The sequence below is a fragment of the Phoenix dactylifera genome, chromosome 1, assembly GCF_009389715.1.
Source record: "Phoenix dactylifera cultivar Barhee BC4 chromosome 1, palm_55x_up_171113_PBpolish2nd_filt_p, whole genome shotgun sequence".
In the NCBI taxonomy this organism is placed as follows: domain Eukaryota; kingdom Viridiplantae; phylum Streptophyta; class Magnoliopsida; order Arecales; family Arecaceae; genus Phoenix; species Phoenix dactylifera.
In genome coordinates this window covers 15,396,112-15,540,290 of record NC_052392.1, presented here as the reverse complement: position 1 = coordinate 15,540,290, position 144,179 = coordinate 15,396,112, and the positions used below count along the sequence as shown (strand labels likewise).

The 144,179-nt window shown below is 40.4% G+C and overlaps 7 protein-coding genes, 1 long non-coding RNA gene and 2 pseudogenes across 18 annotated transcripts; 4 read left to right on the top strand and 6 right to left on the bottom strand.

Moving 5' to 3' along the window:
- The first annotated feature begins 1,745 nt into the window (after nt 1–1,745).
- LOC120110180 lies at nt 1,746–5,752 on the top strand (annotated as a pseudogene).
- A 3,038-nt stretch (nt 5,753–8,790) lies between these two features.
- On the top strand, nt 8,791–12,765 carry LOC120111250 (Golgi SNAP receptor complex member 1-1-like). The gene is made up of 5 exons (XM_039127792.1): nt 8,791–9,043; nt 10,868–11,095; nt 11,354–11,521; nt 12,298–12,411; nt 12,517–12,765. The coding sequence occupies exons 1-5, from the start codon at nt 9,008–9,010 to the stop codon at nt 12,628–12,630; spliced, it is 660 nt and encodes a 219-aa protein (XP_038983720.1). The 5' UTR covers nt 8,791–9,007; the 3' UTR covers nt 12,631–12,765.
- A 7,622-nt stretch (nt 12,766–20,387) lies between these two features.
- Nucleotides 20,388–21,818, top strand: LOC103720355 (zinc finger protein 1-like). The gene has a single exon (XM_008810019.4). The coding sequence runs from the start codon at nt 20,811–20,813 to the stop codon at nt 21,609–21,611; it is 801 nt and encodes a 266-aa protein (XP_008808241.2). The 5' UTR covers nt 20,388–20,810; the 3' UTR covers nt 21,612–21,818.
- Nucleotides 21,819–26,752: 4,934 nt separating this feature from the next.
- LOC103720347 (uncharacterized protein At2g39795, mitochondrial-like) lies at nt 26,753–39,593 on the bottom strand. Of its 2 annotated transcripts, XM_017845986.3 has the most exons (4): nt 39,247–39,593; nt 38,833–39,164; nt 38,566–38,729; nt 26,753–27,463 (listed from the first exon to the last, which is right to left on the bottom strand). In XM_017845986.3, the coding sequence occupies exons 1-3, from the start codon at nt 39,433–39,435 to the stop codon at nt 38,570–38,572; spliced, it is 681 nt and encodes a 226-aa protein (XP_017701475.1). In that variant the 5' UTR covers nt 39,436–39,593; the 3' UTR covers nt 26,753–27,463; nt 38,566–38,569. The 2 variants fall into 2 exon arrangements, with proteins under 2 accessions (XP_017701475.1, XP_008808227.1); XM_008810005.3 differs by lacking the exon at nt 26,753–27,463 and having other exon boundaries at nt 38,295–38,729; nt 39,247–39,592.
- LOC120110178 (glycine-rich cell wall structural protein 1.0-like) lies at nt 30,929–31,537 on the bottom strand. Its single transcript, XM_039124399.1, has one exon. It carries the CDS (start codon nt 31,535–31,537, stop codon nt 30,929–30,931), a length of 609 nt encoding a protein of 202 aa, XP_038980327.1.
- A 2,677-nt stretch (nt 39,594–42,270) lies between the features above and the next one.
- On the bottom strand, nt 42,271–43,138 carry LOC103720354 (heavy metal-associated isoprenylated plant protein 19-like). The gene is made up of 4 exons (XM_008810018.3): nt 43,022–43,138; nt 42,816–42,894; nt 42,647–42,728; nt 42,271–42,566 (listed from the first exon to the last, which is right to left on the bottom strand). The coding sequence occupies exons 2-4, from the start codon at nt 42,861–42,863 to the stop codon at nt 42,271–42,273; spliced, it is 426 nt and encodes a 141-aa protein (XP_008808240.2). The 5' UTR covers nt 42,864–42,894; nt 43,022–43,138.
- A 9,935-nt stretch (nt 43,139–53,073) lies between these two features.
- LOC103720346 (deSI-like protein At4g17486) lies at nt 53,074–55,079 on the top strand. The gene is made up of 4 exons (XM_017845985.2): nt 53,074–53,135; nt 53,930–54,144; nt 54,238–54,549; nt 54,646–55,079. Exons 1-4 carry the CDS (start codon nt 53,074–53,076, stop codon nt 54,825–54,827), a joined length of 771 nt encoding a protein of 256 aa, XP_017701474.2. The 3' UTR covers nt 54,828–55,079.
- Nucleotides 55,080–63,703: 8,624 nt separating this feature from the next.
- On the bottom strand, nt 63,704–78,599 carry LOC113463599. Of its 9 annotated transcripts, none has more exons than XR_005512307.1 (4): nt 78,478–78,599; nt 68,221–78,399; nt 68,095–68,100; nt 63,704–67,946 (listed from the first exon to the last, which is right to left on the bottom strand). It is a non-coding gene; the product is annotated as an uncharacterized LOC113463599 (long non-coding RNA). The 9 variants fall into 9 exon arrangements; XR_005512298.1 differs by having other exon boundaries at nt 63,704–68,381; nt 68,913–68,991; nt 69,110–78,399; XR_005512302.1 differs by having other exon boundaries at nt 63,704–68,100.
- Nucleotides 78,600–90,413: 11,814 nt separating this feature from the next.
- LOC103720353 lies at nt 90,414–92,069 on the bottom strand (annotated as a pseudogene).
- Nucleotides 92,070–108,920: 16,851 nt separating this feature from the next.
- On the bottom strand, nt 108,921–137,541 carry LOC103720344 (DCN1-like protein 4). 2 transcript variants are annotated; one of them, XM_008810003.3, is made up of 10 exons: nt 137,249–137,541; nt 120,474–120,558; nt 110,718–110,792; nt 110,571–110,607; nt 110,347–110,430; nt 110,127–110,187; nt 109,907–110,013; nt 109,652–109,717; nt 109,348–109,503; nt 108,921–109,223 (listed from the first exon to the last, which is right to left on the bottom strand). In XM_008810003.3, the coding sequence occupies exons 1-9, from the start codon at nt 137,328–137,330 to the stop codon at nt 109,408–109,410; spliced, it is 693 nt and encodes a 230-aa protein (XP_008808225.1). In that variant the 5' UTR covers nt 137,331–137,541; the 3' UTR covers nt 108,921–109,223; nt 109,348–109,407. The 2 variants fall into 2 exon arrangements, with proteins under 2 accessions (XP_008808225.1, XP_026665512.1); XM_026809711.2 differs by lacking the exon at nt 137,249–137,541 and adding an exon at nt 123,399–124,959.
- Nucleotides 137,542–144,179: the final 6,638 nt, after the last annotated feature.

The window sequence follows — 144,179 nt, the reverse complement described above, 5'->3', positions numbered from 1 at the left end:
AATTTTTTTGTTGAATGAGCTGAGAACTTTTTTTTTAAGGAATCGGAAGAGTATGACATGGCTTCAAAGACTTTGAATGCCATCACTCCTTTAGGCAGATCTTTCAATCTTTCTTTGTTCTTATATGCTTTGTAGTGCTTGAGCCTCTAAATTTTATTATTGATCATCTACAAAATTGAGGTTTCTTTTCCCATCCCTACAGGATAGAATTATTTTCACAAAACAAAGCATACTTTGATGCTGGCATTTGAATGATCATGTATTGTGGTGCTGGGGTAACAGAAAGGGAAAAAATTTACAGGGATGGAGGCTTTCAAGGAAGTAGAGTTAGGTACTAGATACCGATGAAGATAACTTTAGGTACATCTAATAGACTGAGTTCTTATTGGTCCTTTGCAACTCATATTTCATAACGTTGTCCATCTGTAGTTCTAACTGTTGCATCATTATTCTTTCTATACGAACTATAAATTGATGCAAAAAATTCAGTTATTTATCTGTTTGAACTTTGAAGTTATGAATACAAAATAATGTTAGATTTTTTTCGCCTCGCCATAGTCCAGTGTAAATGCAACTGACTGGTTTTTTTTTGGGACATATTCAGATGTTTATTGGTGATGGTGCAAACTTGTTCGTGATGCCTTTCAGCTTGCAAAGGAAAAAATCTCCCTGTATAATTTTTATAGATGAGATTGATGTGCAATTGGAACAAAGCGATTTGATAGGTATGCCATGTTCCCATTTTATGATGTACCATCGTAGATGCATGGTGGTTCCTCTCAAATATTGATACAAGTAGAATTCTTAAGTCATTCTTTAGTAGCCCTAACATTTTATAAGTCCTTTGGAGAGCATTACCCTGTTTAGTATAGCATGTTAGTGGCCTAACACTTTTTCTTCTTTGAAGTAAACGGTATGTCAAGTGATTCGATCATGTAGAATTATTGATGAGCTCATCTTGCAATTGATGCGGACCCCGCTCTTATAAGAATGAGTTCCAGTAATCCATGAACTAATAAATTTTAATATGCCTAATTTTTATTGCATCTGTTGAGATGCTTTTGTGGGTTACCAAGGCCAACTTTTGTAGGTTATATGCAGCAATATTACCAACTTTAGTGCTCTGTGCAACATTCTTCTCCTTTGGTTATTTGCTTCTCCCTAGCTCTGTACATCTCTTGCACATTTTCTGTTTATCCCTTTCCTTTTTCTTATGTGTGGATTGAAATTTTATCTTACAAAACCGAGCAAGCATTATTTGAGTAACTTTTTTTTCTATGCAACCAAATCTGCTGGATGGTTCAATAATACTTATGCCTTCAAATATAGTCAGTTTTCCAGTTCAAGCAACTTTAGCTTTTTCCTTCATTACAAATTTCAGATAGGTTTTCTTGGATCTCAATATCTCGTTTCTCAATCTTTAGAAAAAAAGAAAAAACTTTAATGGAACTTCCCACTGTTTTTGTTACAGATCATACTTATCTGCGAGGATGAGATATGTCCTACGCCAGATATTTAAGTAGTTTATTTGATGCATGACATCACATGGACCTAGTTTTCTCCCCTTGAAATAATTTACATTTCCATGCTAAATACATAGTCAGCTGCTTTCCTTAAACGGTAAATTAGCACTTTGGAGTACACGATTTAAATTAAATAAGATAAGTGTATTTCAAATTGTGCTATTATTCTAAATAATAATTAAGCAGAGTCTTTTTTTTGAGTTGAATAATCAGCACAGTCAGATGCTAAAAAACTTCTTGCAATTAGATACTACATCTATTCATAATCTTCATGATACTAAATGTGTTCTATACTGCAGTGAAGTGGAGTGGAGACAGGAAGTGCAACGGACAATGTTGGAATTACTTAATCAACTTGATGGTTTAGCAGCGATGACCGAATAAAGGTCAGGATATACTCTTTTTTTTTGTATTATAAAATTTTCCTACATTTTAAATTTTGAGAACGAAAAATGGACTTAGATTGTTCTTTGACATTACATATAGCTTATAATTTACAAAATTTCATTTTTTATATTTTCATCACTCTTACATGTATAATTATGTTCTCTTTTTGCCTTTTAGCATTTAGACATTATTGTTTTAGGCTTCAGAACCTTTTGGTCAATTGTTAGACAAAAGTGCACTGAGGCCCTTAGCTTCACCCCTCCAATGTTCCAGCTGCAGACATGCTACAATTGTAGACCCATACGTTCTTTCATGCTTTGTGTCTATATACAATTTATTGCTCCCAATAAGGTGGATTTCTAAATAAATATATTGTTCATTTATTATCCATGGTCAATCTCATTCTATCATCATTGTCGATCTCAAAATAGCCTTCACCAAGAGTGCATGAAGAAATGGTGAAGTGATTTTCTCAGAACAATTTGTGAAGCATGAGTGACTAGAAAACATTTGCTATGTGGCTTGTAATGTTGTAAGATAATAAAGATTGACTTGTATGGTAGTTGAAATAGACATTTACATTTTGGTAACCATATTGTAAAAGACATGATGGTGGGCTTTGGCTTGATGGTAAGGTTGTTTTCATTGCAACTTGGGTATCATATGTTCAACATAGGGAAACACCCTCTCTGCATGTGGAGATAGGTTGCGTACATCTAATTCTTCCTATTTCTTGTAGTGGCAGAGCCTCGTACACTGGGATGCGCTTTTTTATATTGTAAAAGACACATTATAGATAGATTTGGAGCGGATGACCTTAACTTTTATAACTTAATTTTGATCAAAGGTCTTGCTAGAAAATGTTGCAGCTAGACACTGTTGTTGTAAAAATGGGCTGAAGGCATAAAAAAGCCCATGCAGGCAGGAGGAATTTTTGGAGCTGCTGAAGCGCTCCGAGCAAGATATTTTTGGCGAAGTCAGATTCTGACGGGATAAGATGCTTATACTAACTCAGATAAAGTAAAACAATAGCATGAGGATCATTGCAGGCATGTATTTAGTTCCACATTTTGATCTTCGGTATCTAAACAAGGGTCAAGGATTCCAATAGATGAATTTTATCTCGTCTTTTTGGGAGAGGTCTTTGTCGTTACAAAAGGGATCCGGAATATGATATAATACCTTATTAGATACGTGGATGCACAACATAAGTGGAACTGAAAATGGTAAGAAGACAAGTTAAAGGGAAAAAATGGAGGAAAAGAAGGAAAAAACTGGACACAATAAAAATGGTTTCGAAGCATAAAGAAGCCTAGGAAGGCAAGAGGTATCTCTAGAGCTGGTCAAGCTCTCGCCCTCCTGATAAGATGTTTTGGCTGTGAGTCAGATATGACTGGTATGATGCTTCTGGCAATCCAGATAAAGCAAAAGAATAGGATGAAGAGTATGCTATAGTTACCTTATAGATATATGGATGCACCATGCATGTGGAACTGGAAATAGAAAGAAGAAATTTTGGGGTTGGGGGGGAGGGACTCAATCCAATCTAACTGAATTTTGAAATAAAATAAAGAAAGGTATGTTACATGATAAAAATTGTTTACATTTTATTCTGCGTCATATTGATAGCTACTAATAAACCTATTTGAAGGGATATGCAATTGGTAATGGAATATGTGCATGAACAGGGAGCCAGTTTCTTTGGCTGTACTCAAATGTTCTGGTTTTGTATGGCAGTTCTATGCCGCAAAGTACTTCAGATTCTTTCTACTTGATTTAGGAATCTGCAAATAGGTAAATGCCCATTATATGATGTGCCTTGTTCTTGAAGTCACCCTGTGCCCTAGACCCTTGAAAGAATTTTAAGTTTCATGATGCTAATCATTATTGGATTTGGATCTGCTAATAAACAGTTCATGAAAGGGTGTGCAAATGAGATGTGCATGGAGTGGAAGCTGGTGTTCTATGCCATGCCCCATGTGATATTGAATGAGATGTGTGCATGTACACCTTATTTCATCCACTTGTGTCCTAGACTCTTGAGGGCAACTCTAAGTTTGCTGATGCTGATCATATGGTTTGGAATAGAAATGCTATGTATCAGTGCTCACTGTAAGGCTTCATAGTGGTTTTTGATCTGTGAAGTTCTTGGCAAATATGTAGTATCATCAAACTATTAGTTCTGTTTTATTGTCTTGACAATAATGTTTTTTGATTTTACAGGTCATAGCAGCAACCAATCGTGCTGACATTCTTGATCCTGCTCTTATGCGCTCTGGTCGTTTAGATCGCAAAATTGAGTTCCCTAATCCATCTGAAGAAGCAAGAGCTCGGATATTGCAGGTGGTCATAACTGCTATGTCCTCCCAGTGCGCATGTATATTAAATGCATGCTCCACTAGAAACTAAGTTTTTTCCTTTTTTTTTGTCATCGAAATTTAGATACACTCTAGGAAAATGAATGTACACCCTGATGTCAACTTCGAAGAGCTGGCTCGATCAACAGACGATTTCAATGGGGCACAACTGAAGGCAGTTTGTGTAGAGGCTGGCATGCTCGCTCTGCGTCGAGATGCAACCGAGGTTCTAATCTCTTCCTTGGTTCATGCTATATCGCTTGAGTAATTCCTTTTTTCTTGCGAAAAAACTTTTCATGGTGCTGGTTTGGGAATGAGAAAGCACATGTTTCAGGCATGGCTAATCATGGAACTCTAGTTCCATAATGAAATGGCAGGCAGTTCCTTACCATTGCACATTAGCTTTCCTGTTTTCACCTGCAGTGATGTCCTGTCACATCTTCTAGTTTTGTTATGTGTTTGCGTCATTACTAGTTTGGGCCCAAAATATTTGGTTTGATTCTTTTTAAATGCATTAAATTTTGTCACAAATTGCATTTTAGCAAGTCATTTTACTCGTGCATGCATGCATAGAATGGTGAATAAGCATAATGCTTTGGTCAAAAATATTGAAGAAATTTCTCCTATATCAATGTTATTTACGATCATGGATATCTTATGCAATAGAGTTATGATTTCAAGTGCCAGCCTCTGGCAGGCCCATACCAGGCCGGGCTAGTACTAACATCTGCTGTTGGTGGGCATGGCATGTTGTATATGTTTTTAAATATTTTTAAACAAAAGGGTTATTTTTTATTAATTTGTTCAGCAAGGAACACCAGGTGTGGTGGCACTATGCCATGTTTGCCAGTTACATTTGCCTAATTACCTGCGATTCAATGCAATGATCACATTAAATATTGTTGGATTTAATGCATGTTTAATGAATCAAATGCACCGATAATCCATTTAGGAGAACCCACTACTACTCGTATTCACAACACCACCCAAATAATGTCTTTTTTCATGTTGTCACGGTTGTAATTAAAACAATAATCAGTTTACATATTTATTTATTTTTTAATTCAGGTGACACATGAAGATTTCAATGAAGGGATTATCCAAGTCCAGGCCAAGAAGAAAGCCAGTTTAAATTATTATGCTTAATAGTTTGTGTGGGCTTCCTTGTACTGATGCAGTTGAATAAAAGTTATGTTCTAAAATGTTAATTTTCTAGGATTTCTCCAACGGTCTTTGTTTAGAATACTTTTTATCATGAAGCATCGTAAAAATATCAAGATGTATCGTCAAATGTTGTCTTACTTTGTGCTTTATTGGGGCCCTAATTTATCACGGTTGTGCTGACACACCCTAAGCACGTTGCTTTGTTTGATACATAGATTGTAGTTCAGTCTGTGGGACCACCCTGTATGCCTAGAAATGATTATTGATGGATGAACTGAATTTCCATCAGTCATGTATATATAAATTGACTTGGTTTTCGTTTGGTGTGCCATATACCCCTTGACAATAATTTACCTATGGTCTCTGAGCAAAGGGAGTGGAATATTTCTGTCTGGATTGATTCATTTTTTTGGAGTTACCAGCAAAATTGACAGGTTGAGCAGGAAATCACTGATGAATGCATAGTTTAATGGGAAGTAGGGGACTAGCAATTTGCGTTTATCTATCAGTTTTGCTTTGCAATCTCTTGGTTAGCCCGACATTTTTCTTATAGAATTTTCCTCCAGCACGAACTGCAACAATTGGTCGTGGCGTGAGGTTGTCTCTCAGCAATTATCTCCCTTCCTCGAATGAATGGCGGCAGCAGGGGAAAAATGCCTGTTATATCTGACTACGTTTAGATGGCAAGAACCCATTTTCAGGCCAAGTTTACTTTGATGAAGTGCGTACTCTCTGAGCTGGTGAAAATGAGCATTTGTGCTGTCCGGACATCATGCATGCTACACCAAGGGAGAGGATGAAGACGGTGAATTCTGGGAGGGAATTAATATGTAGATCTGTGCTGATAATTCGCTGCATTTGAGATGGTGCTACCAGTGAAGATCCAAGCTTCTACAAGATTTGCTTTCTGAGGTGTAATTCCCTGCTCGGTACGGAGATTCTCCAGTATTCAGGTTGGCAAGTGATTTAACTAATTTACTGTGTTGGGAGTCGACGACAAAAGAGGTTAGATACGAACTATTTGGTGGCTGGACTTATTGCCCTTCAATGTGGTCACAATAGATTAGTTCTTACTGACGGCAATATTATACCTTTTTTTTTTGTGGTTCCCCGTATGCATCCTTTGCTTTAGATATCCATATTTCAACTTTGGAGCTAAACATTTCCCCGGAGAATTAATCACCTTCACTCAATTTAAAGACGTTCAGCAGCTGGTAGGTGCGGCACTATACAAAAAAGTACGACAACACTTCACTTAAAGTGGGATCAAATGCCCTGCTGCCATGTTGGTTGGATGTCACTGCCAACCAGATAGTAGTTATGCGCACCTTCGAGTCAGTAGCAACGGTTCACAGCATTTGGGGAAAAGTACCATTGGCCGGATATCAGAATGATGCTTCGCGAGCAATAGCATGTCCAAAACTGGTAAAAATAGTTTGTTTGGATGAATCTTCCAAAAAATGTTATATAACACTTCGCAGAAACCATGAGATCACTAATTCAATTGTTGACATCTTTCGCTGCACTTGCTCCTGTAATAAATTAGATAATATATATATAATTCAGAAAAGTTTTTGACATATGGATGCTTGAAAATGTGACATGTTATCTACAGTGAAAAGATCACTGACCAGCATATGTGGATGCGAACCCTCTTATATTAGGCGGCACCATCATGGCTTCCATCTCCAGATTCTGAAGATTTCCAGTTGAAGGAAATGAATATGAAAGAAGAAGAGACATAAAAGGGACCTGCAGCAATTAGTTGAGAAAGTACAAAAACAACGTACCACGTATGGCCGCCAAGTTTTCTTATTTGTACACTCCATGTAATGAACCATGAACAGACAGGAGCATCTCATGACCATGCTTTTGTAGCCTTAAAGTTTTGGGAGTCATGCCAGAAGATAATCGTTACCAGTGGTCTGCAACAAATATGGTAATATCCAGAGCTTAGAAAAAAGATGAAGAAAATACAAGAGTTGAAAAGGTGTCTGCAGCATCATCAATCCAAGTTTCTTTAATTAATAAAACTGATTTCATGCATACGTTAAGCATTTAACAAGCCACGAGAGAATTATCAATATCTGAGGCAACATCTGGCCTTAAGCTTAAATACAGAGGTGCCTGTTGTTCTAGGCATCTGGTTTTCTCATGGTACATTCAAAATCTAGAATGCAGGAAGGTTTTAACAAAATAATTTTGTAACCACAAGGAAAGATAGTGAGACTCAGAGGTTTTGAAAGGGTGATGTTTACTTTAAGGTCCACAATCAGAAATTTGCAGGTAAGTTGATGGGATAGGTTGTGGAGGATCGGATCGGGTAGACAAGATGGGGTGGGTTGGGTCGGATAATTATAGCTTACAGTTATAATCAATGAGATTACAACTCCAATATGAATGAGAGAAGTTTATAACTTATTCTCTTATGACTTTTGATTTAGACAGAGAATTCTAGTTGACATCAACAACTATAATATATTTTAATAAGAAACAGTTCATATATAAATTAAATTAATTGAGGGTTTGGAAACAAAACAACAAAAATAATCAACTATTATGATTTTCACAGAATATATATATTTTCTAAGTTTCAACAATACTAAATATCTAAAACCCATACAGCTTCTGAATTTAAACAAGTTGAGTAAAATCTGCTGCACTAGGCCAGTTTGGATCGAATACCTAATGAGTTGGTTAAAATTGCTACCTCTACTCATATATATTCCCAAGGAGTCAGGTTGCAGGCTTAAAAATGGCATGATTTAATCTCAGCTTACCATGCGAACCATGGACGGAATTTATTTGCAGGCTACCTAGCAACTTCATCAACACCATAGTAACTCCAATCCACCCTTGGAATAGGGCATATCCTTCTTTCGAGTACTGATGAGCTGATAGGCCATTTTCAAGCGGTCAGAAAAATATTGTATAAAGCAGCAAAATGCTGTCAGAAAATTATATTTAATAGAGTCCTTTCTTTAGCCTTACATTATTAAAAAGTCTCTCGACCCCATCTTCATATAAAACCGGCAAATCATTGCCGACTACATAAATTATTATCTCTACATCCCTGGGTTGAATTCTTGTAATTCCCGCATGAAGTTGGTCCAAATTAACAATTTTATTAAGATGCATGAAATATTATTTGTGGAGCCCTATATTAACCTGCGATTACTTACAGTTTTCTAATTCATTATTTTTCTATATCCGTGGTAAAACTAGGTGTTCTATATAAGACTTTCTTATCTATAAAAAAATAATTTTATTCATCTAAACAAACAAAAAAATATGAATAATTTTTTCACCGTATTTATCTACTAGAGAATGGCCCTTAAATATACCTCTTAACGCCCGGTCCGGTTTTTCCCAAAAAATCCGATTGGGCGTTCCTTCGGGCATCCACCCGCCGTAGAGAGGATCTGTACTGGAGAGGAAGGGGAAAGGCGGTTAACGAGTCCCATCTTGGGCTTCCACCTTCCATCAATTAAGATTTAAGAGTGCGCCCGTGTCCGAAGCAATCTCCTCCTCCTCATCAAACTTCGATCGCTCTCCCGATCGATCCGGCCACGAGCCATGGAGGCGTCGTCTTGGGACGCCCTCCGGAAACAGGTACTCTTCCATTAGATATCTTCTTGTTTGATTTGTTCTTCTCGTTTTATATGCCGCAAGTTGGAATTTTCGAAAGAGTTGGTGTTGATTTCATTCAGTAATGTGGCTTCTTTCAACAATTGTTATTCCCATCTATTACGGTATCTACGGATCACGAGTAAGATAGTTTGAAGGATTTTCCGTCCCTGTTCAAAATTAGGTCAAAAAAGTGGGATTTTTATGTAGTCAAATGATTATTTTTGGTTGATCTATTGAATTTAGCTCCTGGATATGATTCAATCGTCCTAATTAAATCTAGAGCTTGAAGATGTGATGCGTAGCTTCTTGAACAGGGAATTTGGATTCATCTGGACTGGATTTTTCGGATTAGAGGAATTTTAGGGCATTATGGGATCAGATGGCGGTGCTTAAAGTTAGCGATCTTTTTGCAAGAATTATTTATGCCTCGGTTTGGTAATGTGAAACTTGTACGTCGGGATTCTAGATCCAGCGTGTCTCATGTAGGAAGATCCTTTTTTTTTCTTTTTTTTTTTCTTTTTTTTTTTGCTTAGCTTCTAAAGTTTGAACTTTGGGGTTCTATGGAAAAAAAAATTTCTTCTTCAGAAAAACATGGAAAATTATCTTATAGGTCATGAAGGAGTTTTGGTAGATCTGATATTATTTATGCTGTCATCTTGCACGATTGTTCTAGAAAACAGTGAGCTCCCAGAGATATAAATGTTTACTTCTGGTTTGCTTAAAATAGGTTTTGAGTGTGTTCCAGATTGACAGCGTTCCACTCTTATTGAAACTTCTTCATTTGGCTTGATTTCTACTCGGGTCTGGCCTTTGGTTCTTATGGAGGGATGAAGTAAGGTTCACGGCAATAAATGGGTTGAAACATGGTTTCAGCTTATCTTAAAGCCCAAAAATTGAACAGGATCAGGCTTTATTAAGAGCCATTTAGTTTTTGCCTGAAACAGCTGAATTCGAGCATTTTCAAGCATGAACAATGGAGTGCTATCAGTGTTAGGTCAATGACCATGTGATCCATAAACACTTGTATCCATATGATTGTGTCAGACTAATATGTCAAAGATCAATAGATGTAGCATTTAAGCTGACACTTTAAACCATACTTTTCGAGTAATAACCAAATTAGTATTGAGGGGACTTACTTGACAGTCGATTATGTCTGCAAAAAGAATTATGTTATGTGAGTACTGAGTGTTTTATATATGACTATTTCCTTCTTTTCTCCAAGCCTTTCTCTTGTTTTCGATTTCATACAGCTGGTTCATGTTGCTTTTTTGTTGCAAGTCCTTAGTGATATCCTCTTGAGCAGCCTTCACAATTACATCCTTCTTACTACTTTTGGCATTCCAACATTTTTTAACTTGACATATATTTAGTTTTGTTTCTTAAAAAAATATATATTTAGTTTCCCCCATTCTATAGAGAAACCTTTGAGATTCTACTGCAATTTTGTTTCAACAAACTGTTTTGCAACTTTTTTTTTTCAGTTGTAGTGAGGATGTATTGCACCCAACACTTTACATTACCCATCTATGCGAAACGGCATATACAAGCCACTTAGTCTGACAATTTCATACAAGAAATACTGAAACTCTTCAAATAGGAATAAAGCTATGGAATACGTGCATATATTCCTCCAGTATGAAATGAGAACAATGAAACATACATTGTGTTGCATGATTACAATATGCTGTATTGCTTCCAACAGGTGAATACTATGCTGGTATTTGTTTGAAATCCATTGACGAAGTGAGCATTTGATAGAATATATCCAACCTTTAGTGAAACTGTTTTTTCTTTTTCATGCAGGCAAGGAAACTTGAAGCTCAGCTGGATGAGCAGATGAATTCATATCGTAGATCGGTTTCCACAAAACCTGATGGTTCAGAGAATGATCTTGAATCTGGAATAGAACGATTACTGAAACAACTTCAGCATGTTAATTCACAAATGCAAACCTGGGTATCTTCAGGAGGCTCAGAAATTCTTTCACATACATTAACTCGGCACAAAGAAATTCTGCAAGATCTTACTCAGGTACAAAAGCTTGTTAACCAGATGAAGAACCAATAAATTTAAGCTAAATCTGATTGTTAATTTTAAATGAAACTATACCTAGAGTATGCAACTAGTATGTACCAAGATAAAGTGCCCTTGAACATTAGAATTGACATGCTGCTTTTATAGTTATAAGCCTCTCATTGTTAAAAAGACTAGGATCAGAACTACATCAGTGCTTGGCATCTGTAGATTCTGGTGAATGCTAACCCTGGTGTTTAATTTTTTTAAATGCAGGAGTTTTATCGGCTCCGCTCTAGCATCAGGACTAAGCAGGAACATGCATCACTCCTTCTAGACTTCAGGGATTTCGATAGGGCAAGATTGGATATGGAAGAGGGAGCTGGTTCTGTTGATCAGGCTCTTCTTAAAGAACAAGCAGCTCTAAGTAGAAGTTCAGGACAGGTCTCTTTCTCTTTCATGCCCTCCATTCTCTTCCTCTCTGTACCCCATCTTGTCCTGAAGCCTTTGCCGGCTTTCATCTTGAAATGCAGCTAGTGGAATGGCCAGGTTTGATGCTACATGGATGCATCATTAGCTACAAAAGAAACTTATCTTTACTGGCTAGCATCTTTAAGGAATAAATAATGTTGACTGATATCTCATCAGTACTAAGTCAACATTTTCAATTTCGGTACTCAGATACTATAGTATACACTTTATCCAACAAACTTAAACAATGGCTATTTACAAGGCCACCATTTTTATAAAACTGTCCACTTCTAGTTACATATCAACGAGCAGGTGATTCGCATTTGTAAATCTACTTATTAATCTCAATTCAATGTTTTATAATATTAGTTTATTGTACAGTTTTCCTGCATCTGTATTCATATTTCAAATATCAGTACTCAGATGCTATAGTATAACTTTATCCAACAAACTTAAACAATGGCTATTTACAAGGCCACCATTTTCATAAAACTGTCCACTTTTTATTATACTTAGTTTTTGTTAACTATACTTTTGTAATATGTAATTAAAAAAAATCATTGAAAACATTATTTGTTCTGCTCTTACTGTATATCAATTTGAAAGAAACTTTTTTATTTGTGATTGTTTTTATTTGAATGAGTTGGCCAACTAAATTTGTGTAATTGACATCGATGACTTGAAAAGGAGATTGTAGAAGCTATGCAATCATGAAATGTTTTCTGCTCAAAACTCGTGTTTGACTGCAGATGGATACTGTGATATCTCAAGCCCAGGCTACTTTAGGAACACTTGTTTTTCAACGCTCTACATTTGGTGGTATCAACAATAAGATAAGCAATTTTAGCAACCGAGTTCCCACGGTATGTGATGAGTGTATTTTACCTGATCCAAAATAAATTAGCAGATTGATGCCAGTATTGTTGAATGGATCATTTATCAATATACTATATTCATTAATTGTGCAGGTAAATCATATTCTCTCAGCAATTAGAAGGAAAAAATCAATGGATACCATCATTCTTTCCCTTGTTGCTTCTGTTTGTACATTTCTTATCTTGATTTACTGGCTGTCAAAATAGGGTGCAGTTTACATATTGAGCTGCAGTCCTTATTATATTAAGATTCTTTGTCACTGTGTTTGTTCATCAGTAAGCTGTTTTGGTTTTCGAAAACTCAAAATGCAGTCACATCTTATCTATCTTCCTTTTGTTCCATGCTATGTCTAATGTTTAACGGATGCTTCTTGAGACACGTGGCATGTCATGGATACTTTACCGGATGCTTTGCTGGTATAGATCACCCACTTGTTTAGTCAAGCTAAAAAACCAGCGCTGAGATGTAGTGGACTGCCTAACATGGTGAAATATCTAGGGGACATAATTAGATCACTTCATACTGTTCCTTATCATATGATAGGTTACAATCTTCTTATATCAAGGACCTGCATGGAACTTGCCACAATGCTAGTCTTTCTAATGTTAGCTCTAATGGGAGCCGGAGCATATCCAATGCATTGTTTTTTTGTTTTTGTTTTTGCTTTTTTCTTGAGGACAAGGGAGGGATATCCGATGCAATGTTGTTTAGCAAAAGGGTAGCTGAAAGAGAGCACTGCAAGGGTCATGTAGAGCGAAGGTTGCAGGCAATGCACCAAGTAAGGTTTCCACATGAGGAACTTGTTTTCGAGAATCACGAGCATTGTCTAAATCCTTACAAATGTAATTGACGACACACTCTTAAGCCATCTCATATAGATTTTTTCCATGGCGGAAGGTGAGTTATCAAATATTGACAATGATGGGTACCATTCTAGGAAAAGACCCACCAATATTGGTAAGGCTCCATATGAATCTTAATTTCTTGTTGCAAGATTATGGTTTGACAAATATGGTGGGAATGCTGCTTCTGGGTTCAAACCTGAAAATTCTCCCTGATGCACGCCCTACTGGCTGATGACATATATTTCCTTGGTGACCAAGTCCTAGAGGCTGGACACAGAGGGTTGATAGTTCATAGTCAGGCATGGGCACAAAGCTTTACCATCTTTAGAATAGAAACAAGGCCTAATTCAAGTTGCTCCATTGCTCTCCACAGTAGGCGGCACTAGAGGACCCCAAGAATCAAGCTTGGATTTACTTAAATGTCTGTATTGTAATATCAAGCTAAAGAGCAGATTTGGTTAAGATCATGGTTGTTTGGCTGAGTCAGATACAATTTTAACTAGAAATATATGTTTAATGTGTTTTTCATTACTTGAAACATATTTTGTATTTATATGAGGATTAGGATTACACATATCGAGGTTTCATTAGATTTTGCTACGCCAAATGGCCCATTTACTTGTAGTTGTTGCAAGAGTTCGTCTTCTTGCTTTTATCTTGGGTGGATTACTTGGAGGTATTTTTTGTTTTCCTGAGAAAGGAGGTAGTTGAAAAGAGGTAGATAAGAGAGGTGGATAGTGAGGGAGGTCAAGGAGTGGAAGGTGACCAGGAGTAAAATTGTTATATGCATGCAAGTGAGATGAGTAGGGCGGAAACAGAATTCAAATGAGTTGTTTGCCACTGAAGTCCTATCTTTGAACAAGAATATAATACTTGGACGCAGTTGTAGTAAGACCCTGTTTCACTCGTGTCATTTAGTAGCTCTTTTCAGTCAAGCATTGCATCACAAATGCTTCCTATAGTTTGCTTCAAGGTGAAGGGAAAAAAGCATAACATCACAAATTACAATTACGTAAGCCTCTTTCTTCCATATCGAGGGAGAAGAGGAAAGTAAAAAATCGGGGATTGAAAAAGGCATGAGCTTTGGGCAATTTAGCGAAGAAAAAACTACTTGAATAGAAGTCAGAATTAAGACAGATACAGACTAAAGATATGAGCATAACAAAATTTTGTTCTTGTAGATTAGATGATTTTATTCTGACGTATTCGTCATGAATTTTTCATATGTCAGCAAATTTGTTTTATTCAAAAATACAGATGGAGAGGATTGGATAATTATCTTACTAGATAAGGCATAAGTTTCCTTCAAAGTGGCAATAGTTCTGAAGGGGGGACAAAATGCAGCCCCCTGTTAGTTGCTCTATGTATCAGTTAGCAAGATTTGGTGTCCTGGTTATTTGTCATTCCAGTTTCACCTGGGGGAAGACCTCTACACTATTGGCTTGAGATGAAAAGAAACATATTCTCCAAATAGTATGAATAGAAGGATCAGCAAGATGGCCTGACAATTAACAATCCATTTGTTAAAATGTATCACTTTATTGGCTATTAGCAGAAGGCCAAGATGGCCTGACAATTAACAATCCATTTGTTAAAATATATCACCTTATTGGCTATTAGCAGAAGGCCTTCTAGTTTATATTTATATTTATATTTATCTGTCTGTTATGGATCATCTTCATAAGATTTCTTATCCCTTTCTAAATCTTTGTTTATCCATATGGTACTATATTCTCTTATCTAGCTACCCTAATTTTTTTCCTCCAGATAATGACAGGAACTCATTAGAAACAGAATTCATGTCAACTAACTGTTAGTTGCTCAGCGATCTGAGTGATCAGACTATTGTTCATTCAGATCCACTGATAATCTTGTGTTGCTTGCTTGTAGCGCTTATATTTGGGGCTCGAAAGGGATGGAGCTTTTACAGTTTTTTATGCAATACCGTGCTGAAAAATGAGTTAACAAGTAGTAGATTCATGGTCTGAACGTGTAACATTTGGTAGCAGCCTTAGTTTCAAGGAATTTCGCCACAGCTCCTGTTGACAAGTGCTCTTCCTACTGTAAAGAGAATGCTATTTGTATTTGCAGAAAACCAAGGAGAGAGGTGGTCATTAGACTCATGCTTTAGTTCATTTAGAAGCACTTAAGGAGCCCACCTAATCTCCGCACAGATGAACTATTTATTGGCTGAATTCTCATAGGAGACTTTGGAAGGGAAGCTGAAAGCATGATTCTCCGAACTTGCGAGCTCAAGGACACCCTGCACCTCCCACTTTATTCCAGTAGTAAAAAGGTTACTCGGGAGGAAATGGTATCAGGTCAAATAGCTTGCTTTCGCTTGCTGAAGGAAAAACCTTTACCACCCATTAAAAATATTAGTAATGGGAATTTAGGGATGCCTCAGGTTATGGAACTCTCGGGCTATGAGAAGTGAGAAGTAGCTCTGCATAATGATAAGTTTATCTATGTAATGTAAGCAGCTGATATGAGGTGTCTGAGAATTGTTGAACAATGGAAACAAATTGAAGTCAGATGCAATCCTTTGAATGGACAAATGAAGAAAGTGCAGTGCACTTAAATAATTATGGGAATCAGTGATCATGCAAGAAACTCAGTTTTTGCTAATTTATATACACATACAGAATAATACCATCAATTCCTTGATAGGTGGTCTTTTATTGTTTTCAGACACACGTTGTCTATGGCTGAAGATGTGTGGAGAACTGTTTTCTCGGAGAAAGAATACATGTCGTGCCTTCAGCTTGAGGCAGGGAAAAAATATCGCACACTAAGCTTTCAATATAGAAAACCATTTTTATACAACCTAGATTATCAAGGTCTATACTTCATTCAAGGGTGATCACAACATTCAGTCAATATTGTTTAACATCGGGTGCCATTTTTGTCAGCTGGAGACCATTTTAGACTTTAGTTTATCAAGGTCTATACTTCATTCAAGGTTGATTGGATAGTTACATTTTTATTCGACCTAGATTATCAAGGTCTATACTTCATTCAAGGTTGATCGAATGGTTTATCAGCATGTGTTTGCAAATCGGAGACAACTGGATAAAATTGGCAGGTGTCTCTTGTAACAACATCTCATCTTTTCCATTGCAGGCTTCAAGGTTACAATGTTACTTACTCAGCTAAATGGTTCCATACAGTTCTAGTTCCTTATTCTTTTTACCCCCGAGAGACATTAGAGCTAATGGGTGCAGAAGAACAAGTCGGAAGGCAAACTTGAGAGCCTCCCTCCTGTCATTATCTGAGAACAAATCAAACTATAGATGTTGATCATGTACATGTGTTGCCTTGGACTGCGCCAGTTTTAAGGACGCAGTAAGTGCTATAGTACATCATTTTGCACGACCCAAGTAGCTAAAAAATCACCTGTTTTCCATGAAAGGACTATCATGGCACTCAGGTACCCATGGGCTGGAGATGGTGAGTTGCCTCTGGCACTTCGAGGTATTTTATTTTTTGATTTTATTGGATGCATCCGTACTCGTCTGGTATGATCCATCCGCCTTAGCAAATAATAATAATAATAATAATAATAAAGAAAAAAAGAAAAGAAAAAAAAGAAGGGACTACACTCTCTCCGTAGGGCCGCTGCCGCTTGGTCCGTCTCAGCCCGGACTGGGACTTGTTTCTGAGTAGAGTATATTTAGTTCTCGCAGTAATCTTTTAGATAAATAGATGGCCCCGAGGCTTCTATCTTACTCGGCGAGCATCTGCAAAAGACAATCTGATGGCGACTTCAAAGGAAAGACTAGGTCTTTGGCCCAGTCCTCCTATTGGTTGGTGTTCTTGTTCATCCATATCTGCTGATGTTAGCCAAAGTTTCTTTTGGTGGAATATATATATATATATAGGAAAGATGGAAACATTTAGAGATCCCAATGAGATATACTCCTTGATGCAATAGACAAGCTAGAAAAAGATATTCTCACATCACTTGTATGTCAAGGCATTCTGGCAAAGGAGTGGAGATATATGAAGCACGCCAACAGGTCACTTAACAGCTGATAATTTCCTGACAGTCTTTTTGAAGTGGGGGAAGGACGAAACAATGTGATGGAGTGGACTTGAGTTTGTGACGAGTGACGACAGTTGAGAGAAAAGGAGTGCTCATCTCAAAAGGGTTCGCGTTGTATCTTTCAAAAGATTAATGAGTCTTAACTAGATTGCGCCTCGCATAGATCTCCAAGCACTCTAAATTTTTCTTTCATCTGCTTGCATCGATTTTAAAGTGGCCATGGCGCAATCCAACTGTTGATGCTATGAAAGATAGGTGGATCATTCTTTCGTGCAAAAGATTTCCATCCGAACTCATCTCGAAGAGGATGTTTCTTATGAGTATCCATAGGATGTGGACATACCATATAGAAAGCTGCATATGTTATTAGTACACGAGGAGGTGGACTTCTACTTCTGCACTTCTGAGACTAAGGCCCTGTTTGGGAGAGCTTTTGGAGGGTCAGAAAGTACTTTCTGGCCCTCCAAAAGTACTTTTAGATAAAAAACTGTGTTTGGTAAATTTTTCAAAAAGCTGTTTCAGCTTTTGCGGGAAGCTGAAAACAGCTTTTGAGAGGAAGCTCCAATTTGAAGCTTTTGGAAGGAAGCTGTTTCAGCTTTTTCGGAAAGCTGTATTTTTGACAAAAATGCCCATATTAAAATAACATAATTACATAGTTTGTCCCTTTATAAACCTAAAAATCTGCTGGAGCAAAGAACCCTAGCCGTCAGACTCCCTTCCGTAAGAAAATGTATTTTTCTTTTCAATTTTTGTATGCATCTTTTGAACCACATTTTAGAAGAAAAAAATTTTAATCCTTTTCCATACCTTCCAAAATCAATCTATTGTTTTTTTTTTATCATCAACCTCGCGGCCCACGCTGAGGTCCTCCTCGAGCGTGGACCACGAAGAAGAGCCCCTGGACCGCGGAAAATTATTTTATACTAATAATTATAATATTTTATACCTTTATTTTTGTATTATACTATAAATATAATATCATATTATATTATATCATAATACATTAATATGTTATGTTAAATAATTTAATATTATGTTATATTGTGGAAAATTAATTTATACTAATAATTATAATATTTTATACCTTTATTTTTGTATTATACTATAAATATAATATCATATTATATTATATCATAATACATTAATATGTTATGTTAAATAATTTAATATTATGTTATATTATGAAAAATTAATTTATACTAATAATTATAATATTTTATACCTTTATTATTGTATTATACTATAAATATTGTATTATATTACATTACATTATAATACATTAATATGTTATTTTAAATAATTTAATATTATGTTATATTATGGAAAATTAATTTATAATAATAATTATAATATTTTATACCTTTATTATTGTATTATACTATAAATATTGTATTATATTACATTACATTATAATACATTAATATGTTATTTTAAATAATTTAATATTTTGTTATATTATGAGAAATTAATTTATACTAATAATTATAATATTTTATACTTTTATTATTGTATTATACTATAAATATAATATACATTACATTATATCATATACATTAATATGTTATGTTAAATAATTTAATATCATGTTATATTACCAAATATTAATTTACTCTAATAATTATATTACTATTATGCTATATTAACATAATATTATTTTATATTACAATAATATTATACTATATCATATATTTATATATTAATTTATATTATGTTTTATTGTATTCTGTTGTATAATACTATGCATGTCCTTTATGGTAATTTTGTCATATAAAAGTACTTTCTCAGTTTGTTTATCAAACACAAAACAAAGTACCACAGCACTTTACGAATGTAGTTACCAAACAGCAAACAGCTTTTTATAACAGCTCTACTTCAGACAGCTCTACTTCCAACAGCTCTACTGCCAACAGCTCCCCCAAACAGGGCCTAACAAGGTGGGATGGGCCATTCCACATCAGCTTTACCACCTACTTGCCGGCCAAATGTCGGCCAAGCTCGCAAAAAATTTACAAAGAGATGAGTGCCTTTGAAGAAATTTTTTTTAAGGGCTTTGAGATCTGCTACCTCCGGCTTCCCAATATAGATCATGCCCACCCCACGGATAGGAAGAGCAAGAATGATATATCAGGCCATTATGGGCTTTTAAACTGGGGCCCTTATGCCATGTCATAGTGTCCACTAAGAAGAAGATGTTGTGAACCTACTGTAAGCATCTATTCAGCTGTGCATGCTTGCGAGCCAGGAGAGAGTCTTCATTGAAGGGAAAGAGTTGAAAGGAGGCACACTTTGATCAACCATAGTTAGAATTCAGTTGAATTAGCTGCATTGAAGTAAGATGGAGCATGACAATTTCTAACTCGAGTATTTCTAAAGTTCACAATTGAATATATGCGCTAAAGATGTCAACTGTGAGCTCTGTAAGTTGATTTAATTATGGCAGTATAGGAGGAAAGGTGGCTTGTTTTTTTAATGGAAACCATCATCAGGGCTTCCCAAGCCATTTAAAGGCAGTCAACCGGGAAGTTTCATGGAAAGTCACTGATCTAATTAGGACAGGCCTACACGCAAAGATCGTTGTATGCTAAAAACACTAAGCAGTCCAGTTCTTTCTTTGAGAAAATATTAGGCAATACAATTCTACGGAAGAAGCTCAAATGGTAAGACTACCATTAAAGGCCGGCCGAGAGGTTATTTCCATTACCATAAAAAAATATCCTTAATCCTTAACTCCCTTTCATTAAATAAACAAATATCTCGAATCCCATATAGCTTCCGAGTCACCTTGCAGACAAAAAAGAAAAAAATGGATGGTAACTTGCCAATAAATTCACTTCATGGCACCCTTATCTCCGCTTGTATGTGGAATCCTTCGCATTCCCAAGCCCTTATAGTTCCACGCCCCATTTATCATGCAATGAATAAAACGTGCTTGTGAGAATTCCATAAAAAATAGCAGCAGTTGCCATGCGTTGGAGAATCCAAATCCATAAATTTTGGGCCCAAAATAGCAAAACAATCAGCTAAAGCGCCGAAGGGGTTCTTATGCTTGACCAACAGACCAGGTTCATGATCTATGTTTCCTTGATATCGTGGTACCAAATAAGACATCTATCAACCTTAGTTTTAGATTTTTTTTTTTAAGTATAACAGCAGCTCACATCCGATGGATATGAATATGGCTAATAAAGTCGAAAAACAAAAGGTTACAAAAGAGCTCCGGCGTAGACATGTGGTCCATCCAGATAAAATTTTCTAAATGATGAGTAACAAAGAAGTTAATCCAATCAGCTGCATAGTTTGGCTTTCTATAAATATCTGTGGGGGGGAGAGAGAGAGAGAGTAACCGTAATCTAGGCTACATTCCCATTCCATACTTGGGAGACGGCAATTAATCTTCATCGTCCAATGTATCCTTCTTTCCATTCCTCGGAGTCCAACCCTCTCTTTTTAGACGGCACGAAACATGAACAGCCAATCCCAAGCCTGACCCTCTCCCATGGAATCTCTCGGCGCCACCACCCATTCTGAGGCCGCTTCAAGCATCTCCAACAACAAGACCATCATGGTAAAGGCCGAAGAGAGGGAAGGAAAAGTAGGGGGAGGAGAGCAACCAGAGTGCAATGAAATCTTATTAGATCTCAGCCCCTCCGATAAGGAGTCCGATGATGGCACCTTGTCGTCAGCCCAGCCGGTGCTCGAGCTCGACCTTATCGGATCATTAGGTGCCGCAGCCGGCCCGACCGCCGTCGAGGCCCCAGCGCCGCCGGAGCCCCCAGAGTCGGAGGAGCAACGGGTGTTCTCTTGCAACTACTGCCAGAGGAAGTTCTGCAGCTCGCAGGCGCTCGGCGGGCACCAGAACGCTCACAAGCGCGAGAGGTCCCTCGCCAAGCGCGGTCCCCGGCCGGGCCCCGGCCTTGCCCACCACCCCATGCACTGTTTTCCACCAAGCATGGCGGCGCCGCCGCCGCATGGGGCGTTTGGCTGGAGACCGCTGGGAATTCAGGCGCACTCCATGGTCCACAAACCTTATTACTTCGGGGCAGTGCCGAAGGCCGGGCGAGAGCTAAGTGGCAAGCATGGGGGGTGTCGGCCGGCGGCATCAATCATCGATCATCAGCCGGCCGTCGTTGGGAGGCTACATATGGAGAACTTTTGGGCCGGCGGTGCGGCCGGAGGTCCTGCTGCAAGGTTCGATGAGTCGGCGGTGGCGGCTGGAGGGTATCGATGGGGTGGTGGGAATCAAGTGAGTGTTGGGAAGGAGGAGGGGCAGAAGCTCGACTTGTCTCTGAAGCTTTAGAGTATGTCAGTTGTGGTAGTTTTAGACTTTCGATCTCTAGAGACAAGTCAAGTTCTTGTTATAGGTAAGAAATTGTTCATGTGGATTGATAGTCGAGGAGACTTTTGATGATGTTCTTCGGTGGTTGAGAACTTTCATCCTGATGGATTGAATGCTTATCTTTGTTTGGTTGTAGATATGAATGGATGCCAACATGTTTTTTGATCGTATAGGAACAATTCCTTGAAAGCAGAGAAGGTTACCCTTATAATTAATAAAGAAAGCATTTCACTAAATACATTTCTCATAAGATATGCGATTAGAAGGATGGGTTTTTAAGGACAATTAAATTCCAAAAGATTTCCTCTTTTAGTTCGATGCACTGTCATTTTGTACTTCTCGCTCGCAAGATGGTAATGTTCATGATTATTCATGTCGGGTAATATTTTGTTCATGATGTTGGCTTAGAAAGCAGTAAAAGAATTTACAAATTAAAAAACATTATAAATTATAGTCCTGATGTTCGGTGACCCCTTTTGTTTCAATAGATTACTATAAGAGAAAATGCACCAACCTCAATTTTAAATTTTCATGTAGGTGGGCAACTTTTGCCAATTATGGTAGATTTACACATCACACACTTCATATAATACTTCTAATAATTGTTTCTATATAAAATTTTCTAGTTGCCTTGGTACAAGGTGTCACGGGTCGAAACATGGAGGCTAGCAAACATAAAATTCCCAACTTTTTACCGCATTAGTTTAGTTTGGGGGTATCCATCACTAAGACATACTAAAAGTATTGCCAATTATGCTTTGCATTCTCGACTGTTAGTTTCTATAGATCGTTTAATGAATTGAGAGGATGCAAATTTTTGGGAAAATAATCAATGCCACATTAAAAAGTTTAAGTGGAGAATTTACAGCCTAAACAACAAAGATAGTAAGAGTTGCCTCCCTTTACTCTCTCCATTAACTCGCTGCGCGAACATTGACTCGAGAACTCTTTTGGCATGCGATCTATTTCATTGATTAGAGCATTAAGTTTAGCTTAAAGTCGTGGCTGGGAGTTTTCTGGTCCCATGGCAAGGAAGTCGGCCCGAAATCAGGGTGTGCATGAATTTGAGAAGCCAGTTAAGAATGATAGAGGTCGAGTTACAAATCCGTTTCAACGTAACGTGCATTAAGTCGTGTACTTTACCTAACGAACAATGTACAGAATAGTTTTAACTAGACGTACAAATGAAGGTGGCAACTTGTTTGCTGGTTAAGTTAGTGGTTAGGGCTGAAACTTAGCATTCAATAGGGTTATAGGGGTTTAGGGATCTGGAGGGTTATGGACGCAGGAATCGGTTGGGTTGGATCGGGCTCCAGCTTGGTCCAAACTCAACCTAAATCGGTTTCAGGTGTAGAACTTAGATCCAAATTCGATGCACCAATTGAAGAGTTTGATCAAGTAGGGTATCCTTTCATGTTGCGGAGACCAAGTTCTAAGGTTAAACTCAGATTTTTGAAATATTTTTTTGAAAACCAAATTAAATCCTTTTGGGTTCGATCAGAACAGATCCAATTTTATGGACACATAGCTCAAACAGAATGGAAGTCAAGTCCTAATTTGGAATCCATGCCTGACCCCCTGAGTCTGAACTACGGACGGTTGGGCAGCAATCTTGGATTAGTTGGTGCTTCAGATGGTGCAGGTGCACTCGACTCGCTGGGGTTTAACATATTTGGGACGTCAAATGGAACATGGACCATGATGCAACTAAGGTTCAAGTCAAGCAGCTTCAAGCGCCTACACCGTAACTATGGGCGCAAATCAACGCCCACGTCAACTCAATCACGCGTGCGTGTACGCAGTGAGTCCTATTTCAGAGTACAAAAGTACCCTCTTCCTACGGACCTCTTGTCCTGCTCTTTGAAAAAAATTATTTAATTAAAGGTCACATCGAATTCTTTTATTTACATGAATCCAATTCTCTCTCCAGTCAGAATTTTGGACTTTCAGGTTTTACTCGGCCCCAGATAAAAGGAAATAAATCAATACTAGGAGTCTATAGAAGCTCCTGCCTCAAAAATCATTAACAAATGCATGTGTATCCTCGTAAGAAGCGAATTCATCCAACATCTCTTATTCTACCCTTTCTTCTTGTCCGTAGCCTACAATGGTCATAAATGGAGGTGCATCAGGTCCGATAGCGTGCATATATAGCTTGTCATTTCACGCATTCAACAAAATATATCCACCATCCCTAAGCCCAGTAAGTAGATCGGTGCTGTTCTTACGAGCATCCAAGATTTCGAATTTGTGCGGCAGCTAGTAAAGTTAAGGTTTAGAGAGGGACTTGGTAATGAGAGTTCACGCATGGTTGCAGGATCGAGGGAACATGAAGCTCACCAAAGTTTGAGAAGTAGTCAAGATGGACCGTTTTGTAAACCAATGAAGCTAATTAAGATATCCGAATATATTGAATTATATGTTCATCCAGATACCCGGTTGAATTCATCCTCACCAGCTGTATGAGCATTAGGTGCTATTTTGACCCGGGATATGTGGGGTTTGTCCCCATTTATCCCAGGAATAACATCCAAAGACATTGAACAAGATTTAGCCCGGTAAATGCAGACCTATATTCATTAGACCGGCACAGCTTTGCACCCAAGGGAACATGATATAAATATAAACCAGGGTATAACTTGGTTTAAACGCCTCTCTTATCCCCTATATATTATTAGAGAAAATGGCATTCAGATCTCCAATATAATATAATATAACTATACAATATAAATATATTATGAATGTTATGATATTATTTTAACATCAAATATCATATATGCTATATATTATTATAATCTTATTATACGATATAATATTATAGATACGGTCATATTATGTTATAATGTTATAGTATAATATATAATGTAATATTAATAGTATAATTTGAAGGGCAAAGTTGTATAATTTCATAAAAAATAATCTTTTTCGTCCACTTATCCTCAAGTAACATCCAAATAACATTTCTTAATCCCTCTCGGTATCCAAATACGCACAGAAGCTTGGTATAACACCATGTTTTCTCAAACAAAAATTAAAATTCATACCTGTTTATAGTAGTACAAAATTAATATCTCTGATATAAATTTTTCTTACCCAAGAAAACTCATACCCAGTCCAGAAGTAGCCCAATGTCTGAGACTATGCAGCCCAAAAAGGTGCAATTGCTGATGAATCAAAGGATAATCGAGCAACGACCACCAAAAAAAATAATAATCGAGAACATTTTGGAATGATGTCTACAAGTTTGTCATCTTGCATGACATTTCACGTTTGGCCAGACAAAGATAATATACTCCGATGTTAGTGCACACACATAGGTTAAGTACTTAAGTTTGCAAGAATGGAGATTTTGTCTGATGCAATGGCTGCAGAAGGAGCTTTTATGGGACCAGCCCATGCTTTTGCCAAAAAGACTAAGAGCACTTTCTCAAATATAGTGAAGTCTGTTGGTATCCATAGTTTGAACCTCTTTAGTATGAAGCCTTTGTTTCTAGACGTTTAGACCTTTGACAGTGATAGGGAAGAAGAAAGAAGCATGATATCTTAAGACCTCTTAACTTACGGCTGAATTGTGATTTTTTTTTTTTAATCATCAGATAATCAAGTTATTAAAATGCAAGCGAAAAGAGAGCAAACAAATTAGAAAGGTCCCTTTCCAACAAAATTAGAAAGTCAAGCGAAATTAGAATATGGGAAGGGTTGAGTCAAAATGAGCATTAATTTAACAGAAAATCATGAAGACGTGATTGAAAACTGAGAGAAGCTTAACCAATCGAGAACACAACCCACAGCAATAGCCATGAGCAATTTATTAACTTGTGCATCATGTGCTATGGTTTTAGGTGATGAACAAGAGGGGCAATATAATGCGTTTTATAACCTCTTCAAAGTACAAAATAAGACTCAGAGAACTTTTTGTTCATCATTTATTTTTAATGGCTATTAGAAAAGAATTTTACCAAGAGAAAAAAAAAAATGTTTGTTCTATATGCACATATCCAGATATTATATGATATCCAAATACCAATTTGAACATGGATTATGAGTTTGCATATTAATACAACTCTTATATACAGGCTATAATCATATTTTGCATACATTAAATAAATAGAAAGAGACTGAATATATCGGGCAAGCAAACCATTATCTGTAATCGAGTAGGATGAGAGCTTAACTATAATTTGGAGTCAGATCGGAACAACTTACGAATAATGAACAATAGGAGTAATACTTCAAAGCTAGAATAGCGACCAATAAATTATGATGCACAACCATTCAAGGATCCCAAAACATGAACTACTCAAGAACTGTTGTTTCTTGTCAGGCAATGTTTTCTCCTCATGCAATTGGATTGAACTTAAGAATGAAAACATATCCAGGATGTACATCCTAATAATTACCACTAAATCCAAAGAGTAAGTTACCGGTGGAGAAGCCATGTTGGTAGGCCAGCCTAGGATGGTTAGCTAAATAAGAGGCAGACCCCTATTGCTAAATAAATGTAGGGCTCGTTTGGTTCGTGAGAAACATTTTGTCTTCTAAAAATATGATTCCTGAAAAGTAGATTTTTATCAAGAAGATGCCTGAAAAAATACTTTTCGCATGTTTGGTTGACCATGAAAAAGTGACAGATTTCCAGAGTGCTTATGTTTGGTTGACCATCCACTTTCCTGAAAAAATTGTGGAATTTCTATGATACCCTTAATAAAAATTAGGTCTTTAATACCCCTTTAATGCTGAAAGGCCTTTTTGGAAGAAAATAAAAATGGAGTAATTCTTGGCTCATAAGAAAGTAACTTTTCCATATTTTTTATGGGAAAGACTTTTCCATGAAATGTGAGAATCATATTCCCATGGGAATACAACTTTTCCGTCTCTCCTTTGAAAACTTCAACCAAATAAGAGGCATCTCATTACTTTCCCGTTGACCACACTTTTCCCCCTCCTTTCTCTGCGAACCAAACGAGCCCGTAATGCTTATTCTTTACAACCTTTCAACTTCTTGGCATACCTAGTGTTTTAATTTTAAAAGACCCTTGGGTTTTACTTTAATGAATCTAAGAAAATATTTAATTTTCTGACGTAGCTAAAAAAGAGCAAAGAGTGACAGTCCCATGGAAATTTTTAGTGAATATCCCTAAGAAAAATATTGATTCAAAGCAAGTGTGCATTAGATATCAATAGGAAACAAAGAACATAATATTATAGCTTTGCAGGATCACCTCTCGTGGTTGTTCAGTGCTTTCAAAGACGATATGCAATAGAGCAGGTGAAAGATCTGCAAAAGTGTAGATCTCTAAAACAATTCTAGCATAATAAGCAAGCATCATGAATATGCTTAACAGGAGATTATTAAAGCACGTGTGTGTATTTAAAAAGCCCTTTGACAGAAACACAAACGCATCAACCAGTGCTGTTTGGTTGACAAGTTTTACTAAAACAAGTTCATAAAAAATTTAAATGAATGAATTTACAAAAATAATTGTTGGAATATTTTCCACAAAATTCGTTTTGTCAAAACTGGAAAGTCATAAAACCTGAATGAGTTTTTTAACCCCTCCCCCACCTCTTGTTTTTCATAAAACAGGTTTACAAAAACTATGTTTTATATTTATCTGATTTAGAAAAATCACACAGCCCCCAATCAAAGTAGCAATAATTACAATGAACAAAACAGAAGATGCACTAGTTTGAAAGTTTGGTACTGACTTTTGCAGATACAATTTCAGCTTCCAATCCTATGGATGCTATGGATCAAGCCATGCTTAGAGGAATTCAAATTGCAGTTGTTCTGGAAATCATGTCTTGATAACCTATAGTGACAATCATACATTATGCCAACTCGTGAACAATATACAACCTTAACCATGGCACACATTTCCACTAAGGCATACAACATAAATATCTTGAAGAGTAGAATCGTAATGCAACATATATATCTTCTGGAGAGAAATGCCAAAAAGGTGGCCAATTAGCTTGTGGGAAATGCTAGATGTCATTAAAGTGAAAGATTCAGAGTGTTGAGAAAAAGATGACTAGAATTGCCTGCAGACCTCTTTTACCCCCAAGGCATTTAAATGAACAACAGACCTAAGACTATAATAACAGTCATCAAATCCCTAAAAAACAACTACAGCCAATTGGTAGTGAATATAGATCCTCACAAAGATTGGTTAATTTTGCAAGAATAAGAGAACTCTGGCAGAGGGATAGATATTATAGATTGGCTAGCAAAACAAGATTTAAGTGAGAACACTCACTCAATGTGTTTGTCCATGCATGATTTTTAGATCAAACTGGTAACCATGTCAGATGGACAAACAAACACAGACTGCTGGTAATACAACATAATATTCATTTCCTTGGTCTCTTTAGCCTTCCTTTTTTATTTTATGATTGAGGTATATCTTCATCCTTTAATTCAAGAACCATAAAATGGACATAAGAAAAGTAATGATTTTGTAAAATTTATCTGAATGATAATTCTCCCCAAAAATTTACCTGTGAGAGGCATTATTGTATTTATATGGTAAGGAAGAGCAAAAGAAAATGGCATGAAATTGGCAACTTAAAAGTCTCGGGACCAAATAAAAAATCACCCATACTTGCTTTGGTTGATGATACCTGAGAGCTAAGGTAAAAGGGGTTTCGCAAACAGTTATGACCTCTTGGAAAAAGGGAGGATTGTGATTATGCAACTAATTGTAACATAACTGGAGATGCCTCTTGTCATTTTTTTAAAGGATCCAGACTAATGAACTTTGGTCCATATGTACTTTAAATCACACAATCAAAGGTCTGGATTCTCAATTTAAATGACTCTTGTCATTTTTTTAAAGGATCCAGACTAATGAACTTTGGTCCATATGTACTTTAAATCACACAATCAAAGGTCTGGATTCTCAATTTAAATGACTCAATGTACACCGTAGCAGCATGGCATACTATGTTAGTTATGGCTTGGAAGTGTTAAGAGTTGTTTTCCTAGAAGAACAATTTTGTGAAATCAATAACCTTATTCTTGGAGAGAGCTATTGGGAAAAGAGTACAGACCATCAACTTCAAGGTTAAAAAGTTGAGAATGTATGAGTCCTATTGCCTGACGAAAACCTTAATCATAAATCATGGAAAAAGTTTACTCATGGTTGAATTTCAGCCAGGCTGCCAACAATAAGAATAATTTAGAGTTCATGCCAATTGAAAATTTACAATCAGCATCCTCCAGAAGCAACTGAAGAGAAGAATATATATTCATGCCACAAGGCATGTATGCTCCACTGTGTTGTAATAGACAGTGTATTTAAAGTCATTCCAAATAGTATCACTTACCATCCTGGTGTTATCACTTCTATTCCTCATTTATGATCTCATCATGCAAAATTAAGGCCTCTCACCTCATCAACTCTCCCAAACTTCATTTGCACTTGAACATTATCATTTAATCAGTTCTTCATTACTTGTTGTTTGATGCAAATTTCAACGTTTATCTGATCATCCTAATTCTGGATTTATATTTCTAATTTTACTAGTCATCTTATGTAAATTAATGTCTCCCTAGTGCTAAACATTGTGATCCATCTGACATAGCTTAAACATTAGTCTAAACTCACAAAACATTGTTCCATTTATTTTCCCATTCTCTATGCAATTGTTCACTCAACAAATGCATAAAGCATATAAGATCAGTAGATTCTGACAACACCCATTTTTCCAGTATAACACTAAAGTATGATAAAAACCCTGGTGTAAACAATGAAGTTTGAAAGGGATACATGATTATGCTAAATAATCCTACTCCATTTTTGGGGAGTGAGTCAAGTCATAGCGCTACAAGGAACTGATGGGGACATCAGAGCCCTTCATCCAGATGATCCTGAGCCCCCGGATTGAGTCAGACCCGTTTATTTGCATATTTATTTTATTATTTTATTTCTGGGCTTATTTGCATTCTAGGGTTTATTTGTGGTTTATTTTATTTCTGGGCTTATTTGCATTTTAGGACTTATTTGTGGTTTATTTGTGTTATTTGTGGGTTTATTAGGATTTATTTCTGTGTAAGGGGGTTTATGCAAATTGTGTATTTGGGCCCTATGTATAGGGAACTATTTTCATGATTAGGGTTTAATGAAGTGATTTGGAATTTCTTTCCCCCTACGTTCTTTCTTCTCTTTTTCTCCCCTCCTCTATTCTTCCTGCGTCTCTACAACCTCTTCTTCCTTCTCTTTCTCTTGTTCTTCCTTCTTCTCCTCTTTCCCCGCACTGGTGCTGCATCAACTTGGTATCAGAGCCTTGGCTTTGCCCCTGTGCCAAAGCCTCGGATCCCTACACAGCATCTTTCTCCGTTGCTGCCACTTGAATCGTCACCCACGCCCGCTGCACAACCTCACCCCACCACCTCCACCTCCGTCTTTATCCTTTTGATTTCCCACTACCCGCTACCACACGCCTCCTTCATTAGGCCTTCCCCCCCCCCCCCCAAAAAAAAAAAAAAATCCTTTCTTCCCTCTCTCGGTTCTCGCACAAGGAACAGGGGGAAAATCCCTTCGCCAGGTCCACCCCACCCGTCGTCACACCCGTGCCCACCGCCGCCGCCACTCGCCGCCAGCAGCGCCGAGCCACCGTCGGACATTCTCGCCGCCGCCGCTGCCCAGTGAAGGCCCGAGCCCGCCGTCGGAGGAGCCATATCCCACCACCCGTCGCTCCCACGGCCGCCTTCACCCCGCGCACAACACCAGCAGCGCCACCAGCTCGCCCGCGCCGCCCACAGCCGACCCGTGGCAAACCCGGGAACGCCAGCCATCCCCCGCTGCAGGTCACGGAGCCGCAGCCGTGATTGCCGACGCGTCACCGGAAGCGCCGCCGGCCGGAGCTCGTGATCGGCCCCGCCCGCCGCCATAGGTCCCAGAGCCTTGGCCACCGCCATCGCCATGAAGATCGGAGCATTCTCCCGAAACCATCGGGAGGTTGAAGAAAACGAACCTAACGGGTAAGATCCAAATCCGTTACCCGTTTCTCTGCTAGCCCGGATCCATTCCCAAAAAAAAAAAAAAACATGTGCCTTGCACGTGAGGAACTAACGGGTTATCGGAGCGGTTCACGCCCGACAACCCGAATCCGACCGGATCCAAGGTTTTAACAACACACGTGATCTCACGTGTCTAAAAAAAAAAAAGAAAAAAAAAAGAAAAAAAAGGAAAAAAAAATTACCTCTGTAACTGTTCATCTTCAACCTCCGCCCACGCTGTGAACCGCGCCGCCGTCGTTGCCGAGTCGCGTCATCACCAAGCCGCAGCTGCCCAATCGCCGCCCACCCGACGAGCAGCGCCGCCGCACCGGCCAGTCGTCCCCGCTGCCCCTCCGTCGCCGCAGCGCCGCCAAGCCGTGCGCCTCCTTCTCCGTGGCCGACCGCAGTGCCGCTCCACCGCTTTAGCGCCGCCTCCGCCGGGCCCTCCGCCGAGCTTTCCCTCCGAACGTCGCCTTCCCCAAGCAGACCGCTCGCAGCGCTTCTTCGTGCCCTCCGAGCACGCCGCCATCGAACCACCGAGCCGCCCCACCTCTGTGCTTCTTTCTCGGCGCCGAGATCCATCCCCCTGCCTCTGCTCCGCTGCCTCGCCGCTTCTCGCCGCTTCCGCTCTCGCCCCAACCCGCGTCCAGCTCCCTTTGTCCCTCTCCTCCCCCACTTCCGCCGCCCCTGCCCCGTTCCCCTTTCCCCTCCCTTCTTCTCCGATCAAAACCCCTCTTCCCTTCAAACTCCCACGGGCCGACTCCACGGGGGTTTCATCAGGCCCCACACCCACACCCTCGCCCGCCCCTTCCTCAACCTTCGGGCCAACAAGTGTCAGGTCCGCGCCACCACCGTAAGCATAATCCACCCCACCCCCCTTCATCAGGCCATCACAAAAAAGTATTCGGCCCATTCCTCTCCATCAGACCCAGCCTGAAAACCACCCTTTTCTTCGCAATCGGGCCACTGTCGCCAGGCACGCCACTCCTTTTCAGAGCCGCTGAGTATAGGCCTACTAGTTAGAATTATTCAAGTCTGCAAATTGCTGAAGTCAAATTCGGTCCGCCAATTGAAGAGCCTACCAGCTGCATTCGTGCCCCTGATCGTCGCCCCAGTCCACAAGCACACGATTTTGGTCGACTACTTCACGACAGGTGATAGGTTTCTACTTTTTCTGGCTTGTTCATTTAATTTTGTTCTAGTTCTCTTGCATGATAGCCATATTCTTGAAAATTTATATTGTTGTCAAAATTCAGAACATTAAACCTTTCACTTCCGAACCCGTCCTATTACCCTTTAAATCTTAACATTAAATTAGCACACCCTAGTAACAGGACGTTTCTCAACATTATTCGATCAGATTACTTTAGGATCAGAACAACTGTACTACTTGATTGCAGTCTAATTTCTTAAATTGAATAATCTTAATCCTTAATTCTGAATAACCGAAGTAAAAAATCAGCAACATTTAAACTTTAAGTTATTCTTGTGAAAACTTGCTGATCTCTGCAATCATAATAGATTGCATTAGTAGGTTGTCCTGCATCAAATTTGATCTTGCATCATATTTATTAGGGTTTCATTAGTGACACTGCATTTCACATCATCACCCAGTGTCATCATTGCATGCCAACCTGTAGTGATATGGAGTACTATCTCAATCAACCTAAAACTCCTGTAGCTACCATGAATTCCAACATTTTGAGGTCTCTCTTAGAACAGATCGTTGCCATGCGGGCTGGATACAAGAAATTCAAACAAGAGATCCGTGAGCTCGTGCAAAATTCTAGAACCCCTAAATCGCCAACCCCTGTTACAGCCCAACCTAAAATCGGTTTGGTCGCACCACCTGTAGTCCTTCCCCACTCTCCTAGGCACCAAACCCAATACTCTAGGTGTCAACAATTCGGCCATATAGCGCCCCAATGTTCCACTAAGACCTACCCGATTACTGAACCAGAAGTTAGGAACCAAGAGGCCGAATATGTCGAAGAAGTCTATGAACCAAATATAGAAGACTATGAAGAAGACTTTGAAGACGAACCTACAGAATTAGACCTTGTCCAAAATGATTTCCAAAGGGAGACTATTGATCTAAGTACAACCAAGCCACTTCACATCACTACTGTGGAAGAGGTAGTGACAGATATTGAGAGCAAGTCACTTGAATTGGCACTTGTAGCTAAAGATACCCATGCGGAGTCCAACCTTGAACATTCCCCAGTAGTAGTTTCTCTTCTAGAGGAGTTTCATGATGCACTCCCTGATGATCTTCCGGATGCACTTTCTCCAATGCGTGATATCCAACGCACAATCGATCTAGTTTCCGGAGCATCTCTGTCCAACCTTCCACATCATAGGCTCAGACCGAATGCATATGCTAGGACCTGGAATTTAATGTTACCGACAGTTGAGTTTGCATGTAATAGTTCGGTTAACAAGTCCATAGGTATGAATCCATTCGAATTGGTGCATGATTACAAACCTAGGCAACCCATAGACCTGTTTTTCATGTCTCATCAGTATAGAGTCTTTGAGTCTGCACAATCAATTGCATCACATCCACATTCATTGCATCAAGAAATCAGCAATTGTAGTCACTTTAATAACTTAAAATATAAATTCCTTGCTGATTTACATAGACGTTATAAAGAGTTAAGTAAAAAAGATTACATCATGATAAGAATTAGGCTTGAACGATTTTCTTCAGATATGTTTAAGAAATTGCAAACTTGTAGTGCAGAACCGTTCAAAATCTTAAAGAAAATCAGTTCGAATGCATATGTTGTGGATCTTCTGATGACTATGGGATTAGTGCGACATTTAATATTGAAGATTTGGTCCCATACAAAAAGATAATATTCATGCCTTCTGACCCCTTTATTAATGTACCTGCCCATGTTGGACACCCTGACCTATTACCTGCTGTTGAGCCACCACTTCCCAAAGTTCATGCACGCAGAGAACAAATAGAACATATATTGGATGAGCAGGTTATTTCAACCAGGAACGGTGATTACCAACGTTACCTTGTTCGGTGGAAAGGTCGACCAAAGTCTGATGTGACGTGGATTTCCAGAGCACAGTTGCAGCGCCTTGACCCCGATCTTCTGGAGCAGTACGACAGCCGGCCAGACCTGTACTCGACGGGGTCGAGTTTTTCTCACCCGGGAGGAGTTGATGGGGACATCAGAGCCCTTCATCCAGATGATCCTGAGCTCCCGGATTGAGTCAGACCCGTTTATTTGCATATTTATTTTATTATTTTATTTCTGGGCTTATTTGCATTCTAGGGTTTATTTGTGGTTTATTTTACTTCTGGGCTTATTTGCATTTTAGGGCTTATTTGTGGTTTATTTGTGTTATTTGTGGGTTTATTAGGATTTATTTCTGTGTAAGGGGGTTTATGCAAATTGTGTATTTGGGATAGGAAACTATTTTCATGATTAGTGTTTAATGAAGTGATTTGGAATTTCTTTCCCCCTACGTTCTTTCTTCTCTTTTTCTCCCCTCCTCCTCTATTCTTCCTGCGTCTCTACAACCTCTTCTTCCTTCTCTTTCTCTTGTTCTTCCTTCTTCTCCTCTTTCCCCGCACTGGTGCTGCATCAGGAACTTTGGCTGGCAGATGTTAAAACCAACCTAAAAAGCATCCAAATATAAAATTTTAAGCTTGTAAATTTTCATTTTAGTATAATGAAATTTAAAACAACTATTTTTTAATCTTATGATCTGTAAAATATAGTTTATTGCATTCTAAGCCTCATGAGTAATAACCCAAGGTGCAAAAACAATTCGAGTACATTTTGACAGAATATCAAACAGCTAGATGCAGGGGATTTAGCAAATTTGGCAAACTAGTTAGCAGGTTGTTCCCTTAATCTATGTGCATGAAGCATCCTGACTTAGCTCCATTTGCAAGAGAAGCAACAGCAATGGATCGCTGAAGGCATTTCCTTTTCTTCACTAACCAGGCAGTAATTATCAGTGAGCTGCCTTCCAACTTCATCATTTTAAGATATCCTGAGAGATCTATTAAACCACCTTCAAGCAAACCTTAGATTTAACATGGACATAGTATCAGTCTAGAGGAGGAAAGCAATGGCATCTAATAACATTGCACCTGCTGTCTGGCTTTGTCAATCCATAACCTCTTTGAATTTATTGTTGACATAAAAATATGTCCAGCAGCATCATCCAACAAAATGGAGAACATTTTAACCTTAGAAGGGACATGCATTATAAGCGAACAAATGATGAACGCTGTTGGGGAAAAACCCAAATCATCTGAAAAATGCTGCACCAAGAGGCGCCCGATGCAAGGCAGCCAGCTCGGCCCGGCGCCCGACCAGAAGGCGCCGACCAAGCAACGCCCGGGCCGCAGGCGCCCGACTTAAGGCAGCCAGCTCGGCCCGGCGCCCGACCAGAGGGCGCCGACCAGGCAACGCCCGGGCCGCAGGCGCCCGACTTAAGGGCAGCCAGCTCGGCCCGGCGCCTGACCAGAAGGCGCCGACCAAGCAACGCCCGGGCCGCAGGCGCCCGACTTAAGGCAGCCAGCTCGGCCCGGTGCCCGACCAGAGGGCGCCGACCAGGCAACGCCCGGGCAGCAGGCGCCAGACTTGGGGCAGCCAGCCCAGCTTGGCGCCCGGCCGGATGCCAGATTCCGAAGCATCCCACCCTAGTACTCGGCCTCGGCCTGACACCTTTCGAGAGCCTAACTCCAGACACTCAAATCTCGCCATATCAGGCTACCACCAGACCATTAATGCGCATGGCCTCTGCAGGCCTCCAGCGCACTCAACCATTAATGAGTACGACTTAAGATGATCTCCGGATCACTCGACCATCAAAGCGTATGACCTTCCCCGATCTCCGGTTCACTCAACAATCAATGCGCTTGTTATCTACGGACCGCAGGTCCTCCACAGCAGGCAGTTGAACCACTCCACCAGGTCCGATCAACCACGACAGTTCATTGATCCGGTCTGATCCCCCACGACGCCATTAATGTACATGATCGTGCTCAATTATCACAAAGAGGACAATCTGCCCCGTCACTTTCCAGGTAATACAATATCCCTCTATAAAGGGGAACCCCTCCATCTTGAGAGGGGGTTGGACACCGAAACCTAGAAAAGAAACATCCTCCTCCTTTTCTCCCTCTTATTTTCCCCCTCTGACTTAAGCATCGGAGGGCCGGCGCCGGGAACCCCGGCCACCGGCTTCTTACAGGTCCTCCGGAGGACGCCACCCGCCGACGTACCGCCGCCCGCCATTCCACCAGCGGAGCTCCTCCCCCTCAGCCGACGGTCGCCCCCGGGTCCAATTTCCAGCAACAAACGCAATTCCCCATAACTAATTATGACTTATTTTCTCTTCATCTAGTGATGCACGGCAACCCTAGGTAACCTAATAATTGATGCCTCACCAATAAGACAAACCCTAACACAAAATTTATAGAAACTTAAATGCTATAGATGTAAATATCTGAAAATATGATGATATGCAATACTTAATAGAAATCTGAAATTAAAATTAAGAAATTATCAGGCTTAGGACAACCTATTCTAATGCAAAGAAGATGCTTGATATAGATGCCTAAATGCCACTTGCTAAAATCAAAGTTGGACAATCACTTTTCCCAAATAAAGCATACAATATTGCAGCAAAAGTATTTAAAGTCACCAAATTCTTTGAAGGATGCAAAACAATGGATTTTGGTTTGCTTGGAAGAATACGCTGCAATCACCGTCCAAATCCAATCTATTTCCATCCTACTTGTAGATCATGTATGACATGCCAAGAACAAGACCTTCCTTTCAGTTATAGTGGGAACTGACGTGCTCTAAGGACTAGGTTTAGGATTTTCTGATTTACTGAAAGGTTTTTCAGAACCAACAAAAAAGAGGGCTGACAAGCCTGCAGAAGTTGTGGATCTGATTGAACTCACGCAGATCAGGTTCTGGAGAGATCAAAGCCTGAAATAGATGTTCACTGATGGTTGTGAAGTGATTGCTACGAGGGAACAGCAACACGCGTAGAAGGGTAATTGCTTTAGGCTGTAATATTGGAGAAACGAAAAAAACAAAAGAAATAAAACAAAAATGCATTAAAAAGATATTATTGAGAAGGAAGAAGAAGTGAAAACAAACCGATCTCACACCAGTAGGGAATCGCTCCCTAGGGCCTCACGGACACATTCCATGTCTCATACAAAATGAAAGAGAACTTTGATTTCATTGATGAAAAATTATGTTACAACATCCATCAGAAGAACCATAAAGCAAAAAGGCCTTAAAAAGGCATTGCACTGTAGCATTATTATTCACACTACACTAAACAAAAACATAGAAACAGAAATGTAATGAAGAAAAAAACACAAAACAAATGACACTATAACCCAATATTCGACAAGCCCTAATTATACTCAATGATATATGAGAAGCTCCTGTTATGGTGCTGGTCGTCCAAGTCAATCCAAAGACTTGGATGTTTCTTTGCTCGTCTTGTCTTGAGACGAAATCCGTTGTCTAAACTCTTCTCTAGATAGGGAACCTTGGAATGTTGCTCTCTAATTGCATAAATGTAAACAGTGTATTTAATGAATTAGGTCTACCTACTCATCAGTTGGCCTTTGAGGTCACATGGAAGGACCCTCTTTTGCCTAATTTGACTTGAAGAGAGCTTAGCAAGATCAAAACAAAGACAAAACACAGAATTATGAAGGAACTTTTGCATCCTACAAGAGCAAAACCTGTTGTTCCCAAACATATAATGCAAGACATACACTACCACCAGATAAAGTAGTCATTGTGCAGGTACTCGCCATATCACTATATTCTATTGATAGAACATGAATTTAGGTTCAAAGGTAATAGCTTATATAACTTAACATAAAGGTGGTCGACTGATTAGATGAATGGAAGGTGGAATCAAAGATCAACCATATCATCAAATATGAACTCAGAGAGAGTTTTCTAAAACATGGAAGAGATGATGTTGGGTTGACCAAAATCTGTGTGTGTGCGTGTTTGTGCGCGCACGTGCATGCATGACTATTTGTGTGTGTTTGTTGGGGGCACTGTAGCAAGAAAACAAAGTCCATCCAGTTGGAAACTGAAAGTCTGATTCTAATTATATTTTGAGATAAGAGAGTTCTAGGACCATTCAAATCATGATCTGTGGGACTTGGGTGGCTTTGTATATGAGGCATCATGAGGACTCAAAAGTTGCAACCTCAACCGTAATTGTATTTAAAGGTGAAGTCAGTCCTATACTCGAATGAACTATATTGCTGACCTTATAATTGGCTAGTGAAACAAGGACCTCCAGTCATGCGTGCCTTTGCAAGAGCAATTCATGATTCATCTTTTCAACGTAAGTATTAAAAAAAAAAACTGGACAAGTGTTTATTTTTCTGGTTTATCTTCTTTTCCTCTACCTTTTTCTCATTGTCACGTTCAATTCCCTTTCTTCAAGCTGCATCAATATTGTGGTAAAATACCACTCAGAAAACTACAGATAAAAACATTGACTACATCTACAACCAGAGACGATATACATCACATTTTAACATTTGTTTTTAAGACCATCTATACGTGGTTTCCCAGAATAATTCAGTGCATATACAACAACAAGAAGAGTATCCAACAACTCCGCCATCAATCTTTTCCTTTCTCCTTCAATAGTTTGACTTCCCAAATCAAGGAAGCGAATACAATACTAAAATGCAGAATCATATTAGACCGTTATAAATTAGATCGAACCAACATTCTTTTATCAATGGATGCAACTTGTACAGCTAAAAATTAACATATATAAAAAGAAGCATGTGAGCCTGGTGGTAAATCAGTAGAACAAGAATAAACCCGGAAACGGAAGCAGAGAGATCGAACACATAAAATCACGATATACCTCTCTATTTCTTGATGCAAGACTCAACATTTCTCAACCACCGGAGAAGCTCGGTCTTATCCTTATTCGCCATGTACCCGTGCAAGAACTCCGCAAGATCATCATTCAACCCCCTCTCCTCCAAGTACTCCCGCACCGCACTCTGCAGCTCCTCATCCAATTCCCTGTCCCCGCGAGCCCAAAATCAGTTCCATAAACTATTCAATACAGAGAGAGAGAGAGAGAGAGAGAGAGAGAGAGATTGGAAGAAACTTAGATCTTGATTACTTGAAGTCGGGCCCCATGTAAGGCCGGGGAGCGGCAGGGCCCCGGCGGAGCGGGAAGACCTTCTCAACGTCAATAGAATCCGGCCAGGCCGAGCAGACGAACTGGAGGACATAATCGGAGGCCTCACCCTTCGAGACCTCCACTAAAAGACTAATGTGAAGGCGGGCATCGGCCTCATCAGCCACCGCCGTCGCCGACCTCTTCGACGGGGCGGCGCCATCGAACATGGTGGCATCGATTTTGACGTCCTCCCGGCCATGCTTCCGCGTCATCCGGATCCACTGCTCGCCGGAACGGTCGTCGACGGCGAACGACTCGAAGCTCGACGCCGGCTAGAGAAAGCATTCCAAGGGGCATCAGATGGAACAAAATGGGGCAAATCCTGGGGGGAGGGGAAGGGCGGAAAGGGATTACCGGGAGGGGGGGCCGGGATTCGGCCTCGTAGGCGATCTCGGTGCGGAGGACGCGGAGGAGGTTCTCTTTGAAAGCGGAGCGGCGCATCTCGGAGATATAGGAGCGGATGGAGAGGGCGGCGGTGGGAGGAGGAGGAGCTGACGTTTTCAGGAGGAGGAGCCTCCGAGCGGGGAGGAAGAGGCGAGCCATGGCAAGCGCCGCGGGTTTTGGGCTTCGGTGGTGGGACTTCCGATGGTTTTTCTGGGTTTTACCGGGGGTTTTGGAAGAAAGGAGAAGTGATTGCCTAACCAGCGAGGGTTTTTATTTATTATTATTATTGTTTTTGATCGGCCTCTCACTTCCATACTAATCTTGTGTGAACATTACCATCGGAAGCAAGAGATAAAATACTTCATATATATATATATATATATATATATATATATATATATATATATATATATATATATATATATATATATATATATATATATATAGAGAGAGAGAGAGAGAGAGAGAGAGAGAGAGAGAGAGAGAGGGAGGGAGAGAGAGAGAAGGATATAAAACAGATTCAAAAAATCTCTTTAGAATAATGAGCACCAAAAACGACGACCTAAGTAAGGAAGGTTTTTGGAGCACGGACCACATGAAGGGGTTGCATTAGGGGAGCAGAGCTTACAAATAAGTCTGGATCGAGTCAGGATATTTGCCAACTTTCCCTCAAGCTATGTTGTCACCATTTAATTAGTTTACTTTCTTGTATTGTTTTTCTTAAAAAATATATGGTGGTTGTTTGTCCATTGTCAAGTTAACCTGCCCAAGGAGAAAAATACGCTTTCTAGCTTGATATTTAGCTTGAACGGATAGAAAAATTAGGGGCATCCATTTGCAACCAAGATAGTCAAAATGTTTCAGGTTGATGATTTGTATTTGAGATTTATTGTATACACCTTTTGGAGAACATAAATTTATTGGACGTGTGATCAGTCTGACAGATCTTTATTTGCTTCCTTTTCTCATAGACACGACAAGGAAAGATTACTAGGGTATAATTGTTAAAGAAATTTAAAATATTTGAATATGATTAGAAATGCTTGTACTAATTACATAAGGCCAATAAATAACTAGATACCTTTAGAAGTGAAAATTTAATTTCATTTGTAAACATTTTGTAGCCGCGCATTTTTAGGAGAAATCTGATTTTCATGGCGCTGCAGGACGATGAGCAAGACTGCTATGCTCGGTTGGGGCTAGTGAAGCATTGTATGGCGCTAGAGCTGATGTGCGACCAAAAAAAAACTATCTAGAGTTTGCTAGAATATATGCGGCTGAGGACCTTTGATCCTTAAAATAGGCAAAGTTTAGAGATAAGATATTAAAGATGAAAAAAAGATTAAAGTATGAGAGTATGATATTCAGAATTTTTTATCGTACATAGGGTCCCTGTGTCCAATATTTATAGAGGAGAGAATGCGAATTTGTAGGATTAAGATCGTGCTATTTGCGGACGAGCAGTTGAGCTTCCTTTCTATTTGTTGATTAGGGTAGTTGACGCTTTTTTTATCTGCTGATTTAGTCAATTATAATATTTCTTTTCGAACACATTGAGATAGTATCGAGTTGTAACTGATTGCGTTGATTGTTCGAAGATTTGATTGCCCATTGATATTGCAAAATATTTGTCATCATCTAATTGGCGGGTTGAGCTGTTATGCGAGATTTTAGGGATAACAAATCCGAGCTACATCAAGATGGTCCATAGTTTTATGTTGTTTTGGATCACAATTAATTGACGTGGATATTTTAATTTAGAAATTTTAGACTTATATGATTTTTTTTGAATGGATGATTTTTTATTATCTATGTTTTTACTTTATTGTTTTCTCAAACATGCTAAGTTATGTCATGAATTGACTTATACTGCTAATCATATCCTTTTTACTTAGCAACTAGAGGTTTTAGATTCTAATTCTATATCCACATCATTAAATACCTAGATTTATATAATTATAGTGCAGGTGGATCTTCCTCCCTTTCTCTTTCCTGAAAAATATATGTTATGTCATGTCCAACATTAGCTATAAAACCAACTAAAGGTCTGTTTGGAAAATCTAACAGACTTGGGCTTCAGTTGGATCATGGATTAGATAGGTACTGCATTTGGATACATTCTATATCAACCCAATGTCTCCCTGGCGTAAATCTTGTGCGACGAAAAAAAAGACCTCCAACACACCCATAAATGAGATTTATGCTAGGACCTGCACTGACAAGAAAACGGGCTGAACATAGGGGTGGCAATCGGGTCGGATCGGGTCGGGTCATAAACGGGTCGGATCACATACAGGTCGGATCAGAAAATCATAAACCTGAACCTGACCTGTTTATTAAACAGGTCAGAAATTACAACCTGAACCCGACCTGTTTATTAAACAGGTAACCCGACCCGACCCGTTTAACCTGTTTAATAAACATGTAACCTGTTTGCCCAACCCGACCCGACCTATTTAACCTGTTTGCCCGACCCGACCTGTTTAACCTGTCCAACCCAACCTGTTTAACCTACCCAACCCAACCTGTTTAACCTGCCCAACCCGACCTGTTTAGACCTGTTTAACCTGTTTAGACCTGTTTAACCTGTTTAGACCCGTTTAACCTGTTTATACCTGTTTAACCTGTCCAACAGGTAAACGGGTTAAACGGTTTTAAACGGGTCAGACATTCTAAAACCCGTATCCGACCCAATTAATAAACAGGTTAAACGGGTCGACCTGTTTACGATTCGAACCTGTTTAGGCCAATGCCAAACCTGTTTATGGCGGGTCGAACACGGGTCGGATTGGTGGATCGGGTCATATTTTGCCATCCCTAGCTGAACAGAGGCTAGTAGGCCTGATTATAGGAAATTCAGTCTAATGCTGTTAGATTCCCAAATAGACCCTAATAAATCCCATTTTAGCAGTAGCTAAAAAAAAAAAAAAAAAAAAGAAGAAGAGAGAAAAAGCAAGAGGAGAACTGAGTACAACAGTTGAATCGTGTCTTTTATTATGTAATCGAACATGCATTGGGGTTCTCATCACTGAACATATCAAAATCCGGTACCACGTTCTCAACAAAATTGTCGGACAGGACTACACTACCATCCATTGTTTGCATATTGCAATCTCCAGACAGCGGAAATGTCTCATCTTTGTTGCCCTCGGCATTATCATCATTCCTTTTAATAATTTCAACCCTTTTGCCAGTCTTCTTCCTGAGTTTTTTCAGAATCTTTTCTGGTTCAATCTGACCTGTCACAATAGCTTTGTCTCCATTCATGTCTACATTAACTGTCTCCACGCCTAAAGAAAATTTGATAAATAACTCTTAATAGCAGTCCGTAAGAAGTTGTTTTGCAATAATTTTAGTAAAGATATCATACCTTTAAATTTTCGAAGGGTGTTGAGTACCAATTTTTCGCAAGCTTTGCAATGCATGTATACTTTTAGTTCTAAAACAATTGCCTGTCAAAGAAAAATCAAGTTCCAAAGATTAGGATACTTCACATTTCAGCAATCATAACAAGATTGCACCATGGAGAGCAAACCTACCATCAATACTCTAAATGACCATGGCCCTGGTTTCCCTGCATCCACCATGCAATGCTCATGTAGTAGAAAAGCTTGTCCACTATCCAAAAAAAAAGGTAGAGAAGTTAGTCATTATTCAATGGGCATGCAACCCAATACAATTCCTGGACAAAAAGGTATGCTAATTGGTTTTTTGGTTGGAGAAATTTTGCACCATCTCCACTCACATTTCATATATCTTAGGAGATTCAGCCTCTTTCTAGGTCTCCCTCTATGTTTTGCTGGTTGACACAATTCCAATCCAGAGCTGATCTTTTAAAAAATATCTTGGAGTATATCCCCAGTAAAAATGATTCTGATAAAAAAAAAAGACAGATTATATCTCCAATGAATAAATATATCCTTCTCTGTGAAGAAAATAAAGAAGTAGAAGAAGGTTGCCATCATACCTGGTTGTCTCTTTCTATCGATCTATTTTTGTTTTTGAGAAAAAAAACATGGAGCCAACCATCAAACTTCCAACATTTGGATTACTAAGAAGCAGAACTAAATCATAAATGATTAGATTTAATCCAACTTAGAATGAGAATATACTACTCTTTGGAAAGGAAGAAAGAAGGATTAAAGGTATGGCGAATACTGCTTTTGTGCCTCCAATAGAAGAGAGCCATCATACCCCCCAAATCTCTCAACACCAATAAAAAATGTTCGTAGGTTGTTAGGAGGGAGCGTGGAACATTGTCAAAACTCCGATTATTAAGGGGAATGGATATGTGTGGACAATACGCTATGGTGGGAACCATTTTTTTTATTTTTTTTTATTTTTTTTACGAGTGGATCATACCTGATGAGTATGAATACATCCAATAAAATTATATGGTGGGAACTCTCAAAGTGAAGACTGCTTGGACATTTGCCACATAAGCAATCCATCGAGTTATTGGCATTCATATGAAGTTTATCTTATATAATTTTTAATCGTGACACTTTAACTTTGCAATTGCTGAATAAAATTGTTTTGGTAAATAATTGCTCAAAAGGTTCAATGATGACAATAAGTTCATGCTGGCCAGAGAAGTCATGTCAACTACTTTGAAATTCGTACAATGCTTTCAAGGCTGGGCCCTCACAATCTCTATCTCAAGGTGATTTCGAAGCATATATAGCCAATGAAGACTCATGTTCTCACCTTATAGCAGAGCCAATAAGAATTTTTCCAAAATCTTATAGGCCTTTGAACATGAAACTTAAACCATCACTATCGTTATAATGTGAACATTTAGGTGTGCATGACGGTTGACCTTTCTCTATAATTCCTGAGCCACAGTTCTTAAATAACACTGCTTTGCATCTTGCTTTCTTTCTCTAATCCAAGCACAAGTGCAAACCCATGTGCTATTTGAGTCCACACATTTTTTCTTGAAATGCCCCCCTTGAAATTTTGTTTATTCTCCAATGGTTCAACCTTCATGGTATTTCTCTACTATAACAAAAAAGATCTATAGTGGCGGTCAAAACCGTGGCAAAAAATATATTAAATCATTAGTAAAATCTATACCAACAATTGGTAAACCTTGGCAACATATGGCATCGCTAAAAGTTATTACCATAATTTAGATGACTGTTAGTATAATTAACTCTATGGCAACGATGTTGAGTCATCCTATACCAATGGTTTATAACCACCACCTCTATGTTAGCAATATATCACCTAAATAAACAAATAAATCTAATAATTATAATTAATGAAAAATCTTAAAAAGAATAATATATATATATATATATTATTCGGCATCAAAATAATTCTATTTTAACACAAAAGAAATATATTCTAGCACAAAATAAATTTATTCATTTAATAAATTTAAATCACAAAATTGCAAATCCTACATATCTACTAATATTAAATTAAAAATAAAAGTTACAGAAAATAGCCTGATTGAAGGCAGGTCGAAACGCATAGACGCTGTCCCAAAGAAGTGTTTGTCCCCACATACGAGTCTTCCAACAATCTTCCTCAGAAATATGACGATCCTAAACTTCTTCCTCGGTACGTTTCAAAAGAAGCCAAATCGAACCCGATCGAACTTGCAGATCCAGCGAAGAATGAAATAAAAAGAATAAAATAAATTAAATATAATTGCAAAAATAAAAATCAGAAGTGGCTAAGAGGAAGAACTTTTCTCCAGAATTTTTTGATATTTTCTCTAATTTTTTCATATCCCGAAAGAGATGGAATCAAGAGGTATTTATAGAGGTGTTTAGAGAGGCTTTTTTATCTTTTTGCGAACGCGCTCGCGGTAATTTCATGAACGCCCCAACGGGTGTTTCGCGAAATTCAAATGCGCACGTGGCCAAGTCTCGGGCCTCGTGCATATTTAAATTTTTCCAAACAATCCCCACAAAAATTTAAATAATTTTAAAAATAAAATAAAATGCTAGATATCTTATATTATGTAATAGATATATGTACCTTTCGGTTTGAACCTTCACTTAGTGACAATTGATTACATCTATGAAGCCAAGATAGTTTTAACCTTGAACCTCAGTCCATGGCTCAGATTAAATCAACAGCATACATAATATAGCCTGATCTGGGTTCTAAGCGAGTTGCGCTAATATGGCTATGCGCAGGTATCTCTCATGTGCTTTTTAGGAAATCACCCATTTTTCATAATCGCGGCCTCATGACTGCATATATAGGTGAGTCCTAATAAGAAAACTAGCAAGGAAGCTCCCGCCTCTTGGGGTCTCGGACTCATTAAGAGTTATACAAACAAACTCATCCTACCGCTTGCTTTTATGAGCACTAGCACCATAGGGATGAGGAAAACATAAAACAGTGCTCCTCTTAGTCACACTGGTTTGTTTCTATCTATTGAACCTTTTAAAGTTGGATTCCCACCATGGTGATCTATCTTTATGGGCTAAGCCTCATCCCCCTCGACAACTCTAGAACTATTATTCTAAACAAACCTTTTGAAAGCGGATCAGCTAAATTGTTTTTCGATTTTACAAAATTTAAAGCAATAACGCTATTTTTTAATTTATATCTTAATGATTTATGATGCACTTTTAAGTGCCTGTTTATTTTTAAATTGGCATTTCTTGATTGCACTTATCTATTGTAGATTTATAGTCACAATGTAAGGAGACAGGTGGTAAAGGTGACTCATCTACAGGAAGGTCTATTAATAAATCTCTAAGCCACTCAGCTTCAATGCTAGTGGTGTCTAAATCTATCAGTTCAGACTCTATGGTAATCCTAGATATCAAAGTTTGTTTGGTGGATTTTCAAGACACAGCAGCACCTCCTAGAAGAAAGACATATCATGTAATGGATTTAACATCTAAGGTATCGCTAATCCAGTTGGCATCACTATAGCCTTTTTAGAACAGCAGAAAACCCACTAAAGTGCAAACTATAGGACTTGGTACCCTTAAGATACCTAAGGATTCTCTCTAATGCTGTCCAGTGATCTCTATATGATTAACAGTATATTTGCTAAATCTATTCACAGCATATGCTATGTCTAGCCTGGTGTAGTTTGCTAGGAATCCTAGTGAGCCTATAATTTGAGCATATAGGCCTTGAAGGACAGAAGTTCCTAAGTTCTTTTTAAGGTGCGTAGAGGAATCAAAAAGAGTAGAGACAGGCTGACAATCGGTATAATTAAATTTATTGAGAATCTTGTCAACATAATGACTTTGGGATAACTTAATACTATTTGCACTTCTAATTATTTTGGTATTTAAAATTAAATCAGCTTGTCCCAAGTCTTTTATATCAAACTTATGACTTAAGAATTGCTTTACTTCATCAACTATCTGAAAATATGTCCCAAAGATCAGTATATCATCTACATAGAGGCACAAGATCCTAAGTTTATTTCCAACTCTCTTATAGTATACACATTCTTCTGTACTATTGATTTCAAATCCAAATGCCAGTATGGTTTCATCAAATTTCAAGTGCCATTGCTTGGGTGCTTGTTTAAGATCATAGAGAGATCTGACTAGTCTGTAAACGTTATTTTCTTGGCTTAGGATTATAAATCCCTCTGGCTGGTCCATATAAATTTTTTCATTTAAGTCTCCATTTAGAAAAACTGTTTATCTGATGAATCACTAATTTATGGATGGAGGCTAATGCTATCAGGATCTTAATAGTAGTAATCCTAGCTACGGGTGCATAGATATCAAAGAAATCTACCTCAGGTATCTGTGTAAAACCCTTGGCAACTAATCTAGCCTTAAATTTATCTACAGAGCCATCAAGCCTAAGTTTCTTCTTAAAAATTCATTTGCACCCTATAGCTTTACAGCCAGAAGGAAGATCAGTCAATACCCAAGTATTGTTTTGAATAATTGACGGCATCTCATTGTCTACAACTTTCCTCCAAAAAGGTGAATCCAAGGATTTCACTGCATTCTCAAAAGTAGTTGGAGAGTTCTCTATAAAAAATATATAGAAGCCATCTCTAAATATTTTTTCTATCCTAGATCTCTTACTCCTCCTAGGTTCGACTTCTACTTTTATTTCTCTTGTCCTTATTCTACTAGAGTTACTAGCTATACCACCATCTACTCTAGTCCTAAGTGGAAAGGTGTCTTCAAAATATGTTGCATCTCTGGCTTCTATAATAGTGTTGTTACTGATATTATTTTTTTCTGAATTAATCACTAGAAATCTATTGGCATTACTATTGGTTGCATATCTTATGAATATGGCATCCATTATTTTGGGCCCTATTTTCTTTCTCTTAAATTTAGGTATTTTCACTTTTACCAAACACCCCCACACTTTTAAGTAGCTAAGATTAGGTTTTCTATGTTTTCAAACTTTATATGGGGTTAGATCATTATTTTTGGAGGGAATCCTATTGAGGATATAACAGACTGAAACTAGAGCTTCCCCCCACAAACTCTCTAATACACCTAAGCCGGTGCTGCTCTTCAATCGTAAGGGAGTTCAAAACTTGGGTTAGGGTGAGACCTCCTTGGGTATGGCTCAGAGTCTTAGCAAAATCAGACCAGAAATTAGATAGTTTACCTATCAGACAGGCTACCTGCAATGATTCATCTAAATTGGTTCCATTAGCCCTAAGCTGGTGGATCAGGATTTCAAAATCATGGATTTGGTCATTCATTGGCTTTGAGATTACCATCCTAAAGTTATTTAAGTCGAAGGCCTTGAACCTCTTTACCCCAGCATCATCAAGACCATATTTGCTATCTAGGGTGTCCCAGAGTTTTTTGGCACTCTTGGTTGTGTCATAAATGTCATACAGCCTCTCAGAAAGGGCACCCAGGATTCTATGGATGCAATGATAGTCTATCTCATCAGGAATCCTAGAGAATGTGCTGGTGAAAACAGAAGGTTCAGTATGGGAGGAGGATGAACTCCGGTTTAGGTTTGTGCTGAGTAATTGATTGATCCCTACTTGGTTTTGATGTGCCAAAACATTTTGAGTGCATTTCTTGTTGGACTAACAGATTTAAACAAGTGTTTTCAGGATAACAATATTATAACTTCAAAAGAATACCTTAGGAAATGGTTCATGGATCTTAAACTCAAGTTCTGGAACCATTTAAGTATTTTTCAGAACTCGAATCGACTCCCAGAAAGTAAGAGTCGACTCCGGCACAAGCATGGTGTACTGGCATACCCTCGACCCGCCTCCACAATAGCGCAAGTTGACTCTTTTAGACAGACAGAAAATAGTATTTCGGGTCGCAAAACGCGAGTCGACTCGAGTCAAGCGCGAGCCATCTCCCATCTTTCGGACGAAGCGTGAGTCGACTCCCAACTGTTATGAGTCGACTCTCTCGGACAAGGCAAAGAACTTGTTTTCTGCAAACTAGGATGCGAGACGACTTCCGAACCGTGCGAGCTGACTCCAACGAGAATCGACCAATAATCTATCAGAGGGATTCTGAGCCAGAGCCGACTCCAGAACCATGTGAGATGTCTCCCAGTTTAGTCAAGCTGACTCTTGGATGGGCGAGACGACTCCAGTTTCAACGGACACTTTGTCAGAAGTACCAGGCGCGACAGAACGGCTACTCTTCTTAGTCTAACGGCTAGCTTTCAAAAACGGAGCTATAAGAAGACCCATTCTGAGTGAAACAAATGGACAGAAGAAAAATCCATAAAAAGTAGATCAAGCAAATCTTTTCAAACGAGCTCAAAGGATACTCAAAGTGAAAATCGGAAGAAAGCAACTCTTCATCAAGAACTCATCCCTTCTCCACACCAGAGCCAAAATAGAAAGATCCTCCATTGCTGACTGATTCAGGAGAGGATCCAGAAGAAAAGAAGCAGCATCTCAATTGGCAAAAAATTCTCTAAGAAGCTTCTTTTTCCTATTCTTGTTAATATTGTTTTATATGCTTTTTGAGAAGCTTGTATTTACACATTCACTTTTAATTTAGGTGCTTGATTCAATCAAGGGATTGAATCGGGAGGTCTAAGGTTGTAGTTGGTGATCCTTTGTAAAAACCAATCGGATTGTTTGTGAGCCCGAGTAAAACAAACGAGGAGGTTTGTTGTGAGCCGGTAAAACAATAAGTTTGGTTGTGAGCTTGTAAAACAACCATACTGTAATTCTAGGATTATAATGAAAATCTCGAGTGAAACTTGAGGAGTGGACGTAGGAGCAAGGTTAGCTCCGAACCATTATAAATCTTATGTCTGTGTGCCGTACTTTTCATTATCTCACTGTCTTCATTCCTCTAGCATTCCAGACTGACTCTTTAGATTAATAAATCACTGCCTATTCCATCACGAGTTAAAATTTCACATTTTTAATTGAGACCCAATTCATCCCCCCCCCCCCCCCTCTTAGGTTGCTTGCTGGTCAACAGTTGGGTTTTGGCGAGTAGCAGGTCGTAAAGTAGTTGGGTTATCAACTTCAGTAGTGCTCTCACCTATGGCTGAGATCAACCCTAATGTGATGAGCCAGAACAGCATTTGGTTCTGCCACCTCTTAAAGTTATGGTCATCAAAATTTTCAGATTTGGTACTAAGATGATCACTAGTGTTAGAGGTCATAGGTTTAAGGTTATAGAAAAGAGACAGAAATCTGAATGAAGGCAAAAAATTTATGTCAAAAGATTGCACTAATATTTATATTGAACTTTGGATGTTTAGTTGATATATCCAAAAAAATAATAGCCAGATCAGCTCCAGATCGGTGGTGGAGCACTAGTTTCACTTAAGTACCATCATTTCTTAGGCACGTATGCCTTTTTTACAAGATTTTATTTGACACTATTAGTTAGTGAATATAATCACTAGAGATCACACAAATTCAATTTTTAGAAAAGCCTAAGTGCAAATTTAAATTGGTTATTGTGTATCAATCAATTTCCAATTTTCGGTTTGAATTTTTTGAATTAGTAATAATTGATTACTAATTTAGTGCTAGCAAATTAATTATCGTAATTGAGATCTAAAATGTCAATTCAATGAATTATGTAATTTATTACCTTATTAGAATAATTGATTACTAATTTTGTGTTAGCAAATTAATTATTGTAATTGAGATCTAAAATGTCAATTCAATGAATTATATATTAGAAGTGATTTACTGCCTTATTAAAATAATTGATCACTGATTTTGTGCTAGTAAATCAATTATTATAATTAAAAACTAAAATGTCAATTCAATGAATTATAAGATTTATTACCTTACTAGAATAATTGATTTTTGTGCCAGGAAATCAATTATTGTAATTGAGATCTAAAATATTAATTCAATGAATTATAAGATTTATTACCTTATTAGAATAATTGATTACTAATTTTATGGTAGCAAATCAATTATTGTAATTGAGATCTAAAATGTCAATTCAATGAATTATAAAATTTATTACCTTATTAGAATAATTGATTACTAATTTTGTGCTAGCAAATCAATTATTGTAATTGAGATCTAATTTATCAATTCAATGAATTAATTATTATGTATTGAGTAATTTCCGATTTTTTTGTTTGAATGGGATCTGAAAATTACTCTTTGAGGAGTCCACATATAATATATATATTATTCGGCATCAAATTATTCTATTTTAACACAAAAGAAATCTATTCTAGCATAAAATAAATCTATTCATTTAATAAATTTAAATCACAAAATTGTAAAAATCTTACAGATCTACTAATATTAAATTAAAAATAAAAGTTAGAGGAAATAATCTGATTGAAGGCAGGTTGAAGCGCGTAGATACTGTCCCAAAGAAGTGTTTGCCCCCACGTACGGATCTTCCAGCAATCCTCCTCAGAGATACGACAACCCTAAACTTCTTCGGTACATCTCAGAAGAAGCCAAATCAAACCCGATCGAACTTGTAGATCCAGCGAAGAATGAAATAAAAAGAATAAAATAAACTAAATATAATTATAAAAATAAAAATCAGAAGTGGCTAAGAGGAAGAACTTTTTTCTAGAATTTTTCTCGTATTTTTCTCTAATTTTTCCGTGTCCCAAAATGGTTGAAATCAAGGGGTATTTATAGGGGTGTTTAGATGGGCTTTTTGGTCTTTTTATGGTATTTATAGGGTCTATTTTTGGTATCACATATTTTAATAATTAATTATTTTATAAAAAATCAATCCTCTTATTTTTGATATAAAATAAAAAATAAATAACTTCATTTTATTCTTTATAATCTTTTAAAAATTTTATTATTTAAAAGATTTAAAAATATCAATAATTTCAACATATTTCTATAATTATTTTCTAAAATCCTTTAAAAGTAGATAATTCATGATTTTTTTATTTGTGCTATTAAAAAAGTAATGATATTTGATATAGAACAATTCTAATACTTTATATTATGTATTTTATTTTAAGTAGTTTTAATTATATATATTTTTAATAAAAATCAAATGGATCAATAATCCAAATCCTTGGTTAAAACAGTCTCTATGCAAATTTTTGATAATTACATATTAGACCATTATATCATTACGACACATTGTTTCCAATATCTATAGTGTATTTTATGCCAAAAACTATTTCCTTTTATTTGTTAAACTGACTTGACTTATATAACTTGTTCATTAAATGGATCAAATCAAATTAAGTTGAAAATAATACATTTAATCCATCAAAAAAATCAAGAATATATATATATTCATTAAATTTGTTATCCCTCTAATAATCAAAAAGCGTTAATTATTCTCTTAAATTTATTTCATCATTAAATAGTCACTATTATGCAATAAAACTATATTTAATACTAATTAAGTTTTATTTAAGTAGAAAACATTGTCCTTACAATGTATCATCACAACATAAAAAATTTTAGCAATATTTATAAATAACCATTCCAGTATTATAAACCTTTTGTGATAATTTTTAAAAATTGTTACTATATAATACATTTTTTTATCGCAATTATATGATACTCTCGCTATATAATAACTTTTAGTAATGCTTTTGATGAACCACTACAATATATATATATTTTGTGATATTTCTTAAAACCATTATTAGAATGCAATTATAGTAGCACAATTAGTAATGTTACTAAAACTCTATCACTATAGACTATTTTCATTGTAGTCACATGCATCGAAAGTATTAAATTTTAATCAATGATCGCAGAAACTTGTATAAAATCATTAAATGACTTTACAGAATGAATTGTGAAGGATAAACATGACAATAAGTTCAAAATAAAAAAAAAGTTGATAATTTGATAGCTAGTCTTAACATGGCAATTTGAAATCACTGCATCAGTCATTGTATAGTTGAAGTCCTGTTGAAAAAAATAACTCATATTACATAGCCTATTTGCATGGCCTATATCATGCAACAAATAAATATATTTGTAAAATTCAAAATTTCCGGTACTGGCATGTACTACTATGCATCGAGAGTATCGTATTGTACACATACCACATCTCGACAAATAGTGTATCGAATATGATATACCACTAACTTGTATCGATATTTTACCGAGATAGTACCAATACAGGCACAAAAATTACCATCACAAACCTTGATGCGATCAATAAAGAAATATTATTATTTTTAATATTTATTTTTTATCATATCATTTGCATCTAGATTTAGATGTACTGAGTTTTCATAATTTAACTAGTCTCTACCTAACCCCTTGCGAGGTTATGCATTGCCAACTAGAATCTTATGATCCCTTCTTTTAATAAAATTAACAGTGAAAGTGCCACCAATCATTTTTTTTTTCAAAAAAGGAATCAAATACTTAAAACGTGTTGCAGGAATGGAACATATAGCCTCCGATTAGGGATGGTTGCCTTTTATCCAGCATGCCGGAAACCCTTTCAAGGTCAGTTTGTCCCTCCTATGAGGTAACCCGAGACCTGTTCAGATACAATTTTGGATTAATACAAAAAAAATGCTTAAGTTTAAGGCCGTTAAGTGATCCAAATCGTAATACTACAAATTGCCATTCCTTGCAGCTTCAGTATCCTCCATGAACCACTGCCGCATGGAAATTGGAAACATGATTCACTCCTATGGGCTATAAACCTCCCTTTACGTAGGCTTTACTTCTTCTCCCCACTTGGAAAAAAAGCTCTTCGGCTTTATCCAATCTCTGCCTCTTATTGCTAAACCTACAAACAATTCCAGGAATAATTTCCTCGCTGCCCGAAACCGAAAGCAGGGGACCTCGAACGGCACGATAAAATAGACCTCGTTTCCCAAAAGCAAATAGGAAAAAAAGCGTTCCCGTTTCCGTAACGGAAAACGGACGATTCGGTAAAGTTCAAAACGGATCGCCGATGTGTGCCGAGCGCCGTCCCGGAAGGGTAAGAAAATCACAACGGATCGAGGTATTTCGAAAAAAAAAGGAAACTGACGATCCCGAGAAGAGAGGATCCAAGGAGCAAAAGAGTTCTTGGAGAGTCTAGAAGAAGTCAGAGGAGGGAGAGCGGAGAGCTGACCGAGGCGAGCCGCCCCCTCCACAACAAAAGATAAAAGCCCCCCCAGCTTGAGGCGAGAGGAACTCTTCTCCTTCTCTAACCATTACTATTCCTTAAATGCCCCTCTCCCCTGTCCCTCTCTGCCCCTCCGCCTATCCTCACCGCCAACCTAGGAGAAAAAGAAATCGATTCGAGATCGAGAGCGAAGTCGTATGAAGTCATCGCCGCCGCCCGCGTTCTGATCCGCCGTCTGATAGACTCCATCCGACCTCCGCCGCCTCCGGCGCTGCCGCCGGAAGATGTTCATCCGAGGGGCGCTCCGGGCAGCGGAAGACCGGGAAGGTGCCCGTGTACCTCAACGTCTACGATCTAACTCCGATCAATGTCTACGCCTACTGGCTCGGCCTCGGCGTCTACCATTCCGGCGTCCAAGGTGCTCGTTCTCTCTCTCTCTCTCTCTCTCTCTGTCTCTCTCCAGAGTTTAAAGTTGGGATTTTTGTTTTTTTAAATGGGGTGATTGAGCTAGGGTTAGGGTCTGTGGTTGGGGCAGTGCACGGGGTGGAGTATGCGTACGGGGCGCACGAGCACGCGACGACGGGGATCTTCGAGGGGGAGCCGCGGCAGTGCCCGGGGTTCGTGTTCCGGAAGTCGATCCTGATCGGGCGCACGGATCTGGGGCAGCGGGAGGTGCGGGCGCTCATGGAGGAGCTCGCCACGGAGTACACCGGCAACACCTACAACCTCATCTCCAAGAACTGCAACCATTTCTGCAACAAGGCCTGCCTCCGCCTCACCAACAAGCCCATCCCTCGCTGGGTCAATCGCCTCGCCAGGATCGGTACTTCCTTCTTTTCCACAATAGATAGATCCCGCTTTTCGTTCCAGAGTTTCGATTTTTCAGAGGTTTCTGAAGGGTTTCGATCGAAATCTTTAGGTTTTCTTTGCAATTGCGTGCTTCCGGTGCAAGTAGCGGCGGTGAGGAGTCGCAGTGACGAGGCCAAGGGAAACCGAGAAGGGGATAGGAGGAAGCTGAGGAGCAATTCCACTCGATTCCCTCCTCCCACCACCTCCTCTTCTACTACTGCGCCTCCCATTTCCTCTGTTCCTTCTTCTTAGAAGCCGTAGAAGAAGTCGGCGCTCTTCGTCGTCTTCTTCGGTTTCCTCCACCTAAAGGTCTAATCCCCGCCGCCGCCGGCCGTGGTTTTGCGGAAACTCCCTTAAAAGATACATTTTTTTTCCAAAAAAAAAAATCCTGTGGAATTATTTTTTTCTTTTCTTAACTGCACCATTAAATGCTGGTCTTCCATCTCCAGCTCAGTAAATGCTTGATTTTGTGTTACCATTAATACAGACGGTAATCTATATATATATATATATATATATATATATATATCTCAAGAGAAGCTGTTTGCTGTTCTGCCGATCACTCACCGTCCGTTTCACTCGCGTGTAATTCTGATTTCGTGGTTCCACGTTATAATTTCGGGGGTCCGCTGGTACTGGTTAACGTCTGGTGGTTCCGCGCGAGCAAGAGAAAGGGGAAGTGTCGCTGTCGTACACACGTGTGGGATCGAAAGATGGTGATGGGGGGTCCACCGATGGTCCCTCGCTGAGCATACACCTATGATGCTTTCGGCGGGAGCGGTCGAAGAATATTCTCTCGTATAAAAAATAATATGCGCTACAAGCGCGCGCTTGTCTCCGGGGTGGTAATCGCTGCCTGTCTCATATCAAGGGTGGATGGAACGTTGGGGATAGCTTGTGATGGTGATCGGAGGGCTGATAGTAGTTCTGGGTTGTGGGTGGTTCTATCCTCTTAGGTTAGGCTATGATAAGTAGCATTTCTTTTGAGAACGCTTTCATCTTGTTTAGGTTTTTGCTTCCTTTGAATGGTCATCCGGGGGAGGGACTCGTAGTGGCTCCAAGCCTAAAAGATTTTAAGATGTATTGGCATTTGAGTCTAGATACTATTGGCACTCAAATGGGAACCAGAAGGATCCTTGTTCTCAAAGGAAACTCAACTTTCAAACCATGGTACATTAAACTATTAATTTTAATGTTGAGGGAGCAGAAACTCCATCATTATTATTGGTGCTATAAATATTGTATTGACATAGCAAATGAAGAACTCTATACATGGTAGAAAAACTCTGATCATTAATGCACCACTAAAACCAAACACACACGATATGTAGGGTACAATTTTTCTCTTTTCTCAATCTATTCTTAAAATACTATATGACAATGTAGTAAATTATAATAAATAAAGGCTTCAATAGCTAAATTTTCATTGCATATTAAGCAATGAACTTTACTAATGAACAAACAGAAACTTCCATTAAATTTCTAATTTGATATAGTAATATTAGTTTAAATACGCATAATACTTATGTATTTTAGCTAGATAATATTTTCAAGTATAAATAATACTTCTATTAATTATATAACTCATATTAATACTTGATATTGATAACATTAAGATACTCTATTATTTATTACTTATTATTAAAGAAACATATAATATAGTATTCGCTTATAATATTGTTAGCACGAGGTTTCTGTCGCACCACTTATGGGGATGCGCGTGCTAGAGAATTTGTTGGCACAAGTTCGATACTAAGAGGTAGATAAGTGCACAGGCGTACCACTGGCACTAGAGTGGTTGGAAAGATGGTGAGCGTACCATGGGTTCAGGTACCTTGATCTTTAAGGACTTTCACCACCGTCACACAACCATCCGAAAGATGGATTCAAAAAGGGATAAACATTTAGCCTGGGCTATAGCAATATAAATCTAAGTTAACATTACTCCTAAGATAGAAAGCTATTGGTAAACTAAGTTAAGATAAAATACATGGATATATTGGATTGTCGAAGGATCCCTACAGGGTATAAATTTTACTTATTTATACTAAAATATCATAACCACCTAATCTAATGGTTGCTACCTACATTTGGTCTCTACTTCCAATGATTCTAATAACTAATGCCAGTTGTCTATGTACATCCATCAGAGCAACCTAATCTAGTACTATCTGTCGGACCTATAGTCACTAAGGCTGCAAATGAGTCGGGTTGTCCTATGACCCGACTCGACCCGATCTACTTAGACCTGATCCAATCCATTTTAAAAAATTCGTGAGGCTGGGTAAGGTTTTAAAATTGGATCCGTTATATTTTTCGGGTTGGATTTGGGTTTACTAAATTCTGACTCGACTCGATCCAACCTGACACATTTAAATTTAGGAAAATTTTGGATTTCCGAACCTGCGAGCTGACCTGACTCGATCCATACACCATTAGGGCCCGTGGGGGTGCTTAAGGGTCTCTAACTCTTTATTCCTCTAATCTTTCTTTTTTTATATTTGAGGACAAGAGGAATGAAAGAGACTGTCTTTTTTATACTATCGAATGGCATGAATTTTACATTAAGGCTTATGCTGGTTATATTAAATTGAAACATTATTCATCTAAGAAGAAAGTTTAGACCAATGAAGACAAAATAGAGCATAATTTTGCCATGTGGAAAAAGATGGATTTATGACAATCCTTTGCACCTGTTGAACTTTATCATGTATCATTATTAAAACTATATTCCTCATCTTGGCCCATGCATGCTTTTCTAGTATTATGTTTTAAAAAAAAGATAGCAGATGCATTCTAACAAATTCAGGAGATATCGTTGCTGAATAAAAAGGATTAGCATAGACACAATTCTTTTCTACTCAAAAAAAAGTGTTGCATATATGAACATAATTTTTTTTATAATGGCAATATGGCATCGATCCTTGATGCTTAGGCATATTCACTTTTATAGTCCTGTATAAGCTGTTTTCTATAGTTTTTACTCATTGCAAAAGAAATCAAGTACAGAGAATGACAAGTACAAGGACCCGACCCAGACCTAAATTTTTTGGGTTGGAGCCGGATTATATATAGACCTGACCCAACCTGAATGATCCATCGGATCAGAAATTTTAGCCATGGACCCAATCCGACCTGACTCAATTTTTATTGGGTTGGGTCTGGGTTCCACATCAGGACCCGAACAAGAAACCAGTTTGGATCAGGGTCACTTATGACCCGATCCGACTCGACCCATCTACACCTCTAATAGTCATATTTAGTCAGTCGAAATCATGGTTCACCACTGGTGCGAATTGGAAGGTACGGAACATATCGTACCGTACTAGTTTAGTATATGTACTCGAAAAGATCGATACCATACCGTACTGATACAGTGCTAGTGTGTCATTGGTATGGGGTTCGGCACCGAGACAACGAACCTAGGTCGAAACCCTTGTATCTCCATTCAACCTACTTTATATTGGTGCCCTCTCAGTCAATAATATATATTCAGTCTCTGGTGTTATTTCTCGGTCAGTTTCTATATGGTATTCATTCGATCAGATATTCTCCTGAAACCAATTATATTTGTTCTCACTTCATCGTATAGCCAATTAGGCACAAGTCTCCCATGTGTTGGTTTGAGCAAGGACGTCGTGTAAATATATATATATATATATAAGTGATCATTAAAGTTCCATCTTTCTCTTGTTTTAGTTACAAGAGCCTACTTATTATCCAAAATAAAGAACAATATTAGTGATATTATTTAGCATCCATATGGCAAATGAAGGACTCAGTTTAATAAATTTTCATTTCATATTACTAAATATGAGTAAATATCGTTCACATTTTTCTGTTCTTTTTTGGTATATCTCCCTCACATATACATAATTATGATAATTTATTTACTAATTCATAAATCTTTAAATCTGTAGAACATATCGAGCAGGTTACTCAAAATTCTTGATCTCTATATGGATATACGTTGTTTCAATTAAAGTGCACTTTTCCAAGTAGAGTGCATGCCTTGAGTCAATTGTTTAAGTTAACATGCATACAATGCTAGAAGACTTATAAACCAAAGAGTTTTTTCCGTACATACCCTGTTAAATATTAAAATTTATGTAAATATCCTCCTAAAAATTGATATTTGCATGTATACCCTTATAAAATACTTGTTTTACGTATATATTCTTTATTTTTCTTTTTTCTTACATACGTGCCCACACCATCTAATGCCATCAAAAAATTAGCGATTTAAAATGAAAAATGACTAAAATATCTTTAATAGGTAGATATGCAAAAAAAAAATATTTATAAGGGTATATATGCAAATAATATTTTGCGAGGGTATTCATGCAATTTCACATGTTTAGGAAGGTTTACATGCAAAAAATTTTAATTTTATTTTTTTCTATTTCAACCTATTTTAACACTCATATTTGCCTAGGGTGGCCTTCTACTACATAGTTGTGGAGGTTGTTAATAGGGTTCGAAGTCCTTCAATGATTTTGCTTGGGGATGATTGATATTATTCTTCCGCCTATGAGCATAGCAATAGCAAGAAAGCTTGTTCATTGTAATCTATCGTACACCTTTAAGAGATTTTAATCTTTTTCTATATTTTAATGTATGCCCTCATATATGCATCTATAACAATAAATATTATCAGCTATGTTTTAATGAAATAAAATATAGAGGTTGTTATAAATGAACAAAAATATAGTAGAATAATTTCATAATTAGTGAAAGAACTTTCATAGCTCTTTTTGTTATCTAATTATCAAATCAATCTTTTTTTTAAGCAAAATTTTTGTGGAAAATATTGAGCAGCAGACATTAAATAAATCTGAGTGTTAAAACAAGCTGAAATAGAAAAAATAAAATTAAAAGTTTTTACATGTAAACCCTCCTAAATATGTGAAATTGCATGAGTATCCTCGCAAAGTATTATTTCCATATATACCTGTATAAATGTTTTCTTTTGCATATCTATCCATTAAGGATATTTCAGTCATTTTTAATTTTAAACCGCTAATTTTTTGACGGCGTTAGATGTTGTGGGTATATATGCAAGAAAAAAATAAAGGGTATACATGCAAAACAAGTATTTATAAGGGTACATGCAAATATCAATTTTAGGAGGGTATTCATGTAAATTTTAATATTTAGAAGGATATGTACATAAAAAACCCTAAATCAAAAGACATAATACAATGCGAAAAACTGTTCAATTCATATACAATAAACTTGTTAGATACTGATCTCATGTGATATATTTTTTCTCCTTTTTCAATTATTCTTGAAACACAACATAATGTGCACATCAATGAATTAGTTTTGACAATGATCGAGTAGAAACTCCCCTCAAATATCTAAACTAATATAATAATATCATTTTAGATAAGCACAATACTTATATATGCTAGTTAAATAATACTCTCAAGTATCAGTTATACTTATATCAATTATGTAAATATAATCAATACTAATATAATATTGATACTTAATATTAATAATAGTAACATACTCTATTATCTATAACTTATATTCACTTATTATTAAGGGAACAGATAATACAATACTCATTTATAACAAATATTTGTTAATAAATAATCATTATAGGCCTATCTTCCTTACGTATCAACTATAAGAGCAAATAACAACCATTAATTGCTAAAAAAATATATTATTTTATTAAATCAGTATTTAAAATTATTATTATGAAGATTACTATAATAGTAATAGATAATAATTAAAAAAGATGGTATTAATTTTTTTCACCTTTAATTTGATAGAGGTATTACTTCTTTCTTTTAGAGAAAAATCGATATAAAAAATTGAATTTTGAAAACATTTAGTTAAAAAAATAATGCAAATGAAAATAATGGTCGTTATTGACATGAAAACCAACTATTATAATACTAAAAAATATGTTATAAGAGGTTCCTTTATCAAAAATAAGAATTTATTTATGAAGAGAGAAGGTATTAAGATTTTACAGACTTATTACAAGCTTTTTTTTTTAAATATAATCAATTCTCACCAAATATTGGAAGTTTGATGAATAACTATAAGCATTCTAGATATATAATAGATAAAGAATTCTATTAATAAGAGTTCTACTTATTATTTAGAATACGGAATAGTATTAACGATACAATTAATATGATTCAAAATAAAAAATCCTATAAAATCTTATTATCCAAAATAAAAAATTATATTAATAATATCATTAATACAGATATTTACATGATAAATGAGGAGCTTAACAAACTCTATTTTTGTTATATATAAATATAATAGATTGGTCAAAGGTAGTGGACAATACGTTAGCCAAGAAAAGATTCCCATGTCATCAATTGAGAGGTCTATCAAATGTCAGGAGACAGCTCTACTTACTGATGTATGTGACTCGATTGGTTTATTTCCTAAGACGATAAATATTTGATCAGGTGACTTCGGTGTTGCGACGTTTGGCCACTAATCATTAGGTTAGGGTTGAGGAGTTTGATTCATTTTGTCTTCTTGCCAGGCTTCAGGGTCAACAAGATCATGCATCAGGTGGTAGGTTGGTTGCTGTTATATATTACTGATTTTGAGTAGGTTTGTGGGGAAAGAATGTCGGAGATTTAGTAACAAGTCAACAATCCAAGAACTATCATTTTTATATTGCCCGAAGGTTTAGTAAAAGAGTGATTAAGACTGACAGTTAGATGGGTTGGTGAATTTTTGCGTGAAGAGCTGCCGATCTTTCACCACTTGAACTTCAGAGAATTTTTATATACATATTGGTACAAATGTGGGAACTACTAAAAAGAAATTCAAGAAAAGCAGTAAGAAGAAGAAAACTAAGCGGTAGTTGTTCATAAATGTCTATTTAAAGAAAGTTGTGTCCAATACCAGTGCATATTAGCAAACAGAGGATGCCCATAGTTTTAGTTGAAAAGTAACCATCTTTTAACATTGATGCATGTAATTGCCACATTAGAGTTGCCTCCCCATTGCACCCCCCACCTCCCAATAAAAAGAAAAAAGAAAAACCTCTTAAAACCCCGTTTGGTATCATTTTTTTTCTTATTTTTTTATTAGTAGAAATACCGAATCCTATGTAGAAAATCTATTAAGTTATCCTATTTCTATTTCTTATTTTTAAAATAATTTTCATTAATTTTGGAAAAATGTTTGTAAAATAAATTTCACTTCTATTTTTTTAAAAGAAGATTTTCACCCTTCTCTTATCCCCTCCATTTGACCTCCTGATCATGTCTCCTCCCTTTTACCTCCTCAAGGATTTTGCTGCCTTCTACAGTTGCCCACCTCTTCGATAACTTCCTCCACTATCTTTCTCAGTCCAGCTACTTCACCACATCTTCTACCCATCTGTTTGTTCATTCTTAACATCCATCTTTCATTACCATTCGTCCATTCATTCCTTCTATTGAGAGCAGTGGTGTCCGTCCGTTCCTTGCATCTATCAGTTCGATTGAGCATGCTCTCGTTCGGGCAGCAACTATTGCGTTGTCCCCAATTGCCCCCCCCCCCCCCCCCCCCCCCCTCCTGAATGCTTGCTTGTTTCATACTTTTGACTTCTGCAATTGTCTCGCTTTTCACATTAAAAAAAAAAAAAAAAAAAAAAAAAAAAAAAAAAAAAAAAAAAAAAAGAGAACCAAACATATTTTCAATGATAAGAATTTTGAAAAAACAATGAAACCAAATTTCCTACTTCCAAACTTTTTGAAAAAGACAAGATAGAAACAAACACAATTTGTGGACCTTATGAATTTTTTTGTTTTATTTTCCATAACCGCTTTGTGTTTTTTGGCAGATAATCTGCCACATGATTCGCTTCCCTGAACGCATGACAGCAGGAGAAGTTGGATAATATGGAACAAAGCAATTTAACGTTTCACGGTCCCCAGGCTCCGGCCCATTCCAGTGTAGGCAAATTATGTAAGCTCCATTAGGGCCCCTGTGCCCTACTTCTCAGGGGAAAAGCCCACGCCCAGTATGGCCGAGACAAACAGAAAAATTGTTATGGACGAAATGGATAATTGAGAGGGTGATATACCGGATACTGGCAACCAATAAGAATAGAACACAAAGGACGAGCTAGCAGACCTAGTCTGGCCACTTTATCCGACTTTTATTATTACAGCTGAAAATAGGCTTGGGCAGGCCCGAAGCCCATTTGGGCTGGGCCGACTTCGAACTAAATTGAAAGCTCATTTGAAGCTCATTTGTTTGTTTTTGGCCGAGCTCGAATATGTTACCGGCTTACCTTGGGACAAGCCCAAATCCAAGCCTAAATAAGGCCCAAACTAGAGCTCAAATCTAAACCTGAATCAATTTAACTTTGTATATTATTATTTAAAAAATTATAAAAAAATAAAGAATAAATTAAAATGAGTTAAACTGAAAATAATGTAAATCATTTATTTATAATGTAGGAAAAAAGGTCGAATTTTTAACTAACTTATTTTTTTTATAAAGTAATATTATGAAATAGCAGTTCGGATCTATTTTTAGCCTAAATGGATAATCGGTCAAGCCCAATTAGGTTCAGATTGGGCTTGAACTCAAGCCAGGATTATCCAAATATTTTCGGGCCTGTTTCAGGCCTGAAGCTCAAAAAAAAAATCAAACTAGATTGAGGGCATGGCCCGCCCCCACCCGGCCCACTTTCAGCCAAACTTGCCACGCAAGGAAGTATCATTTAAGACCAGGACAGCAAGCTTGAAAACTGTACACCCTCGCTAGCTAATCTAGTAGATCCTATAGTTCTGGTTAAGACGTACAAGCCTGGTTTAGTGAAAAAAAAATATAGAGTAAACTACACTAGGTGAACCTGAGCATTTACAAGGAACAGATCAGTCACAGTCCAGGTCTAGCAAAAACCAGATTCTGGCAGTCGATGCAAAACAGTCCAAAGCATTAAGGAGAGATTCTAGCAGCACGTGCCATTCAGCCGATGAGGATGGTTAGTATTCTGGTTTTTTCAGAATAAGCATTCTGGCCACACGATGCGCCGCAGAAGGCCAGCGACCGACTGAGATTACATTCTAAGAGACTATATAATTTCACCAGCCTCCCGACTACCACACAGGATCGACCTAGACACTAAAAGAGAGACCATGATATGATTTTTCACCTTTTAATCCTTGAATAAACAATAAAGATTACAGAAACATGTTAATTTCATAACTTACAAACTCATGGACATATAATTTTTGTGTGACTGGTACTTAGATTCAGGGTCTCATACAAATCCTTCCTTCAATCAAACAGGACAATTTAACAATGGCTGCATTGAGCCAGCAGATCCTCCAGAGTTGCATTGCCTGTTGTCAGAGGAGACGCACAAGTGAAGCATTAAACAAACCACGGATCTAGGGTTTGAGGCTTGGAGGAAGACCAGAAGACTTGCCTCCCTTGCACCCTCAAAATCTTTTAACAATGGTTTCAGGTCAGTATCCTGAGAAACCCTCAAGTTGCCTCGCCTATCATTGTAGAAGACATTCAGAGGAAAGGAAATGAGCTAACTAACAATTCTCATAAATAGCCCTCACAAGATAGCCACCATTGCCTCATTACATACATATATACTTGCCTACAATTAATGAGGGAAGAAGAAAGAAAGAAGAGCACTTGCATAACATGGAAATCTCCACAACAGATACTTTAAAGTGCCATTCCATGAAGTACAAATGATACAGAAAAAATAGCCAATTTATAGAAAACAATAGCCAGGAGCATCATAGAGTGTCGAGAGATGTACAGACACGAAAAATGACTGCCTATAGGTCACTATCAAACTTTAGTTAAAACATTTATTCATCAGCCATAGTTTTACCCAACCCCTTCTTGCATCAAACTCCACAATTAACCTTGGAAGAGACAAAGAAAAGACCATTTTGTGTATCACACTTTTGTTTGCCCTTACACAGGTTACTGTGCACATAAAGACTGCACGGTAACCGGAAATTAGTACAGCCATAAAACGGAAGAAAATTAAAGCAAGCAAATTCTTAAAAAAATAACCGTAGTTTATTTTGTACATTCATTCATCAGCCATAGTTTTACTTTGAAATTAAAGCAAGCAAATTCTTGGAGAAATAACCAGAAATTAGTACAGCCATAAAAGGGAAGAGGAAGAGGAGGCTCAGATTCATTGTTTAATGTAGCATTGAGTTGTCAGTCTGAAGACTCTCCACAACTAAGCCCAGGCGGCTGCGTCCAGTTGCCTGGAGAACAGCAGCAAATCGTCCAAGATGGCTTGCTATTAGAACAAGCTGTTTTCAACTCCATAACATAGACAAACCCTCATCCTAACCGTAACAGAAATAAGGAAAAAGAAAGCAAAGAACAAAGAGAGAGAATGAATTTACCCATCTCAAAGAACAATTAAAGCAGCAGCAATAATAACAGAAACAGCAAGAGTAGCAGCAGCAGCAATAACAAAAGCACCAGCAGCAAGAACAACACCAATAAAAATAGCAACAGTAACAGCACCGGCAATAGCAATAACAATGGCAGCAGCAACAGCAAAAACAACACCAATAACAATAGCAACAGCACCAGCAGCAGCAGCAGCAACAGCAACACCAGCAGCAACAATAGTAGCAGCAAGAGCAACAATAAAACCAACACCAACAACACTTCAAAGCAAGAGAGAAAAGAAAGAAAAAAAGAAGCATTGCATCGCCATGATCACAAGCACCAAAGCAACCAACCTCTCAAACAACAGCAACACTACTTCAAAGCAAGAGAGAGAGAGACAAAAAAAGAAGCATCACATTACCATGATCACAAGCACCAAAACAACCAACCTCTCAAACAACAGCAGCAACAATAACATTACTTCAAAACAAGAGAGAAAAAGAAACAAACAAAGAAAGAAGCATCACATCACCAGTATCACAAGCACCGACACTTCAAAGCAACCAACCTCCCAAAACCCTTAGCATAAGTTCGAGAGAGAAATCAATCACAGATTTAGGGTTTTGGGCTCATAGAAATCCTTCAAACAGGACAATTTCCCTCCCCTCCCAGCCCATGATCTCTAACAATGGCTGCATTGAGCAGCAGATCCTCCAGAGTTGCATTGCCTGTTGTCAGAGAAGACACGCACAAATCACAGATCTAGGGTTTGAGGCCTGGAAACAGAAGATCTGCCTCCCCTTTCCAGCCCATGATCTCTAACAATGGCTGCATTGAGCAGCAGATCCTCCAGAGTTGCATTGCCTGTTGTCAGAGAAGACACGCACAAATCACAGATCTAGGGTTTGAGGCCTGGAAACAGAAGATCTGCCTCCCCCTTCCAGCCTTAAAATCTCTAACAATGGTTGCAGGTCAGTTGCCTAAGAAACCCTCGAGTTGCTTCGCCTACCATTTTAGAAGACATTCAGAGACAAGGAAATGGGCTAACAATTCTCATAAATAGCCCTCACAAGACAACCACCATTGCTTCATTACATACATATATAATTGCATACAAATTATTGAGAGAAATAAGAGAGAAAGAATAGCACTAGCATAACACGGAAATCTCCACAACTGATGCTTTTAAGTGTCATTCGATGAAGTCCAAATGATATAGAAAAAAATAGCCAATTTATAGAAAACAATAGCCAGGAGCGTCATAGAGAGTCTAGAGATGTCAGCACATTTACAGCCGCAAAAAGTGAGTGCCTACCGGTCACTATTAAGCTTTAGTTCAAAAATTTATTCATCAGCCAAAGTTTTACCCAACCACTTCTTGCATTAAACTCCACACTTAATCTTGAAGGAGACAGACAAAAGATCACGTTGTATATCATACTTTTATTTGCCCCTACACAGGTTACCGTGCACATAAAGACTGCGTAACAAAAAAAGGTAGGTGTGCTCTAGGGTGAGAAGAGAATAATTATGAAGAAAACTTTCTTTCTTCTAAAGCAGATTTTTTTTTCCAAAAAGAAGGAGCCTCGTACACTTACTAAAAAAGGAAAAAAAATTATATATCTAGCGGCTTAAAGTAAAACATTGGCTAAGATAACCAAACAAATACATATAAACCTTGATCTTGCAGGAAAACCTGATAGGCGTGTATCAGTCACTACAAATATTTTGCCTCTCCACAGAATTAAAATCATTGCAATACTGGAGTTCATGTAAAGAAAGTTATTACAAGCAGAACTACCAGAATAAACTGAACCTCGAGGTTACATCTATACATAAAACAAAAGTAAATGCAATTACATTCAAACAGTTGGGATAAGGCTGGATGGTTATGGTAATTATGTTCAATGTTTTTAGTCTAGCACATAAGGATAATATTTCCCGTGGTTAGATAAAACTAAAAAAGAGGGAAGTAACTTGCCAGCATTACACAAGGAACTCACTAAGGAGAACTCAGGGAGCAACTTGCACAATATAAAGAAAAACAACAAGGGATTACAGCTAGAACAAGAAAAATACATACTAAAAGGCCACCACATGTAACCAAAAAAAACACCACCAGTACAAGTCAACAAACCCAAATAGCTATGACTGCAAGCATATGTGTGTGCATGCACAAACACAAAAATACAGGTGTATCCACCTTGTGACAGCTCAAAGATCAAGAGAAAGGCAAATATAACTTATATTATAGTATCAAAAATCATAAGAATTATCAAATTTCCACACCACATTATAGACAAGACTCAAAACTATCTCAACAAGATCCAGATCAAAATCCTTCATCATATTTTGTGCCATATTGAGAAGCATATAGTGCTGCTCATCAACTTGTCAGAGTGACAAGATGATAATTTGTTAGACCGAATGCATTCATGTGAAATAAACATATAATTTATGACTAGTGACTGTTCGGCTTTAAGAAGTGAAAAATATGATGTCACATTTGAAATAAAATATTTAAGAGAATGAGAATATGTAAGTTATTTTCAAACTCTGCAGCACTTCTAAAGTGTTAGTTGAAAACTTCACAAGAATTCATGTCCCAGGGACATGCAGGGAAATCAGTTATAAGATATTTTCGCTTTAGATATCAACTGCTTAATTCTATGCAAAAATTTGCATGAGAATAATTTAATGTTATCATATTTTAACTATCTGCAGGAGGCTCAACAGAAAAAAAAGAAAAGGAAAAATGTGGATATCAGAAAAACCTTTGGTCATAGCCAGACAGTTGTATGACCTCTGTGAAAACAATTAAATCCAGTCATTAAGCAGGGAAAAAAAATTCCAAAACTTTTACCAGCCAATTTCTCAGGCATCCTATCTGCAAAAAGCTGCAACTGGCTGTCCGCAAATTAGCAGACAGTCCAAGCTTGTCTTACTGTTAGAGGTAGATGTATAAGCCATTGTTATTTCCACTTTGCAGCATAATCAGTCCTTGCCCTGCAGATCATAAGAGCTTCTTGAGGAGCAAATAACAAATCTTAAAGCTAATCATGGTCAGTCACAAGTTCAGCATTCCGGAACAATATGGATAGGGAATATGATCCAGGTGCTTGAAGTGTACAAAAATATAAGTAAAGCAAATTACCACTTCCTGCCAAAAAAAGAGCAAATTAGCAACATTTTGATAGAGCAGCAGCATAAATAATTCAAGGATGGTATTGACTGTTACTGAGATTAAGGACATCATCAAGGAAAAGTTGAAGTGGCTCACCTCATGTAATACCAGCAACAGAGAAATTTCTATGCAGGGAACTTGTAACTCCTGCATAAAGGATTCTAGAAAAATAATGATAACAAGATACAGCTTGAAGTTGTCACAAACCCTGGGCAGCCTCTAAGCTTGCCATGTTGGAAGAAAAGTGCTACAGAAACCTGCTTATGGAACCCGGTTAGTACAGCATCCTAGAATAGGACATTGGAGTTTCTCACATTGTCTTTTGTCATATTATTAGTCAAGAAAAAGAAAGGAACAGAATAAAGCGTGCTGGAGGTAAAAGGAAACCATGCAAGACCAAAACCTGTCTCCTAGGAAAATATGGTGTTAAAAAAAATGTAAAAGCAAATAAGATGAGTCGAGAATACCGAGGACAAGTGATGGAAACGGTAGATTCAAAAACTAAAAACAACATTATAGAACCTTGATACTGAGCAAATGATTCCTTATTTTCAACAACCAAAAAAAAGAGAACTGTTCATTAAAAAACACAGGAACAACTGATCAGAAACATAAATAATATTAATGAAATCAAAGCAACGTTAAAAACCAAAATCTTGAAGAAAACCAAAATAACAGAAAAAGGGGAAAGGAAGAGGATGCTCAAATTCATCCAAGCATTATTTAGCTTAGAATTCTCTGCAACTGAATTGAAATGGCTGCAAGGATAGAAAACCATTCAAGTTTACCTTTCTGTCAGAAATAGTTGTTTCCTGCTTCATAATGCATCAAATCTTCATCCAGTCATCACGGTTTCTTCTTATAAATCTAACAGAGAAAGGGGAAAGGAAGAGCATGCTCAAAGTCATCCAAACATTACTTAGTTTAGAATTCCCTGCAACTGAATTGAAATGGCTGCAAATCAGATGCCAGCGGGACAGAATACCATTCAAGTTTGCCTTTCTGTCAGAAATAGTTGTTTCCCGCTTCATAATGCATCAAACCTTCACCCAGTCATCACGGTTTCTTCTTATAAATCTAACAGCAAGAAATTGAAGAACAGAAGCAAGAGAAGACAAATAAAAAAATGAAAACATATTTGAGAATCATGATACTGAACAAAAGTACCTAATTTACCACAACCAAAATAAACGTCTGAGAATCTTTCATTAAAAGACATGTAAATAACTCATCAAAAGAAATAAAAAACAGTTAAAAAATTAAGCAAGCAAATTCTTAAAAAACAAACAGAAATCGTTACAGCCATAAAAGGGAAGAGGAAGAGGAGGCTCAGATTCATTGTTTAATGTAGCATTGAGTTGTTAGTCTGAAGACTCTCCACAATTAAACCCTGACGGCAGCATCCAGTTGTCTGGAGAACAGCAGCAAACCATTCAAGATTGCCTTGCTATTAGAAGAAGCCATTTTCCACTCCACAATGTAGAAAAACCCTCATCCTAACCGCAAAGAAATCAAGAAGCAAAGAAACAAGGTAAAAGAACAATAACAGCAACAGAGAGAGAGAATGAATTTACCCATCTCAAAGAACAATAACAGCAACAACAGCAGAGCAGCAGCAGCAGCAATAGCAGCAATAGCAGCAACAGCAATAACAACACCAAGAACAGCAGCAGCAGCAGCAGCAGCAATAGCAACAACATCAATAACAACACCAAGAACAGCAACAGCAGCAGCAATAGCAACAACAACAATAACACCAAGAATAGCAGCAGCAGCAGCAGAACAAGAACAAGAACAATAGCAATAAGAATATCATCATTAACAGCACTGACAGCAACAACAGCAAAAACAACACCAATAACAGCAACAACCAAGGTTCGCCGTCTCAGAACCAAACCACATACCGATGCCACACTAGCACAGTGTCGATACGGTACGGTACGAGATTTTTTTGACGTACCAAAAGCCTGTACGCCACCCGTACCGAGTATTGGTACCAAACTGATATGGTTCGGTGTCCCCTGTACCGTCTGGTTTAAGCTAGTACGGCATACCATGGCAACAACAATAGCAGCAGAAACAACACCAGCAGTAGCAGTAAAAACAACAACATCAGCACCAACAACAACATCGCCAACAATAGCAGCAACAACAATAATAACACCAACACCAGCAACACTCAAAGCAAGAGAGAAAAGAAACAAAAAAAAGAAAGAAGCATGGCATCACCATGATCACAAGCACCAAAAGAACCAACCTCTCAAACAAAAGCAGCAACAATAACACTACTTCAAAGCAAGAGAGAAGAAACAAAGAAAGAAAGAAGCATCACATCACCAGGATCACAAGCACCAACACTTCAAAGCAACCAACCATTCAAAAGCCTTAGCATAAGTTTGAGAAAGAAAACCAACCACATCATTAGGATTTGGGGGTCATAGAAATCCTTCCTTCAATCAAACAGGACAATTTAACAATGGCTGCATTGAGCCAGCAGATCCTCCAGAGTTGCATTGCCTGTTGTCAGAGGAGACACGCACAAGTCAAGCATTAAACAAACCACGGATCTAGGATTTGAGGCTTGGAGGAAGACCAGAAGATTTGCCTCCCTTGCAACCTCAAAATTTTTAACAATGGTTGCAGGTCAGTTTCCTGAGAAACTGATGGAGGATGGAGGACCACTGCAGAGAGAATAGAGAAGGAAGAGGAAGAAGAAAAGAGGAGGAGAAGGAAGAAGAATAGAAGTGGAGGAAAGAGGAGAAAGAGAGGCCAATTTTATTCAATTCTTCAATGCCCTAATTCATGAGAGGAGTGGCCTTTATATAGGCCTTACATCAGGTCAATCAATTGACGACATACCAAACTTGTACCCTAACATCAACTCAATCAACTAACTTAGTCAATTGATTGATTACATACCAAAATCAATCCAATCACTCGACTCAATTACATGACTTAACAGCTAACTCAATTGACTTGTCTAATAACAAAACAACTGACCAAATTGACTTGACTAAAAGCAAATAACCCAATTGACTCGATCAAACAAAAGTAAAATGCAGAAAATAAAAATGAAGCAGACTCAAATGGATCCAATCCGGGCCTGACTCAAATCGGTGGCTCAAGATCATCTCTTAGCCATAATAATGTCAACCCCTAGTGCGAACGCGAACGAGCGGCCCTAATGGCTCGATCGTCTGACCGAGCGGCTCTGATGTCCCCATCAACTCCTTCCAAGTAGAAAAAACTCGACCCCGTCAGGTGCAGATCTGGCCGGCTGTCGTACTGCTCCAGAAGATCATGGTCAAGGCGCTGCAACTCGACTTTAAAAATCTACGTCACGTCAGACTCTGGTCGGCCTTTCCACCAAACAAGGTAGCGTTGGTATCCACCGTTCCTGGTTGACATAATCTGCTCATCTAATATATGTTCTATTTGTTCTCTGCGTGCATGAAATTTTAGAGGTGGCGATGCAAATGACTGTGCAGACTTGGACATTCCATGTTGATGAGACATGGGGATCAGGCCTATAGGCTGCCTAGGTTTGTAACCGTACACTACTTCAAACGGACTCATGCCTATGGACTTGTTGACAGAATTGTTATATGCAAACTCAGCTGTCGGTAACACTAAATCCCAGGTCCTAGCATGTTCACCTACCAGAAATCTCAACAAATTTCCAAGGCTACGATTGACAACTTCAGTCTAGCCATCGGTTTGAGGATAGTAGGCAGAGAAAAATTTCAGTTTGGTGCCCATCATGTGCCAAAGGATTTTTCAAAAGTAACTCATAAATTTAACGTCCGTATCAGATACAATAGATTTAGGAAGGTCATGAAGTCTAACGACTTCATCAAAATAGAGTTCGGCAATTCTAGAGGCATCAGAAGTCTTAGAACAGGAGAGAATGAGCCATCTTTGAGAAGCAATCCACAACCATAAAAATGAAATTGTGCTTGGTAGATGTACGTGGAAGCCCTAACACGAAGTTCATACTGACATCTTGCCATGGACACTCGGAAACAGGTAGTGGAGTGTACAGACCAGCGTTCTGTTTACGTTGTTTAGCTAGAAGATAGGTGCGACACTGGCTGACAATTTTGGCCACGTCTCTTTGAAACTTGGCCAGAAAAAATGCCTCTCCACCATTTCGATAGTTTTGTCTCTCCCAAAATGTCCAGAAAGTCCTCCAACATATATTTTCCATATTAAAAAATCTCTCACTGAGGTTCGAGGAATACACAATCGATTGGATTGAAAGAGAATCATTTTGCAGAAAGAAATCGTTCGTTTCGATCCACTCCATCACGCAGGGTCAGGTATATTTCTCTAAAATCCAGACAAGAGACGTACTGTTCCCTGATCCTCTCAAAGCATATTACTTCCGTGCTCATCACAGATAGGAGGAAGATCCGTCGACTGAGCGCGTCGGCAGCTTTGTTCTCAACTCCAGCCTTGTGCTTCAAGACAAAGATATAAGCTTGGAGAAACTCGACCCATTAGCCATGTCTATGGTTCAGTTTTTTTGTAGGTTGAGATATTTTAAAGTCTCGTGGTCGGAATATAAGACAAACTCTCGTGGTAGCAAATAGTGTAGCCAATATCGCAAGGCTTGCACTACCGCAAAGAATTCTGTCATTGGTAAAGTAACGTAACCTACTATCGTTTAACTTTTCACTGAAGAATGCAACAGGATGACCTTCTTGGCTTAACACGCAACCTATACCAACGCCAGAGGCATCACAAGTGACCTCAAATACTTTTGTGAAATCAGGGAGGCGCAAGACAGGAGCTTCTGTCATCCTTTTCTTAATTTCGTGAAATGCTTGGGATGTAGACTTTATCCAGATAAAGTCTTCTTTCTTCATGCAATCAGTGATAGGAGACATTATCGAACTAAAGCTCCTAATGAAGCGGCAGTACAAAGTGGCCAACCCATAAAAAGTACGTACTTCCAATAGAGACTTAGGCTCAGGCCAATCTAATATCGCGCTTACCTTCTCAAAATCAGTAGAGACACCCTTAGAATATCAGACCACGAGGCGTTAAAATATCTCAACTCCCAAAAGAAACTGAACCATAGACACGGCTGATGGGTCGAGTTTCTCCAAGCTTACACCTTTGTCTTGAAGCACAAGGCTGAGGTTGAGAACAAAGCTACTGACGCACTCAGTCGACGGATCTTTCTCCTATCCGTGATGAGCACTGAAGTGATTGGCTTTGAGAGGATCAGAAAACAATATGCCACTTGTCCTGACTTTAGTAAAATATACCTAACCCTGCAGGACGGAGTAGAAAGAGAACAAAATGATTTCTTTCTGCAAAATGATTATTTCTTTTGCTCCAACCGATTGTGTATCCCTCGAACTCCATTGATAAATTTTAATAGTATAAAAAAATACATGCTGAAGGACTTTCCAGACATTTTGGGAGAGACAACCATCGAAATGGTGGAGAGGCGTTTCTTCTGGCCAAGTCTCAAAAGAAATGTGGCCAAAATTGTCAGCCAGTGTCGCACATGTCATCTAGCTAAACAACGTAAACAGAACACTGGTATGTACAGTCCACTACCTTTTTCCAAGTGTCCATGGCAAGTTGTCAGTATGGACTTCGTGTTAGGGCTTCCACGTACTTCTACCAAGCATGATTCCATTTTTGTGGTTGTGAATCGTTTTTCAAAGATGGCTCATTTTCTTTCCTGTTCTAAGACTTCCGATGCCTCTAGAATTACCAAACTCTATTTCGACAAAGTCGTTAGACTCCATGGCCTACCCAAATCTATTGTGTCTGATAGGAATATTAAATTATGAGTTACTTCTGAAAAATTCTTTGGCACATGATGGGCATCAAGCTGAAATTTTCTTCTGCTTATCATCCTCAAACTGATGGCCAGACTGAAGTTGTCAGTCGTAGTCTTGAAAACCTATTAAAATGCCTTGTCGATGAACATGCTAAGACCTGAAATTTAGTATTACCGACAACCGAGTTTACATATAATAGTTCGGTCAATAAGTCCATAAACATGAGTCCATTCGAAGTGGTGCACGGTTACAAACCTAGGCAGCCCATAAACCTGATCCCCATATCTTATCAGCATAGAGTGTCTGAGTCTACACAGTCATTTGCATCGCACCTGCATTCATTGCATCAAGAAATCAGCAAAAGCATTCACTTTAATAACTGAAAATATAAATTTCTTGCTGATTTGCACAGACGTTATCAAGAGCTAAGTGTAGGAGATTATGTCATGATACGAATTAGGCCTGAACGACTTTCTTCGGAAACGTTCAAAAAATTGCAAGCTCGTAGTGCGAGACCGTTCAAAGTCCTGAAGAAAATCAGTTCGAATGCTTATGTTGTGAATCTTCCTGAGGACTATAGAATTAGTACAACATTTAATATTGAAGATTTAGTCCCCTACAAAAAGACAGCAATTATTCCTTCTGACCCCTTTGTTGACACACCCCTGCCCTTGTTGATCACCCAGACCTGTTATCGGTTGTTAAGCCGCCACCTCCAAAATTTAATGCACGCAGAGAACAAATAGAACATATATTAGATGAGCAGATTATGTCAACCAGGAATGGTGGATACCAACGTTACCTTGTTCGGTGGAAAGGCCGACTAGAGTCTGATGTGCATGAATTTCGAGAGCTGCGTTACATCGTCTTGACCCTGATCTTCTGGAGCAGTACGACAGTCAACTAAATCTGTCCTCGACGAGGTCAAATTTTTTTCATCTGGGAGGAGTTGATGGGGACATCAAAGCTATTCATTTAGATGATCGCGCCATCAGAGCCACTCACTTGTGTTCGCACCAGGGATTGACATCATTGTGGCTGGAAGATGACTTTGAGCCACCCGATTGAGTCGGGCCTAGGATTGGGTCCAATCTAGTCTGCGTCATTTTATTTTCTGCATTTTGCTTTTGTTTGATCGAGTCAATTTGGTCATTTGCTTTTAATCAAGTCAACTTGGTCAGTTGTTTGTTATTAAATAAATCAATTAGGTTAGCTGTTAAGTCATGTAATTGGATCGAATGATTGGATCGATTTTGGTATGTAATCAATCAATTGACTTGGTCAATTGATTGAGTTGATGTAAGGGTCCAAGTTTGGTATATCGCCAATTGATTGACCTGATGTAAAACCTATATAAAGGCCACCCCTCTCATGAATTAGGGCATTAAAGAATTGAATAAAATTGGCCTCTTTCTCCTCTTCTCTTCTTCTCCCTTCTCCTCGTCTTTTCTTCTTCTTCTTCTTCCTTCTCTATTTTCTCTGCAGTGGTCTTCCATCACAAACAATTCTCATAAGTAGCCCCCACAAGACAGCCACCATTGCCTCATTACATACATATATACTTGCATACAAATTATTGAGAGAATAAGAGCGAAAGAATAGCACTAGCATAACACGGAAATCTCCACAACTGATACTTTTAAGTGTCATTCGATGAAGTCCAAATGATATAGAAAAAAAATAGCCAATTTATAGAAACAATCATCATAGAGCATCTAGAGATGTCAGCACATTTACAGACGCAAAAAGTGACTGCCTACAGGTCACTATTAAGCTTTAGTTCAAACATTTATTCATCAGCCATAGTTTTACCCAACCACGTTTTGCATTAAACTCCATACTTAATCTTGAAGGAGACAAAGAAAAGATCACGTTGTATATCATACTTTTATTTGCCCTTACACAGGTTACTGCGCACATAAAGACTGCATGACAAAAAAAAGGTAGGTGTGCTCTAGGGTGGGAAGAGAAATAAAGATGAGGAAAACTTTCTTCCATATCTCCAAAAAGAAAGAACCTCATACACTTACTAAAAAGGAAAAAAAATATTGTATATCCAGCAACTTAAAGAAAGACATTGGCTAAAATAACCAAACAAATAAATATAAACCTTGATCTTGCAGGAAAACCTGATAAGGTAGTATCAGTCACTAGAAATATTTTGCCTTTCCACAGAATTAAAATCATTGCACAGAATACTGGAGTTCATGTAAAGAAAGTCATTACAAGCTGAACTACCTGAATAAACTGAACCTCGAGGTTACATCTATACATAAAACAAAAGTAAATGCAATTACATTCAAACAGTTGGGATAAGGCTGGATGGTTATGGTAATTATGTTCAATGTTTTTAGTCTAGCACATAAGGATACCGTCTCCCGTGGTCAGATAAAACTAAGAAAGAGAGAAGCAACTCGCCTGCATTACACAAAGAACTCACAAAGCAGAGCTCAGGGAGCAACTTCTACAATATAAAGAAAAGCAACGAGGGATTACTGTTAGAACAAGAAAAATACATACCAAAAGGCCACCACATTAACCCAAAAAAAACGCCACCATTACAAGTCAACAAACCCAAATAGCTATGACTGCAAGCATATGCGTGTGCATGCACAAACACAAAAATACAGGCGTATCCACCTTGTGGCAGCTCAAAGATCAAGACAAAGGCAAATGTAACTTATATTATAGCATCATAATCATAAGAATATCAAATTTCTGCACCACATTATAGACAAGACTCATAAAACTATGAATCTCAACAAGATCCACATCAAAATCCTTCATCATATTTTGTACCATATTGAGAAGCATATAGTGCTGTTCATCAACTTGTCAGAGTGACAATATGATAATTTGTTAGACCGAATGCATTCATGTGAAATAAACATATAATTTATGACTTGTGACTGTTCGACATTAAGAAGTGAAATAAATGATGATGTCAAATTTGAAATAAAATATTTAAGAGAATGAGAACATGTAAGTTATTTTCAAACTCTGCAGCACTTCTAAATTGTTAGTTGAAAACTTCACAAGAATTCATGGCCCAGGGATATGCAGGGAAATCGGTCATAAGACATTTTGGCATTAGATATCAACTGCTAAATTCTATGCAAAAATTTGCATGAGAGTAATTTATTGCTATCATATTCTAACTATCTGAAGGAGGCTCAATAGAAAAAAGGAAAAGGAAAAATGGGGATACCAGAAAAACCTTTGGTCATAGACGGACAGTTGTATGACCTCTGTGAAAACGATTAAATCCAGCCACTATGCAGGGGGAAAAAAATCCAAAACTTCTCAGCAAGAACTACTATTTCAAGAATTAACAACTAAAAGAACGAATTTTCTATAACCAAAATAACAGTAATACTAAAGCTGACTTGCCAAATCAGAAAGGTGGGGGTGTTGACAATTCTTGTATGTTGCTTTCTGCACTTACCGGAAAATCCTTTGTGCACAAGACATGAATAAAGAATAAGAAAAGTATGACCATTGAAAGGGTAAGGAAGAGTAAGAAAAATAAAAGCAGATAAAGCATCAGCGCAAACAATTGAAGGGTTAAATTGACTATCAATGAGATCAAGAACATTATCGAGTGAAAGTAGAAGTCCATAACCTTATATGGTACCAGTTCCAATATAAGCTTCTATGTGAGTTCCTGCAACACCTTCATAAAGGAGTCTTTTTCCAAAAAAAAAAAAAAAACAATAATAGCAAGACAAATCTTGAGTTGTCACAAAACCTCATCGGACCCTGAGCAGGCGAGGTTAGAAAAGAAGCTGTGGAGAAACTAGCTTGTGGAACCACGTAGGTACAGGAACGTAGACTTTGGTATGGAGGACAGCATTGAAGATTTTTCAAGTTGTCTCTCATGATATCATCACTAAAGAGAATTAGAAGGGAAATAATAAAGTACTGAAGGTAAAAGGAATATTTGCAAAACCTTAAAAAAGAAAGAAAGATTAACTAAAACAAGAAGTAGATCCAAAACCTTTCAAAATGTTATAAACCCTAATACCATGCAAGGATCCCTAATTTTCAATGACTGGAATAGAAAATTTGAGAATTTGGGTTCTCCAAAACCCAGCCGCTACTGATGCAATCCCTAACCCGAGTCTTTTATCGGCCTTCAAATCCTATAAATTCTTGATAAGCCAAAAAAACTACTGATCTGAAGAAATAATTATAGTAAAGAAATTAAAGAAACCTTAGAAAAACCAAATCTTGAAAAAGGAAAAAAAAAAGCAGAAATCAGAAAAGCGAAGAAAGGAAGGGAAGATCGGATTAATCGCTTAATCCAGCATTGTGTTGTTCGCCTGAAGACTATCTACAACAAATCAAACGGCTGCCTGCACAATGGCGGCGGGCCAGATCTCGTTGCCGTTCCCTGATTCATAACGTACAAAACCCTCGTCCAAGAAATCATCACAGCCTTTCGTTTAAACCTAAAAAGTAATGGCAGCCCCAACTAGGGGGGAAAAAGAATCAAGAACAAAAGCAAGATCGAGAAGAGAGAGAGAGAGAAAGAGAGAAAGAAGGCCTTTACCCAAGGGGAAGAACGAGAAGAAGCAGAAGGAACCATAGGCATGAAGTAGAAGACGCTGAGGAGAAAGCAAAACGGTGGGAGGGCTCGAAGGCTTCAGACCGACCTCCAAGAACCGTCCAGGGTTTATGAGAAGATGGAGAGCAAAGCGGAGGGGCGTCGATCGGCCTTTATAGGGCCCACCGGCTGATCTTGGAGCCGTTATAAGGGCCCCATGGATCCGGTGACCCATCGTAACGGGCTGTCTATCAATCCAAAATCACCACCGCTTTATACTGCTACCAATCACCCGATCCGCTCCGTTGATCCGGCACGTAGCAGTCGGAATTCGAACATCACCACTTCCACATACCCCGGTAATCAGTAATAGGGAGAGCGAAGGCATAGAGAAGGGAGTGGGATTAGAGCCCTTCCCATTCATCAAATAATAATAATGATGATGATAGTGGTGATATAAAAGCATAACAGCTGAAAAAAAAAGGGTTGATATGTCTTTGTAAATCTCAATCTTTAGGTTTTGCGGCTCATAAAATTTGATAAAATAGATTTTATGAAAAATAATTAGTAATTATTTTTGTAAAACTTATTTATTTGAATTTTTTATGAATTTGTTTTGGTTACACTTGTTAGTTAAACAGTATCCATGATAAGAAGATGGACGGTACGGTATAGTACGTTATGCCCTCTATACTATATATCAATACTGAATCGGTATGGATGGTGTGCTCCATACCGTTTGGTTCAGTACAATATGGCATATCTTAACCATTTGTTGGAAGTTTGAGGTGCACATAAGTGCAAAATTTCGAAGGTTGGAAGAGGGAAGTAAATGAATTCAAAATAATAATGGTCTGAGAAAGAAGTTGATCAAGTTGGGATCGGTTTTTAGGTCTAAAAAAAGAAGAAAGCAGGGGGGATTTGTGAGAGGTAGGGTTGTATTTCCAGTGTAGCGAAAAGAAGGCCATCACTTTTTAAGTTGGGAAAAACCAATAGAAGTTTAAGATTACTTGTGCATTCAATCTTACAAGATATGATTTTGGGCTGGAATCTGGCTAGTTTTATCAATGCTAGATCCAAATTGAATGACAAACAACACTCGCACTCAACCCACATGAAACAAGACAAGCTATTAATTTATATAAAGTTGTTTCAGAAAATCAAAGCTGTTGCTTTTCTGCAGGGAAAATAGTTGTACCATGAACTAAACTATAACCATTACAACTTGACGCATCCCAAAACCTTCCAGCCCAGAGAAAGAATACAAAGATCTAGGCTCAAGAGGAAGCTGCATCTCAGACAACGTAGCAAATCAAAAGAATGACTTACATTAGGAGAATATTGAGCAGTCAGCAACAAAAGATTGCAGTCATGGCCTAACTCAAAAGAAACAAATTTACAAGAATCTAACCAGTAATATTTTCAGAGTCATGGTTGATACAGAATATTCAAAGAATTGCAGTGTTATTTTAGCAGCATGTCTCATTGAGATATATATATAAGGATGTCTTAATATTTTGGCGCTTTACGTCAAGCATTCTGAACGCCCCATGCACAGCAAAAGATGACCGACAGATCAAGATTATATCCTAAGTGCCTATACAATTTTACCTTGCTTTCATGGTACTTTCTCGAAGAGACCCTATGGTATGATTTTTTGCCTTCTTCTAATTACTATTAAATGATATAGATTGAGAAAGTTCTTCAGTTGACAACCTTAAGAAATCGCAGAAGCATGGGCTTACGCGTTTAGTTTTGGCTGGTAACCCAGACTCAAAGTCTCAATCACATGATCATTTAGTTTTTAGGTGTACCTGTCATCAAAACCCAAGTAAAGCATGATTTAACAATATAATAACCATTTTAACATTGATGCATCTAATATAATAGCAGGGATTCCACTGCGGCTCCTCCTTCTGCTCCTTCAGTCGACAGGGGCAGCTCAGCCTCATGAGCGGGCTCGCCCCGCGTAATGCCGGAAGAAGGCGCGGCCCTTAGCTTCTTCGACCTCAGCTCAGGCCGAGCTCCACCCGAGGCGGCTGCCTTCTTGTTATACTGGGCCATCAAGGTCTCGTTGCTGAAGATTATTACTGCAATTTCTGAGAGCAAGAACCTCAATGAAAATCAAGCATGAGAAAAAGAAAAAGAAAGGGAAATAACCGTGTCGCCCTTACCCTCGGAATGAGCCGAGCTCAGGCCGACGTTCACCAAAACTTCCTCGCTGAGCAAGTCGGGAAGCCTCACAGTTCCTCCCAGCCAGAGCAGCCCGTCTAGAATTTTTTGCTCGGACTGTGACAGCTTGGGCGCTTTATTCTTCACCGCAGCCAGCGACGAGCCCGAGGTCGGGTCAAACCCCCACGACCGTTTGGAGGTAATAAAAAAAAATTGTCCTTCCACCCATGAATAGAGGAAGGAGCACCTCGAAAGAGTACGCGGCCTCCTCAAAAGGAGAAGTACCACCACCCTTTGTTTGCGGGGCTAACCTTTAGCACAAAGCAGCCTCAAAAGATATTTACCAAGGTGGGAAAACCGTGAGCCACGCAAATTTGAAGAAAGCCTATAATCATTCTCCATGAGTTCGGAGCGAACTACGCAGAAATAAGGCGATAAGTCGCCAGAAGCTCGTTCACAAACCCATAAAGGGAGAACCTTAGATTAACTTGGAGCGTCTCCACATACACTCCAATCCGGTCTCGAGGAGGGTCGGACACCCGAGCCTTAGGCCCTGGGAGTTCAAGAATGAACTCGCGCGAGAAGAAGAACTGAGCCCGGGCCAAGCCCAGCTCCTCTTCAGTCAGACTCGAGCCGACCCCGCTCGGCCCATGGTCCACCTTGAGCTCAGCCTCCCCCGCATCCGGAGAAGCCCGAACCCGGGATGGACCCGCACTGGGCTTAGAAGCTCTAGAAGGCGAGCCCATTACAATCAAGGTCTCCGCCTCGCTCACAGAATCAAAGAGAAAAAGACTAACTCTCCAAGTGACCGAAAAGAAAAGAGGACACCTACCTAAGGCTCTACAGGAGAAGATAGATGGGAAAAGAGCAAGATTGTCGGAAACCGAAGGCAAAGGAGAGAGATCCGTCGCGAAACTCGCTGGAAATCACCAAGATGGCTCGAAGAAGAGCTTGAAGACAACGGCGATGGTGGCCAGGAAGAAAAAGAGCGAGAGCGATAGAGGTTGAATAGGGGCCCTAAGGCTCCCTTTAAGGTTTTATATAGCCTATCTCAACGACTCTGATCGACCCACCCGGGCGGCCGAACGGCAATATCTTGCCACGTGGCAGGCTCAGAGGCTTCCACAGCAAATCTTCCTGGATCGCGGCGTTAAAGGCCGGTCATCATGATGGCCGCTTCGAAAAACAGAGCATTGATGATTGGGCCCTCGTATATCGACAAGTAACGCCTCGAAAGGGAGCGCGCACGCAACGCATTAAAGAGCTTCCTCAATCACCTCAGCCTAAAACGACATGCCAACTTAGAATGACGTGGCAGCTCAAACCACCCAAGCTCGGCCTAAAGCCACTAGCTCCAGCAATTCAAGAGGTGTGCCCTACTCGGCACTTATATCTTCACAAACGTCTAGCTGTATCACAGGATGATCGACGACTTGATTACTTCCTTTGCTCGAGCCAAAGAACGACTCGAACTCAGAAGTCGGGGGACAAATGATGGGAGGTAAAATAGATCGTCCTACTCCGGCATGGAACCACCCAAACCCCGCCAAGAATCGGACCGACCTCGGACTCCCTGAAGGCCGAGCCGACCACGGCGGGAGAGAAGGCAGACCTCAGCCTCGCCAATAGCCAGGCAGACCTCAGTCCTTCCAAAAGCCAGGCTGACCTCGGTCCCTTAGAGGCCCGAGCCGACCTCGCCAAGCATATGTCACAGCCATTACCTGCAGCAGCCTCACCGCGTCGTACTTTGCTTGATGGCCACGCTATGACGTATCAACCAGGGCTATATCCTGCTACACCTGCCAGGGCCCATACCCTGCTACACCTGCTAGGAGCCATATCCTGCTACACCTACCAGAGGCCATACCCTGCCTACCAGGGGCCATACCCTGTCTGCCAGGAACCATACCCTGCTACACCTACCAGAGGCCATACCCTGCCTGCCAGGAACCATACCCTGCTACACCTACCAGAGGCCATACCCTGCCTGCCAGGGGCCATACCTCCGCCACCGTGGCACTCTGGTAAGAAATATAAAAGAGGCCATGAAAAGGTACTTCGGGGGATTCTCTACACTCTTCCTTCCCCCAAGAAAAACAAAGGACTCTAGCTTCCAAAACAGGATCCTCCAAAACAAACTCTGCTAACTTATCCATCGGAGGGCCTTTGCCGGAACCCAGGCGAAGGCTTTGTGCAGGTACCTTGGATTGCAAGGAGGTGGCACCCTTTCTCCATCCCGGCTGGCGTCTTCTTGGAGGCACCCTAGAGCACCGAAGGTAGCCCTCTTTTCTGTCCCGACCGGGGTCCCCTCGACTCCCTTCCGGCGTGGTCGCCTTCAGGCCGAATTTCAACCACAACAGCCACCTTAGAGTTGCCTCCCCGTCCCACCCCCCACCCCCAAAAAAGAAAGGAAAAAGAAAAACCTCTTAAAACCCCATTTGATATCATTTTTTTATTTTTTTATTAACAACGAATCTGATGTAGAAAATATTTTTAGTCTTGTTTCTATTTTTTATTTATTTAAAAAACTTTTGTTATTTTTGAAAAAATAGAAGCAAAAATTTTTCACTTCAATTTTTTATTTTTAAAGGCAGTTTTCACCCCTCTCGTCCCCTCTATCTAACCTCGGCTCCTCTCTTTCACCTCCTCAAGGCTTTTGTTGCCCTCCTCTCCCTCCCCTACTACTGCCCACCTCTCCAATAATTTCCTCCACCATTCTTCTTAATTCTGCCACTTCACCACTTCTTCTACCCATCTATTTTTTTATTCTCAGCATCTATCTTTTATCGCTATTCGTTCGTTCGTTCGTTCGTTCTCTTGAGAGCAGTAGTGTCCTTCCATTCCTAGCATCTATCGGCCCGATTGAGCATGCTCTTGTATGAGCAGCACCTATTGTGTTGTCCCTAGTTGCCTCCTCCCCTACTCTCCATCCTCTCAATGCTTGCTTAGTTCTATTTTTTCCACTTCTGTTTAAAAATAAAAAAAAAGCCAAACATATTTTTTTTTGGCAAAAAATTTGAAAAAAAATGAAAACAAATTTTCTATTTCCAAACTTTTTAAAAAGAAAAAGTAAAAAGTGACTTGGAGAAAATCACCGCATCCAAATTGATAGAATGCTGATGCAATAATAAATTAAGCTAGATTAGAAGAAAATTCCTCATGCCAAACTTGGAAACTTTGATCAAAGCTTCCTGAGCACGTTAGATAATTTGCCGCACAAGGGTCGCCGTACCGGTACTGAACCCCGTACCGGTGCCGCATTAGTATAGGCGTACCGAGTGTCGGTACGGTACCGTACGCTCGGTACCGACCGTACCGACATTGGTGTACTGATACCGGTACCCATCAGTACGGGTACGGTACGCTCGGTACCGACCGATACAGCAAACCTTGCTGCCGCATGATTCGCTTCCCTCAACACATGACAAGGAGAAAATCACTACATCCGAATTGAGAGAATGCTGATGCAATGATGAATTAAGCTAGACTGGAAAATTCCTGATGCCAGACTTGAAAACTTTGATCAAAGCTTCGTGAACACGCCAAGATAATCTGCCACATGATTCGCTTCCCTAAATGCATGACAATAAGAGAAGTTGGATAATATGGAACAGAGTAATTTAATATTTTACAGTCTCCTGACTCCAGTCCATTCCACTTGGGCAAGCAAATTTATACGTGCTTAAGCTTATACGTGGGGAAGAAGTCAAGTACCTTGACTAGCTCGCAATCATAAATACAAACAATTCTTTTGTTTTATCATTGAAAACCGATAACTTTATGATATCTAATATTGAGGTAATGAGTTTTGGAAGAACTTAAAAATTTGTTTAGGTACAATAAATTAGAAAAAAAAGGCTATTTTATATGTTGTTGTTGGCAAACAAAATGATAAATTTGAAACTAATGTGGAGATTTGAATTTATAAATTATTTATTTTAGTTAGGTAAACAATGAAAGGATTAATTTACAATCGTATTTCCACTAGAGTTACCATTACAATGGATAGGGCAGCATTGCCAAAGGACCTCCGTGGCCATTATAATAACCAAAGGACCTTCGCTCAAAATTACAAACCAAAGGTCGATTTCTTCGATTAAGCTTCATGTGTCATAATTGTGGATCTTGCATGGCCACGTAACAGTAACATATAGCAATGTTTCTTTCTCTAGTCTGTGACTATATTAATCAAAATAAAAAAATGATAACAAACCGCTGAACCTAAGAAATTGAAAGTTTAGATATTTTAAAATTAGATTAGTTCAAATTTTGATCAGGGCCCTCTAAGAGGGAGGTTTAGGCCTCCTCTTAAGGTAATTTTGGCAACTTTAAGCATTATAAAAAGAATATACAAATATTTAGAAGTACAATTGGAAACTAAAAAATGGTACTGCTACGTTTCCGTGCAAATATCTCCTTTATTTTCTTGAACTTGCTACTAGAGACACCAATATTTATCTCTCTAGGAGCAAAAAAAATCATTTTCTCCGGCATTAATACATCTTTCTATTTATTAAGATTGAAAAAAAAAAATTGTATATGTTTGTTCTCCGTTTGATGTCTTTTTTTTTTTTTTTTTTTTGTACAACGGCAACTCACACATGTCGGACATAAAAGCAATCAGCAGAATCAGAGAAAAGAAGATAACACAAAGCGTGAGGCACCATCACATGATCGGTCCAGATGAAGCCTCTAGCATGGTGAGCTACAAATAAAGCCACCTAGTCAGCCGCGTTGTTCGCTTTCCTATAGACATGTGTGGCTCCCGAGGATCCACACTCAACTAACAGCCTGTAGATATAGCATAGCAGCGGTCTAAAGTTGACGTCACGACTCCGACCCTGGATCCACTCGACCACCGTGGCCAAGTCACCTTCGAGGAGGATGTAGTCCGCCCCCAGCACCCGCCTTGCGTAGATAACTTCCTCCCATGCTACTCTGATTCATCACCAAGAACAGAAGTGTCGAATATCCTCCGGCCCTCAACCTCTATCAGCCTGGCTTTGTGGTCTTTGACGACGAAACCACGCCTCCAGTGCTCCCTCCCTTGCCTACACTACCGTCGAAATTCATCTTAAGAAAACCAAGAGATAGGGCTCGCAGGAGACCAAAACAATTCTGGACGCTACCGGAATAAGAGGAGAGCTCCAATTTTCCCCGATCCTCTCAAAGGAAGACGGCGCAGGGGCACGTAAAATCATGCAACATGGTGTAAACCCCCTTTTCATCCTCCATAAGCAAATAGGATTTTGCAGAGGGACTAGGAGGCAAAACAAATGAGATTTACACCATCCTAGTCGGCAAAATATGCTACAAATTACAACCTGGCTTGCCTGCGTTGTCTAAGATGAAACAATCTTAATAAGCTACACATGTAAAATTAAGGGTGCCCAACATATATATGTGTCGTTGGAAAAATAAAAATTTGCTTCATGTTCGAGGTCTATTACCAATAAACAGAGAGACAAAACATGGCAACCAGAAGTAACATGTTCCATGATGCCTTTCTCACTTGCAAAAAGTTCTTTTTGACGCAATTTGCTCATCCAACATGAAATAAGATTTTACCAATTAAATGCATACATTCCTAAATTGATTGTAGATTATATTAGACACCGCTACTCCAGTCTTCCTTGTTTGGACAACCATGTTATTTTTGCTGTATTTGATAAATTTCTAAGGTATGACAAAACTCGAACTAGTCAAAGGCCGTGGTGTGCGCTGAGCTCCGCGCGGGATGGGAGGAGGTTACCTACGTGCGATGGGTGCTGGGCGCGGGGTGCATACTTTTGGAGGGGGACTCGACTATTGTCATCAAGTGGATCCGGGGGCGAGGATGCACGTCTGGGGAGTGGCCGTTGCTCCATGATATCTGTCACCTACTGGGGGAGTGTGATTCCTACTTGGTCACGCATGCTTATTGGAAGGCAAACAGTGCTGCGGATTGGGTTGCCTCCTTTACTACTCATCACTCAGAGGATTTCATCTGGAGAGATCACGAGTCTGTACCGGAGCCTCTTTGTAGCTTTTTGTTTTTCTAATTTTATTGGCCGCATTCATATTCGTCAGAGCCACTGTTGTACCAACAAAAAAAAAAGAAAAAAAGAAAAGAAAAGAAAAGAAAAGAAGAAGAAAAAGAAGAAGAAGAAGAAGAAAAGAAAAAAAGGAAAAAAAAAAGGAGGCCTTGGAGACTTTGCTAATGTCCCAAGCAAGTCGATTTTGAGCACTCATGTGAGTTATGAATCAGATGAAGAACATGTACAAGCCATCCATCATCAATCAAAAATCAATGATCCTGATAGATTGTGCTATACACCAGATTGCTGAATCAAGCTGGGCATATCCAGGTCTCCCAAGACCTAGGTCTCTCGCGGCCTGATGATGACGTCAAAACTTCAAAACTAGAAAAATTAAATCAAATCCGAACCAAACAATTCAAAGACACGTATTGACCCACATAATTCAAACCCGAACCCGATACAGACACACAAATAAATGAGTGGGGTCTAATGTCCGTATGCTCTGCCAATCGGTTCAAGATTGGATCAGGATGACCAACTTGGGCACCTACCGGACAACCAAAGGACAAGAAATTCTGGTCCAATATGGTGGCCTTCAGAGTCTTTCTGGCACAACCTCTGCATCCAGATAAAACCATACTATTAGCATTTATCTAAACTACTACCATTCATGTAACAATCTATATCGGTCTTTTTTTTTTTTTTTAATTAGCATGATTATGTATCACTCGCATTATTTTTTTTATTAGTATGATCTGTCAGTATTATTTTTTTTATCGTCATGATATTATTAAAATAATTTAAAGAATTATATAACAACTTATACGAATGAGTATTATTTTTTTTTTTGTTAGTATGATCCTATATCAATCTATATTATTTTTTTATATAAAATCTATATATAAATATATATATATATATATATATAATTTTTAAGATGTGACGTAATAAAATAATAATATTTTAATAAATATTTTAACCTAAACTTTTTTCATACTTCTCGCTCTGTCAAATGTCATATTGCCTTCCCTCCTGTCAGTTTTCGTTCAAAGTCTGCTGGGCTTGTATGGGAACGTTGAACCGGTCACCCAAGTGTTTGTGGAAAACAAAATTAAAGCGAGGATGGACTTTAGACTTTCTCCAGCCCACGGAAGGTCACTATTGCCTCTCCATCGGACCTAAGTTTCCCAAAAGTTGTCCTGTGTTGACTCACGTGCATGGGAATCCATCTTCCACCCGACCCTGGTCTTGAGCCTAGGTCACTGGAGGACATTTTTTTTTGTAAATAATAGCAAATCCAGCATGTGATCTAGCCTCTAGTTTCAATTGTTTATTTAGATTTGATTGGAAATAACTCATTTAGTACCTTCTTCAGCCTATCACAGAACCACTTTTTGATGGACAAGCCTATACATAAATTTGTTAGCAAACCGGAAAAATGGCATAATGTAAGTAATAAACCAATACTTTTAACTAAAAGTTGCTCCTCAGCTAGCTACTCAGAGAAAATAAAAATTACATTAGGTTTGAAACAAAATTAAACTTGGGAACTTATATGAATAAAGTCTTATAGATTTATCTTAGAAAATTAGAAAGTTATTTCTAGATGCTTATGAATATAGACTTAGCCCAGCCTAAAATTTTATGGTTTTAGAGGTTGTACTGATCTAATACACAAATCCAATAAAATTTTCAATCTAATCGTTCAAACAGCACATAGACTAATGCATCATGTCTTGTATAAGCTCAGAGAATGGTTTCACAATCGGGGCAGAAAGAATAGCACACGGTTTGCTGACACAAAATTTTCCATGCGTGCTTTGGGACGGAGATAAAAAAAAAATCACATGGCTGGTTGGACTTGAGTAGACCTAAATTTACCATGTAATAAAATTCAGTGGATTGAATCTTGATAAGTCAAACATACATCGAATCCAGCCATCCCCCCAATATCACCAATAGAGAAAGGTAAGAAGAGAAATAATAAGCGACCAGCATCCTTCAATATTCCATAATAAGGCTTCAAAGAGAAGAGAACGACACATTGATAATCTTGTGAACATTGGAAACCAAACATTGTATCTTCTAGAGTACGTTTCCAACTCTAGAGTAGATCAGCCAACCCAGGTAGATATAAATGAAATTACACTCTAATTAATTAATGTATACAAGTACAGAACCAGCGCATGAGCTATAAACGCATTTATTATACACCTAATGGCTTGCTTAAAAGACAAGCCTAAAACCTAGAGTTCATCAGCTTGGCTCTCATATCGGAAAAGGAACAGGAGCTTGAACAAGCCATTATGGGTCCATAGTTCACCAGTCCTACCGTATAATGTTCTGAGTAACGACTGCAGAAAAATAGTATCTTTTAAGGAGGAGTACAAGTGGGGGGGTGTATGTCTTGTGGCAGAGAAATAGAAGACAGAGACAGCCCTGGAGGCTGGGAATCTTCTCTGCATCCGATCTGCCACCTCTCTTCCCCAGTCCTCTTAATTACCTCCCCGGTCTCAGAGGAGACACTGGATGAAGGGGTCGGTAAGGTTACCTCCCGTCAAACGGTCAAATTTTGCCATCTAGAGGAGAGAGAGGTTCTAACTCCCACCTCGCTGCCCTTCCTTTCTTCCTTTCCCTCTCTCTCTTCTCGTGAGGAACAGGAGAAAACGCCAAGAAGCAGCAAAGGATTGGGTCCCACCACCCACGTGCATTGCCTGCGCCCTCCGGGGAGATCCAACGGTTCGATGGAGATGTCTAACAATGAGATTTTACAACCTCACCCCGGAGGAGGAGAAGAAAATAATCGAGTTCCTACTGTTTGATGATGGAAGTTTTGAAGACTTTTACTTGTCATAATTTATTTTTAAAACTTACTGAATCAAAATTGTGCATGGACCAGGGGAAGGAAGTAAAAAGACATTTATAAGATGGTGAAAAATGTTGTTGTTTTCTCAACACAATAACATTATAACATCACACATAATTAAACATAATATGTTGCCTCGAGACAAAGACACTATGTTGACTCAGAAATATAGTAAAAAAAATTTTTATTCAATCGAAAAGAATCTCTATTGTAGGTGAGATCACACTCACCTAAAACCCTCCACATCTTCAAACAAGCTCAACAACTCCCATTCAAAAAGGTTTATAGTCGATCACTAAAGATATTATAAATTTTTTTTTTTTTTAAAGTAAATATAGATGAAGTTGCATGCGGCCAGAATTATGGCAACTCTCCTATCACCACTTTATCATGTTACTGAGTACGAAAACAGGATTTGTTCGGATACCCTGATTTCCTATCAACAAATAATTTATGATGGTGTTTTCGTACTCTTAAGATGGCAACTCACACCATCTTACAGAGAGAAAGGGATAGAGAAGCTGATCACATCTAGCTTCAATATTCTAGAAATAATAAAAAGAATAGAACAATAATTTTCTTTGTCAATGAAAATTGAGCATGGATGGGATGACCGTGGGCTTCCTCACCCCAACAATCCCTCTCTTCATCCTCTACAAGGCAACAAACCTTAACCAACCTTCCCAATTGCCATGCACTGCTGCATTTATTCTATCTACAAGAAAACAAGCTACAATCTAATTGCATGCAACCAAGTGCAGTTAAACATGCCATAACTGTTCAGAACCAGTTTATTGGAAGGAACAAAGATAGCATATGACTAAGAAGAGCAGGGACTAATCGATCATATTTACTCCCTTATTCACTAAACGAAGTCAGGATACTTTCTACCAAAAAGAAGTCACAATTCTCATTAAATTTACTAGTTTTCACCACATTCTTTTGTTTCTTTATTCAACAACATGCCTATATCCATGAACAAATGAGTCAGTTGCATATTTTTCTTTTTTAAAAAAGAAAAATCACAAATTACATTAAAAATAAAACAGAGAAATCCACCAGAAAAGCCCAAAATATTATAAATAAAAGAGATATTACGGCCAGGAAAAAAAAACCACCGTCCGGTCATTCCCTGCTAGCTCTTCCAGGCGTAGACCAAGAGCGAGAACCCGTCGGCGCTCTGCAGCGCGGCCTCTTCCGGGCTCGCCCATTCCATCACCGTCGAGCTGCTCGCCGACGACGCCGACGAGGACGACGACGACGAGCTCGTCTTCAACAAACTTTTCTTCTTCCGCCTGCTCCTCCTCCCCTCCCCGCCCCCGCCGCTGCTGCTCTCGCTCCAATTTCGGTTCTTCCCCAAATAACCCCCGATTCCCTTGCAGCACACGGCCCTAGCTGGACCGCCGAAGCCCTCTTTCCCCGAAATGCCCCTCCTCCCCGGCCTCCCGATCGAACCGGAACACGAATACGGCGTGCCCGAGCTCCGCCGCCGCCGCCGCGGCGGTGGAGGCGGTGGCGGGGGGCTCGTCCTTGGGCTGGAAAAGCCAGTTATGGAGGTCCCACGAGACCTGGATCCGGGCGCCGCCCTCCACCTCCACCCGCTCACTCCCCCGGAACTTCCACCGGAGCCGCCGCACCTGGAGGAGTCTTTTCCCGTCGACCCCCAACAACATCCCCACATCCCTCTCCCTCTCCCTTGTTCCAAGATCGATCGAGATCTCCCTCTCTTTCCCCCCGAACAGCGCCCTCGTCTTGTACGATCTCCCGCCGCCGGAGTCCCGCAAGACTACGTGCTCCCTTCTCGAGATCAGGATCGGGTTCCGAAGGCTATTGCCCTTTGCGGCTTTGCTCTTTCTGTAGGCCTCGTCGACGAGATCGCCGGCAACGAGGAGCATCTCGCCGTCCACCGCCACGGCGACGAAGTACCCAGAGGATGGCTCGGGGCCACCGCCGGCGGGGAACCGTGCCCGCGTCAGGTCCCACGAGAACTCCACCGTCCGGTGCGGGCTGTAGTCCTTGAGGTGGAACCGCTTCGACCCCCTCCGCTTCCAGAACAGCCACGGCCGGAGGTGGAACCGGAAGGTCTCTTCGTCGTCATCGTTCTCCTCCTCCGGTACCGCTGCGGATCCGCCGCTGGCGAACCGAAGGTCCGCGCGGAGGGAGAGGCCAAAGACGGTGCGGGACCAGGAGAGGGCGGCGAGGCCGAGGCGAGTCTCGTAGACCGAGGTCGTCAGGCTCGGCCCGGCCGCCGTCGACGCCGGCGGCCCCCCCGCCGCGCCGCCCCGGAAGCAGCTCGGAATCGGGTCCCGCATCCTCTCCTCCTCCGCCTCCCTTTTCCTCTTCCAAATTACCTCCAAAATTCTCAGATTCGTAGGAGTTCGAAGCTCGAAAGGAACAAACAAGCTTAGGTGATTTTTATCAAAATTCCCAAAACTAGCAGAGATAGCTGGTGGAATGGAGAACAAAAAAACGAGCCAAAGACGAAAGCCAAGACCAGAGACAGAGAGAGAGGCTTTAAGTAACAGCTGGAACCAGAACAAGGCCAAATGACCGACTCTGTTAAAGTAATATTAGAAGAGCGGGGGAGCGGTGATGCTCACCCGGCGGTGACCGTAACTGGGAAAGATCAAAGGACAGGGCGGGGCCCCCCGAGTGGCTTGGCTGCACGGAGGGGGGGTTTTGCGATTCCCGCTTTAATTAGCCAACAGTAATGAGGTAGTTAGAGTAATAATAATGTTATAATTGTTTAGTAGTTCAGAGAAGAGGAGGACAGTTCTTTAATTTAATGAGAGGATTAAGATAAATTGGGCCAGTTTGGATGGGCGGAAATTGGGTATGAAAGCTTGTTAGATTCTAAAGCGTGTGGTAATTTGCGGTCAAAGTTGGGGTTGAGCTTGGCTTGGGGTAGACCCTCTGGTACGCGAGAAAGTTTGAAAGGTCAACAGAGTTAGGATTCGTCTATAAAGACCAAATCAAATGCCATCTCTTGCCTGTAAGCTCGGTCATGTTTCGTGACATCTTCTAATTTGGATGCTATAATTGTGTAGGACTTGAGATGGATCGTGTCAAGTCTGCAATATGTACGAGTAGTACTGTTGAGCATGCCCCACACACGTGACAAAAATAATCAAACATAGGGGGCTACGATCTAATTTAATAAAAGCTTTTCTCACTCTACATTTCATTTAATTGATATATATATATATATATATATATATATATATATATATATATATATATATATATATAATATATATATATATATATATATATATATATATATATATATATATATATATATATATAAAAGAAAAGGGCAAGAATTTACTAAGAATGGTGGGATCTATAAACTAGTGGAGTTAATCTTCTTTGTACCATAAAATTAGACCCTTTTCCCCTCTCCAAGTCAAAGTTAGCTTTGAAGAAGAAAATATCCATTAACGTTTAAAATTATAGGTTAGATATGTGCGAATCAGAGAATTTAAGATTCTTCTGCTGGTAATACTGAATTATAATATTGAATTCTAGGTTGGGTCAAGTTTTCTAGGTGGAATCTTGAGCAAGTCAGGAAGATGAGACCAATTGATTGCCCTAGTTTTCAGACTCATATCAATAATAAATATTTCAAAATACTTTTGCAAAACAGACAAAATAGCCTTGCTTTCCAATTCTTACGATGTGTCAGGATCATGTATCAAACGCTAGAAACTACGTGTCACAGTTCACAGATTCTTAGCTCTTTCCCTGTGCATCGCACTCTTCTGATCTTTATCTCCCCGTATGACATTGTCATGTTCCGCTTCAGAATCCAAAGCAAGGACAGCTCATCTTGGGACATAAGTGCTTGTATTTTCCTCGTAGATAGGATATACGTGGCCATTTTTTTGATTAGTTTTCAGAAACATACAAGAGAGGTACCGTTGGCTGGTTTGGAGGATAATTAGTACAAATTAATCCATTATGTACTTGTTTGATGTTTGATGTTTCTTAATCTCTTCCTAGCAGCATAGATGGCCCTTCAGACGTTGCAGGGGTCAAAAAACCATGAAAGAAAATAAGATAAGAAATTAATAGAAAAATAGCTTCAGCGTTAGTCCAAGGAAGAAGCTCCATTAGAACTCTCCTTGTGTATATATAGAAGTAAAAGGTGTGCAACCCCCCAAATCTAAGAACTCGCCTATATGTTTTTCACCATTAGAACATTACTATGTTACAATAGTGCAGATATATTCGGTTGGTTGTTACCATGAATCTAATAGCAAATTAGTATATATTTTTGTTAATATCCAGATTGGATAACTGCCTCCAAATTTGACTCTGTGATCGAGATGTCTTGATTAGTGGGAAAAATTGTTGGGTGGAGTTAAATCCCCACTTTATTAGATTGAGTATTTCCAACCGTCCAATTAATCATGCCCTATTGTGATGGCCAACAAGTTGGTGCCTGGAGATTGAGTGGTTAGGACAGGCCCACCCACTTTAGTTTAACTTCTTGGGTGCTGCAACACCCTCGGAGCAAAGATGTTCACCAATTATTGTGATTGTTAAATACTTATTTTAGCGTAACGGTGAAGCTTTTAAACTGGTGTTCTCAGTTTTGTTTTTTAGGGTTACGGAACCTATATTCGGAAAAAAAAATAAAATACATAGATACTCTCTTAAATATCGAATTTTGCATATATCATCAAAATTGACATTTGCATATATCCTCATAAAACATTTATTTTGCTATTCTAACCTTTTTTATTTTTATTTTTTGCATTTAAAAAATTAATGGTTTCAAATTAAAATAACTAAAATATTCTTAATAGCTAGATGTACAAAAAGAAATATTTATTAGACGATCACAATAAGGAACAAAAAAGTAATTTCAAAATTGTATATGATTTTTATTAATGGTGTTAGAAGAACCGTTATATTACGGGCATTTGTACAAAAATAGTATTTTTATGATGGTATAGAAATAAATATAAATTTCAAGAGCGTATTCAAGCAAATTTGAATTTTTTAAAAAAAGTATTCATGCAAAAACAAACTCAAAAAAAAAAGAGATTTTAGCGACCATTTAAGACACTACTCTATTTTTTTTTATTATTATTTTTTGGGTAAATAACCATTTCAGCTTTGCTCTCACTGCTTCACCAAAAATCTCAGTTTTTTTTCCCATTTATTATGAATCAGTTCTAGGCTATATAGCATCTGCAATAAAAGGCTGCTGCAATTTTACAAACACATATTTCAGGAGCACATAAGAGATTAAAGTAGGATGTTTCTGATAGCATGCGATGTACGTAGAAAAACATATGCAAACGGACAGCTTAAACAACAAGAGATGAACCCGTGAAGGATCTAGTTAGTTCAAGGGCCAACATCAGTCATGATTTGCGTAAATATTGCACTTCAGCACCTGTTGTCTGCATCAGACAAGTACTTAATTTTTACCCCCAAATAAACTACTTAATGATCATGAATCCAACTTGGATCCAAAAGATTCAACAAAAAGAAACAAATTTACAGGACCAGATGGGATTGCATCGACCGACGGCCCCCAACCTAATCCACTGTCAACTTGATCAAGTATGACTCATCAACCAGACTCATCCACATAATTGCACTTTATAAATGGCCTCAACAAGTTGTGCAAACCCTATACAACTTAGACTAACTAGATCTGCAACTCAAACATGCTAGTTTGAGTTCGCCGCTGCATCATTGGCTTAATTTGGAGTTTGGCTGCCAAGCATAGAACAATTTGGTGAGGGAAGATACAGTAAAGCAAAGAGCTGGCAAGCTAGGGTCCCAACATATGCTTGATTATCTAGTTTGGTATGAGCCTAAGATATTGGACCTCACTTGGATGGATTCGGATTGTTCCTTTTGTGCGAAAGAATAATTGATCTTCCTTTGCAACTACCACCCTCGTAGCTTGAGATCACGAGCCAAGGGTCGCGACAACTACTGCATACTCATAGAAAACTTTTCTTACGAACATGCAAGTTATTTCAATATGATATCATAAACAAGTAACGGAATAAATTTAGATAATAACATTCCAACTTTATTCTAAATAACTAATTCAAAATTAAATGTCTTACAAAACCAATACTATTATAAAATCTTGTATCAAGTCTAACAAAAATCTAGTTTAAATAGAGATATCTAAATCTTGTCTCTAATCACTCTACCATAATAAATTCTCGAGTCAAACTAGTTCTTCAAATCTATAAAAATAGCAAAATGTAGAATAATGAGCTAAATAGTCCAATAAGCAACGACACTTTAGTTAGATAAATCTAGCAATAAAATAATAATATACTAAAATTAAGCATGCAAAGTACATCAATTTAAAACCAAATCTAAACACTATCCAGTTATTTTAAAATTTAAATTTTGTTCATAAATTAATGTCTTTTAAAATATCAAGTTCATTTCGTCAGCTATGAGCTATGACTATCTCAAAGTGTTATCGCACAACCCCCAATAAGAGGTTATCAAAGTGCCAGCATATAACCCCCACTAGCAGGTATCGAAGTACCAACGTACCCATTGGCATGATATCAAAACACAGTCTAACTACGAGTCTAAATACATTTCGAATAAAAATTCTTTTATTTCTCAAAAAAAAGTTTAGTATTTCAAATCGTAAGATACATAAAATCATACAACATTGAAATCAATCAAGCATAATCTATATTAAAACTAATACATTTGATTAATAATCATAAAATATTTTAGAAAAAGATATATATATATATATATAATAATAAAACAATATGCATCAAGTTTATGAGCCAAGAATAATTCGATTCAAAAAATATTTATAATTTGCTGACAAATCTAGAGAAAAATTTACATTACTTATTCTTGCGAGCGCAATCTAATTAACAGATTGAATCAATTTTGAAAATCTCTCTTAGAGCCTAATATTCAAAAATTATATTTCATTAAAATTTTATCATAATTATTTTTAAAATAAAATTCTTAATTCTAACATTCTTATAGGGCTGACAAACCAGGGTGCCTGACATCCTAGTCAGTCCGATCAAGGCAAAATTCTTTTGATCATGGTCAAACTAACATACAGGTAGTCTAATAGAGATTCGAGATGACTAAATCAATAGCATCCAAAAAGGATCAAGGTAGGGGATGGTATGTCGCCCGACTACAATGGATCAAATCCCTTCATTAGGGTTGATCCAAAATTATTGAGAGGAGTCACTTACTAGATCCAACACCTTTAGAGGGAGTAGAGAGAAAAAGTTCAGATGGAGAGAAAAACAAGAGAAAGAAAATGGAGAAGAGAGAGAGAGAACAAGCTTCTCTCACTAACCAAGAAAGAGGGGGAGAGAGACTAGTTGCAGGTGGTGCTTGGGGTCAAGAGATTCACAGCCAGCAAACAAGCAGTCAACAGTCAGTGGAAACAAGCAACCAACCAATAGTGCCACCAAACGAGCCTCAAAACAAGAGTTTCAACCCTTAAATGGTGGAAATCAGGACATCCCATCGGGGCTCTAGCCTTGGCCATTTGTCGTCGTGCAAGATTAAAGGAAGACCTCAGCAATGAACGTCGGTGGCAAAACTTGCCAAAAACAAGAAGAAATAGGGTTAGCCTACCGAAATAGAGAAACAAGGCGTCGCCCATTTCTACTAAAAATTCGGTGATCACCGGCCATAATTAGAGTTTCGAATATCCTAGAAGAAAGAGAAAAAGAGTAGCTCGAGGAAGGCCGAGTCCCTACCTGGTTTTCAAGGGCAATTGGCTGCGACTATGTTGCGAATGGCGGCCAGTGTTCAGAGAGGAAATCGAAGAAATCCGACGACGAGCTTTGATTAGAACCTGGGTTCTCCAATGTGGTAGAAGAGAGACGGGGGGAGCTCTAAATAAAGCTCGGTTGCAACTAGAATCCGACCCGCAGTCGGATTATGTCCGACAAACTCGAAAAGAAGAAGGCTTCCATCGGAAGTCCTCTTCCTTCCTATCATGTGTGCGGCACGTAATGCATTTTTTTTCTTTCTTTTGGGCCCAATCCTCTAGGTCTGTGAGAAAGACCGAACTCGATGATTGGGTATTACGGTGATGCTGACTATTGAATCATGCTTTGCACAGATATCAAACCACTTCAAATTCTTTTATTCATCTATCTGCATAAATTTTTAAGCAGACATTGTATGGTCTAATAGATCCATGCATAGCACGGTGAATGCTTTCGCACGAAAGATACAACCCCTGCCGTCATGGATACACCGACATGCACGCCGGGTTTGGGTCGAGTACCCTGCTAGGTCAGATCACCTAATTGGTGTACATTAACGGGGCAAGAACGACAAGGTTAAAGGGGAAAACAAGTCAAAACCAATGGCAAACTATTTCATTTAAGGCATCGCTAATCATTTACAAGAAAAGAAATGTGAAAATTACTCAACTCAAACACTAGCGAAAACTTAGTTCGTGCATAAAATCTCATCCCGATGCCTATGAAGCAACCTCACTTGGCAGAAAGTTCTCTGGAGCTCTCAAACTCTTTCAATTTTCCCCCTCGATTTGTACTCCTCAACTTAATCACAACTATCTAGATTTACGAACCCGACAATGATCTATCGCCGTGCAAAGTAGCCTCGAGTTCCAAAGACGACGGCATTTTCGCGACAGCCGAATCTTAACGTACCTCGCCGTAATCTTGGTACGGCAAAGGAGACACGGGCGAGAACCTACTCAGCTTCGCAGAACGTGAAATTGGACGGCGATTCGATACCCAAACATTCAAAGAAGCAGCACTCCATCGCTGTTTGAAGGTCATCCGGAGCATCTTTGAAAAAAAAAAAAAAAATTATGGCAAAGCATGTTATTCGAGGAGCTAATGAAACTGCGGATTAGATGGCTGTTTATGTGGTCAGTCACTCCGACAGTATTTTGTAGGTTGAAAATGGAAAGTTGCTCTGGGCACTTTGAAGTATTTTGTTTTCTAATTTTATTTGGTGTATCTGTACTCGTCAGGTATGATCAATCTGCTTTAATGAAGAAAAAAAAGTTCGAATCACATAGGTGTCATGGCTGCTGACACATAACTAGCATTCTCGCTCCCATATAGCAGTCATATGATGGCTTGGTCGCACATTCCCCTTCTAGTACTTTTGTGCTACTAACAGTGTCCACATCCAAGGCACTTTAATTTCTTTTGTTACTCGTATATGAACATCCAAAGCCCCATTGAGCTCTTTGGGAGGAGTGATTGTTGGGAAAAATTTAAATGTGCACGCGGCCCGAAATTTGGCCGCGTGCGCGTTTGAGAGAAAAAAAAAAAAGAAAGGGGTAACGCCCAGCGGGCGTTACGCTTTGGAAACGGCCGCGTTTGAAAACGAAAACGCCAACGGGCGTTTTCGTTTGCATTAAATGGGACGCGTGCGCCCGTTGGCGCACGTTGCGCGGACACGTCCGCGGAAGGCGCGGACGCGTCCGCCGAAAAGACCATATTGCCCCCGATTAAATCCCTATATAAACCCCTCCATTTCATCTCTTTAGTAGTACGAAAAATTTCAGAAAAATAGTGAAAAAATTCTGGAAAAATTCTTCTCCCTCTTAGCCACTTCCAAATTTTATTTTATATTTTTTATTCAGTTTATTTAGTTCTTTTCATTCCGTTCTTTGCTGGATCTGCAAGTCCGATCGGGTTCGCTTTGACTTCTTCCGAGACGTGCCGAAGAAGAGGTTGTAGGGTCGTCGTATCTCCGAGAAGGATTGCCGGGTGACCCGTACGTGGGGACAAATACTTCTTTGGGACAGCGTCTACGCGCTTCGACCTGCTTTCAATCAGGCTACTCTCTTCTACCTTTATTTTAATTTAATATTAGTAGATTGGTAGGATTTGAAATTCTATGATATAAACTTATTAAATGCATAGATTTATTTTGTGCTAGAATAGATTTATTTTGTATTAAAATAGAATTATTTGGATGCCGAATGATATGCATGTATATTATTTCCTTTAAGATTTTTATTAATTGAATTTATAGATTTATTTATTTAGTTAGGAGATATATTGCTAACAATCCAAAGAAGTATTTATTTTTGTTAGTAATATATAATTAATTAAATTCTTTATTGCAATTGTGGCATATTAGATTTTAATTGCAATAATTGTTTTTGCTAGCACATCATCAATAATAAATTATTCTAAAGAGTTAATAATTTGGTTAACCTCCAAGAGGTTTATTATACCTCCATTTGGACTTCTCAAGGAGTAATTTCCAGATCCCATTCAAACGGGAAATTCGGAAATTGGTTGATACATAATAGTTAATCTATTGAATTGACTTATTAGATCTCAATAAATTATTCTAATAAAGGAATAAATATTTTAATTCGCTGAATTGACATTTTAGATCTTAATTACAATAATTGATTTGCCATAAAATTAGTAATCAATTATTTCAATAAGGCAATAATTCAAATCTAATATATAATTCATTAAATTGATATTTTAGATCTCAATTAAAATAATTGATTTGCTACTACTAAATTAGTAATCAATCATTGCTAATTCGGAAAATTCAAACGAAAAATTTTGAAATTAGTTAATCCACAATATCTAATTTAAATTTGCATTTAGGTTATTTTAAATATTGAATTTGTGTGATTTCTAGTGATTATATCCACTAACTAATAGTGTCTAAGAAAAGCTTGTCAAAAAGGCATACGTGCCTAAGAAAGGCTGGTACTTAAGTGAGCCTAGTGCTCCACCACCGATCTGGAGCTGATCTGGCTATTAGTTTTTTGGATATATCAATTAGACATCCAAAGTTCAATATAAATATTACTGCAATCTTTTGACATAGATTTTTTGATTTCAATCAGGTTTCTGTCACTATTCTGTAACCCTGATCCTATGGCCTCAAACACTAGTGACCATCTTAGTGCCAAACCTGAAAAATTTGATGGCCATAACTTTAGGAGGTGGCAGAACCAAATGCGGTTCTGGCTCACCACATTAGGGTTAATCTCAGCCATAGGTGAAAGTACGATCGAAGTTGATAACGGGTCCAACCAAACTACCTACTTCCTGGTCTGATTTTGCTAAGACCCTGAGCCATACCCAAGGAATTCTCACCCTAACCCAAGTCTTAAACTCCATTAGGATTGAAGAGCAGCATAGGCTCAGAAATAATACCTCTACTGGATCTAAAAATAATGCATATAATGTAGAAGCTCCTCCTAAGAAAAATCAGAACCGACCCTTCCGTAAGAATTTCAAGAAGAAACCCTACAACCCTAGAAACCCTAACCACCACTACAATGGGAAGCCTATTCAATCCCAGGAGCAGAAGAAGAAGAAAGAGGAAGGTGGTGCTCGTTTCTGTTATGTGTGTGGTCGGACCAACCATTTGTCTCCACAGTGCTTCTATAAGAAGACTGCACCTCTTCAATCTAAGAAGAAGGGTCCACACACATCCAGTGCTCAAGTCAACATGGTGACTTCCGGCGCTGGCTCCTCTGAGACAGCTTTCAGGTCTGTTTCCTTCACTCCTGAAGTTAACATGACTTTACAAGCACTAGATTGGTGGATTGATACCGGAGCTGGTATTCATATTTGTTCGGATCGTTCCTGGTTTTCTTCTTACCAGATCTCAAGTGGAGGAGCTGTGATCATGGCAAACAGCTCGGAGGCACGTGTGTTAGGAGTAGGACGTGTGGACTTAAAGCTTACCTCTGGAAAAGTCCTGTCACTGCACGGCGTCCAACATGTTCCAGTTGTTAGGAGAAACCTCATTAGTGGTTCTTTGCTTGTCCAGCAAGGCTTTCGTCTTGTCTTTGAGTCCAATAAGGTTGTAATTTCTCATGGTGTTATGTTTATTGGAAAAAGGATTCCTTAGTGAAGGATTGTTCAAATTGAATGTAATAGCTCCTTCAATAAATGAAAATCCTTTGATTATGAATATAGAGCCTCCTTCTATTTGGCATGGTAGATTAGGTCATGTAAATTATAATTCAATTAAGCAACTTATGAACCTAAATCTAATACCAAAAAGTGATCTCAAGAACCATGAGAAATGTCAAACTTGTGTAGAAGCCAAACTCCCTAGGAAGCCTTTTAAATCTGTTAATAGGGATTCTGATCTATTAGAGTTGATTCATAGTGATGTTTGTGACTCTGGTAGAACTTCTAGGGGAGGTAACAGATACTTTGTAACATTTATAGATGATCTATCGAAGTTCTGTTACATCTACCTAATTAAAACCAAGGATGAGGTGCTCAGCAAATTTAAAATTTTTAAGATTGAAGCTGAGAACCAACAGGAAAAGAAAATTAAAATTCTTAGATCAGATCGGGGAGGTGAATATACATCAAATGACATAACTCAATTCTGTGAAGATCATGGAATCATTCATGAAGTGACTGCACCCTATTCTCCCCAATCAAATGGAGTAGCAGAAAGGAAGAATAGGACTTTAATGGATATGGTGAACTCCATGCTTATAAGCTCAGGAGTGCCAGAAAATTTGTGGGGGGAAGCTCTTGTTTCAGCCTGTTATATCCTTAATAGGATTCCCTCTAAAAATAATGATCTAACCCCATATGAAGTTTGGAAACATAGAAAACCTAATCTTAGCTATTTAAAAGTGTGGGGGTGCTTGGCAAAAGTAAAAATACCTGATTTTAAGAGAAAGAAAATAGGCCCTAAAACAGTGGATGCCATATTCATAGGTTATGCAGCCAATAGTAATGCCAATAGATTTCTGGTGATAAGTTCAGAAGTAAATGATATTAGTAACAACACTATCATAGAAGCTAGAGATGCAACATATTTTGAAGACACCTTTCCACTTAAGACTAGAGTAGATAGCGGTATAGCTAGTAGCTCTAGTAGAATAAGGACAAGAAAAATAGAAGTAGAAGCAGAACCTAGGAGGAGTAAGAGATCCAGGGTAGAGAAAACATTTGGAGATGACTTCTATACTTTTCTTATAGAGGACTCTCCAACTACCTTTGAGGACGCAATGAAATCCTTGGATTCACCTTTTTGGAGAGAAGCTGTGGACAATGAGATGCAGTCAATTATCCAAAATCATACTTGGGAATTGACCGATCTTCCTCCTGGTTGTAAAACTATAGGGTGCAAATGGATCTTTAAGAAGAAACTTAGGCCTGATGGCTCTGTAGATAAATTTAAGGCTAGATTAGTTGCCAAGGGCTTTACTCAGAGACCTGGGGTAGATTTCTTTGATGTTTATGCACCTGTAGCTAGGATAACTACTATTAGGGTCCTTATAGCATTAGCCTCCATTCATAGATTAGTGATTCATCAGATGGATGTTAAGACAGCTTTTCTAAATGAAGACTTAAATGAAGAAATTTATATGGACCAACCAGAGGGATTTAAAACCCCAGGCCAAGAAAATAAAGTTTGCAGACTAGTCAGATCTCTTTATGGTCTTAAACAAGCACCCAAGCAATGGCACTTGAAATTTGATGAAACCATAATGACATTTGGATTTGAAATCAATAGCACAGACGAATGTGTATATCATAAGAGAGTTGGACACAAATTTGTGATCTTGTGCCTTTATGTAGATGATATACTGATCTTTGGGACAGATCTTCAGATAATTGATGAAGTAAAACAATTTTTAAGTCATAAGTTTGATATGAAAGACTTGGGACAAGCTGACTTAATTTTAAATACCAAAATAATTAGAAGTGCAAAAAGTATTGAGTTATCCCAAAGTCATTATGTTGACAAGATACTTAATAAATTTAATTATTCCGATTGTCAGCCTGTCTCTACTCCATTTGATCCCTCTACTCATCTTAAGAAGAACTTAGGAACTCCAGTCCTTCAAAGCCTATATGCTCAAATCATAGGCTCACTAGGATTCCTAACAAACTACACCAGGCCAGACATAGCATATGCTGTAAATAGACTTAGTAGATATACTGTTAATCCAAATAGAGATCATTGGACAGCATTAGAGAGAATTCTTAGGTATCTTAAGGGTACCAAGTCCTATAGTTTGCACTTTAGTGGGTTTCCTGCTGTTCTAGAAGGCTATAGTGATGCCAACTGGATCAGCGATACCTTAGATGTTAAATCCACCACAGGATACGTCTTTCTCCTAGGAGGTGCTGCTGTGTCTTGGAAATCCACCAAACAAACCTTAATATCTAGGAGTACCATGGAATCTGAACTGATAGCTTTAGACACTACTAGCACTGAGGCTGAGTGGCTCAGAGATCTACTTATAGACCTTCCTGTAGATGAGTCACCTTTACCACCTGTCTCCTTACATTGTGACTGTAAATCTGCAATAGATAAGTGCAACCAAGAAAATGCCAATGTAAAAATGAACAGGCACTTAAAAGTACGTCATAAATCATTGAGATATAAATTGAAAAATAATGTTATTGCCTTGAATTTTGTAAAATCAGAAAATAATTTGGCTGATCAGCTTACAAAAGGTTTATCTAGAACAGTGGTTCTAGAGTCGTCGAGGGGGATGGGGCTTAGCCCATAAAGATAGATCACCACGGTGGGAACCCAACCTTAAAAGGTTCAATGGGTAGAAACAAACCGAAGTGTGACTAAGAGGAGCACTATTTTATGTTGTCCTCATCCCTATGGCGCTAGTGCTCATAAAAGCAAGCGGTAGGATGAGTTCGTTTGTATAACTCTTAATGAGTCCGAGACCCAAGAGGCAGGAGCTTCCTTGCTAGCATCCTTATTAGGACTCACCTATATGTGCAGTCGTGAGGCCGCGATTATGGGAAATGGGCGATTCCCTAAAAAGCACATGAAAGATACCTGCGCATGGCTATAATAGCGCAACCCGCTTAGAACCCAGATCGGGCTATATTATGTGTGCTGTTGATTTAATCTGAGCCATGGACCGAGGTTCAAGGTTAAGACCACCTTGGCTCCACAGATGTAATCAATTGTCACTAAGTGAAGGTTCAAACCGAAAGGTACCTACACCTATTACATAATATAAGATATCCAGCATTTTATTTTGATTTTAAAATTATTTAAATTTTGTGGGGGATTGTTGGGAAAAATTTAAATGCGCACGCGGCCCGAAATTTGGCCGCGTGCGCGTTTGAGAGAAAAAAAAAGAAAGGGGTAACGCCCAGCGGGCGTTACGCTTTGGAAACGGCCGCGGCCGCGGCCGCGTGCTCGTTTGAAAACGAAAACGCCAACGGGCATTTTCGTTTGCAATAATTGGGACGCGTGCGCCCGTTGGCACACGTTGCGCGGACGCGTCCGCGCCTTCCGCGGACGCGTCCGCCGAAAAGACCATATTGCCCCCGATTAAATCCCTATATAAACCCCTCCATTTCATCTCTTTAGTAGTACGAAAAATTTCAGAAAAATAGTGGAAAAATTCTGAAAAAATTCTTCTCCCTCTTAGCCACTTCCAAATTTTATTTTACATTTTTTATTCAGTTTATTTAGTTCTTTTCATTCCGTTCTTTGCTGGATCTGCAAGTCCGATCGGGTTCGCTTTGACTTCTTCCGAGACGTGCCGAAGAAGAGGTTGTAGGGTCGTCGTATCTCCGAGAAGGATTGCCGGGTGACCCGTACGTGGGGGCAAATACTTCTTTGGGACAGCGTCTACGCGCTTCGACCTGCTTTCAATCAGGCTACTTTCTTCTACCTTTATTTTTAATTTAATATTAGTAGATTGGTAGGATTTGAAATTCTATGATATAAACTTATTAAATGCATAGATTTATTTTGTGCTAGAATAGATTTATTTTGTATTAAAATAGAATTATTTGGATGCCGAATGATATGCATGTATATTATTTCCTTTAAGATTTTTATTAATTAAATTTATAGATTTATTTATTTAGTTAGGAGATATATTGCTAACAGTGATGAGGGAGATCCATGGTGCAAACAATACCACCCAAGTAGAAGGAGACAAGGAGTGATCAGGCCCCCAGCCAACGCTATTTATTCCCCCAATCCCTCGTCCTACTAACATCAACTCCTTTTTTTTTTTTTTTTTTAACTGAGGTGTCACAATCCAACCGACTCGTCCGGCCATGAACTTAGGCTGGTGTAAGAAAGAGTTTCCCCTTGTGAGAAGGAAGCCAACCCCTTGTGTGGTTGGGACTCGACCGCACGCAACTTAGTTCCAGTGACAACCGTCGCGATGCGGTTGGACCGTCGGTTGATCTGTGCGAAGGCAAGGGTCCGTTGTATTTGGGGCATGACAGGCAAACCGTCGGTTGATCGGTGCGACGGCAAGGGTCCGTTGTATTTAGGGCATTTCAGGCAAAGTAGTGGTGCAAAATCTACTAATAAATCCATACTCAAGTTTCCATCCGATAAGGTGCTTGTTAGATAGCCCTTCTCAGATTGAATCGATTTTGATGGGTGAAAGATTTGATGGTGATGGCGACAATCTCTCACTTGTCTCTAGGTTCTTTATGTTAGTATAATTTTAGAAATTACAAAACAACTTATACCAACTCATATTATTTTTTATTGTTAATTCTGTATCAGTCGCATGTAATTTTAGGGATCACATAACAACTTATATCAACGAATATTATTTTTCTTTATTAGCATGATCTTATATTAGCTTATATTATTTTTTCTATATACGAATATTTATAACTCCCGAAATGTACCGAATATGATAGAACAGAGAAATAAAATTATTTTTTTTTTAATTTTAATTTTTTTGTTTTTCTATTCTTCTGCAAATATTTTAACACTTTATTAGCCGTAAGCAAATGCACTCTATCATTGGTGAGCTATAAAGGAAGCCAAACATTTTGAGCTTTGACCTTGATAGAATACTAAGTAGTTTTCTTATCAAGGCCAAAGAAAAATAAAAATAAAAACTTAAAGTTTGGTGTTGCCTTGGAAGTTCCCACATCCACATCAGATGCTTTCCAACTCCTCTTTGCCGAAGTATTGTAAGTGTTTGGATTCCTAAGGAAGCAAACTCCAGGTTCCAGCTTAGTATTCCTTGGCACCTCGTATGCGATTGTCCGAGTCTTGTCTTCCAAAATTCCTAACAACTTCAAAAGCTTCTAAAAGAGAACTACCATAAAAGCACGGCAGGGTCGTCGCTCCTTTAGTTGTTACACACTATCTCTGCTTTCCTTATTGATGGTTGCACTTTTTAAAACCAGAATTCGAAAGCACTTTGTGCTCAATTACAGCTCAATAGAGCACTGCTTTAGCCACAACATATGGAGAACTCTAAAAACCACAAGAAGTCCTATCGAGTGTTCCTCGGAATAAGGGCCTTTGGTAGGATAAGCTCCTTAGCCACTCCTCAACAATCAACTCTCTATGGAAGGAGCACTTCTTTTCTGCACCAGTTCCCAAATTTGAGGATATATTAACAAGACTTGCCAGGTAAGGGAATACAGCAGAGCACCTACCTGCTGTTGCACCTACTGATGATGATGGAATTTTATAGCATTCCCACAAATAATAACCATAGTTCCCTCCCTGGAATGGTTGAGCACATCAGCATTGCAAGTAGTACCATTAAGCCTGTATTAAGGTCTCATGTGGATAAATAATGTGTATGTTGAGGTATGTGCTCTCAGATGCTGAGAATGTACTCAACATTGGGGGAAAGGCACCCTATTTTTCTTTCTCAAGTTCAGAAAACTCAAAAGGTTTGGATGGTGTAGTTATTGAAAGCATGGTGCAGTATCTAGATGAGTATTTGTCGAACATGACACTACCTAGATCTGCCACAACCCTGAGGATGGATCATATATCTTTACAGGTCAGGGATTGGTATGCATCTCAGGTGTCATGTTTGAACTAGTCCTGGTACTTGGCTTGCCGGATTTGGTATACATAGTATATTTGTATATACATATATATGTCTTTCGCGCATTCGCATTTTAAACTAGTCCTAGGCTTCCAACACCCGGCGTGCAGGACCAGCATAGATCTTCGATGTGTTCAATTATTTCCGGCATCTGAAGTGCAGACACCGGTAAAGATCTCGTCTCGCCTTTTAAGATTATGTTAGAACCAGTCCCCGCATTCGGCGACCTGAACTCGTAAGAAACATAAAAATCATAAAATAAATATCGTGCACTATTCGAGTTAGGGTGCAGAGACTACAGAAGAAAGTGTTGTGGTCTAGCTCAATGCTAAAGGATAAAATTAATAAAGAAACTTCTTGTTCTAATATTTAGAGTATAACCAACCAAACAACTGAAAATTTTATTTCTGTTCTATATTGCTAGAATGGGCACAGCAAAAACAAAATAATACAAGTAGGATAGGGTCGATGAAAGAATGCCATCACAAGTAACCAATGATGAGTATTATAACCTTTAAACTATATCCCCCACAATCACCACCACCAAACATTTCTCTTTGTTCTTTTTTAATCTTTTACAGAAACATCATAGAGAAGCTACCGCTTGGATTTGACCTCTAAAATGGCCAGAACCTTTCTCATATGGAGAGGAATGCCAACAAGAAAGACATGCAAATTCCAGTTAGCATATCACCATGCAACATCCCCCATGGCAAATGTCAGAAAAACCCAATAGTATCTGAAAAAACATTCAGTTAAACTCAGGTTTCACCACAATGTCATGGGTCTAAACTGGACTCAAGTCCTTGCTGCGCTACTTTGACATTTATTATCTAAATAAATTTTATGGGGGTTAAAATTCTCACTAAGTTCTGCTCAAGATTGCACTCGCTTGTAAGTTAAAACGCAGAGACTATACAAAATTAGGAACATAAACAACAGAATCTTAATAGTATCTTAATTAGGGGTCAGGACGACTTGTAACTCAGTAGGGCCAACTTTGCGATGTTTTGAGTGCGCCCGGAAAAATGGTTACAGAGAGCAGCATCCTTAGTATTGTTTAACGACCGTGAATTTTTCTTAGATATTTCATGGGCCCGTGTATGAAATTATCGAGTATAAAAAGAGATTTTTTACGAACAAGTACACAGCCGCCTCGCTTCTTGAAGGCATAATACGGGGCACGAGATTGGGACCATCCAGATTCCAATCGAGCAGTTTCCTTTTTATTTCATTTCCAGGTTCGTTTTTCAAAGGCCCCGAAAGCATGTACACAAGTTCCTTTTTTCCCTCATTCATATGGAACTGCAAGCAATTGACGATCAGATGATTCAGGTAACAAGTATAATGGAAAATGCTAATCAACCAAGACATGGCAATCAACATCGAATGACCAATTAATACGTCTTCTTTTGCATCAAAAATAGAAATTGAATCACCAATTGATATGTCTGAAGTGAAATTCATACGGAAGATATCCAAATACTCTTATCTGCACGACAAAAATATGAGAAGAATACTTTTGACAGTAAATTTGCTTTAAAAAAATATTGATGATACAGTAAAAAATGTCCATGGGTGCCTTGGAAAATGACTGTAAATATGTAAATCTCTTCATTTGCTCATTTTAGTTGTCACAATTTGATCGATGATAATATCCTCTCCAGATAAAAGTACGTTGGCATTCTTATTCCAGATTAAGAAAAAAAAATCTGCTTGTTAGTCCAATATCTGAGGGAAGCCAATAAAATAAAAACACCAAAGCTGCAGGAGTAAAACATTACAAGGGTTTCCAAGCTTTTACAGAGAGAGAAAATAATGATGATTTCTACCCTTCAACATGAGGGACCCGTAGCCAACCAGTAAATGTTTGTTTAAGAGTCTATCCAAAGACCTGTATGCAGATGGAATAGAATGAGATTTGAACCTTCTATTCATACATTGAAATTTCTCTCTTGCAATAGTAAATCAAACTGCTCAAGCTTACATACCAAAGAAAAGGAAAATGGTCTGCCTACCTTCTTCATGAAGCACCTCCGTTGAAGGCAGCAACATCTGCACCACCTTACAACAGAAAACTAACTTTGCCCTCCATGCATCCATTCCACAAAATTGTCCAAAATTAAGGGCCAAGCAAGGTCTGAATCATAATTGTCTAGGGATGGGAAGTTTATCTGTAACAGGAAAAGGTTCAGCAAAAAGAAATTTCAAAGGAGGCACCACGAAAACAGGCAAATAGCAAAGATGATGGGAAAACGTTTTTGCGTTAATGAAGATCAAAAGTGTAATGGAATCATCATAACAAATAGTTGAGAGTCATACCTCATTACAAAATCGGAGAAAGCTCATCCACTGATCCAAGTTGATCACCTTGTAGTCATGTTGATACTGCAGTGTTCAAAGTACAAAAAAAAAATAAATTTGCCTTGCAAAAATAGCAAAACATATAATTAAATACTACGATGATAACTGCTGGAAATATATCAGATTTGTTGCTAGATGATTTGATGAATTGGTGTTTGATCTCCTATCAAGTTTAAAGTTGCAAAAGATACGTAAGCTGAAAGAAATATTTACCTTCAGATACTCAGTAAGTTTGTCAACCTGGGGACGAAATTGGAAACCTAATACAAGATCCAGCAGTTCACAGGCGCTCTCAATGTCTATACACTTTTGCTTGTCCTCTGCGGAAAGTATATGGAATAAAATTACTCAATTCAGGGATGCAAGGGGACCACAAACCCATTAACCCATAGCATTAAAATCAAGAACACTGAAGACCTAAAAACTGCCCTACCTGTCAGGCAATAACGAAATGCATAAGAATAGAAGTCTGAGAAATTTGATGGCCTTGTCACCTTTAGAATGTTGAAACAATATCAGCGCATTTCCATGTGTTATCAAGGTACAGAGACAAGTGCATGAGAGCTTAAATTTGCCAAAAATGTAGCATGGAGAAAACAACATAGAGAATAGGGGCTTGATAGATCATGATCTAAAACAAACCACATGCTGACCTCTTTCGCCAATTCTGGCAGTGCCTTCTTTATTTTGCTGATATTATCAGCACGTAGTGCCTTTAGGCCCCTTCGCCATTCTTCCTGTCACAGAAGGAAATAAAATTTTGGACACAGTTATAAGGGGAAAAATCAAAATCCAGCCAGTGAATATCCCAAAAATATGTTCACTAAACAGCAAGACATCAACAAATTATTCAAATAATTTCAGAAGGAATACAAACCAGAGTAAAATATCCTTGTTTTTCTGCTTTCATTTTCCTGATGAACTCATTGCAGTTAATTGATAGACAGCATAAAAGGAACAAAATGTTCCGAAAAATTGTAAAAGATGTCAATGCTAACAAAGTGGCAGGTATAAAATATATTACCAGGCAAGCATAAGTATCCTGACATCAGTATGATCAACTTCCACGTCAGAACAGAAAGACTCAATCCCCTCAGGGCTGTTGAAAAGAATAAAGTGAAGTGAGAAAATTTTTTCAGCAAAAAAAAAAGTGAGAAAAATTATGCACCAGCAAATAGTTACTTCGGAACTGATTTTAAGAATTCTAAAAAAATAACTGAATTTTCTAAATACATCAGCTCTGGAGTAAGCCTCTGAATCAAAAACATTTTGTTAAAATAATACCAAGAAAAGAGAAGTTTTCAAGAACATTGCATACCAAGGTTTCAAAATGAATGGGCAACATAGACTGAGTCTTATGCTTAATAAGTTGTTCCGTAAAATACATTATACAACAGCTTCAAGGAGAACAAATTTGCCGAGAGAGCAGTTCAATATCGAAAACAATAGGAGAAACGGCAATAAATTTTATTTGAAGAGGTTGTGAGGCAACTATCTTACTCTATTATATACTTTTCAACAGAAACTTTCTGCCCCTGCTTTATTTACAAACAACCATTTAAGTTTTTTAGATTTTCAAACCTTATGTGGAACCTTCCTGATAGTTTGCTCCACAGTCAAACATATACAAATGGGACAAGGCTTAGTTTGTAGTATTACTTAAATGTTCGTCTATAATATGAATAAAATAAAATGATAAATTCCAATTCCACAAACAAGAACCACAATATCTGATTCACCCATCTGGTCAGCCAAATTGACTAAAACTTATCTTGCTAGTTGCTGCTAAACATAGCAGAGTAGAAGGACAGATAGCTTCATATTTAGTGTGACTGTACGTTAAATTTCTCATTGGTCACAGCACAAATTGAAATTCAACAATTTCCTATCAATTTGCCTACAGCATGCTAGTTAGATTTAACAAAAAAAATCAATAGAATGAGATAGACCAGCTAGCTATGATATATGGACCAGAACATCATCAAATAAGAAGAGTATATCTGCATGAGATAAACAAAGTCAATATGCTCTTGAAATGGATGTGTGGTGAATTGAGGGACAACAGCAGATTTGCAAGAATCATGCTAAAGGAAGTCTAGCTGCAGCAACATTGTAGTGCGGTGCATAGCCACTATTTTTGTTTAATTATGTGAGGAGAAAGAATTCCAAGGCACTAAGAGTGCAGATTTACATCTGAATGAAAAGTGAAAAACAAGTCGAGCATAGCTTGATTAGTCAGTGTTAGACATATACCCTCCCTTTTGGTTTTCCATATTTTTTGAGATTAAATATCACCAAAACCATCTGCACTCATGGAAGTATGTTATTATCTCCATAAACGAGAAGTGATCTGGTTTAAACAAGAAGCGATCTGGTTCAACCTCTTGACAACCATTGAAAAGAAATCAATCAATGAGATTATAAAATTGATTTCAAAGTTTTATGAACAATTTTTTGTCAGATAGATTTCCACGTTAATCATGGCAATACACATGTTCCTTTGGAAGACAAGCAGACAAGAACTTATCATTCCATCACCTAGTCCTATCAAATCTTCTTTCCTAATAAAGAACTCATCTGTACTGTAAATCAAAAAACTTGGAGGTTCTGATAAATCTAATAGTTATTGCTGCAGTGAAAAGCACAAATATAAAATAAATGGCCACGGCACACAAAGAAGGTTGAGTCCGCTACATTCTTTTCAAATGGAAGAATGAAGTAGCAAAGAATACCAATAGTTGTTATGATACCAATCCAAGAAAAATAATACTAATAGCCATAGCCAAAGAAATAGGAAGATAATATGGGAGGTGAAAAGCCAATTGGTAATTCAAATGTTCAAGACAAGGACACAGCTGGAGGTACAATACATTTCGTGAATTGGTAGGGGAGGCAATACAATGGAATTTCATTCATTCAATATTGATTCCCATAATTCAGGAGTTCAAGCCAAGCAATGCACCATTCACACGGACTCAATTCTATGTCCAAACATCACATGCCAGCAGATGTAGTCACTGTCATAGGTACTCAAGATGTTGTGTCTGCAAAGGTAGATAGATAGGATTACGTCTTGCTCGATCAGGACCCTAGCTTTATTGCAAGCCAAAAGACCCATATGACTTTCCAATGCAGCTCATTTAGTTTCCATCTCAGTACAAGGAGTAGTCTAAGTCACCTTTCTTCAATGTTCTTTCTAGAACTGATTTGTGATTTAATAAGAATTGAGTTAATCCAGTCCACTATTTCGTATCCCAGAAAGGTGTGATAGGGCAAGTTCCATATTGATTCCCGATGATGGATTAGATTGCACCAATATCAATCCTTTTTATTCCAAAGCGAAGATTCAATCACTTACCCAAATTGTTGAATCAAAATAAGGAATGCCAATGTTTGATAATTTTGTTATCATCCAATTGTCCTCGAAATTGTCTATTCAATAGTTTGAAATATAACAATGCGACAAAAAAATCAGATACCATAATCCAAATTTGGAATTTGCTAGGCCCCTTAGGGATGATAACTCCCAGTGTTGGAAGCGAAAAGCTTTGAATGCGAGCTCTAGTAAACCACGACAGTAACTCTATCCTAAAGTAGTGAAATTCCTTCTCGTCTAAGTAGAAACCCATATGAATGGTGTAAAGACTGTCCCACTATCTCCGACATGGATCTAGTGAAATTGAATTCTTCATGAAGATGCCGACGGCTAGATAGTAAGACCCCATGCACCTTGACCATAGCATCGCAGTTACAACGCTTGATTGAATGTGTAGGATAGGTGGGAGGTGATGACACACAACGACCAATCCTGAAAAACAACTCTTTTGTCTAAGGATGCCTAACTGCCGCAACAATCATTTGAGGGGGGATTGCTAGGTGGGTAGTTTATCTAGGGTGGATGCCTCCTAAAAAGCAATAGAGGGGTGCAAAGGTAAGCTCAATCATTGATTCGGCTTGTGAGAGTAATGCTATAAGCCTGCCAGGCTGCAAGACCGACTGGTCGAACAAAGATGGAAGTCTGCCATGGTGATCTGGGCGTCACATATCGACGAGCTCTCGCTTAATGAATCAAAAGTACGTTAGGAACCGTCAATATAGATGGAAATGAGACCCAACACAATCAGTCTCTGCTTATGCATATACGCCTTTAATTTAGGTTGGGGCCACTTCCTTTCTGGTAATCCGGAAATTTTTGAATCTTTTTTTTCCACCCTTTTATAAAGGACTTTAAAACTCTTGTGATTCCTATCCGGTCTTTGCATGGTTATGTACATATTCCGACTTGCTGGTCATCAAAGATCTAGCAGCATGGCAAGGCAAAGAAAGGAATCAAGTACTTATCTTCATAGACTCGACTAGTCACTTCTAGCGAAGCTTAACAAAGGCCAGCTACTACATAGAGACAACTATCAGTCATGAGCGATGGTGAAGCCCAGAGCAATGTATGGAAAAATCAAAGAGCATAGTATGAAATGCTCAGGAAAGAAGTAGAGAAAGGATTGTGCACCCTCTGCCGTTTTGGTTTGGGGTGGACATCTGACAAAAAAAAAGTGAGATAAATAGAAAAGTAGCACACTAGCATGGTTCACTTCGCTTTTCGACGCTCTGCTTGCAACTTCACTTCAAAGCCAGCAAACTCCAACATCAAAGCTAGAGTGCCTTGGCCCTTTAGTTTCTAGTACTTAGGTGCTTTGGCACTCAATTTCTCATTGTTTTAAAGACAAAAAAAAAGATTAAAAAAAAGAGAAATCCATCTTGGTAAGGTGGAAGTACCAATTTTTGAATTTGAAAGAGATGATGACTTGGAACGATGGGTATGATATGCTCTATCGAGAAGGGAACGATAGAGGAAATATGTGGATGAAGGGTGCAGATTGATGAGACGTAAGAATTGGCTTCCTTGATTATCACCATGGGCCTTACTAGAAAGTGTTGACCTAAAAGCGCGGGAGGACTAGGCTTTTCCACAACTATTGGAGGGTTGACTATTGTAGGAGTAGACGGGTTCAAAACAAGAGAAGACTTCCAGCTCTTTGATCGGGCCTTCCTTTTAGAACTTGCTGCCTGCAACTTGAATGAAACATAATGTGTACATACCTTTTCCCCAAGAGAAATATACGACTTTTGTGGGTTGTTTCTATCTTCTCAGTTATAAAGGCAGAACTGTACTTGATGCAGAACAATATTCAAAATAAAAACTCAACCCGCGGAATCCACCAGCGGGGTGTTGGAATCCACCAACAAAGACAATATGGAAGAAAAACTCTATTCATTCAATAACAACCAACTTATTAACAAGCCCTACAAGCCTTTATATAGGCAACAAGACAAGAGCAAATCTCCAAAATACCCCTACAGAAGAAAAGACCTAAATACCCACAAATAAGCTCTCTCTCATAATCTATCACCCAGCCAAAGTGTCAGCGGATGAGCTGCTCTCCCGCGTCTACGACTATACACGTGCCTGATTGAAGATCTAAGACTGGTGTCCGCACCAACTTCCCGGGGTGGAAAAAACTCGATTTCGTCGAGTGGGACAGCGAGCGGCTCTGGTAGTGCTCCAAAAGATCTAGATCGATCTGCTGTAGCTCCTCACGAGTAATCGACATGCTATCAGACTCGAGACGGTTCCTCCATTGGACTAGAAAACGCTGAATGCCTCTGTCAATAGTAGATATTATCTGTTCATCCAACATAGTATCTATCTTGTCCTTCCATGTGGGTTGAAAAGGAGAGGTGTGAGGGTCAAAGACAAGCATATCTGGTAGAGTCTGAGTAGGTGTGTCAAATGAGGCATCGGGGATAGGCAAAGGAGGTATGTAAGCAACTAAGTCCTTAATATTAAAAGTGGAACTAATGCCGTAATCAGGAGGGAGATCAATGGTATATGCATTTGGGCCTACCCGTTTCAAGATTTGAAAAAATCCTGCACTACGAGCCTGCAATTTTCTCGCAGTTCCAGATGGAAACCGTTCGGATCTGACACGAATCATAACACAGTCACCAACATAAAATTCCTTAGCACGTTTATGCAAATCAGCTTGTAATTTATACCGAAGATTACTATATTCAATTCGCATACTGATCTCTTGATGCAAAAAATGGACATGTTGTGCAAATGCTTCAGCCGACTCAGAGACTCTAGCATGCGGTGACATAGGAAGAAGGTGCAAAGGTTTGCGAGCTTGAAATCCATGAACAACCTCAAATGGACTCATACCAATAGACCTATAAATGGAATTGTTGTAAGCAATCGGGGAGGTGGCGGGAAGCAGGGGCGGAGGCGGGGCAAAGGCGATCGGGGGGCTGAAACAAGGAAGTGGGGTGGTGCTGCGGCGAAGGGAGGCGGCGGGAAGGTCATGGGTTTGCGGGAGGTGGTGTCGGGGTTTGCGGGAGTCGAAGAAGAGAGGACGGAGATCAGCTCCGGTTTAGGGAGATGATCAGAGGAAGGGGAAGGCGGCGGGGACGTGGTGGAGGGTCGTTTGGAGGCGGTGGCGCCGGCTGTAGTAGAGGCATTCGGGTGGCGGCAGCAATGGTAGAAAGAGTCAAGAGAGAAGAGGGAGAGAAGGGAAAAAACAGTGGCACATGCGTGACTTATGGGTCACATGCAGCCACTTTTAATTTCAATTTAATTTAAATTAATTTTTTTTGTCACGTGCAGGTCACGTACTCCTTTTTTTTCAGATGGATTCGGGCTAATGGATGAGGGTAACGGGTCGGAACATATCTGTTTAGGTTACTCGTTAGAGTTTTCTCTTCTTCGCGAAGGGGGGAAGGGAGGAGGCGGCAGCGGCTTCCATGGCTGCGGCGGCTCGCACGGAAACGGCTGCTTGCGGCGACGACACGAAGACCTCGGCCGTCTTCTCGGTCGGGTTCGTCGATGAAGACGCGAAGACCCCGACCGTCTTCCGTCGCAGCACGGCGCTGCGGCTCGATCAAGGCTCCCCGGCGGCATAAGCTCCTGGATCCGGGCGACGGCGGCGCTCAAGATCGGTTCCTCCTTGCTCCTCATCTGCAACCAAATCGAGGACTCCTCGGCCCCCGCGGAGAAGGGGGCAATCGGAGGGAGGATCGTGTTCCGGGTGGAGACGAAGGATGTGGAGGGGGCCGTGGGAAATGCGGTGACAACGGAGATGGGGGAAGTGATGCAATGGTCCTCCCCTTTTGTTTGGGATGAGGCGGAAAACAAGGACAGAGATGAAAATAAAGAAATAAGGGAAGAGAGATTGCCTTTTTTTTGTAGTGTGCAATGTGCTACACGCCTCGACACGATCCGGCGTCCGCAGCGCGATTGCTCCAGCAAATCTTGTGAGGCAAACGAATACGAGAGATCGGGGGTGGCCCATCCATCAACTGGATCTCAAGGCTTTGGCAGTAGAGGTAAAGCCTGGATGCTTTGATACCAAAGTTGATGCAGAACAATATTTAAAATGAAAACTCAACCCGCGGAATTCACCAACAAGGTGTTGAAATCCACCAACAAAGACAATATGGAAGAAAAACTCTATTCATTCAATAACAACCAACTTGTTAACAAGCTCTACCAGCCTTTATATAGGCAACAAGACAAGAGCAAATCCCCACAATACCCTTATAGAAGAAAAGACCCAAATACCACAAATAAGCTCTCTCTCATAATCTATCACCCAGTCAAAGTGTCACCGGGTGAGCTACCCTCCTGCGTCTGCGACTATACACGTGCCTGATTGAAGATTTAGGACTGGTGTCTACACCAACTTGATGCAGAACAATATTCAAAATGAAAACTCAACCCGCGGAATCCACCAGTGGAGTGTTGGAATCCACCAACAAAGACAATATGCAAGAAAAACTCTATTCATTCAATCACAACCAACTTGTTAACAAGCCCTACCAGCCTTTATATAGGAAACAAGACGAGCAAATCCCTAAAATACCTCTACAGAAGAAAAAACCCAAATACCCACAAATAAGCTCTCTCTCATAATCTATCACCCAGCCAAAGTGTCACCGGGTGAGCTGCCCTCCTACGTCTGCGACTATACACGTGCCTGATCGAAGATCTAGGACTGGTGTCCGCACCAATACTTAATTGAACTCTTAGATAAAAGGAACTCGGGCATCAATTCTGCTTCCAAACAAGAGACAACATAAATCAGATGAAAAGCAACAAGAGAAGACTTCCAGCTCTTCGATCGGGCCTTCCTTTCAGAACTTGCTGCTTACAACTTGAATGAAACATAACGTGCGCATGCCTTTTCCCCAAGAGAAGTATACAACTTTTGTAGGTTGTTTCTATCTTCTCAATTATAAAGGCAGAACTGTAGTTAATTGAACTCTTACATAAAAGGAACTCGTGCATCAATTCTGCTTCCCAGCAAGAGATAGCATAGATCGGATGAAAAGCAACGAGAGAAGACTTCCAGCCCTTCGAGCGGGCCTTCCTTTCAAAACTTGCTGCTTGCAACTTGAATGAAACAAACGTGCACATGCCTTTTCCCTAAGAGAAGTATACGACTTTTGTAGGTTGTTTCTATCTTCTCAGTTATAAAGGCAGAACTGAACTCTTAGATAAAAAGAACTCGGGCATCAATTCTACTTGCCATGCTCAAACAGTAATAGGAACTAAAAAATACACATCCACCAATATAATTCGAGAACCATAAGCTCCACCAAGAAACCTAATCTTATTGGTGCTTTATGAATTATTCTACATAATTTTATGAGTCTGAAGCTACTCTATGCCAATACAACCTTTTTCAGACCCTTTCTTACAGTTTCTATATAAGTTTTCAAATTTGTCTTTTTATATCATTTTCTACCAAGCAAATCTGAACCCCATTTTCATGACAGCCTTCTCTAATCTTAATTATGCATACACGCAACTTTCTAAAGTGATTCTCTAACACATATGAGGAAAATCCAAAATAAGGTACAACTCTCAAAAAACATAAAGCAGATTATAATGTATAAATCCTGATTGATATATATCATTTAGGTACAAATCATTTTACGATCCAAATATCAAGCTTTCCGCAATGTTTTATTTGTTAATGGCTTTAGGTATCTTAAGAGTGGTAAAATCCAATATTATACACTTTTCTATATGTAAAAGACATTTTGAAAAAAATGGATGCACAAATATATACAGATTTTTGTAAAAAAAAAATTCTTGGCATGCTCTCTGAAACTAAATTCTCTTGCACCTCAAAGATAAAATAGCATTACAATAACAACACTGGAGCTTAACAAAGACTGAAAAGATGAGTAATAAAGCTGGCACTCTGAAATGGATAATGGCTGGTGGACAGAAAAACTGAAAAGTATAATGCCGACATTGCAGGCGAAGAATGAGGCAAGGATGGATCGCTGAACATGCACACGTGCATATGGAGGGGAGCAAGCAAGCGAGCATGCACGCACAAGAAAGAGACAGAGAGAGAGAGAGATGTATAATTAGCCTTGACGATTAGGAGGGGAAAACTTTCCATTGAATAGATTGAATCACAATACTGGAATGGAAAAATAATATACTCACCAAAATTTGTAGTTAAAGAGATTCTAACACAGTTTGTAAGTGGTAGTGAAGATGTTTGGTAAAGAGAGATACTTGTTAGAATATACCTTCACTATTCAGAAACCAACTTAATCCTAATCAGGCGCAAGGGTATAAGATCAACTATCTGGAGGGCTTGTGCATAACACAATGTACATGGGAGGTTACTTTTAAAAGCATTAAAAATATTTGGTGCAATAATCATCTTTAAGTATGTTTCTTGGAATATACATATAGGATGCCTTTGGATTGTTGGTGTTCCAATCAAAAAAAGCAAATATTGAAGGTGGTTCCTGTCTAACATGCTACCGCTGATAATAAGAAGGTGAAAAATCTGCTAAATTATAAAATGTAAATTCATTTGTTCTTATAACCATCGATGGGTGAGGCCACGAGGGTGGGCTATATCTAACAAAGAAAAACAGGCCCCCTCAAAAATTTAGAAAATGAAGATTTATATAGTTACAACAATAATAGTTATATAATAGATTGCTATAGAAGAGGCACTTATCTTTAATATAATGTGTGTACACAGTTAGTATAAAAGATTAATTTGTCGAAAAGATATTTTGCTTTAGCTTTTCCAGTGCAGAACATGGTCACAAATATTCCAATATACTAAATAGAATTAATTGTCCTTAAAATTTAAAACTAGGTTTCTATTGGATCACAGGTTGCTAAAGGTTACGTGCCCAACGAAGCTTAGGAACTTTCTTAAATATTACAAATAAAAGAATAGTTATTATGAGTTATCAGAGTTATATAGAATAAAATCAAGTAGCCAATTTCAATACATATCCTCACTTCTTCAAATTTCTTCTTGCCAAGTTCGGTCTCGAAAATTTTCCCAAATTCCGAAGAAAAATTCATTTCACTGTCCAAATTCTGGCCCTTTGTGAATCAGTATTAATTCCAGATCATCTATGATGATCTGTCCAAGGAATTAAGAAGTTGACAAGCATGTTTTTACAACCTTACCTAAGGTAAGCACAAGGATGCTTGATACCTACCAAAGTCAAATAATAATTCCAAAAGGGTTCACTGAAATTATGAGCTATAGCTGACGCAAAAAAGGTAATAATTTAGCGCAGCATATAGTGATGAAATTATTATCAATCACATTCTCTCGAGAATTATACAAAAATTAACTGGAATCTGCAACCTTAATGATATCATATTAGATATTTTTATGATGTATGAAAATATCGTAATAAAAATGAGAAACATGAACTGTTCTAAACTCACTCAATCATGCCCGAAGAGCCATCGGCATATGCTTGAAACAGGTGATCTATTCGTTCCAGTTCCTTGGAAACAGCTTTACTTGTGGCTGAACATCATAAAGTAACACAAGACAAGATAAGATAATTATGACAATTGGACGCAAAATTAAGAGAACCTGAGAAGTCCTGATAACAAAAATATTTTAAACACAGTAAATCTATTGTTAAGCTAGCAATATCAACCAGTAGCTTAGCATAGATAGTCCTAACAACAACAAGAGATATGTGGAAGAGAAGGCAATTTCAAATTTACACTTGAAAAAAGGAAAAAGGGTCTTTTGTGTTGTTTTTGGGGGGGTGAGAAGGTGGGGGTTACTGATAAGATATGTACCCTTCTTGGACATGTTAGTTTATTTCAATTGGATATGTTTTGCCCCTTTATGCATCTTGACAAATGTTAGAGGTAAGATTTATGTTACCCTTCTTGGCTATATTAGTTTTATTTCATCTACCACAACAACCCTGATGGTGCCACTCACTTCACCTTAAAAAACAGTAAAATCAAAAGGTGCATTAGCTTCAAGTCATATGACTGATGTGAAACGTTAGAAAGGGCAAGAAACAACCATCAATTACATTAAAAAGAAGCCACTCCAATGATTTCATGTACATAACCAGTTAGATATGTACAGACCAACAAATGAGAGACTTATTGCAACTCTAATACAAGACTGCCATTGTCAAAGAATGTGCAAGCTGTGCCAACCAAAATTCAACTGTCCAATATAATTAAGGAGTCATCAAAGAAGCAACAAGATATAGTAACAAGCACAATCATGAACAATAGCCTATACATTTGGGAGCAGCCTAGAGTATAGGAACATCACACCTAAGCTCCCCAAGACAAGCATTGCTCCTATTTCTGTGCTTAGGTTTCCAGGCAAGCATGTCAGCAGCTGCCTAACAAACTTATTCACCAGCTAGCATCTAAGCACCCACCTCTGTATATAGTATGTACAACAAAATTATTAATGAAGATTTAAATATATATAGGTACATAATTAATCACCTGTAAATAATACGCTTTCTTTTCTTTCCTTTTATGCCGACCTAATTAGTTATTCTGTTGTTTCAGCATCTTGATTTGAGCATGTCTCATTTAGATTTCTAATCAATAATCACAGCTATTAGACAACTTGAATCAATATGAAGAACTAAAACCTAGAATGCTCTAGCAACAGAAAAAGGATACACAAAAGTTTTTTTATAGAAAAAACAAAATGGGGTTGGTTCTGTGAATACTTTGCCAGTATTATAGGCTATATAGGTCCTCTACCCAGATTTTCCATATCCTTTCTGACTTCTAAATATATTATCTTAGGCCATCCTTTCTTGTTCCCAGCTCTTCGATAGAAATCGAAGACCTAGTTTACAAGAGGTCCTCAAATATAACTTGCATGGGTAACCTCTGCCCAGATTTTGCATATCCTTTCTCACTTCTAACTATATTTTCTTGGGCCATCCTTTTCTTGTTCCCCATCCTTTTATAGAAATCAGCTCCTAAAATCTAAGCTGCATGCATGTATATATCTTCAATCAAACTTCCACCACTTTGTCCTCAGATAGTGCAATTCCAAAACATTCATCAAATGTGCAACTCATCTATTCTTATACGCAACCTGGTTTTACCACAATATTCACATCATAACCATATTCCTATTATGAGCTTTGACTCTCTTTTTGCCCAACAATTTAACCATAGTACATTGTGGATCTCACTGTTCCTAAGGAGATTCCATAACATTTAGGCCGCTTTTAGAGGCTTCTAATTGCAAAATCTTGAGGTTATCACTTTCCTAGATTTAAGAATTTTCAGTTTTGAGAATTGAGTTTTTTTTTAAAGAAAAAAAAGGGGGCGTTTAACTAATAAAAGTAGAAGGTTCAAAAATGGAAATATGGAAATCTGAATTTTTCAATTTCGTGAACTTACGGCTTTTATACTAGTTCACTGCACAACTAATATAATGTATTACAAAAATATAACTTGTATCCAAACATGAAAAGGCATGAAACATTGTGATTTAATAGTAAATCCAATGGACCCTTTGAGTATTTCTATCAATTTTGATAGAGGGCTTCATATCAACCCTACTAGACTTGTATCCTATAATTATTGTAATTACGATTACTCTTTAACTGGCCTCACAACTTTCATCAAACAGTTCTAAAATATGCATATAACATACAGCAAGGTGTTTTGCCTAAAATAGCAACAACAAATTCATTTACAACAAGTGCAAAAAAAAAATGTTGTTGGTCCAAATATACAAAACCCATTCATCTTGTATGGTTACTTGTAGTGCATGTCCCCGCTCCTTCAAACATAGTCATGAAAATTTTTCGATATGCTTTCAAGCGAACGATTGACCGTTACTGCCAAAATACATTTTTAAACCATGATTAAAAAGCACGTATTAGTCATTAAAAAACTTTCTCCTTACCATGAAATAGACAAAACTTGTACAGGTTTCAGAAGCAATTGATGCTAATCTCAATGGAAAAGATCAATTAATAGTGTTGCTTAGGTTGCCAGCCTAAAAAGATGGGTCCATGACTGTGAAAATTTGCTACTAAACTTTAACCATCCATGACAAAATTTATGATAGCCTTTTCTCTTAAAATTAGTAATGAAAAGATTTGCATTTTTTGCCTTATTTGGTCTACATAGATTAAGGGATTAAAATTAACATTTCCAAAAGTTCCTAGATAACATCATTGAAAATTGTTCATTAAGATGCACGGTTGAGAATATACCTACCAGAATTTCAAAATTCTACATGCCTTAGTAGACCATAAAATGGGATGGAAGTGGGACCAATGAAACATTAAATTTAGCCTTTTAAAATTAAATGGAAGGTGGATCTTACTAAAATAGTCAAAATCTAACCTCCCAGTTTACTAGTGCCTTCATATGCTCCCATTTGCTTCTCCCAGAATAGACTTGCCCCCCAACCGCACATAGAAAATAGGACAAAGGTATTGGAAAAGACAAAAAGAAGGGGAGATCAAGGAAGACAAGTCTTGTTAATTATGAGGAGAGAGTGCCTACAAAGGAAAACAAGAAAAGGGTCCAAAGAATCCAAAGAATAGAAGTGGTAAGAACACTATCATTGCTGGAGCAAGTCATGGAGGCAAGCGAAGGACAAATTTTAGTAAGGGCAGGATTTAGGCAAATACCATAGGGCGAGGAAGTAATAAATTTTCTATGGAATTTATCCTCCACCTCCTTTGTGTTTAATTTAACTCATACAGCATTGAAAGGAGATGAGTTAAAATCTGGATTCAAGGTTTGATGAGGAAATTCATTTAATTGATTTTCTAGATGTCTAGATTTTCACATTGTCCCAAATCCTAAGGTGAGAAACCTTGGCAACTATGAAGCAACAGAGATAAATAAGATTTATATTAGGGTGTGTTATCTGGAGGACAAAATATTGTGCCATTGAAAGGATAGTAGCGGTTTGTCCAGAAGATGCTTCCACAACCTCATTGTTAATAGCAACATCATACAGAGATGATTATGGTTTTTGTTAAGTATCTCTATGATAGAATATAGACGACAATTATCTTAATGGGAAAAAACCATTGTAGACAGTTTGTGAGGAAACTTTCGTGATGATATCACCTACTATTTCCGAGGGTGCTTTCTCATTTAATAAGACTCCAAATTCCCAAATATTGAACCCTAGATGTATAGTGTTTCCTCTAGCTCAAATCTTGACTGGCACTTGTAAGAAGATATCATGAGCCATTCGAGACGAACAAAAGATTGTCTACATAAAAAATTTGATGCTTTTTAAGGATCTACATAAAAGCAAAGTAACTGAAAGCAAGATCTAATGCTTTAGAGGTAATCAGGATCAAAGAGATGGAACACAAAGGTCGTATGCAAGAGGTGATTGTGATCGCTGTAGCCTAGAAACTTATGTTTTGATATATGTAAGTGGGCCATGTACAAAATATATCTGAATTATTATTCTACAAACTAAAGCCAGTAACTTTGCATGCAGAGGCATCCAAAACACCTAAAGAAGGTCATTTTTTATCAAGAAGAGTTAAATTACATATACTCCCCATACTCTGCCTGGTCTTCAGCAAAATCATCAATGTTTTCTGCCTGCCAGAGGCATCTGGCACCTGTAACACAATCACACCAAGCTTTATCCATCATTACAACTAAACCTAGAAAATAAAACCAGCTGCTTCACAAGTTACTCCATCAAGATACTAACAATAACAGTGCTTGATCCCATATACTTCCAGGGGCAATTCAAAGAAGAATAAAAATCAGTTCGGAAGAAGCAAAAGAACCCGTGAGAACATTATCAACTCAAGATTTGAATGCATTAAAGATCATGCATCACCTCAAGATTTGTACTTCTTTTCTCATTGTCTTGTTTGCATTTAAAGATCAATCACCACAAGCCTCAAGAAAAGAAGACCGCCTTCTTTCCAATTTATTCCATCAAGATCCTAACTGTTATGGGGGAACTTAGCCACCATGCCCCACGTGACCGGCACGCGCGCCCAGGAAGACTACGGCAGCCCCTTGATCCAGCAATCCGACCTCGGGTCGGATATCTTCGGCTCCGCAGCCCGACCCCGAGTCGGCTGCCCCTTGATCCAACAATCCGACCTCGAGTCGGCAATCTCTCGACAACAACAGACTGTTCCTCTGAGGCACGCCACGGCCCCCTGCTCCACTACTCCCTGCAACGGCCGTATCCGGCGCTGCCCCACGATCCCCTGTAACAGCCGTACAAAGCGGAGCTCCACTATGCCCTGCCATGGCCGTACCCAGCGCTGCCCCACGACGCCCTGTAACGGCCATGTCAGTGGCAGCCCCATCGTGCCACACGATGACGAATCCCCGGATAAACCCCCCAGCCTGATATATATGGGGCTGGGGGGGAAGGGGGAGGGTAAGATATATCTTCCAGAGTATCATCTCACCTGCTACCTTCTCCTTCTCCTTCTCCTTCGATCTCCTCTGACTTGATCGTCGGAGGGCCCCCACTACCCCGGTGGTGGTGCGAGGCTTGCTTGCAGGTTTCACGGCGGAGGGCGGAGCGCAACCAAAGCAACTCAAAGGGAACTCCGTTCACATCGCTGTGCCAATCGTTCTCGATTTGGACCACCAGCAACAGTTGGCGCTAGAGGAAGGGCCGGATCTCAGAGCGATCGTAATGGCACGGCGAGGTGGTCGTGGAGCTTCCAATGCTTCCGGTCACGGGGCCTCTCGCGCCACTGGCCGGGAGGCCGCTGCATCCCCAACACGCTCTCAGCAACACTCCACCGCCCCACCGCCCATTCAGATGGTCGAAGCCGCCCAGTTCGACCAGCTAACCCAGCAGGTTCGCACCCTCGCGGAGGCGGTGCAGAATCTGCAGGGTGCGATGTCCCGGGCGCCGCAGCAGGCTCAGGAGCCGCCGCTGCCTGAGCGTTCGCCTGTCCTCCTCAACCCACGTTCCTTCCTCTCCCATGGGGAGGAGCGCCGGCGCGAGGAGGATTCTCGAGCACGCTCCATTCTGCCGGGACCTTCCCACCGGAGCTGCGCGGGGTACGAGAGGCGGGCCCGGGCGCGTTCCCAGACCCCCCAGTCCTCGAGGAACCCGCGCTCCAGTCGGTCCCCCTCTCGCCGCTCCTTGTCTCCCACCCACCGGTCGCGTTCCCTGGACCGGCGGGTGGACGATCTCCACCGACAACTCCAGGTCCTGAAGGGCCATTCCAAAGATCCCTTCGCCGACTTAGAGATCTCCTCCCAGCCGGCGCTCGCCTCGAGGATCCTGCGGACCCCGAATCCGCCGGGGTTCAAAATGCCGGCGATCGAGCCCTATGACGGGGCGGCGGACCCGCGGGATCACGTCGAGAGTTTCAGGACCCTTATGCTCCTCCACGGAGCATCAGATCCCCTTCTCTGCAAGGCTTTCCCGGCAACCCTCCGCGGCCCGGCGAGGGCATGGTTCGCCGGGCTGGAGGCTGACTCAATCCGGTCCTTCGACCAGTTCACTCGCCTCTTCATCACTCATTTCGCCGTCAGTAGCCGGCGGCGACTGGTCTCCGACTCCCTCTTTGATGTCCGGCAAAACGAGGGAGAAAGCCTGCGGGATTATCTTACCCGCTTCAACAGGGCTACGCTGGAGGTCCGGAACCTGAGTCAGGAGGTAGCTCTTTCAGCCCTGAAGCGTGGCTTCCGGAAGGGCAGACTCACCTTCTTCCTGGACAAACGCCTGCCGCGGAGCTTCCCAGAGCTGTTTTCCCGGGCGAACCAGTATGCGGACGCCGAGGAGGCGGCCGCCCACCGGAGCAAGGAGGCCGCCGAGATCCCACAAAAGCTTGGGAAGAAAAGGCGGAAAGAGGCACGCCAGAGGAGGAGCCCGACGCCCCAGCGTCGGCGCAGAAGCTCGTCGCCGGCGAAGAACCACGGCGCCCCACGCCCTCGTTCTCCGCCCCGACGTTTCAACCGGTACACCCCTCTCCTGACTCCCCGGGCCCAGATCCTTATGGAGATCAAGGGGCGGGAGGACCTCCCGGCCCCGAGACAGATACGAAGGATCCCTGGAAAGAGGCCCTCCCGGGCGTACTGTGAGTACCACCGAGACCACGGCCACGACACAGAGGACTGCTTCCAGCTTCGGGACGAGATCGAGGCTCTTATCCGTCGGGGGCGTCTCGGTCGATATGTGAGCGACCGACGTCCCCCCGCAGACCCGCGTCCGGCCGACCCGGCTCCTCCGGAGCCTCGGGAGCAGAATCGACCCGTTGCGGGCGTGATCCACACTATCACTGGGGGCTGCTCTCGGCCCGTGAGGAACGCAGGGGGCTCGACGGAAGCGTCAGGGACGGCCGTCGTAAAGAGGCAGAGGGTCGGCAATGTAATCACCTTTTCTGATGAGGATGTAAAGGGGGTTCAGACTCCCCACGATGACGCCATGGTGATCTCCCTCACTATGGCAAACTATGATGTAAGGCGTGTTCTTGTGGATAGTGGAAGCTCAGCTGATATTTTGTTTTACGAGGCCTTCCAAAAGATGAGCTTGTCTAGACAGTTGTTGCACAAAATGTCCACCCCCCTCGTAGGATTCACCGGTGACGCTGTCCCGGCGGAAGGTGTCGTTGAGCTGCCTGTAACTGCGGGCGTCGCACCCGCAGAAGCCACGGTGCGACTCGGGTTCTTGGTCGTCCGTGTTCCCTCGGCCTACAACGCTATCCTCGGGCGACCCGGGCTGAACGCCCTTCGCGCGGTGGTCTCCACGTACCACTTGCTCATGCGGTTCCCCACGGCGGTCGGGATCGGAGAGGTCCGAGATGACCAACCGACCGCACGGCAATGTTTTCTAGCAACCCTCAAAGGGAAGAAGCCCGTGGAAGCCCTAAGCGTCGAGTCCCTTGATGCCAGAGACGAGGTGGCCTTGCGGCAGGGGGAGCCGGCCGAGGGTGTGGTCGAAGTCCCCCTTGAGGAAGGCCGCCCCGACCGGGCGGTCCGGGTCGGCGCCAATCTCGACCCGGGAGCTCGGGCCCGATTGGTGGAATTCCTCCGAGCCAATGCCGATGTATTTGCCTGGTCGGCGGCCGATGTACCTGGGATCGACCCGGAGGTCATTTCTCACGCCCTCAACGTCGACCCGACCCACCGACCAATAAAGCAGAAGAAGAGACACTGTGCCCCGGATCGGATCCGGGTGGTCGACCAGGAGGTAGACAAGCTCTTGGAGGCAGGATTCATAAGGGAGGTAAGCTACCCCGAGTGGCTGGCAAATGTTGTACTTGTCCGGAAGGCGAGCGGGAAGTGGAGGATGTGCGTCGACTATACCGACCTGAACAAGGCGTGCCCTAAGGATAGCTTTCCGCTTCCGCGAATAGACCAACTGGTCGACGCGACTTCCGGATATCAGCTGCTGTCTTTCATGGACGCCTTCTCCGGTTACAACCAGATAATGATGGCCCCACAGGACGAGGAGAAAACTGCCTTTATAACAGACCGGGGGCTGTACTGCTACAAGGTAATGCCCTTCGGTCTGAAGAATGCTGGCGCCACTTACCAGCGCCTCGTCAACAAAATCTTCAAAGAGCAAATCGGCCGGAACATGGAGGTGTACGTGGACGATATGCTGGTGAAGAGCCGCCATGCAGACCAGCACATCGCGGATTTGGAGGAGACTTTCACCACCTTGCGGAAGTTTCGCATGAAGCTGAACCCAGCGAAGTGCGCCTTCAGCGCTTCGGCCGGGAGGTTCCTCGGTTTCATTGTCAACCAGCGGGGTATCGAAGCCAACCCGGACAAAATCAAGGCCATCCAAGGTATGTCCCCTCCGACCAAAGTAAAGGAGGTTCAGGAGCTCGCTGGAAGGGTCGCCGCGCTTGGACGATTTGTGGCAAAATCGGCCGAACGCTGCCAACCATTCTTCAAGGTGTTAAAACGCCTGAAAGACTTCCTCTGGACGGCCGAATGTCAAGCAGCATTCGACCAGCTCAAGGAATACCTGGCGTCTCCTCCCCTACTGTCCAAGCCGCAAGAAGGGGAGATGCTCTACCTCTATCTGGCGGTCTCCCCAACCGCGGTCAGTGCGGTGCTGGTTCGGGAAGAGGCAAAGCTCCAGAAGCCTGTGTACTACATCAGCCGGGTCCTACGGGATGCCGAGACGCGGTACACGAAGGCTGAAAAGATCGCCTTCGCGCTGCTGACCGCGACCAGGAGGCTTCGCCCCTATTTCCAGGCTCATTCGGTCACCCTCTTAACCGATCAACCACTACGGCAGATCCTCAGCAACCCCGAGAATGCGGGACGACTGGTGAAGTGGGCAGTAGAACTCGGTGAGTTCGACATCCGCTACCAGCCTCGACCCGCCATCAAGGCCCAGGTGCTCGCGGACTTCCTCGCTGAGTGCACGGTGCAGGAGGCGGAACCTAGACCGCCGGAAACGCCCAGCCTCGACCTCCCGATCTGGACGCTTCACATCGATGGGTCGTCGAACCCCGAGGGTGGAGGGGCCGGGCTGGTCCTTACCAGTCCTGATGGAGTGATAGCCGAGTATGCCTTGAGGTTTGGATTTCCAGTGACCAACAACGAGGCGGAGTACGAGGCCCTAGTCACGGGACTCAAACTCACCAGGGAGCTCGGCATTCGGCGTTTGAAGGTCTTCACCGACTCCCAGCTGGTGGTCGGGCAGGTTCGTGGGGAGTTCGAGGCCCGGAGCCCGACCATGCAGAACTACGTCCGGAAGGTGCAAGCACTCATTTCCGACCTCGGCAGTGTCGACATCCAGCAGGTCCCCAGAAGCGAAAATGCCAGGGCCGACAGGTTGTCCCGCTTGGTGGGCACAGAGGCGCACAACTTGTCGAGGGCAATCTACCTGGAGACCCTGGATGCCCCGAGCATCGGCGAGGCTGGGGCGGTGATGGCGATTGATCCGGAGCCGTCTTGGATGGACCCGCTCGTCGCCTAGCTCGCCGAAGGGATCCTCCCTGAAGAAGAAGATCAAGCTCGGCGACTTGTCAAGAAGTCCGCCCACTACGTACTCTATGAAGGGAGGCTGTATCGGACCTCGTTCACCGCCCCCCTCTTAAGGTGCCTCCGCCCCTCGGAGGCGGCCTACGTCCTCGGCGAAGTCCATGAGGGCGTCTGCGGATCGCACTTGGGGGCTAGGTCCTTAGCGCACAAGATCATGAGGCAAGGCTATTATTGGCCTACCTTGTTGGAGGACTCGAAGGATCACGTACGGAAATGTGACGCCTGCCAGCGCCACGCCAACGTCCAGAGAGTCCCTTCTGTCCCCTTGGCACCAATCACCGCGCCCTGGCCCTTCGCACAGTGGGAAATGGATATCCTCGGACCATTCCCCGTCGCTTCAGCCCAGCGGAAATTTTTGATTGTTGCAATCGACTACTTCACCAAGTGGGTGGAGGCAGAGCCGCTGGCCACTATCACGGAGGCGCAAGTCCGGAAGTTCGTGAAGAAAAACATCATTGTCCGATTTGGGGTACCTCGGGTCCTCATCTCGGATAATGGTCGACAGTTCGACAACAAGCATTTCCGTGACTTCTGCGAGGAGTTCGGGATCGAGCATCGGTTCACATCTGTGTCGCATCCCCAAACCAACGGTGAGGCCGAGGTCACAAATCGGACAATCCTCCAAGGAATTAAGGCGCGAATCGGTCGGACGGGGCAAGCTTGGGTCGAAGAACTCGAGAATGTCCTTTGGGCGTATCGGACCACGCATCGGACCCCTACCGGGGAGACGCCTTTCAGCCTAACCTATGGCACGGAAGCGGTTGTTCCCGTGGAGCTCGGACTCCCCTCGCCCCGGGTGGCCGCGCACCGACCCGAGGCCAATTCGGAGCAACTCCGAGGGAACCTGGACCTCTTGGAAGAAGCAAGAGAAATGGCACAGGTTCGGATAGCAATGTATCAGCGGAGGGTGGCCCGATATTATAACTCCAAGGTCTGACCGAAACTTTTCAGAATCGGAGATCTGGTGCTAAGGCGAGCCAAAGCATCTCAACCCGCGGAAGGTGGGAAGCTGGCACCAAACTGGGAAGGCCCGTATAGGGTTCGCTGGGTAAACCGACCTGGCTCCTACCAGTTGGAGGCCCTAGATGGTCGAGAAATTCCGAGAAGCTAGAATTCCGCTAACCTGCGGGTGTATCACCAGTAGAACGACAAAGCCAGAAAGACAGTTCGAAAAATGTACAATTCTTTTCATTTCAATAATTCCTGGTTACAACGGTGTGTTCGTGTGATTACAAAGAATTCCCAGAGGGGAATTGAGGAGTAAAGAAAACAAGGAAGAGGTGGAGACTCCGTGGAGCTGAAGATTTGGGATCCCGAACCCTCCATCCGAAGCAGCTGCAATCCCACCGGGCGTGGGTGCTTCTCCCCAGAGGCGCCATCGACGCCTCACGCAAAAGACGAAGAGCCGGCGCGGACGAAGAAGAAGTGGACGAGGGAGGAGTTCCCGCTGCCTCTAGAGGAACGCCACCTCCAAGGGATATTCCGGTCCTCCCCAGGAGAAGGGGAGGGAAGGAATACAAGGAAGAAGAGCGCGAGGAGGCGCGATCCCGGATGAAGCGTCTGGCGCAGAGCTCAATCGGGAGGCGGGGCTGAAAGGAGGGGGGATGTGATCCCGGATGAAACGCCTAGAGCGGAGTTCCGCCGGGGAGAACCTCCTTGTTGATCCCAGATGAAACGGCTAGTTGGCGGAAGTCGCGAGGGGCGCGCCTCCCGTTCCTCCGGCGGGGGTTTCCCAGCCACACGCCGGAGAGGAGGTCCACGATCCATGGCAACCTGAATAGCTCCGGCTTGGCAGGCTCCACCGCGCCTGCACTTATATTTATAGCCAAACTGTGGCCCCCCGGTCGTTCCGATGCAGGTGGCTCCAATAAAGGCGGGCGCACCGAATCCGGAGCCGTTCCAGCTCTCGAGGCGTATCCTCCCACGATCTCCTAAGCGTCATTCTCCTTAATTGCATTCTTCATGCAGGACACTCCGGGCGGTGTGTATCCCACGGCCCACGTATCTCCGCTCGAGCCCAGGCCGCATCCGCCTCGAAGAACGCGCGTATCGCGGCCGCTTAACTGACACTCCTTGCAAGCAGCAACTGGCGATCCGATTTCCCAGGTAACGCCTCAATTAGCATTTAATACCCTTCTGGTGTTTCCCAGGCGACGCTTGGAGAAGAGGAGAAACACGATCGTAGCTGGCCACGGAGAAATCCCGTCGAGCGGCAAGCGACAGGCGCCCGACCAACGAGCGGAATTCCCCGAGGCTCGGCCCTCGGATGCCAGGCTAACCCGATGATCATCCCGGGAGCAGACTAGCCTGAAGCCCCGACCGGTCGCCTCGGCTTGCGCCAGCCTTGGCCGACCAACGAGCGGAATTCCCCGAGGCTCGACCCTCGGATGCCAGGCTAACCCGATGATCATCCCGGGAGCAGACTAGCCTGAAGCCCCGACCGGTCGCCTCGGCTTGCGCCAGCCTTGGCCGACCAACGAGCGGAATTCCCCGAGGCTCGGCCCTCGGATGCCAGGCTAACCCGATGATCATCCCGGGAGCAGACTAGCCTGAAGCCCCGACCGGTCGCCTCGGCTTGCGCCAGCCTTGGCCGACCAACGAGCGGAATTCCCCGAGGCTCGGCCCTCGGATGCCAGGCTAACCCGATGATCATCCCGGGAGCAGACTAGCCTGAAGCCCCGACCGGTCGCCTCGGCTTGCGCCAGCCTTGGCCGACCAACGAGCGGAATTCCCCGAGGCTCGGCCCTCGGATGCCAGGCTAACCCGATGATCATCCCGGGAGCAGACTAGCCTGAAGCCCCGACCGGTCGCCTCGGCTTGCGCCAGCCTTGGCCGACCAACGAGCGGAATTCCCCAAGGCTCAGTCCTCGGATGCCTGGCCTAGCGCCGGAAGAATTTCCTGAGGCCTAACCCTCGGATGCCTGGCCTAGCGCCGGAAGAATTTCCTGAGGCCTAACCCTCGGATGCCTGGCCTAGCGCCGGAAGAATTTCCTGAGGCCTAACCCTCGGATGCCTGGCCTAGCGCCGGAGGAACTTCAAGAGTCAGGAGTCGGCAAGGCGCTACCGAGAGTTAAAAAGAGGAAGGATGAAAGTGAAATGAGGAAACACTCTGTTTGCATTAACTTTCGTTGCATCAGGACCGAGACCCATACAACATGGCAAAACGCCAACATACAAAGAAAAGAACAAAAAAAAGTACAGAGGGTCAGCTTGGAGGAACCCCTGGGTCGGGAACGGCGAGCACATCCGCAAGGGGTAGGGAGACAGTTGGAGAATCAGCAGGCAATGGCATCGGAGGGGAGTCGAGGAGGGAGACCCCACTCAGGTCAATTTCGGGGTATCTAGCGGACACCCTCGCCAGGCCTTCATCGAAGCCTAAGACAAAGGAGTCGGACCCCACGTCCGACATGTCACGGATGAACTCGGCGGACTGACGATAGGCCTGTACCGCCTGACGCCCGATTTCCGCGCTCTTCTCGGCCAGCGCCGCCTCCGCTCGCTCCGTAATCTGAGCTTTCGCCTCCATGACCTTCGCCACAATCCGGTCGTCCGCCTCGGAGGAGACCCTCAGCAGATCGGCCCGAGCCTCCATGTGCTTCGCCTCGGCAGCAACGCAAGCAGCCTCAGCCTTCTCCAGGCGCGAATGAAGCTCCTGGTTGCTTGCGCGGGACTCCTCCAAGGCCGATTCCAATTCGGCCAGCTTGGCTTCAAGAGATCGGGCTCGGTTGCGGGCGTTGTCGGCTGACTGCTGGGCCTTCTCCCACCTCTTCCGGAAGTCGGCAGCCTTCCGGGACTGCTCTTCGGCCCGCTCCTCCGCCTTCCTGATCTCGCCCTCGAGACCCGAGGCAACCTTGAGTTGCTCCTGAGTCTCCAACAGTTGCCTCTCGAGGGCGGCGAAGCCGAGTACCCACTCTTCGGCCACCTGGAGCCTCGTCTCGAGGTCCCTGGTCGTTCTCCCCGCCGCAGCCTGGCCTCCCTCCTCTACAGCTTTCAGTCGGCTCTCGGCCCTCGCCAGAAGCCTCGCCTGTTCCTCGTGGCTCTCCTCCAGACGGATCATGTACTGGGCCAGCTAAGAGATAGGAAAAATGAGGGCGTCAGGCGGGGATCAATAGAGCCTATAAATGACGAAAGCGGCCAGAAGAACACTCACCGACATGAGACAGACGCAGCTGGCAGCTCCGACGTCAGGGATCCCCATCTGCCGGACCCGCCTGCGGTCACTCTCCAGCAGCACCGTCTCGATGAGGTTTCGGGCGCCGACGAAAGTGAAGGCTGACCCCGACTTCGCCCCGGAGCCGGACGGTGATTCTGCGGCCTTACCCTTACCCATTGCTTGGGGGAGAGTCATGCTGACCGTGCTCGGGGCGGGGGCCGCTCCAGAAATCGACAGGGTCCCGCTCGGCCGGGGCCTCGGCGCGCTCCTTCTCGTATCATCCGAAGCCGACCGAGTCGAAGGCCGGGCTGGGGACCGATCGCGTCCGACCCGGCCGTCTCGGGCGCGCCCGGGTGACGCCTCCGGAAAAGCGGTAGTCTCATCACCGGAGGGCTGATACGGCGTCAACTGTCGGTCCGAGCCCGCGGCGTCCCCCTGATCGGTGGGTCCGGACCCGTCTATCGGCGTCGGAGTCGCCTGCTGGCGAGACTTCTTCGCCGGTGGGACCCCGCTCGGAGGAGTCCGTTTCTTCCTCCGGACCGCTTCCAGTAGGGACGCCCTACTGACAGCCGTCGCCTTGTCCGACCGCATGACGTCGTCGATTTCTGCAAAAAGGACGAGATGGTCGGAGACTAAGAAACTGATGGAAAGAAGAAACGAAAGAGGAGAAAAGAGCTAAAAGAGAAGTGGTGGCGGGCTCACGGTCGGCGGGGACCGAGCTCAGACCGACGTTCACCAAGGCATCCTCGGAAATAAGGCGGGCCACCGGGGGAAGCCGGCCCTCGGCGACCAGCCCCCTCAAGACGGCAACGCCATCGGACTCCTCCCTCGACAACCTTGATAAGCCGATCGGGGACTTCATCGGCGTCTCCCAGGTTGTCCCGATTCCCCAAGAGGGATCTACGTCAATGAAAAAGAAACGCTCCTTCCAGCCGTGAATGGAGGAAGGAGCATCCTTGACGAGGCCGCACCCTCGCCGCGCCGCGAAGCACCACCACCCTCTGTCCCGGGGGTGGCCGTTCAGGCCGTAACATTCCCAAAAGACATTCAGGGTGGCGGGAACCTCATGCATGCGGCAGAGAACCTGGAAGGCCGTCAGGGTGCGCCATGAGTTCGGCACCAGTTGCGTCGGCGCCACTCTTAAACCCCGAAGCACCTGCACGACTAAGTCCGAGGGGGGAAAGCGGAACCCAGCCCGAAGGATGTCCTCATTGATGGCGACCTTCCCTGGAGGTGGATGGGACATCCTCTCCTCAGGCCCCGGGAGCGTAATGTTGCAGGCTTCGGGAAGATGGTACCGGGCCACGAACCTATCTAGGTCTTCAGGGACCAGCTCCGACTGAATGTGGTCCGCCCTTACTTCGTCCATCCCTAATGGCCAGTGAACCTACGGTCAGGACGGGGTCAAGAGGGGGGAAGGCACCGGAACGACTGGAGTACACTAACACGAAAGGAAAAGGTACGGAGAGCCCTAAATTGAAGAGTGGGGCAACTCACCAGAAAGGAAGGAAGAACGGCTCCGAGAGCGTCAAAGGAGGAGCGAACGAACAGTTCGGCGGCAACGGCAGCGGCACAAGGGAGAAACTTGAAGATGCCTGTGAAGAGAAAGGCGGACGGGGGAGGGCCCCCGGTTAAATAGGCGGAAAGGCAGGTGACGCCTCGGTGACGCCAGAGGACGCCTGGCTGCCGAAGGTTTGTTCGCGCCCCAAAGGCGAATCGACGCCATTAAGGAAGGATGTCCGCCGAAATCCGCAGACCGCCAGATCAGCGACAACTGCCATACGCCATAAAAAAGGCGGGAAGCTCGGAGCGCACGCGCCTTTCCGAGGGATGGCGGCAATCTCGAAGCATCACTCCCTTCACCCGTTCCCCTCCTGGTTCCAGGCTCGGGAGTGGGGGGCTACTGTTACGGGAGAACTTAGCCACCATGCCCCACGTGACCGGCACGCGCGCCCAGGAAGACTACGGCAGCCCCTTGATCCAGCAATCCGACCTCGGGTCGGATATCTTCGGCTCCGCAGCCCGACCCCGAGTCGGCTGCCCCTTGATCCAACAATCCGACCTCGAGTCGGCAATCTCTCGACAACAACAGACTGTTCCTCTGAGGCACGCCGCGGCCCCCTGCTCCACTACTCCCTGCAACTGCCGTATCCGGCGCTGCCCCACGATCCCCTGTAACAGCCGTACAAAGCGGAGCTCCACTATGCCCTGCCATGGCCGTACCCAGCGCTGCCCCACGACGCCCTGTAACGGCCATGTCAGTGGCAGCCCCATCGTGCCACACGATGACGAATCCCCGGATAAACCCCCCAGCCTGATATATATGGGGCTGGGGGGGAAGGGGGAGGGTAAGATATATCTTCCAGAGTATCATCTCACCTGCTACCTTCTCCTTCTCCTTCTCCTTCGATCTCCTCTGACTTGATCGTCGGAGGGCCCCCACTACCCCGGTGGTGGTGCGAGGCTTGCTTGCAGGTTTCACGGCGGAGGGCGGAGCGCAACCAAAGCAACTCAAAGGGAACCCCGTTCACATCGCTGTGCCAATCGTTCTCGGTTTGGACCACCAGCAACATTAACAAAGAACAGTTCTTGATCCCTTGCACTTCTAGAGGCAATTCAACAACCAACAATAATTGTCCGAAATAAGGAAAGGGGACCAGTGAGAGCAAATAAAGATCGTGCACCGACTCAAGATTTGAACTTTTTCCCCTAATATCTTAATGTGCACATAAAGATCATCACGAAGCGCACAAGTAACAAGAAAATACACAAAATTGGAATCATTTTTGTGGATGAATCCATAAACCCACCAAGAAAAGATTTGAGATTTTCTTACATGCAGGCAAAAGATTGTCACCCCGAGTATTAGAATCCCATTGCGTACAAAAATGGAAGAATTCATAAACCCAACAAGAAAAGAGCACGAAAGGACTGAATCCCAACAACAGCCAAGTGAACACTCCCCCTGTGCGAAGGGTTTGTTCGGACGACAAAGAGATAATAAAAAGAAACGCAAGGATTCGAAGAGCCAGGGTTTGGAGTAGGGGGAGAAAAAGATCTGAATCCAGATTACCGGAGCGAAAGAGATCGGAGGAACCGGAAGAAGCGTTCACTTTCTCGGCCGAGCCCGTCTTCCTGGTGGACGAGCGCCTCATCTTCTTCGAGTAATCGCGACGCGGCGCCCAGAGGAGCTAAAGAGAAAAATAGAGAGAGGAGTGGTCGGCTGGGATACGGATTGGGGATTTTTCTTCCCCTCTTTGGGGAAAGGAGGGAGAGAGAGAGAGAGAGAGAGAGAATTAGGTTCCCCTTCTTTCGAACCTTGCCGTCGAAGCCGGGAAGGGGAGAGGTTTGGGGGACGGTGGGCCGCACGCTTCCAGTCGCTTTTATAGATACGCCCAAGGGGTGGGATCCCCCCCCTGCCTTCGATTCCAATTTCTGGTGCACGAGTGCCAGCCTCAAGCTCGTCTAAGTTTGGGACTTTCCGCTTTCCAATGACAACTCTTTATCTACATTCGGCAGCATCAAAATTTTGGACAATCCACAGGGCTTATACTGGGTTGAATTGGGTCGGGTTGCATCGAGTCCAGTCTGGTTCATGCAATCCATGTTAACTCAATGTGACCCACTCTATCATGAACTAAATTATCTGTGTGCAAGTGCAAGTAAAAAAGATGCCCGATGCAACTTAGCTTTGCTGGCATTGTCAGCCAAAATAATTTGATTCGACGTGCTTTTGACCTAGATCAAGTCGATGCCCTAGAATGAGCTTGAGCTACTTGAGATCTAACCAAAAACAAGGCAGAATGAAAACTTAGGAATAGTTAGTTGATCTACCATCTCAATTCATGAATATTTTATTTTTAAACGTTTATAAATATATTTATGTTAGAATGGTGTAATTTTTTTCGATTTACCAAAAAAAGACTCTACGAGCAGCTAGGTTCGGACATGGTTGCGAGATTTTTTTTCATAAACCCCTTCCCGTAAGTTGTACTCTATATCTGATCTCATTTGGATGCAATATTAATCCATGATTCTATGTATCTTGTTATACAATTACAACCCATGTGCAAATGCCTTCTATAAAACATCTAGTTCAAAGTCCATAAATGTGGAGGATGATATCAATGGATGTTCGCTTTGACGCAAGGGTCCTTTTCGACTTAAGGGCTTGTTTGGTTCGCGGAAAAAAAAAAGGAGGAAAGTGTGGTCAACGAAAAAGTAATGAGATGCCTTTTGTTTGGTTGGAGTTTTCAAAGTAGAAAGACAAAAAACCCATGGGAATATGTGGGACTTTCCAATGAGAAACATGGAAAAGTTACTTTCCCATGAGACGAAAATCGCTCTATTTTTACTTTTTTTCCAAAAAGACCCTTCAGCATTAAAGAGGTATTAAACACCTAATTTTTATTAAGGGCATAATAGGAATTATACATAACTTTTTCAGGAAAGTGTACGACCAACCAAATATAAGCACTTTGGAAATTTGTTACTTTCCCATAGTCAATCAAATATGCCAAAAGTATTTTCCTATGCATCCTTTTTCTTGAAATTTGTTTTCCAGAAATCATATTCTTATGAGGGAAAATGCTTCTCGCGAACCAAACCAGCCATAAGGGTCAAGTTGGGCAATCACGGCCATCCCGGAGTTTGTGCGATCAGCCATGATGTGCCCGTGTACTACATGGGCTGCTGTCCCATGTACGGCAGGAGCACTGTTGCATCAGGATCATCGTGCAAAATAGTTTGACTGTGATTGCTAGCTTGACTCAAAGGTCCTTCCCTGAAGTTGAGAGGAAACCGAGCCTAATACTTGTGAAACAAAGTACCAAGAAACAGGGGTTCCAAAGAAAAGGTCGACAACCTTCAGTATCAGACCCATGTCCCTTGCCCGTGTTTTGAAGCACAAGGTAGATAGTAGATTTGAAGTCTACGGAAAAACTAGAGTTTTGTAGGTACAAAATTCTACTAACTCGAGGTCTTTGCATGAAATGGGTTGTACGTGGTAGGTTTACAGTCACACCCCATTGTTCTTAAAGCAAGTAGCCCTTTCAAAATTCATGTGGAAAAATTCCCAAGAGCTACCACCTTTACCTTTTATTCATGATTAACCTAGCTTTCTCAAAAAAAAGATTGCCTCAAGTTTATTGGCTGTTGGAAATGTGAGAGTTGCTAGTAGGAATTATTCACAACTACGCTTTTAGGTTTGTTCTCGATCAAAATAGGATATTGGGATTTTTGCATCCACGACATAGCAATAGAGATAAATGTATGTTTTTGTTGTTTTTCATTTGCTTTTTTTTTATTTGTTGGGGTGCATTGGGGCTGGAAAATTGGTTCGGTCAAGGAAAGCAAGATTAGGGTAAGCGAAATTCTTTAATCAGCTTGTTATTGTGTTTTGATAGTCCAAAACATTGATATCATTAAAATAAAATATGAATAGCATAATAATAATAATAATAATAATAGTTAAAATTTCGTATAACCCGACAAACTACAAATATGCATCCAAATGCATGACATGCATTCATTTAATGTTACCTAGCATAATGCAATCAAAGACCAATGTTAACAATCTAGAACTTATCATTGCATCAAGCGACTACCTTCGAGAGGTTTATTGGAAAGTAATTTAATTTGAAAATTTGTTGTAGCATCATGTAAATAAAAATTTTATCAGTCACAATAATCAAAGAGAGAGAGAGAGAACTCAAAATTAGAAAAACCTTGCTGCGCTTGCTAGAGTTAGCGCATCGTCAACCAATCTTCATTATCTTTTTATTATTATTATTATTTCTGTGCGAAGGGAGCAATGTTCATCAAAAGTTCACTATATGAAAAAGGAGGAATGCCGACATATATATGTCGACACTAGATATATAGAAGTGTCGGTAAGTTTGGCTCCAGCGCTAAAATTTGCCGACGCTTCTAAGTAGCGTCGGCGGAAATGAAACTAAGAGGACGCTAATTAGCGTCGTCAAAAGCAAATTGTAAGATGACACTTTTTAAGCGTCGTCAGAGACCAAAGAGGAAAAGGAGTAGACGATGCTTAAAAGCGTCATCGGAATTCTACTTACTAAACCCCTCACTTAATACTAACTTTCTCCTTAAACTCCTTAAACACTAACCTAAGATGACGCTTATAAGCGTCGTCGAACACCTACCCACTCCCGCAGTGCGACACTTGGGCCAGACGACGCTTAAAAGCGTCGTCGGACACCAACCTACTCCCCTTAACCACCTGGGCCAGACGACGCTTAAAAATGTCATCGGAATCCCATGGTCCTCGTATAAAACGCCTCCCTAGCCAAGCGATGGAAACCTTAGCCGCGGTTAGAGAGAGAGAGGAGATCCCCCAAGCGATGGAGCCGAAGAAAGTGCCATTAATGGAGATCTGGATGCAGATCTGGGAGAAGTCATCGGCAACCTCGATGAGGTACTTCAGATTGGGGTTGGGGAAGCCGGAGAAGGAGGTGGTGGAGTCGTTGGGGGTGGAGTAGGGGAAGGGGGAGCTGTCGGTGAGGATAACGGGCAAGGCGGAGACTAAGATCTCTCAGTGGCGGAAGCCGATGAGAAGCTCTCAGGAGTCGAGGTCGGCAGTATCGAAGTTGAGGATGGTGGCGATGGCGCTAAAGGCCCAGGCTTGCTCGTTGGGATCTTGGACCAAGGGGCGGAGCCTCTGCCTGTGCTGGAGGACGCCGTTGCAGTCCGAGGCAGAGAGCGTCGGGGCGAAAGTGTTAGGCCGAGTCTCCATCGCCAAACCCTTCACTGGGAAGAAGCTCTGGAAGCGAACCTCCGTTGTTTGCCCACTTCTATATTTTTTTAATTATTTTTTTACTAGTTTTTGTGTTTTTTGGCATTCATATCTAATCCTTCCCCCCTCCATATAGTATTCAGTTGCTTCCCTTTGTAATTAAGTTTCTTTCATTTTCTTCATTGTGGTTGTGACCGCAATGGACAGAATAGAAGAAGAAAAGAAACGAAAACGAGGATGGGATTTCAGAGAACCATTGATTGGTCTCTCTAAGTGTAATTTGTAAAAAAAATATCATACAAATTGTAATTTATAAAAGAAATATTTATTGTTCTTCTTGTGTTATTTCTTTTATAATCATGTTCTTTTTTTTTTTTAACTCTCTGCGGTTATTTATCTTGTGCTATTATAAGAAGAAGAATCTTGTGCTATTAGAAGAAGAAGAATTAGAAGGAACTAGTAAATTTTTTGGCCCTCTATAAAATTAATTAGGCTTTTAAATATTTTTTTAAAAAATAACTTTAACGATGCTTTAAAGCGTCGTTAGAATAAGTATTGCCGATGCTTTAAAGCATCGGCAAAGCTTTTATTATTGCTCATGCTTTTCAAAAGCGTCGGTAAAAACAATTTCCACTCTCATATCGCCAATGTTTTTGTGACATTTTAGAAAGCGTCAATGCCAAAATTACTGATACTCATAAGCATTGGTATAGGCTTTAAAAAACATCTGAAAAAATAGATTTTTTTATAGTGGTAGTACCATGACATATTTCATCTTGTACGGTAAGAGAATCAAATGATGAGATCCTCATGTGAAAAGCCTTGTATCCAATAATGTGTGGGTATATAATTAATTTTTTATGGATGTTATTATTGCGAGTATCCATCATAAGGTTCAGATTGTCATCATTCGATATTCTCACGTGCATAGGTGCACTTAATTTGTCCGTGTAGGTTTTATGGCGCTTAAAAAATAAAGGCTCTGAGGCCCTCTCACATGCACGGCTCCAGCTTAAACATTTATCAACGGGAGGGCTGGAAATGGGTTAGCTTGGGGAGATAATCCAAATCTCGGCAGGCCCATCCAGTATCAATACGAAATTAGGCCCATGGGCCTCCAGTTTGCCTGCAGTGCCGTGTTATGAAACCAACTTGATTTCTAGTAGCAGGGCCCGTAGAGAGATTTCCATGCTGCTATTTACATATGATTCATATTATTTTCCATGAGGAAATTTAACCCATTTGCTTCCTTTGGAAAATGGTTCCCGCGTGAGGGCGACCTCGAAATAATGCCCTAAGGCAACTTTAAGGACTCATTATGCTCGGGTACATGATGCTTGAAAAAGTTAATTCTGCATGTTTGTTTGATCATAAAATAATGGCACATTTTAGAGTGGCTTATGTAAAATACTTATTATGCTCTTAATAAAAGGAAACACCTTACTTTATTCTATCTAAAAGCAAAAATTATCTCAAGTCTCAGCCGGTGGAAATTGGACTTTTCCATGTCCCATGCTGATTTTTCTTTCCCATGAAATATGAAAATCATATTTCTGTGGAAAAGCCAATTTTTCATCTCTCTTCTTTAAAAACTCCCACCAAATATGCGGCATTTCTTCATTTTTTTTATTAGCAACACTTTTTCTCCTCCTCCCCCATACCAAATGAGTCCTGAGATACATGGTTGCATGTGGATGATCATGTATCTCAAAGCATGATCAAGCGGTCATATGCAAGCGAACGAATGTGATGGTCTTTCATGCAAAAGTCCTAACCCAGCCCCCTTCCTTAAATTTTGCCTGCAATCTAATCAGCCACACCATTCCATGCATGCCAAATCATACAAAATCTATTCTCAACCATACATGTGAATTTTACCTTGCTATACATCATACCGTTGCTTGGGGGTGGGAAGGGTTGCTCCAATTCGTTCTCACGATAAGTTCTCCTACCATAAGGATGCAAATGAGTTAGGTTGGACTTCGGTTGCCTTTTTGATCTTGCTTTCGAACCAAAACCCAACATATTGTCTTATTAGGTCAAGTCCGGCACATAAGAAAAATTGTAGACCCAATGGGTCATTTCAGTCCAATTGGGGTGAGGCATGACTTAGATCTACCCAAAATGTTCAAGTCTAGATTGGGGTTGGGTCAATAGTTTGGATGGGGCATTTAGCAATCCTTTTATAGCTAGAAACATATAATAATTGGTAATCAAATAAAAAATCAGTAAAAACTTTAAATAAAACTAAAGATACGTTAACCTAAACATAAATTATCATTCAATAGAGAGAGATTTCCAAGAACATCAATATATTTAACATGCTACCAACTTTTCTTTCTAATAACAGGGTCCATAGAGAGATTTCCATGCTGCTTTTTAGGAGTCGCAGGCATGGGTCATATGATTCATATTCTTTTCTACAAGCAAATTGAACCTGTTTGCTTCCTTTGGAAAGTGGTTCCCGCCAGCCGCCAGGACACCGAAACGGTCAACAGGAGTAGTTCTTTTCAATATTGGAGGCCTCAAAGCTTGCCTCGTGACCCACTTATCCTTTAATCCTCTCTTTTCTTCATCTAGTTCTCATCAGGGTAGATGGATTCAAGAAACATCTTTGAAGCTAGCCTTGAAGCAATCATCTTTTTCATCATTCCACTCTCCTTATGACTGACATACATACATACATCTATGCATGCATGTATGTATATATTTCCTTGTGTAGTGGCTTTCTTTTGAGTGTCATCCTAGTGAAAGGTATGAGATATAGGAGCACTCATTTCTCAATTAAAGAAGCCACAAAGAGGCCACTGTCAATTAGGTGAAGTTTGGTCTTGGTAGAAATGTTTCACTTCACATTTGCATGCATCGAATTTGTTAGCGTAATTTTTAAGATCACGTAACAACCTATATTAATTTATAATATTTTGTTATTAGCATGATTCTATATCGGTCAGTATTATTTTTTTTTATTAGCATGATCTCATTAGAATAATTTTAGAAATCATATGGCAACTTATATCAAATTTTTTTTTGCTAAAATAATCCTATATCAACCTATATTATTTTTTTTATATGGAGTCTGTACATGAGTATATATAACCCCTGAGATATATTGAATATAATAAAATAGTATAATAAAATTATTTTTTTTTCTTCTTCTGCAAATATTTTAATATTATCCAATTCTTGTTAAAAAGGTAAACAAGAGAGTCGGTAAAAGATTGTTGGTTGGAAACTATGTAACTAGGTT

What these genes read in the sequence shown, in the direction of transcription:
- LOC120111250 (XM_039127792.1), top strand. Translation starts at nt 9,008, where the DNA reads ATGGAGGCGTCGTCTTGGGACGCCCTCCGGAAACAG. An exon ending in TTCTGCAAGATCTTACTCAG is followed by an intron (nt 11,096 to 11,353) that starts GTACAAAAGCTT and finishes TTTTAAATGCAG; the next exon opens with GAGTTTTATCGGCTCCGCTC. An exon ending in TAAGTAGAAGTTCAGGACAG is followed by an intron (nt 11,522 to 12,297) that starts GTCTCTTTCTCT and finishes GTTTGACTGCAG; the next exon opens with ATGGATACTGTGATATCTCA.
- LOC103720355 (XM_008810019.4), top strand. Translation starts at nt 20,811, where the DNA reads ATGGAATCTCTCGGCGCCACCACCCATTCTGAGGCCGCTTCAAGCATC.
- LOC120110178 (XM_039124399.1), bottom strand. Translation starts at nt 31,537, where the DNA reads ATGAAGGGGGGTGGGGTGGATTATGCTTACGGTGGTGGCGCGGACCTG.
- LOC103720347 (XM_017845986.3), bottom strand. Translation starts at nt 39,435, where the DNA reads ATGGCTCGCCTCTTCCTCCCCGCTCGGAGGCTCCTCCTCCTGAAAACG. An exon ending in AATCCCGGCCCCCCCTCCCG is followed by an intron (nt 39,165 to 39,246) that starts GTAATCCCTTTC and finishes TGCTTTCTCTAG; the next exon opens with CCGGCGTCGAGCTTCGAGTC. An exon ending in TACATGGGGCCCGACTTCAA is followed by an intron (nt 38,730 to 38,832) that starts GTAATCAAGATC and finishes TCGCGGGGACAG; the next exon opens with GGAATTGGATGAGGAGCTGC.
- LOC103720354 (XM_008810018.3), bottom strand. Translation starts at nt 42,863, where the DNA reads ATGGTGGATGCAGGGAAACCAGGGCCATGGTCATTTAGAGTATTGATG. An exon ending in GGTCATTTAGAGTATTGATG is followed by an intron (nt 42,729 to 42,815) that starts GTAGGTTTGCTC and finishes TTTCTTTGACAG; the next exon opens with GCAATTGTTTTAGAACTAAA. An exon ending in CACCCTTCGAAAATTTAAAG is followed by an intron (nt 42,567 to 42,646) that starts GTATGATATCTT and finishes AATTTTCTTTAG; the next exon opens with GCGTGGAGACAGTTAATGTA.
- LOC103720346 (XM_017845985.2), top strand. Translation starts at nt 53,074, where the DNA reads ATGGTTGCCTTTTATCCAGCATGCCGGAAACCCTTTCAAGGTCAGTTT. An exon ending in CAGTTTGTCCCTCCTATGAG is followed by an intron (nt 53,136 to 53,929) that starts GTAACCCGAGAC and finishes AGTCGTATGAAG; the next exon opens with TCATCGCCGCCGCCCGCGTT. An exon ending in CTACCATTCCGGCGTCCAAG is followed by an intron (nt 54,145 to 54,237) that starts GTGCTCGTTCTC and finishes TGATTGAGCTAG; the next exon opens with GGTTAGGGTCTGTGGTTGGG.
- LOC103720344 (XM_008810003.3), bottom strand. Translation starts at nt 137,330, where the DNA reads ATGAGGCGCTCGTCCACCAGGAAGACGGGCTCGGCCGAGAAAGTGAAC. An exon ending in CTCCGATCTCTTTCGCTCCG is followed by an intron (nt 120,559 to 137,248) that starts GTAATCTGGATT and finishes TATGATGTTCAG; the next exon opens with CCACAAGTAAAGCTGTTTCC. An exon ending in TTCTCCGATTTTGTAATGAG is followed by an intron (nt 109,504 to 109,651) that starts GTATGACTCTCA and finishes TTCCTGTTACAG; the next exon opens with ATAAACTTCCCATCCCTAGA.